The sequence below is a fragment of the Macaca mulatta genome, chromosome 7, assembly GCF_049350105.2.
Source record: "Macaca mulatta isolate MMU2019108-1 chromosome 7, T2T-MMU8v2.0, whole genome shotgun sequence".
NCBI lineage: Eukaryota > Metazoa > Chordata > Mammalia > Primates > Cercopithecidae > Macaca > Macaca mulatta.
In genome coordinates, this window is record NC_133412.1 from 56,712,463 (window position 1) to 56,854,598 (window position 142,136).

Genomic DNA, 142,136 nt, shown 5'->3' on the forward strand with positions numbered 1-142,136 from the left:
TAGTCTGGAGGTTGGAGTGAAATTTCTGCTCACAGTGAGTCTTAGAGGTGTCAACTCCACAAAGCATACTGTGAAGAGTCAGCGGCTCCCTCTGCCACTGAAATTTAAAGATAATTCGCCTGAATCCCTTCAGTCAAATGAACCTCTCTAATCAATTATGGACAGAGAGGATGAAATATAGGGTCTGGAGGGATTTGAGACGGGTTTCCAGCAGTCAGCACCAATCTCCACTGGAGCTGCTAGGTGTCTGTAGCAGATAGCGTCACTAATATTTACAAATGTTAATTGATGGCAACACGGAGGGTGATGCCCACGTTTGAGGCGACTGCATATCATTTCCGGGGATGGCTTGAGTGTCAGAGCTGTACCTTCCCGAGTCCTCTAGTTTATCTGCCTCGGTTCCTCGTTTCCAGACGAGGAAACAGGCCCAGAGAGGAAGGTGACTTGCCCAGGGTTGCCTCGCTGGGCCACAACACAGGTCTCCTGGTGGGGACCCCTTGGCTGGCACGACAGCCCCAGAAGGCAGTCAAGCTGCGACTGGTACTTCCTGGTGAGAAAGACTTGAGTGGGCAGCGGGGCCCATGGAGAACTCTGCAGCCCGGAGCAAGTCCCCCACCACTGTGATTCTGCCCCAGCTTCCCGCTTGTTTCCTTCGCAGCTCTGATACAACTCGGAATTACTTTATTTACATTTTCTGTCAGCTGGGAGCATTCTGTCCCTCTGCTTCCCTTTTGGTGCTGAGCACAGAGCAGACATCAATGAATAGCTGTTATCTTAAGGTGTGCAGTGACTTGGCCAAGGACACCCGGTGGTTAGAGAAGGACGCGCCTGCGATGCCAGCCTAGAGTCCTTGCCTTCCTGGAACTCTGCTCCAGGTCGCACCTGCCAGAAGGAAGGCCTGGAGGCGGGGTCCAGGGCGATGGGGCGGGGCCAGGGTTGGAAAAGGAGGAGCTAGGAGCAGACAGGGTTGGGCCAGAGGCGGGGCCGGGGGGGAAAGGCCTGGTGGGGATCGGAGGCGGGGCTATGAGTAGACCGGACAGGGCCAGAAGGAACAAGGCGGGGATTGGGCGGGGCAAGAGAAAACAGGGGCGGGGCCGGGGTGGTTCTGGGCGGGGTCAGGCGCCGCAAGCTTCTACACGCGTCCCGAGCCCGCCTGAAGCTGCTAGGCTGAAGCTGCTGTCCCGGCGGGATCTGAGGAGCGGAGCGGCCCCTCTGCTGCGTCTGCCCTCGTTTTCTCTCACGACTCACACTCGGTGCTCCATCCCCCAAGAGTCCGCGTTCCCCGCACGGCGGTCGAGAGGCGGCTGGCCGCGGTCCCGCGCGGGCCCGGGGCGATGGCGGCACGGGGGTCTGGGCCCCGCGCGCTCCGCCTGCTGCTCTTGGTCCAGCTGGTCGCGGGGTGCTGCGGTCTGGCGGGCGCGGCGGGCGGCGCGCAGGGAGGTAAGCCCGGGCGGCAGAGGTGCGGGGCGGGGCGGGGGGCCGCGGGCCAGAGCGGGGACTGGCCCGGCCCCCAACCGCGGTGCCCAGGAAGCCGCCAGGCCACGGCCGCCGGAAAACCTGGTTGCGAGGCGAGGTGGGTTTTTTTCTCCTGGGGGCTTGGAGTGAGGTTTCAGTTTAAATGCCCAGATTTGCTCATTTAAATGCAGAGAAAAGCCACTTGGGTGGGTTTTCGTTGTTGTTCCACGACCTGCATCGCTGGAGACTACGAGGCTGGCTTAGCGTGTACTTCCACACAACTTTTTCAGTAAAAGATGCCGCTGTTGTCCAGTAGGGCTTTCCTGTCGTGGTGGCAGCCAGGCTTACCACTTTGTTGCCTATTCACGGGATATAGAGACTCTGGGTTTTATTCTAGGGGTTGGGACTTATCTTCCACCTCCTGCCCGCCTCTTCCCCAATTCCTGTCCCCCACCCACCGCAGCATTTGAAAGCCTTCCCTTTCGCTGGAGATGAAAAGTGTGTGTTGTAGCGGGCTAGGCGGCCGACTTCCCTGGCTTCTGGGCTAATCGTTTGCATCCAAAGTTCCTCACTAGCTCCTTAGAGCACAGCTGTTTTCAGCCTGATGTTTTTCAAGAGGTTTTGGACAGGAATGGAAACAACAAAAGAAATCGCGTAGTCCTACATGTTTCAAGTGCCTGGGAAAGTTTTAGAGTCAGTTCTCTCAGTACCTTGAAGAAAAATACGTTTGTGGAGCAGCTATGGTGTGATCTAAACATAGAAAAGCTAAGCATCCGTTAAGCAAGATATGATTGCAGAAGTTCACTACGTCTGTATTTCAGGTTTTACGAGTGAGTTTCTTAAATAGGGGAAATATTGCAAGAACCTTTTCTTGCCTTTCTTTGTTAAGGTTTTTAATCTATGGCTCCTGATTTTAGGAAGTAATAAGACTAGAATAAGTCATTGCAGGATGTATTGCTTAGTGTAGACCGAAGAGAAATAAGATGGAGGGTGATTTAAACAAATTAAGAGAATCCTGGGCAGAGAGAGTTAAACAGAAAGAAAGGAATGTGATGTTGGAGCCAGGCATTTAAATTATGGCTCTGGTGCATCCTGCCTGGACAAACTTCTCTCAGCTCTTTTCCTTCTTTAAGAAATGGGGGGTAACCGTGCTTACCTCTCAGAGTTATTTTGAGGATTAAATAATGCATATAAAATGCCAGGCACAGTGTCTGACACTCGAGAAAATGGTAGTTCTCTACCCCTTTTGATGAAACTGAACTTTAAAAATCTGTTTCATTTCTTTTAATATAAAACACTGTAGCCAAGCGTTAAATAGTGTAAATAGCTATCTCCCTTCATGCATGGTGTTCAGTAACAAAGTGAAATTGATTAGTTCCTACTTTCTGCCCCACTTAGTTAATATCTCTCTCATAATAACCATCTGGTTGTATTGCACTTATGTTTCCTCCTTGTTCCATGTGAGCTCCTTAAGAACTGTGATTCTTGTTTATCTTTGTATCCCCAACACCTACCTTACTGTAGGAGCCCAGTGAAGGTTTGCAGAAGGAAGGAGTGGAACAGTATTACCTCTCTGGATATTAGTTTCCCCATCTGTTTGGTGAGGGGCCATTAAAGGATTCCCCTTTCCACCTCGTAAATTGTAAGATTCTGTGTGCTCTTAGAAGTGATCATCTTGAAAAACAAAGTGATATTGAATGGATGATGTAATTGCACACTTGCTCTTAACTGTTAATGTGCATTTGTGTACAGCTGTCGTTGCATGTGGGTGGTTGAAAGTACTGTCTGGAAATAGGAGACCTGCCACTCACTGTCTGTGTTTCCTTGGATGTATTACTTGACCTTGCTAATTCTTTATTTCTCTCTCTTTAAAATGAAAGGGTGGTAGTAGATGTTTTTTAGTCAACTTTAAGTTTTTTAAGTTCAAGTATTTACCTTTATTTTTACAATTTATTGTTTTCATATTCGTCTTAGGTTCTTAATAGTAACCTTTCTCTATGGTTTTCTGTGAGCCAGTCCCCAGGTAAAGAGAATATCTAGACAGCCAGCAGCCATTATTTGACTGATGAACAGTCACAGAGCTGTGGAGAGTGGCTCAGGAGACAATTAAAGTATAATAAAGTATAATGAACTAGTACATTAAGATAATACAAGCATTTTAAACTGACCTGTGATTGGGACAGTGATTATGGAAGTTAGATAATCATTAACTATCTAATTATATTTCTTAGCTATGTGACATTTTAAAGCTGATGGTCATATTTCTTAGCTGTGTGACATTTTATTTTTTTAATTTTTTTTTAAATTTTACTTTAAGTTCTGGGATACATGTGCAGAACGTGCGGGTTTGTTACATAGGTATACATGTACCATGGTGGCTTGCGGCACCTATCAACCTGTCATCTAGGTTTTAAGCCCTGCATCCATTAGGTATTTGTCCTAATGCTCTCCCTTCCCTTGCCCCCAACCTCCCAGCAGACCCCGGTGTATGATATTCCCCTCCCTGTGTCCATGTATTCTCATTGTTCAATTCCCACTTATGAGTGAGAACATGCGGTGTTTGGTTTTCTGTTCCTGTCTTAGTTTTCTGAGAATGATGGTTTCCAGCTTCATCCGTGTCCCTGCAAAGGACATGAACTCATTCTTTTTTGTGACTGCACGCTATGTGACATTTTAAATGGTTGAAACTTAATTAGTATATGTAGTGGCTGAAAATAAAATAATTCGTAGAAAATGAGAGCTATCAAAGATTTTTTTCCTCTCAGCTTTAGTCATTTTCATTAACATTTTCAGAAGCTAACAGAAGTACACACATAGTGACTGTCAGTTTTACTTTTGTTATGTATGTCCTTACATAAACTTTATACACAATTTAATTTGCAATTTAAAATTATTTTGATTTCCAAGAAATACTAAATATGCTGTATGAACTAGACTGAGCAACTGGAGGGCAGGATTTCATTTGTCTGTGTATTTCCTGATACATTGCAGAGGTACCTGTATTTATTTATTTATTTATTTTTATTTTATTTTATTTTATTTTTTGAGACGGAGTCTGGCTCTGTGGTCCAGACTGGAGTGCAGTGGCATGATCTTGGCTCACTGCAAGCGCCGCCTCCCGGGTTCACACCATTCTCCGCCATTCTCCTGGCTCAGCCTCCCGAGCAGCTGGGACTACAGGCGCCCGCCACCTCGCCCGGCTAATTTTTTGTATTTTTTAGTAGAGACGGGGTTTCACTGTGTTAGCCAAGATGGTCTTGATCTCCTGACCTCGTGATCCACCCGCCTCGGCCTCCCAAAGTGTTGGGATTACAGGCGTGAACCACCGCGCCCAGCCGTACCTGTATTTATTAATGTAGCATATGGGCTGAACTCTGAGGTTTTCAGTCAATTGTAAGAATAGCTTTTTTTAAGGTTGAGTTCATGTCCTTTGTAGGAACATGGATGAAGCTAGAAACCATCATTCTGAGCAAACTATCGCAAGGATAGAAAACCAAACACCGCATGTTCTCACTCATAGGTGGGAATTGAACAATGAGAACACTTGGACACAGGGTGGCGAACATCACACATGGGGGCCTGTTGTGTGGTAGTGATCGGGAGGCACAGCATTAGGAGATATACCTAATGTAAATGATGGGTTAACAGGTGCAGCACACCAACATGGCACATGTATACATATGTAACAAACCTGCATGTTGTTTGTTATGCAGAACTTAAAGTATAATAATAAAAAAAAATAAAAAAGGAAAAATATCAGCATTGATATAAAGGAATTAATGCCCCAGATCATTAATTCTTGGGCTTCAGAGTGTTTCTGAAATAAAAATTTGCTTATAAAAAATAGCATTTTTTTCAACCTATAATCTACAAATTAGATCTAGCAAGTAATTTTTTATAATTAGGACTTGAAGTTTTAGTTCAGTAATTTCAGTACAGAACATTTTTTTCTAATAGCATTATTTTTCTTCTCAGAGCATTGGAATTAAATTATCAGATGATAGTTTAAGTTCACTCATAAACAAGCATGTCTACTGTTAGAGTTGTTAAATACTGGAATTTTTTTTTTTTTTTTTTTTTTTTTTTTTGAGGCAGAGTCTGACCCACCTGCCTCGGGCTCCCAAGTGCTGGGATTACAGATGTGAGCCACTGCGCCCGGCCTGGAATTGTTTTTGCAAGAAGTTTGGAATTTGTTTCTTTAGCCATCTGTTCCACAAAACAGCATGGGTATAGTGTTTTTTTTTTTTTTTTTTTTTTTGGAGACAGAGTCTCGCTCTGTCACCCAGGCTGGAGTGCAGTGGCATGATCTCGTCTCACTGCAGTCTCTGCCTCTGGGTTCAAGTGATTCTCCTGCCTCAGCCTCCCAAGTAGCTGGGATCTAATTTTTGTATTTTTAGTAGAGATGGGGTTTCTCCATTTTGGCCAGGTTGGTCTCGAACTCCTGACCTCTGGTGATCTGCCTGCGTCGACCTCCCAAAGTGTTGGGATTACAGGCGTGGGCCACTGCGCCTGGCCTGGGTATAGTTTTATAATGACAACATGATGGAAAGGATTATTTAAAATTATCCTTTTCTGTTCTATGATGAAAAATGTTAATTTAGATGTTTTGTTCTCCTTTTGAGGAAACATGATGTTGTTTGTCCTACTATGTTTATTTATTTATTATTTTTACTGAGGCAGAGTCTTGTTCTGTCACCCAGGCTGGAGTGCAGTGGTGTGATCTTGGCTCACTGCAACCTCTGGCTCCTGGGTCCAAACGATTCTTGTGCCTCAGCCTCCCGAGTAGCTGAGATTATAGGTGTGTACCACCACACCCAGCTTATTTATTTATTTATTTATTTTAATAAAGACAGGGTTTCACCATGTTGGCCAGGCTGGTCTTGAACTCCTGGCCTCAAATGATCCACCCACCTTGGCCTCGCAAAGTGCCAGGATTACAGGCATGAGCCACCACGTCCAGCCCCTCCTATTGTGTTTCATTTAGTGACTTCATGCTCTTCTCTTCCAAAGTGTGATTATAAAATATAGCCTTTTACCAGTAAAAATAGGAGTTAAATATGAATATTTGAATTCTGACAAAAAAGATGATATGAACTTTTAGGTTTTATTTTTCTCTGGTTTTATTTTCATTTTTATTTTACAGTCAACTCTCTATATATATGGAATTAGGCAAAACTCTTTCCTCTAGGTCAGGATTTCTCAACCTCTGAAATTTTGTACTGGATAATTCTTTGTTGTCAGAGAGGGGGCGTCCTGTGCCTTGTAGGATGTTTAGCAGCATACTGGTTTCTAGCCATGAGATGCCAGTAGCACCCACTGAAAAATGTCTCCAGACATTGTCAGATGTGCCCTGGGGGCAAAATTGTGCTTCACATTTGCTACCCCTTGAGAGCCACTTCTCTAGGTCTTGTTGACCAGGGCTTCTGAAACTTAGATGTACACAGGAATTCCCTGAGAATGCAGACGCTGATCCAGTAGGTCAGAAGCAGGGCCTGAGACTCTGCATTTCTAACAAGCTCCCAGGTGATGTCAATACTGTTGAGTCAGTGTATCACAATTAAATAGCGAGGTTGTAGAAAATTCCACATTCATACCATTGGGTAAACTCTCAAGGGAAACTGATGACAGTAATTATGAAAATAGTGAATTTACAGTGAATTGTAGCCCAAACAATGTAAGGTTAATAGAAGCTAAGAAAACAAGCATTATCCTGCTGTCTTAACAAAGCAGCTGTCTTCACTTTTCCATATTTTCTTCCAGTGCTTAGTATTCATTCATAATTGGACATCTCTAAGGGGGAAATTGGCAAGCGTCTTTTGAAGGTCATACAGGCAACCTCATGCACCATTAGGTGTTTTATTCCATAATACTGTAAATATACTAGCTCGTAATACATATTTATTGCCTGTTGAGAGATCTATAGCCCCAAGTTAAGATAATGAACTCTGCATTTACTTGATCTGATGATGCTCAGCGTTTTTTTTTGTTTGTTTTTTAAGTGTGCAAGTTGTCTCATCTCCTTGAGAACTATTGACTGCACCTAAATTAATACCACCTAAGGTCATTCATTTTCTTACTGCAAGTGTTCTGAGAGTCAGGGTAAGATATTAAGTTTACTAAAGCATAGCAGTTGCAGTGTAACTTTATCCTATAATTCTGTGATAAAAATCAATATAAAATATAATGAAAATCCTAGAGTGAAAAAAAAATCCCTCTATATTTTATCTGTAATACTTAAAATAATGATTGGTAAGCATTCTTGTTTGTCACATGGAAAATGTTGAATATAGTACGCATTTCCCCTCGTTTACAAATGGTTATGTTCACTGCTTTATCTTGCCGTTGCTTAAAATAGCCCTCCTAGGACTGCTGCAAAGAGGATTTTTTTTTCAAAAGAGTACAAGTCACTTTTTGCTAACTTATAAAAAGATACAAGGAGACTTCAGGGGTAGATTAACTGCTCCAGGAATGCCTTGATTATTAATTGGGGAGGTATAATATACATCACTCTTCAAATCTTTTTTAGATATGTTATCTTATTTCCTTCTTATGGCAGCCTGTGAAGAAGAAAAGGAAGCTATTGGCAGCACCTAGCAAGATTTAAAATGTGCATCCCCTTGACTCAGCAGTTTTACTTCTGAGAATCATTGCTATAGAAATCTTTGCATCAGTATGGAAAAAGAGATTTGTTAATTATAGCATTTTTCCCATTGTAGCATTATTAGAAATAACTAAAAACTGAAGAGTATAAATGCCAATCAGTGGTGAAATCTTAAATAAAGTCTGATGCACCTGCAATGAAGATCACTTTGCAGCTTATGAAGGAAGACTGGAGATAGTTGGACATCTACTGGTATATAATTTATACAGTTTTGTTTTGTTTTGTTTTGTTTTGAGATGGAATTTCGCTCTTGTTTTCCAGGCTGGAGTGCAGTGGCATGATCTCGGCTCACCGCAACTTCTGCCTCCCGGGTTCAAGCGATTCTCCTGCCTCAGCCTCCCAAGTAGCTGGGATTACAGGCATGCATCACCAGTCTGGCTAATTTTGTATTTTTAGTGGAGACAGGGTTTCTCCACATTGGTCACGCTGGTCTCGAACTCCCGACCTCAGGTGATCCCCTGCCTCAGCCTCCCAAAGTGCTGGGATTGAGTACAGGCATGAACCACCACACCTGGCTGGTATATAGTATTGAATGAAAAAAAACGAGTTGCAGAACTTAGAGGAAAACATGTTTCCATGTGTGAGTGAGCATGCATGTAATTTAAAATATCTACACATCAAAATTAACAATGGTTACCCTTGGAGGGAAGGGGAAGGAGAGTAGGAGAGGGAGAATTCTTACTCTTTTTTTTTTTTTTTTGAGATGGAGTCTTGCTCTGTCACCCAGGCTGGAGTGCAGTGGTGGGATCTCAACTCACTGCAAGCTCCGCCTCCCGGGTTCATGCCATTCTCCTGCCTCAGCCTCCCCAGTAGCTGGGACTACAGGCACCCGCCACCTCGCCCGGCTAATTTTTGTGTTTTTAGTAGAGATGGGGTTTCACCTTGTTAGCCAGGATAGTCTCGATCTCCTGACCTCATGATTCGCCCACCTCGGTCTCCCAAAGTGCTGGGATTACAGGCGTGAACCACCGCGCCCGGCCAGAATTCTTACTCTTTATGAGCTTCTGGATTTGAATTTTGACAGTGATCACACATTACTTTTGCAATTATAGCATTATTTTGAGAAAAACCAAAATAAATCTGGGTCTGAGGTCTACTTCTGCTGCTTATTAGCTACTGGTGTTACGACAGTGGTTTGCAAAAAGGGTCAGTTTTGCTCCCCGCTCACCAACATTTGGCAATGTCTGGAGACACGATTGGTTGTCACGTGGGGCGGTGATATGTCTAGTGGGTAGAAGCCAGGGATGCTGCTAAACATACAGGGCACAAGACAGCCCTCCAAAACAAATAATTGTCCAGCCCAAAATGTCAGTAGTGCCAAGTTGAGAAATCCTGTGTTAGACTGCAGTGGTGTTGGAATATGCAGATGATGCACTGTGCAGTGGCAGGGGCGCCATTCTCACCGTGGGGTGTAGTTTGCATAGCCATATAATTATAAGTATGATATAATAAGGTAAATAAATGTGCAAGTTTGTACCTCAGGAAGACAGCACCAGGTCTTTGTTTTCTGCTCTCCCTCCGGCATCTGGCACAGAGGTTGGCACAGTAAGCAGCTAGTTGACATTTGTTGAATTAATGAATGAATTGAACGAGATACCACATTAGGCTCTAGTGTGGCTAAGTTGTAGCAGATGCTAAATATTTAAGAATAATTTATGGCAAAAACTTAAAATTATAGTTAATGTCTGTTTTTATCTGCAGGTTAGCTAAAGACTGCTAATATCCACATTTGGCTGCTGACCATGTTGGTTGACTTTTTTTCCAAATCATTACCTTTTGATAAGAAAATCATGATTCTTCATGGAAAAATGCCAGAGCAAAGCACTATCAAATGTTCCTAGAATTTTTTTTTTTTTTTTTTTTTTGACAGAGTTTCACTCTGTCACCCAGGCTGGAGTGCAGTGTTACAATCTCGGCTCACTGCAACCTCCACCTCCCAGGTTCAAGCGATTCTTCTGCCTCAGCCTCCTGAGTAGCTGGGACTACAGGTGTGTGCCACCACGCCTGGCTAATTTTTTTGCTTGTGTTTTTAGTAGAGACAGGGTTTCACCATGTTGACCAGGATGGTCTCAAACTCCTAACCTCGTGATCCGCTCACCTCGGCCCCCAAAGTGCTGGGATTACAGGTGTTGAGCCACCGCGCGCGGCCTAGAATTGGTTTTTTAAATCCTCAGTGGGAGGCCAAGGCAGGCGGATCACCTGAGGTTGGGAGGTCGAGACCAGCCTGACCAACATGGAAAAACCCCGTCTCTACTAAAAATACAAAATTAGCCGAGTATGGTGACTCATGCCTGTAGTCCCAGCTACTCAGTATACTGAGGCAGGAGAATTGCTTGAACCTGGGAGGCGGAGATTGCGGTGAGCTGAGATTGCACCAATGCGCTCCAGACTGGCCAACAGGAGCGAAACGCCGTCGCAAAAAAAAAAAAAAAAAAAAAAAAAAAAAAAAAATCCTCAGGTATCTTTTTGGCTACATACTATATTTAGTGAAGAAGATTTTTTAAAAAACTTAAACTACTTAGACACTACCCAACATAGTAAGATAATGTACTTTATTTCATTTGATCCAGATGAGAGTGAAGCAGATAAGCAGAGGTTCTCCTTTGTATTAATGTTTTATAATGGAAAAATAAAAATGTTCACAAGAATGGTCCAGTGTAATGAATTAAAAAGTCATTGCCATACCCATTTAACAATTATTGACATATTGCTAACAGATATCCTTATTTTATATAGGCTAGAAAATTATGGGCCAGACGCGGTGGCTCACACTTGTAATCCTAGCACTTTGGGAGGCCGAGGCAGGTGAATTTGTTGAGCTCAGGAGTTCAAGACCAGCCTGAGCAACGTCTCTACAGAAAAATACAAAAACCTTAGCTGGGCATGGTGGTGGCAGGAGGATTGCTTGAGCCCAGGAGATCGAGGCTACAGTGAGCCAAGATCGTGCGCTGTACTCCAGCTTGGGTGACAGAGTGAGACCCTGTCTAAAAAAAAAAAAAAAAAAAAAAAAAAGGGAAAAGAATAAAAAATGTGGGTTATGGAGGTTAACAGCTAATTAATGGTGCCAAGTATTCAAATTAAGGTTTTCAGCTTTGCAGTTCTGTGTCCTTTCCTTTCCACCATACTAAAACTAAGAAGCAAGGTTACATTTCTTTGAAAATAAATGTGGTTTCACCAAACGATTTGACTGTGATTTTTTTTTTAAAATGTCATTCTCCCAGTTCCTCAAACTTTAGGCAATGAATGATAGAGTTAAAATTGAATTTGTAAAACCAAAATATAAATATATAAAAGTGTTAGTGATATTACTCTCTACACATTTATACCTTTGTTAGGTATTCAGCTTAGTTTTTCTCTTAGCAGCTGTACTTTTAACTACTTTAGAAGAATTATCCCATTACATTTTTTTTTTTTTTGTTCTTATCCTATTTTTCGTGTGCTTCACTGCTTGGTTTCCTTTGTTTTTCTGAGATATGTGGTTTATATGCTATTAGCAGGTTGTATTATAATTACTATTATTTGGTTTCAAGAATAGAGACTTGAGGAAAGCTTTATAGTGACCCATCATTGCACTGTGTTAAGAGTACCCAATGCCACAAGCACATTCTTCCTTTGTATTTTTGCAAAGTTCCATTGGCTAGGACTGTCTGGAGACAATCTTTGTTGGTCTGTCGGTTACCGTTACTTTAGCAATCATTTATGGAAGAATAAGAACGACCCTGTGCTGGCACTTATATCTACACTTTTAGCTAATCCTTACAATAACCTTATAAGGGAGGTACTTTTTTTATAGCTACGTTACAGATGAAGAAAAGTCATCTGCAAAGTTGAGTAACTTATTTGTCTTTTTGGTTATAGCCAATCCTATTAGGTGTGAAGTGCTGTTTCATTGTGGTATTGATTTGTGTTTTCCTGATGGCTAAAGGTGTTAAGCATCTTTTCATATACTTACTGGCCTTTCATTGGAGAAATGTCTAAGTTAATTTAGATTTCTTGCCCTTTTAGAAATTGGATTATTGAATCTTTTTATTATTGATTTTTATAATAGTTCTTTATATATTTTAGATACAAGTCCCCTATCAGATATATGATTTGCGGATATTTTCTCTGGGTTGTATATCCTTTTGATGTAACGGATCTTTTTAAATCAAGTTTTTTGTTTTGTTTTTTTGTTGTTGTTGTTTTTGAGATAGGGTCTCTCTCTGTCTCACTGGCTGGAGTGCAGTGGCACAATCTTGACTCACTGCAACCTCTGCCTCCCGGGTTCAATAGATCCTCATACCTCAGCCTCCCTAGTAGCCGGGACCACAGGTGCGCACTACACGCCCAGCTCATTTTTGTGTTTTTAGTAGAGACAGGGTTTCGCCATGTTGGCCGGGCTGGTCTCGAACTCCTGGCCTCAAGTGATCCATTTTCCTCGGCCTCCCAAAGTGCTGGGATTACATGCGTGAGTCACTGCGCCTGGCCCAAGTCAACTTTTTTTTTTTTTTTTTTGAGATGGAGTCTCGCTGTGTCATCCAGGCTGGAGTGTGGTGGCGCAATCTTGGCTCACTGCAAGCTCCGCCTCCCAGGTTCAAGCGATTCTCCTGCCTCAGCCTCCTGAGTAACTGGGACTACAGGCGCCCACCACCAGCCCGGCTAATTTTTTTGTGTTTTTAGTAGAGACGGGGTTTCACCGTGTTAGCCAGGATGGTCTGGATCTCCTGATCTCGTGATCCGCCCGCCTCGGCCTCCCAAAGTGCTAGGATTACAGGTGTGAGCCACCGCGCCCGCCCCTAGTCAACAATTTTTAAGACAAGAAAGGGGAAGAAAACTAAAATGTAATAATGTAATAAGGCCGGGCGTGGTGAATCTTATAGCACTTTGGGAGATTAAGGCAGGAGGATCGCTTGAACCCGAGAGTTCAAGACCAGCCTAACCTGAGCTACAAAAAGAGACCCTGTCTCTACAAAAAATAAAGAAATTAGCTGGGTGTGGTGGAACATGCCTGTAGTTCCAGCTGTGTGGGAGCTTGAGATAGGAGGGAGGCTGAGGTGGGACGATTGCTTGAGTCCAGGAGTTCCAGGCTGCAGTGAGCCATGATGGCGCCACTGCACTCCAGTCTGGGTGACAGGGCGAGACCCAGTCTCAAAAAAAAAAAAAAAAAAAAAAAAGCCATTACTGTCATCAGCGTATATGTAGTGCTATAGCGATGCCAGAAAAATGTTCATTTTGAATAGGATGAGCAAATGTTAACTATTTAAAACAACTTCTAAAAAGAACTTTTCCATTTAATTCAGTTTATTTAGAATTTAGCTCACATATAGTGTCAGTCTTTCCTACTGGACTGTAAATGTCGATGTTGTCTGTTTTGTTTACCAGTATGTTCCCAGTGCCTGTCTGATAAATGTTTGTTAAATTAATGAATAAGTAAACATCAAAGTGGGCTAGAGCTATTGGGGGTGTGGCATTCATTAAGTTTATCTAGAAAGTTGTCACAAGATGGAAGGTGTTATTGTGACAAGAGCATGAAGCCAAGGGTGCCCCTCAGAGCTCTGCAGTTAATGAGCTCTGTAGCAGCAACCCTTCTGGTCATACATATATCCTGATTTGTAAAATGAGGGGATGCATTGGATTGTCTCCTTTTTAACATGCTGAGGTTTGTGAACAGTGTAAACTTCAAACATTTAGAGCCAGATAAAAAAGCATGACCACTAAGAATTTAAGTGCACTATCAAAGTTTTATGCTAAAATACCTTTGACATTTGCACCAGACACTGCTATAAAGTGTCATAAGAAAATGGTATTTCTAGTATGGGATGTATTGTGAAGATATTCACAAAGCAGTATCTTGAAGATTCTCATTAGGTAGAATGTTGAGATTAATTTAGTATTTTATTTATACCCTGGCTACTTTCTTTCAAACAAGATTTGAGATAGCAATTCAAGCTAGTTTTTTTCCCCACTCAGGCAAAAGTTCCTTAGATGCTATTGAAAGACATTTTAGGCTGGGTGCAGTGGCTCACACCTGTAATCCCAGCACTTTGGGAGGCAGAGGCAGGCAGATCGCTTGAGCTCAGGAGTTTAAGACCAGTCTGGGCAACATGGTGAAACCCATCTCTACCAAAAATATGAAAAATTAGCCAGTTGTGGTGCATGCCTGTGGTCGCAGTTACTCAGGAGGCTGAGGTGGAAGGATCGCTTGAGCCCAGGAGGTCGAGGGCTGCAGTGAGCCAAGATGGCACCATTGCACTCTAGCCTGAGTGACAGAGACCCTGTCTCCTAAAAAAAGAAAAAAAAAAAAGATTTTATTTATTAATACTTTTATCTTTTAACCCTTAAATTTTTGGTATTTCAGGAACTATAATTAGGATTAGAAGAGGAGAAATGGTTCAATAATGCTATTTTAACTTGAAGCTCTAAAATTAATGGCTTTTAAACAATAAGAATGACTCTAGTGTATAATTTTCTAAATGAGTCTAAATATCTTCAATGCTGTGCATTTCAGCATAAGGAGATTTACAGGTGTCACCACACAAACTCCATAGTATTTGAAGATTAAACTAAGTATCTTAAACTAGTTACTGCCCGGCGCAGTGGCTCACGCCTGTAATCCCAGCACTTTGGGAGGCTGAGGCGGGTGGAACACCTAAGGTCAGGAGTTCAAGACCAGCCTGACCAGTATGGTGAAACCCATCTCTACTAAAAATACAAAAATTAGCCAGGCATGGTGGAGTGCACCTGTGGTCCCCGCTACTCGGGAGGCTGAGACAGAGAATCACTTGAACCCGGGAGGTGGAGGTTGCAGTGAGCCGAGATCACACCACTGCACTCCAGCCTGGGCAACAGAGCGAGATTCCATCTCAAGATAAATACATAAAAAATAAAATAAATATTTTTAAAAAATTAAACTAGTTATTCAAGGAAGCAGGACACAAACTCTTGAGGAGTAGGTTATTTATGAAGAACTAGACAGCAAAGGAGAACTGGGAAATAGGTTTCCTTGAGCTAGAGTACCCGGGTATTCGTTCATATCTCTGCGTGGAAAACATGGTCTGTCATCATAAAGAGAAGATTTTGTGAAAGTGTTAATTTCTCTGCAACCATTTCTTTTAGGTTGGAGAAGAACCATCACTAGCTACTGTAATCCTTGTGCGTATATTTGCTGATTAATAAGCCAGTGACATTTTTGTTTCAAGTAAAAGTGTTTTTTTTCATAATATCATTAGTCTTAAGTAAATGTCATGCTTGCATTTTATACATTTCACATTTCCTTAAGTGATCCCAGGCCAGACAACACTGAAAACTCATTTCTTCAGAGAGGCTTATTCGAGCTCTGTAGGAGTATAAACATAACTGTGATCCCCAAATCTAACCAGTCTTTGGCCATGGTATCCAAAACATTTTATATTTTGACTTTTTTTTTTTTTTAAACAACTTAGGTCCTAAAATATATTTTTTTGGAAGAAAAAAGTTTATTTTAGTATATTTAATGGCACATGTTTCCTGATTTTTGAACAGGAATTCCTCCTCTTCATTTTACATTGGGCCTTGTGAATTATTTAGCCAACCATGTTCACATTCACACACAAGCATACATACGTACATACATTTATTTATTTGTTTTTTGAGACAGAGTCTCGCTCTGTTGGCCACGCAGAGTGCAGTGGCATACTGTAGGCTCACTGCAACCTCTGTCTCCCGGACTCAACCTATTCTCCTGCCTCAGCCTCCCGAGTAGCTGAGATTACAGGCGTGTGCTGCCATGCCTGACTAATTTTTGTGTTTTTAGTAGAGACAGAGTTTCACCATGTTGGCCAGATTGGTCTCAAACTCCTTACCTCAGGTAATCTGTCTGCCTCGGCTTCCCAAAGTGCTGGGATTACAGACATGAGCCACCGCCTATTTATTTTCTTACTGATCTTGAAATAAACCTTTCTTGACTCTTTATCCTCAGTATCCCTATATCAGCGTAACTTTTGAAAGAGGTCATTCCTGTGTTTGCACTCTGTCTTAAACATACTCCAAGTCATCTCTCTTCTCTTCCCGTAGATGGCGTTTGTTAGATTCACCGTCTACCTCACTGTTGCTAATCCAGCACTCAGTTCTCAGCTGCCTCTCCATGGCTCATGAGTAGCATCAACAGATTGGGAGGCTCAACCCTTCTTGCTACATTTTCTTCATTTAGCTTCTAGGACAGCATGCTGTCTGCTATCTTTGAGTTCTTCCTTCCTTATTCCCTAAAAAACAGTTTTATACAAATGTTTTATACAAATATAACAATATATTATACAAATATAGTAGCAAAGTATGTCAAAGCTAAATAAGTCACTCAATATTTATATATTTCATATTAAGATTATGCCAATAAGGTCAGGCACAGTGGCTCACATCTGTGATCCCAGCACTGTGGGAGGCTGAGGTGGGCAGATCACCGAAGGTCGGGAGTTCAAGACCAGCCTGGCCAACATGGTGGAACCTCGTCTCTACTGAAAATACAAAAGTTAGCCCGGCATGGTGTTGGATACCTGTAGTCCCAGCAACTCGGGAGGCTAAGCTGGGAGAATTGCCTGAATCCCAGTGGCAGAGGTGGTGATGAGCCAAGATTGCACCACTGCACTCCAGCCTGGGAGACCAGGTGGGACGCTGTCTCAAAAAAAAAGGTTATGCAAATTAAAGCAATTTTAACATTTATAATTGATAAATGAACTTTGCTTTAATGTATCTGTTTTCTAGGTTTAGAATTTCAAGATAACTCCTGCCGCCCTGGCAATTTAAAAGCTTTTATTATTTAGATTTGAAATTATTCTGTATTGAGTACTGAATGTTTCTTAAGAAACTCAGCATATTCCATAGTCAGTATAATTTAAGACATATCTGAGCCAGAGAGTCCCTTATTCGATCAGAAATACTTATATTAATACTTCATTTTAAAAGCTGCATTAATAATAGCCTAAGTTGTAGTTTGGTTCATTATTAATAATGCTGAACTTTTTTTTCCTATTTTTTTTTTTTTTGGAGACAGTCTCTCTCTGTGGCCCAGGTTGGAGTGCAGTGGCCCGATCTTGGCTCATGGCAACCTTTGCCTCCTGGGTTTGAACTTTTGTTTGAAAGTATAGGGATCTGGTGGGAGAGAAGCCAGTACATTAACTTTTAGAAATTTGTTATACAGGATTATCTGAACCTTCTTCTATTGCAAAACATGAAGATAGTTTGCTTAAGGATTTATTTCAAGACTACGAAAGATGGGTTCGTCCTGTGGAACACCTGAATGACAAAATAAAAATAAAGTTTGGACTTGCAATATCTCAATTGGTGGATGTGGTAGGTGTGCGTATCCTTCTATACTCAATTTCTCACAGATTTAGTGAGAGCCTGATGTGTGGCCAGGCACTGTGCTAGGCACCAAGGATTACAAAGGTGATTGAGGCAGTCCTTTGCCTGAAGGAACTCACCAAGGAAAAGTAATGATTGTGTCACATACCTGATAACACACTGTGTTTATATATTTTATAGTTTAGAAACTGTTTATCTCAATTTGGTAATTATAAGTCTATCTTTAACAAATTCAAAGATCTAAAACATTGTATATTCCTTAAATGTGTTAAAAATAGGTTCAAAAAGTTTAAGAGTAACTTGTTAGCTTGAAAGTAGGGAAAAGAAAAAAAATTTTTTACGTTTAAGAGAAAAAGTCCAAAAATAGAGTGGTAGATTCTTAGGACCTAAAAGTATCACAAGAGATCATTATCTTGGGCTCACACTTAAAACATTTCAGAAATTTTTCCATGTGACATTCATCAGTAGAATAAGTTCCCTTGATAAATTGTTCTTATTGCCAAGGGATTCTATCTATTTAAACTAAAACATTCGTGCTAATTTTTAAACTAGTTTCTTCTTGTTCTGAACGTGTAAATCAATAATTATTTCCCTGTTGTGTTCCCAGAATAACCAAGTATATGTATACATATATATATGTATGTTTTAAATAACATTTATAGATGTGCTTTGTGTTCTGATTACAGAAGCAATGGATGATTTTTGTAGAGAATTTGGAAAGGGCAAAAAATTACAAATGAGAAGTTAAAAATTGACTGTAATCGTACTACCCGGAGATGACTAATATTAATAATTAGTTGTGTTTCTTGCCAGACTTTCTTTGTGTGTATGTTACAAAATTGTAATAATATTTTAGAAATAATTTGATTACTGCTTTTTCTCTACTATGACATAATGAACATTTTCCTATGTCATTACATGCTCTTCAAATGTAATTTTTAATGGTTATATATTTCATCTATAATTTATTTAAGCATTCTCCCATTTTGAACAGAAACTTGTTTCCAATTTTTCTTATTATAATTAACAACGATGAATATATTTGTATACAAATGCCTGAACATCTCCTTTCCTTAAGAAAGGCAGTTAGTGAACCAAAGGATATACCTTTTTCAAAGTCTATATCTATGTCATCTAACTGCTTCCAGAAAGGTTAATGAATATATATGGACTGTGCACTCAACCTTTGGCTAGTCAATATGGGGAGATTTTAAATGAAAATAGGAAAGTGGAAAAGTAAGGTGGTGGCCAGGCACGGTGGCTCACGCCTGTAATCCCAGCACTTTTAGAAGCCAAGGCGGGTGGATCACTTGAGGTTGGGAGTTTGAGACCAGCCTGGCCAATATAACAAAACCAGATTTCTACCAAAAATACAAAAATTAGCTGGGCGGTGGTCTGTGCCTGTAATCCCAGCTATTCAGGAGGCCAAGACAGGAGAATCGTTTAAACCCTGGGAGGCAGAGGTTGCAGTGAGCTGAGATTGTGCCACTGCACTCCAACCTGGGCAACAGAGCACGACTCTGTCTCAAAAAAAAACAAAAAACAAAAAACAAAAAAACCCCAGGAAAATAAAAGTAAGGTGGGTGGGGCTTGCTCTCAAAGATCTTTCTGGTTGAGGTCATTGGCACACAACTGGTGTAGAAAACTGTAGCACTAACTCATGATACCAGAAAGAGCTGGGAATTCAGATCTTGATGAATGACCTTATCAAAGAAGGTAGGGTAGATGAGGTGGCACCTGAGCTGGCTTTGTAGGAAGTGTAGGGTTTGACATGGCAGAGAGGAAAAGTATTTAAGTACAAAGGAACAATATAATCGTAGGTATGATAACTGAGCCTTGCTGTACAGCTGTTTAGATCAAAAGATGAATGTTGGGAGCCCTGGCATACAGGAGTGGTCTGACTGGATGGTGGAGAAGATGAGGAGGATCCCTGCATGCCACTTTGTCTTTGCTCCTGCCATGTTTACTTCTTGGGAGAGCTTTCCAACAGGCACTAGCCATTTATTATTCAAGACCAAATTCATTTGTCAGACCCTTTGTGAAATCTTTCCAGACTGCATAAGACGGCCTCTCCTGTGTTCAAACTTTTTTTTTTGCACTTTAATATGGTGCCCATTACACTCACTGGTACTCATGTGCTCTGGCATTTCATCTTCAAAACTGGGTGAGCTTTATTCCTTGTATCTGTCCTAGAGCCTAGTACCGTATCTGGTACATAGTAAATGCTGAATGAGTGAGAGACCTGATAGGCAACAGACATGATCAAAGCAGTACTTTCAGAAGATCAGTAAAACAGTAATGTACATGATTTTGAGGAGTGAAAGAGAGACTAGAAGATGAGAGGCAAGTTAGAAGACCACACAGAAGGAGCAGGACTTGACCACTGAATATGGAGGGAGGCATCACATTTTGAAGCCTAGGTGATTAGAGTGGAAGAGTAACACATTTGAAAAATACTGTTGGCCAGGCGTGGTGGCTCACGCCTGTAATCCCAGCACTTTGGGAGGCTGAGGTGGGCAGATCACGAGGTCAGGAGATCGAGACCATCCTGGCTAACATGGTGAAACCCTGTCTCTACCAAAAAATACAAAAAAATTAGCCAGGCAGGGTGGCAGGTGCCTGTAGTCCCAGCTACTCGGGAGGCTGAGGCAGGAGAATGGCGTGAACCCGGGAGGTGGAGCTTGCAGTGAGCTGAGATCATGCCACTGCACTCTAGCCTGGGTGACAGAGTGAGACTCCATCTCAAAAAAAAAAAAAAAAAAAAAAAGAAAAAGAATCTTCATTGTTATGGGAGTAGGGCAGAGAAGATGATGAGTTTGATTGTGGTTTGAGGTGTTAATTCCAAAGAAAATGTTCACTAGCTTTTTGGAAGTCAAGACTGGCTCTGAGATGACAGATGAGAACAAGGATGTCCATCTGGAATTGCTGGCTTGGAGGTGACTGTTGAAAACTTTGATGAGTTTTTTTGTTTTTGTTTTTGCCCTTGCCTCTCACCTCCCACTTTGATGAGTTTTTAGAGTTAGTGGGAAGAGCAGGAACCTGATCCTTGAGGAACATTTGTAGAAAGTGGTAGAAGGAAGGGCTAATCAAGCAGAGAAGTTGGAGAAGGGTTGCTTCTTGAGAGAAGAGCCCAGAAAATGAAATGTCAGTGACTACGAACATGGAAGAGGACTGGAGTCAGGGGAGATGAAGGGTGAGGGCCCTGGAGATGGAGAATGGAAAATTCACTGAATTGTGTCTGAGCTATTTTAGGTTCCTTTTATCGCTAAGCTCCCTGGAATCATATTTGGTGGATTCCTACCTTATTTCCCACATATTCTGTCTTTTTTTTTTTTAATCTCATTTTTGGCTTGTTTTGATTTTAAAGATACAATCTTTTTATAAATATGATTACCCCTGAAACTCTTCTGCTATGCTTACACTTGTAGTTAACATTTTTCCATTTATTAGTGGTTTCCTCCTGGGGATCATCCTACATTTGTCTGTCCGCATTTTAACACCTCTGAAATCATGATGTGTCTTATAATTCATGGCAGCTTGAAATTCATTGATAGCTTTTTTTTCTCCTCTTAGTGCTAAGCACATAAAATAATACTGTGCTTATATCTTAGACTGCATCTTAAATTTGAGGAAATATAGTAGTTGAGATGATTAATGTTAAATGCAAAAATGCCAAAGGTATCTTTTAGTGTAGTTTATCTGAAATAGAGAGTATGTTGAAAGGAATAATGGGAAATTAGGCTGGAAGAAAGATCCTAGCTTTCTAGAGAACCAGACTGATGAATGAAATGTGGGTACTATGTGCAGAAGAGTGTTTATATAACAATGTGAAATTTATTGTTTAAAGAATTATTGTTTCTGTAATTGAAATCAACCTTATTTAAATTTTTGCTTTTTAAAGGATGAGAAAAATCAGTTAATGACAACGAACGTCTGGTTGAAACAGGTATGTATAAAATTCAAACAGGCACCCAATTAGTGACTGAGACACCTGTTTTTATTATATGTCTTGTAGCAGAAATACAAGAGGATATATATTTGTGAATATGAATGAATACGTGAATATATGGCCTTGGTGGATTGGCAGGATACAGAAAGATGAGGGTAGATGGAGTTCTTGTATTTATTCAGCTAGTATTTTTGGAGTGCCTATTATGTGCCAGACAGTGTTATGTGGAAACAGCAGTGAACAAAACAGACAAAAAACCCTGTGGTATTAGTCTGTCTTCACCCTGCTATAAGGACATACCCAAGGCTGGGTAATTTATAAAGGGAAGAGGTTTAATGGATTCATAGTTCAGCGTGGCTGGGGAGGCTTCACAATGATGGTGGAAGGCAAAGGAGGAGCAAAGGCATGTCTTACATGGCAGCCGGCAAGAGAGCGTGTGCAGGGGAACTGCCCTTTATAAAACCATCAGATCTCATGAGACTTATTCACTATCACAAGAACAGCACAGGAAAAACCGTCTCCCTTGATTCAGTTACCTTTCACTGGGTCCCTCCTACAACATGTGGGGATTATGGGAGCTACAATTCAAGATGAGATTTGGGTGGGGACACAGCCAAACTACATCACCTGCCCTCATGGAACTTCATTCTAGTGGGGGAAAAATAACAAGTAAGTTGTATAGTACCTTAGAAACTGATAAGCTTGGGGAAAAACACACTGGAAAAGAAGATAGGGAATATTGGGGGGGGGTGTACTTATAAAAATGGTGGTCAGAGAAAATAGCATTGAGAAGACAATGTCTGAACAAAGTCTTGGCGGAGAGGAACCAAGCCATGTGTATATCCGGGGAGGAGTGTTCCAGGCAGCAGGACCTGCAAGTGCAAAGGTTTCTGAGGCTGGTGTGTGCCTAGTGTGTTTAAGCAGTTGCAAAGAGGCTGGTGTGGCTAGTGGTGAGAGAACCATTGGGGAGAGGGGGTGTAGGAGATGGGGTCAGATAAGCAAGAAGAGGCTGGTGGAGTAGCAACTGCTTGTAGGCCACTGCAAGGATTCTGACTCTCTGAGGTGGAAATGGGCAAGAATGAAATGAATTTTTTTTTTTTTTGTAAATAGTCCCTTTTATATAAAGGACTTTTGTTTTTTTCTGGGCCACCATGCATATATCCTAACTGCTGTTGAATGCTTCCTTTTGTTTTCCTTTATCCCTAATTTTTATACCTACTATTTGTTTCCTAACCCCAAACTCCTGAAAGGCATATATGCTTTTCTCAGGCTGCAGCTCCTAACTTGATCACAGAATTGTAACTGCATGGAGGGTAGGGCAAGGTGTTGAAATATGCAGAATGTGCAATAAATCCAACTCCCTTTTGCATGGACCAGAACAGCCAAATTGGGTGACAATACATCTGGAAAAAAGAATGTTTCCCTTGAACCTGGGTATTAAGTGCGTGTGGCTTCAAGTACTGGATGTAGTCATTCAGTTGATGGGAGAAGAGCTGCTGAGCAGAGCCATGAACACATCTAGCTCTGGTTCTCACCTGTGTCTCACAGGGACCATGGTGAGAACCACCACACAAGGGGACAGGGTTACTGGTGCCCATAATAAGGGAGGTGTTCTCTATTCGGGGTAGAGGTGATCTCATGTCTAAAATTTCTGGTGTGACGAAAAAGTATAGTATTCACTGTTTTTGACTATTAGTTTTATTGAAATTGAGGCAGATTTCTTTGTTTTAAAGGAATGGATAGATGTAAAATTAAGATGGAACCCTGATGACTATGGTGGAATAAAAGTTATACGTGTTCCTTCAGACTCTGTCTGGACACCAGATATCGTTTTGTTTGATAAGTAAGTTGTATTCTAAGTATAGTTTCATATTTCCAAAAGAAAACATTTGTGTTTCTATTAGGCACTAATAATTTTTCTCCCTTTTGAAAATTGTTTAGGTATAAAAATCAAATGACGTGACTGTATGTATTGGGTGTGATTACATATTTTATAGATGAGGAAACAGAGGCTTAGGGTGGTGGTTCACAGAGCTATCACGTGGCAGGGTAGAGGGGTCACACCAGGGGGACTGATACTTCCATTTACCCTTTGATTTACTAGACTATATATTTGGCGGACTTCCAGATTTTTAAAATATGTTTTTTACATCGTTGAGGTCATATTTTATGTTGAATTGTGCATCCTTCTAATTGCGTTTAAATACTGTATTGTCATTTTCCCACAATGAAGAATGCTGGGTTAATTATTAATTCATCTTTAGAGGCATCCTACCTAGGTGTGTTTTGAGGATTTTTTTTTTTTTTTTTTTAACTTAGGGGAGAGGATAATTCTGGCTACCAGTTTTATTTTTTTCTAAGACCACTCCTGGGCAAATCTGGGAATTTGTGCTTATATTAAAGCACTTTATCTAATTTGAAAGAAGGCCATTTGGCATGAGGACAGGGCAACTGCTATGCAAAAATATCTTTAATCTTTTGACACCTTTTACCTCCATGCTTCTTAAGAAGTGAACAAAGCTTGTAAGGACACATGATGCAGCTTCCTGGAGCATCATTTTATTTTCAGTAATTGGAAACATTTTTATATTAAACATGGATATATTACAGAACAGTGTGCAAAAGCCACATTAATTTGAAGACAAAGAGCAACATTTTAAAGAAATCTTACGTTGGTGGTGTGCTTTCCTGCTAGGCTTTTCTAGTATATGAATTCACTTGGTGGGAGAGCTTGAGAGGCACAGCCGCTTTTCAGGGTCATGCCCAGCTTGGTGTTGATGGTCTTTCCCCATCAAGTAAAAAATGGCCAGTATTTGTGATGAAGGAAGAAGAGCACTGTGCAGGGAGTCTAGGAATGTGGATTCAGGTTCTGGCTGTATGCGTGCCCATTGTGTAAACAGTCTGAGTCTGTTTTGTGTGTAAGGTGAGGTCTTTTCAATCATTAGAATCTCAGGCTTCTGTGAAATAGAGATTTGTCAGTTCTGGAGTAGATGCAGAAGAAGGGGTTCAGTTCTCATAGAGTTAGATATTTAAGGAATATATTCCTGGAACAAGAGTATCTGTGTAGCAGATATTCTGTGTAGCAGGTATATCTTATCTGAAGTATAGTAATTTAAAAATTATTTCATGCAATCAGTGATAGGCCTGCATTTATATTAGGCTTATATTAATACAATTCATGTGCATTGTTTAATTTCTGCATTGTTATTGTCTATGTGTGTATTTTAGTGCAGATGGACGTTTTGAAGGGACCAGTACGAAAACAGTCGTCAGGTACAATGGCACTGTCACCTGGACTCCACCAGCAAACTACAAAAGTTCCTGTACCATAGATGTCACGTTTTTCCCATTTGACCTGCAGAACTGTTCCATGAAATTTGGTTCTTGGACTTACGATGGATCACAGGTTGATATAATTCTAGAGGACCAAGATGTAGACAAGAGAGATTTTTTTGATAATGGAGAATGGGAAATTGTGAGTGCAACGGGGAGCAAAGGAAACAGAACCGACAGCTGTTGCTGGTATCCATATGTCACTTACTCATTTGTAATCAAGCGCCTGCCTCTCTTTTATACCTTGTTCCTTATAATACCCTGTATTGGGCTATCATTTTTAACTGTACTTGTCTTCTATCTTCCTTCAAATGAAGGTGAAAAGATTTGTCTCTGCACTTCAGTACTTGTGTCTTTGACTGTCTTCCTTCTGGTTATTGAAGAGATCATACCCTCGTCTTCAAAAGTCATACCTCTGATTGGAGAGTATCTGGTATTTACTATGATTTTTGTGACACTGTCAATTATGGTAACCGTCTTCGCTATCAACATTCATCATCGTTCTTCCTCAACACATAATGCCATGGCGCCTTGGGTCCGCAAGATATTTCTTCACAAGCTTCCCAAACTGCTTTGCATGAGAAGTCATGTAGATAGGTACTTCACTCAGAAGGAGGAAACTGAGAGTGGTAGTGGACCAGAATCTTCTAGAAACACATTGGAAACTGCGCTCGATTCTATTCGCTACATTACAAGACACATCATGAAGGAAAATGATGTCCGTGAGGTCTGTGATGTGTATTTAAAAAAGCAGATCTGCTTCCATTCTAAGTTCAGAAGTTACTTTCATTAATTTTGGCAGAGTAAACAGCATGACCCTTAAGTAAGACTAAGCATAGATTGAGGGCCAGAATGGTTGACATAATTTTCTATAAAAGATCTTTACTAAGGCTTGTTTCAGTTAAAACACCTGCAAAATGGGGCATCTACACAAATCGCACTTCTCCACTTCCGCCATCAGCATCTTGGATAACTCGAAAGAAAATTTAGTGTTATATATTCTAAGGAATAATAATCCTGCCATATTTCTTGGCTCTGACATGATGAATTTTTTTAATTTCTTGGGGTGAGGGCAGAGGGTGAACTGTTTTAATTTTGTCTTTAGTAACTTTTCTAAATTGTGACAATCTGAAGGCAGAACTCGATTATAACAGTTAATGGAGTTATCAAAAGTTATTTTAGGCTGGGCGCAGCGTCTTCACGCCTGTAATCCCAGCACTTTGGGAAGCTGAGGCGGGTGGATTATTTGAGGTCAGGAGTTCGAGATCAGCCTGGCCAACATGGTGAAACCCCGTCTCTACTAAAAATACAAAAATTAGCCGGGTATGGTGGCACATGCCTGTAGTCCCAGCTACTCAGGAGGCTGAGGCAGGAGAATCGCTTGAACCTGGGAGGCGGAGGTTGCAGTGAGCCGAGATCACACCATTGCACTCCAGCCTGGGCAACAGAGCAAGACTCCATCTCAAAAAAAAAAAAAAAAAGTTATTATAAAGAATGAGCCTAATGTGGAATTTATAAATATAGCCAATATATTTTTCTAAAACAAATCTTTTTGTTCATTTATAAGAGAATGTTAGGGAAATTAAGAGAAGTAAGGTGTTCTTTTATGTTGTTATATATCAGAGGATTCATTGAAACTTAGTGTTTACTGTGCTTAATTTGCCTAAAATCAAAAATTTGCTTAAAACTTTTTTTATAGAAAAATTGCTCTGTCTCCTTAAGGTTAATATTTAAAATTCAAGAATTGAACATGAATACATTTTAATTTTATTAATGTGATCACATTGGCCTGCATTTTCTTTCAAAATGTGTAAGATTTCAGTTTTGTCACCGTTATTTCTTCTATTGTGTATTATTTTAAATCTATGACTATAGTAATATTTTCATAATTGAATGCACGTTAAAATTATGTGAATTATAATTTGTAGAGCTATTTTAAATGGAAAATCTTCCATCAGGTATGAGGAGACAGAATAAATCTGGCAAAATAATAGCCTTTACCCCAAAAGGGACATTTGATGTATATTTTTTTAAAACATTTTTTCATATTTGAATGATTTAATTTTAATAAGACTTTCCTTCCTTATTTATTAATTTCAATAGGTTTTTGGGGAGCATGTGTTTGGTCACATGCATAAGTTCTTTCATGCTGATTTCTGAGACTTTGGGCAACCAACATAAAAACTTTTTAATGCTTGTGGGTTTGTAAAGTATCTGTTTGGTGGTAGCATAATTAAATTAGTTTGTAAGGTTTGGAGCTATCAATGGAGTTTTCAAAAGTACATTATATTTATTAGATAATGGTTTAGACTGAGATGGAATTTAATAAATGTCTGCAAAGTATTGTGCAAAAGGGCCATGGCTCATACTACTAGGATCGGGGAGGTTGGCTTTATTTTCAGAGGAAAACTTAGAAGCAGAGGTGGCCAGGTGCGGTGGCTCATGCCCTGTAATCCCAGCACTTTGGGAGGCCAAGGCAGGTGGATCATGAGGTCAGAAGTTTGAGACCAGCCTGCCAATATGGTGAAACCCTGTCTCTACTAAAAATAGAAAAATTAGCTGGGTGTGGTGGTGTGCGCCTGTAGTCCCAGCCACTTGGGAGGCTGAAGCAGGAGAATCACTTAAACTTGGGAGGCAGAGGTCGCAGTGAGCTGAGATTGTGCCACTGCACCCCAGCCTGGGGGACGGAGTGAGACTCCGTCTCAAAATAAAAGAAGCAGAGAAGTAACAGAGTGTTTACAATGCCCTAAATTCTAAATTATCCTACACCTTGGAGGCATAGTTCCTACAGAGGAACTACATAGACACCATCCTTCATAGAGGCTCAGGGCCAGGGAAGCCCCTGGTCAAGGAAACGGCCTGGTAGAAAGGGCTGCTCAGTGGCTGGGCTCATCCTTCTCTTTCCTTGTGGTGGCTCTGAGCTGTTCAGCCAGCTCCCTACTAAAGCTGGCTCCAGGGAGGGCCGTTCTGTGCTCATGAAATTAGACTGAAGTGGTCCCTAGGAAATCCAAAAATAAATAAAGTGTGTATGTGGGGAAGATGAACAGCTTTCTAACATGTATTATTCTGAACCAACTTTTAATTTGGCATGAAATTAATCTCAGGCTAGAGTCTCTCAAAATATTAAAATAAGTAAACACTGCTGGGCAAGAATAAATAGCAAGAATAACTACATAGTAAGAATAACTTTTAGTTTATTGTAAAATATCCAAGTAGTCTATTTTAATCTATCAAAGTAAACCACTTGTAATATAAGTTGATGTGTAAATGAACATATTTTGTAGTGTCTTTTAAAGCTTATATCTATAACAGACCATCAGGCTAGTGTCTGTCCCTGAGCTGAGTATAGGGTCAGTTACTGTTTACAGGCAGCAACGGGAGGCAGAAATTGATTTGGCTTCTAACTCAGTGTGTTTGTTATATGTTAAAATATGTACACAATTTACAATTATTTAATGCATTTTTATTTTTTTCATCACAGGTTGTTGAAGATTGGAAATTCATAGCCCAGGTTCTTGATCGGATGTTTCTGTGGACTTTTCTTTTCGTTTCAATTGTTGGATCTCTTGGGCTTTTTGTTCCTGTTATTTATAAATGGGCAAATATATTGATACCAGTTCATATTGGGAATGCAAATAAGTGAAGCCTCCCAAGGGACCGAAGTATACCTTTAGTTAACACACATACATCTTATGGCACTTAAAAAATTATGAAAATGTAAGTTATGTGTTAAATTTGGTGCAAGCTTTAACAGACTAACAGTTGCTAACCTCAACTTATGTTAACAGATGATCCATTTGAACAGTTGGCTGTATGACTGAAGTAGTAACTGATGAGATAACATTTGATCCTCTAAAGATAGCAGCAAAATATTATCTGAACTGTACTAGTGAAAAATCTAGTATTTGTATCCTGGCAAATAATACTAATTTATAATCCACAGTAAAGTTCATCCTTTGTGCTAGAGAATTCCAGTTGTATTTGAAGACTGATTTTAAAACTTTTCTGCATCTGGTAAAGGTATATAAACTTTCCTGTACTCACTGAGTAACAGCTAATCTTTAATATATATACTGCTATATTTAAAAAGCTGACTACTTGATATAATTACTTAATGTGATGCTTGATATAATAATTACTTAATGTGGCTGGGCACGGTGGCTCACACCTGTAATCCCAGCAGCTTGGGAGGCCAAGGCAGGCGGATCACCTGAGGTCGGGAGTTCAAGACCAGCCTGACCAACATGGAGAAACCCCGTCTCTATTAAAAATACAGAATTAGCCTGGGTGGTGGTGCACACCTGTAATCCCAGCTATTTGGGAGGCTGAGGCAGGGGAATCGCTTGAACCCGGGTGGTGGTTGCGGTGAGCTGAGATCACGCCATTGCACTCCAGCCTGGGCAACAAGAGCGAAACTCTGTCTCAAATAATGAAAACAACAACAACAACAACTTAATGTGATGCTGCTTTTTCATAACCAACGTTTTTAAAATAAATGAAAAATAGGAATTGGGAACTCCTTTAAGGCTTATTCTTTAGATGCTTAAACTTAATAATTATTATGTTAACTATTTCTGTAGCTTACCTTCCACTGTAAAGTCATAGAGTAGACAACTCCTGTGGACACGCAGTAGCATAGCCTTAACATTAATTTCAATCCTGTTGTCCACATTTCCCACAATTAATAGAACCATCTTCTATGTAAATTGTGGTAGTATCTCTTTATCCTTGATCTTAGAATAGTCAGTCCACTACAATCACATGAACCCCATTTAAAAAACATATTTAGGGCCGGGGGCAGTGGCTCACATCTGTAATCCAAGCACTCTGGGAGGCCGAGGCGGGTGGATCACTTGAGGTTAAGAGTTTGAGACTAGCCTGGCCAACATGGTGAAGCCCCGTCTCTACAAAAAATACAAAAGATTAGTTGGGCATGGTAGTAGGTGTCAGTAGTCCCAGCTACTCAAGAGGCTGAGGCAGGAGAATCGCTTGAACCTGGGAGGTGGAGGTTGCAGTGAGCCGAGACTGCACCATTGCACTCCAGCCTGGGCAACAAGAGCAAAACTCTGTCTCAAAAAATAAATAATAAAAAACACATTTAGGTCTAACTCATTCTGTGAGAAAAGTCTTCTAATATTAAAAATAGTATTCTAGGCCGGGCGCGGTGGCTCAAGCCTGTAATCCCAGCACTTTGGGAGGCCGAGACGGGCGGATCACGAGGTCAGGAGTTCGAGACCATCCTGGCTAACACGGTGAAACCCCGTCTCTACTAAAAAATACAAAAAACTAGCCGGGCGAGGTCGTGGGCGCCTGTAGTCCTGGCTGCTCGGGAGGCTGAGGCAGGAGAATGGTGTAAAAACCCGGGAGGCGGAGCTTGCAGTGAGCTGAGATCCGGCCACTGCACTCCACCCTGGGCGACATAGCGAGACTCCGTCTCAAAAAAAAAAAAAAAAAAAAAAAAAAAAAAATAGTATTCTAATTTGGTATAAGCACACTGTTATATACTTGTAATATTTCAACTTTCTCTCTTCATTGTAATTACAATAATAGAATCTTAGAGTTGCAAGGGCCTTTAGATGTAATCAATCTTAGTCTATTAGTACAGCATAAATGATTTAGTACAGTATAATGTATCAAGGATAAAACAGTTACATTTCATCTCTAAAGGTCACCACTTCAGGTGTGACCAGGTAGCAAACACTGACAAAAACCCTGCGTTCAATTTAGGACTCTTAGCTGTTGAGATCACAAACACTTCATTTATTTATAATAAGTAACCTATCTAAGTTCAAGCTAATGCTCTTTGGAAGACAGAGCAGACCCTGTCTAATTTGCATTTAATTGTAGGCAGGTGTTTAATGCCATTTAATGAGTGAAAGCCTGGTGTGATGAATTTAAACTGCCTGTTAGCTACCTTAGCTTGTTGTATACATCCCTGATCTCTCTTATACTGCCATTACTGTTACTTACGATTTTTATATATAAATAAATTTTGTTGACATCTTTCTTTTGACTTATTGAAACATGAGTCACAGCAGGCTGCAATTCTGTCCGTTTTATTTTTGCATAGGAAAAACAGCTAGTGAGACAAGATTCAAACAGTCTCTGAATCATCCGTCAGTGATGATGATCATGTTAAGATTCAGAAGTGTAGTACATGATACTCTTTCTTAACAATTTGTCTAAAGCAATGTTTCTCAACCAGGGGCAGTTTTGCTCCTAAGGGGACATTTAACAATGGAGACATTCTTGGTTATTGTAACTGGTGAAGAAGCAGGGTATGTCATTGGTATCTAGTAAGTTGAGCCCAGGGTACTGCTAAAGATCCTACAATGCATAGGATACCCCCACTCTGTCCCAACACATACTTATCCAGCCCAAAATGTCCATAGTGCTAAGGCTGAGAAACCCTGTTCTAAAGGTTCATGCTATGGTCGGAATGTGTCCTCCCCAAATTCATATGTTGAAACCTAATCCCAGTGTGATTGTCTTAGAAGGAGGGGGCCTTGGAGAGGTGATTAGGCCATGGGGGCTCTGCTCTCATGAATGGGGTTAGTGCCCTTATAAAATAGACCCCACAGAGGTAGCTAGTCCCTTCGGTCATGTGAGGAAACAGCTAGAAGGCACCGTTTGAGGAACAGGACCCTCACCAGACACCAGATTTGTTGGTGCCTTGACCTTGGACCTCCTTCAAAACTGAGAAATAAATTTCTGTTGTTTATAATCCACCCAGTTTATGGTGTACTAAGACAGTTTATTAACAATGAATAACTAGGCATGATTTCTCATGGTATAATTTAGAATTATGCAAGAGAATTAGTTGAAGCTCTCTGAAATGGAGGCACAGCCCTTTAGACCCAATAAAGAATGAGAAATGCATGGTGAGAAATGGGTAACAGTAGGAGATTGCTGAATTAGTATAAACCTGCAAAGAGATTATGGGCTAAATAAGAAAAACCACTGGGAGATCTGCAGTGATACTGAACTGAATGACTTTTCATATTTCTCAACAGCATTTTTCTATCCAGTTTTGTCTTGAAACATTTTTACACGTATATTCCATAGCACAGCACACTACTTATCACATAGAAGAATCACATTTTGACATCTCTTTACCATGCCAAAAAGGCTAGTTAAATGTTCATTTATCCATAATAAATATTCTACTTTTTTTCGCATGATTCTTTTTTTGACAAAAACCAAGATAACTGGAAAATAAGTAAACCTCGAAATGCCAAACACAAAGCTGGTAGCTTGATAACAGAAAGTACGTTCCTACTAAGCAGCAGCCTCCTCCTGCCCTGACACAAGGAAGTCTCCCAGGCAGGCACACAGCTTGGTGCTTATGCATCTTCCCTGGCCATCAGGGGTTGCAGAAACAATCCTGCCGTCCCTAGAATGCACACCAGGGTGAAAACCCACAGAAAAATACGATCAATCACCATGGCAACATACTTCCAATCATCTTGAATCTGCAAAACAAAATGATAAAAGAGGAAAAAAACATGGAGGGAAAGGCAAAATTAATACATTTTCAATACTGAAGATTTAATAAATACATTGCAGTAGAAGCCATTTTGTCTCTAATATGCAAGAAGCCCTTTTTTCCCCCTAATTGATGTAGTCTGAGGAAATCTACCATTCTCAAGTTTCTCTTGATGCAGGAGAGAAACAGGTGTAAAAGATTTGTCATGTTAGATCTGTTTCAAATCAGAAGTTTCCTAATATATGCATAACCTAGTTTTTCTAAATTGAATTCCAATTTTATAAAGTTAGTGAAACCAGTTTGGACTTCCACGGAAGGATTCTGGGCCTTGGTTAGAATGCCTAATATAGTCCAACATAATCTACAAGTGCTTCAAAGTACTCCTTATCCAGTTTTAGATATAAATTTCTGGCTGGGTGCAGTGGCTCACACCTGTAATCCCAGCACTTTGGGAGGCTGAGACCACTTGAGATCAGGAGTTTGAGACCAGCCTGGCCAACATGGTGAAACCCCGTCTCTACAAAAAAATAAAAAAAATGGCCAGGAGTGGTGGTGCATGCCTGTAATCCCAGCTACTTGGGAGGCAGAGGCATGAGAATTTCTTGAACCCAGGAGGCGGAGGTTGTAGTGAGCCAAGATTGCACCACTGCACTCCAGCCTGGGTAACAGAGCGAGACCCTGTCTCAAAAACAAAATAAATTTCCTTTTAACATCTGTTCCAAAAATGAGAACACACATCAGGGCAAGTCCATCCTCATCACCCTTTCCCTCCCCACTGCCCTCTCCACGATGCCCAGCTGATCAAAAGTCATTTTTAGTGTAAGGCCAAAGTATCATGGAATACTGTGCAGTTGGAGAGCAGGTTGAACATCAGAAATAATTGCTGACAATAAAGTAAAAGATGGGAGAAAAAGCAAGACCAAGTGTATATCATACAGCTTCAGTTTGGGCTTGAAATAGGAAGGAAAATTGTAGGGTAATTATACTCCTAGACAATTCAGAAAGCAAAGAAGCCATAATTGAATTGAGAGAGAGAACCCATGAATCAGCTGATTTTAAAGCAATAATCAAAATAAAGAGGCAGCATGTAATTTATTAATTTAAGTATACTGAAATGGCACTGGGAGACGAAGATTTTACATCACCATTGTGAGCTTGAGTAAATGTGTCCTCTTGGTGACACTACTGTCATAGGTAAAATTAGAATTATGATGCCATATTTGCCATAAGGTACTTTATTTGAATTCCTAAGACTGGTTTGTGTGTGCTTCAGATACACCTTGAGATGTGAGATTCCTACCCACCCCCTACCAGCCACGTCCTAAGGCTCTAGGAGGCCAGAGGGGTGGAAAAGCAGAGACTTGGAGACAAACTGATTAGAATCCCAGCTCTGCTCCTTTCAAGCTGTGAGAATCTGGGTAAATTCCATGACCGCTCTTAGCCTCATTTTCCTCATCTGTAAAATGGGGATAAGAACAGTACCTCCCTCAGAAGGTTGTTTCAGAAGAGTCCTTAATGAATAGAGCCTAGTGATACTAATGTTGATTTATAAAATGACCCTTACTTAAGCCTCATGAAGAAAGATGACACTTGGGTCTTACACATGAATATAAACAGTGGTGCAAAAAGAGCTGGCTGGACAGAAATTTTTTATCTTTTTTTTTTTTGAGATGGGGTCTTGCTTTGTTGCCCAGGCTGGAGTGCAGGGGTACGATGATGGCTCACTGCAGCCTCGACTTCCTGGGCTCAAGTAATCTGCACTCAGCTTCCCAAGTAGCTGGAACTACAGGTGTGTGTCACTACACACAGGTGACTTTTTTGTTTTTTGAGACGCCCAGGCTTTTGTCGCCCAGGCTGGAGTGCAATGGCATGACCTCGGCTCACTACAACTTCTGCCTCCCAGGTTCAAGTGATTCTCCTGCCTCAGCCTCCTGAGTAGCTGGGATTACAGGTGCCCACCACCATGCCCAGCTAATTTTTGTACTTTTAGTAGAGATGGGGTTTCATGTTGGCCAGGCTGGTCTCAAACTCCCAACTTCAGGTGATCCACCTGCCCCGGCCTCCCAAAGTGCTGGGATTGCAGGTGTGAGCCACCTGCAATTTTTTTTTTTTTTGAGATGGAGTCTCACCCTGTCACCTAGGCTGCAGTGCAGTGGCACGATCGTGGCTCACTGCAACCTCTGCTTCCTAGGTTCAAGCAAGTCTCGTGCCTCAGCCTCCGACGAGTAGCTGAGATTACAGGCTCATGCCACCACCCCCAGGCTAATTTACTGTATTTTTAGTAGAGATGGAGTTTCACCATGTTAGCCAGGCTGGTCTTGAACTCCCAACCTCAGGTGATCTACCCGCCTCGGCCTCCCAAAGTGCTGGGATTACAGGCGTGAGTCACTGCACCTGGCCTGATTTTTAATTTTTTTGTAGAGACAGAGTTTCCCTGCGTGGCCCAGGATGGTTTTGAACTCCTGGGCTCAAGTGATCCTCCTTCCTTAGCCTCCCAAAGTGTTTGATTACAGGCATGAGTCACTGTGCTGGACTTATATCTAACTCCTAAAGTCTTTAAAGCACTTGATATTGGCTATTTTCTGATGAGTCACAGATAGATGAGTGTTAGGCAAAATGGTGAACTAGCCCAAACTGACAGCTGGCCCAGAAGCAAGAGAAGACTACTTTAAAGGCCCAGAAACTGGGAAGGTGTGGCCGGGGACTGGGGATGGCAGCCCTGGGCAGGCGGAGGGGCTTGGTGGAGGGGAGGGCTAGGGAGAGTTCTTTGTTCTCTCGCCTCTTTGCCTCTTTAGCCTGCCACTCCCAGCCCAGAGATGCAGGTTCAGGGGGTCCCTTCGCAAGCCCAGCAGAGCCTGGCTGAAGGGAAGTGCAGAGAACTGAGCTGCCCATTGACTGGTAGAACCCGAGGCTTTCCTCCTCCCCCTTGTAGCCCCCGGATTTGTTTCTCTTCTTATTGGCCTGCCTTCTCAAGAATGTTTATGGATAAATGTTGTTCTAAGGGCTCAAAAGGCCAGGTGTGGTGGATCACACCTTTAATCCTAGCACTTTGGGAGGCCAAGGCAGGAGAAATGCTTTAGTCCAGGAGCTCAAGACCAGCCTGGGCAACACAGTGAGACCCCTGCCTCTTCAAATTTAAAAAAAAAATTAGCATTTGGGAGGCTGAGGTTAGAAGATTGCTTGAGCTTAAGATTTAGAGGCTACAGTGAGCTACGATAGCTCCACTACACTCCAAAGTGGATGACAGAGCAAGACCTCAAAACAAAAACAAAAACAAAAACAAAAAAACAAGAAGGCTAAAAATTTTATTGCAGCCTCACTTTTATTTATTTATTTATTTTGGTAGAGATAGGTTTTCCCCATGTTGCTCAGGCTGGTCTTGAACTCCTGGGCTCAAGTGATCTACCCATCTCAGCCTCCCAAAGTGCTAGGATTACAGGCATGAGCCACGGTGCCCATCCCCTTTTATTTTATTATTTATTATCTTTTAAGACATGGGGTCTCATTATATTGCCCAGGCTGGTCTGTAGCTCCTGGCCTCAAGCAATCTTCCTGCTTTGGCCTTGCAAAGTGCTGGGATTACAGGTGTGAGCCACTGTGCCTGGCCATTGCCTCACTTCAGAGAGAGCAGCTGGATACAAAACTCTTCAGCTAAGACTGAAGTTCCACACATCAAGGACCAAACAGCTTCAGTCCAGCAGGAGGTCCTTGGAGGAGATCAGGGTCAGGCAGATAATGAGACATTCTTTGAGGGACAAGGTCATCTGGAGGGGATGACCTTGAAAGGTGATCTAGCAGAGTTTGTGGCTGTGTGGACCCTCAACATTCTGAAAGCCTGGATTTCAGCCCCTTCCCAAACACAATTCAGAAAGGATGACTGACACCCCCAGGAAAAGTGAGTTTACAGGCCCCAAATATACCAACTCAATTATTTGAAAGAAAATTCATAGATTTCAAATAAACATGAGATAAGGGACCACTGGAAACTAAGGAACCTGCAGTTTTACAGAAGAACCAAGTGGAAATAACAGGTGTGAGAAACAGAAAAGTTACAAATCAAGAACTCAGGGGATGGGGTAACTGGCAGGATAGATGCCACTCAGGAAAGAAGCAGAGAGGTGGGAGGAGAGACTGTGGAAAGCTCCTGGGAGCAGCCAGAAGTAATGACGAGATGGGAAGCGTACAGCATAAGAGATGGGGAGGCTGGACGCCGACATGTCGCTGCAACAGGAGCTCAGGAAAAGAGAAAAGGAAGGGGTGGGAAGGAGTCTTTACAGAAATCAGAAGCTGGAATCTCTCAGAATTAAAGACAGCAACTTCAGAATGAACTGGCTCATAACCAGTGCCAAGCAGAGTAGGAGAGACCCTACCCAGACACATTCTCTCCAAATTCTAATAGCTCCTAGGCAGAATCCAGTATTCACAAAGGACCAACACTCAGACTCACTTAAAACTTTTTTTTTTTTCTTTTTTTTTTTGAGACAGAGTCTTGGTCTTGTCACTTGGGAGTGTAATGGCACAATCTTGGCTCGCTGCAACCTCCACCTCCTGGATTCAAGTGATTCTCCTGCCTCAGCCTCCCGAGTAGCTGGGATTACAGGTGCCCGCCATCATGCCCAGCTAAATTTTTTATTTTTAGTTGAGATGAGGTTTCACCATGTTGGCCAGGCAGGTCTCGAACTCCTGATCTTAGGTGATTGGCCTCCCAAAGTGCTGGGATTACAGGCATGAGCCACCGCGCCCGATCCACTTAAAACTTTTCAAAAGTGACACAGGTGAAAAAGACCGTGGAGCAATATTTAAGTATTATGGAAGAGAATTTCAACCCTAGCTGAAGTATCCAACCTTAGCTGAAGAGTTTTGTAGCCAGCTAAACTCCCTCTTTAAAGTGAGGCTATAATAAATTTTTTAGCCTGCCAGGCCCCAGAAGGTTTACCCTTAAACACTCTTGAGAAGGCATGCCTGTAAGAGAAGGAATTGGCTGGGCATGGTGGCTCACACCTGTAATCTCAGCACTTTGGAAGTCTGAGGCAGGAGGATCACTTGATCACAGGAGTTCAAGACCAGCCTGAGCAATATAGTGAGATCCCATCTCTACAAAAAATTAAAAAATTAGCCAGACATGGTGGCATCCACCTGTAGTCCCAGCCACGTGGAAGGCTGAGGTGGGAGGATCACTTGAACCCAGGAGGTTGAGGCTGTAGTGAGCCGTGATCGTGCCACTGTACTCCAATGTGGGAGACAGAGCAAGACACCGTTTCAAAGAATTTTTTTTTTTTTTAAAGAAGAGAAATAAATCCAGGGGACACCATGCAATGTATGTGAAGGATAAGTAAACTTGGCAAAGTTCATTGTAGACTAAAAAAAGGAATGGCAAAAATGAAAATGTACATTCATAAAAATCCAGAACTAGGAATAACTGGGGTGGCTAAAGGCAGTTCCCTTTATTCTATGGGAAGGTAAGAGGGGAAGGAGAGTGGATGGGTGTAAGATACAGATATTGAGACATATAAGAGACTGATGGAGATGGAAAGGGAACTGGGGGATGGGTTTAAATCAGTTAGGAATAGCTACAGGAGAATAAATATAAAACACACGTGGGCCGGGCGCGGTGGCTCAAGCCTGTAATCCCAGCACTTTGGGAGGCCGAGGCGGGCGGATCACGAGGTCGGGAGATTGAGACCATCCTGGCTAACATGGTGAAACCCCTTCTCTACTAAAAATACAAAAAATTAGCCGGGCGTGGTGGCGGCGCCTGTAATCCCAGCTACTGGGAGGCTGAGGCAGGAGAATGGCGTGAACCCGGGAGGCGGAGCTTGCAGTGAGCCAAGATCACTCCACTGCACTCCAGCCTGGGCGACAGAGCGAGACTCCGTCTCAAAAAAAAAAAACAAAAAACACACGTGGCACATTACCTGTTCGATATCAAAAAAAGAGTAAATACAAAATGTGACATAACAAATGTAATCCTGATAAAGCAGTAATTACAACACATGCAAATTAATAAACAATTGATCAAAGGCCAGGCTCCAACTGGAATGAATGAAATTATATCTATACCTGTATCTTTCTCTACCAAATAGAAAAAAAAAGTCTCAGAATTATCAGCTCAAAATATCATAGCTGGGTTGCTCACGTCCATAATCCCAACACTTTGGTAGGCCGAGGAGGGCGATCACTTGAGGTCAGGAGTTTGAGACCAGCCTGGCCAACATGGTGAAACCCTGTCTCTACTAAAAATACAAAAAGTATCCAGGCATGGTGGCTTGTGTCTGTGGTCCCAGCTACTCAGGAGGCTGAGGCAGGAGAATCGCTTAAGCCCAGGAGGTGGAGATAGCAGTGAATAGAGATCATGCCACTGCAACCTGGCCTGGGGGACAGAGTGAGACTCTGTCTCAAAAAAAACAGAATCCTGGCTGGGATCGGTGGCCCCTCTAAGATCTAGAAAGCAACTCCTACAGTGTGCCAATCACTGAGGGATCAGCCATCAAAACAACTGTCAACAAAGAGTGCTTCCATGCTACCACAAACCAGCTCCCTAACTAGTTTTCTAATTTGATAATCCAATCCTAGTCCTAACTCTAAAATTAGAGTATTATTGCTAATTAAATTCCTTACTAATAAGACCAAGTACGAGCCTATGGGGATGACCAATGTGAACTTTTTTTTTTTTTTTGCAGAGGTAGCTGAGGTTTTATTTTTTTGGGGGAAAAAAAAAGCAATTGAATTGTTTTGTAGCTGGAGGCATGGGCAAGAGGGGTGCCTAGGCAGTGAACTCCCCTGAGGGTGGGCTGAGGGCTGGGGGAAGCCTCAGGTGGGTCTTCCGTTCCCTGTGCCCCCCTGCACATGGGCCTCCCTCCCAGGCTCTGGGGCAGCCACAGGAAGGGCAGGCTGGGAGGGGCTGCTGTGGCTGTTCACTTCGCAGGGTGTCAGAGGACTTGGACACCAGCTTCCCATGGTCTTGATCTTCTTCACAAGAAGAAGTTGACCGTGACAGCACTGATGCCTCCCATACCGCTGGTCCCGCCACAGCCTCCGCCCAGGCCACCCCAGAAACTGCTGCTGCCCACGGGAAAAACTCGAAGAGCTGATGTGGGCACTGGGCCCACTTGTGTAGGAGCAGCTGCTGAAGGCCTGGGGGACAGAGGTGGACACCTTGTAGGACGTCTGGGTCACCCTGATGGACATGGTGGAGGCAGGCAGGCTGAACCAGGCGGAGATTCAAGAAGGAGCAGAGAAGCTGCTTCTTGGTGTGAACAATTTTTTAAAAAAGAACAGCCAGGGAAGGCTGGACACTTCCCCTACCTTAGGAGCCTGTGAATGTGTCCAGGGATCAGCATTCACAGGCTCACAGCACCCTCAGGAGATGGCTCTGGGAAAACAGCCTAGGCTTCAGTCTAGGCTCCTTAGAACCAAGGACAGTTAAAACCAGCCAAGCTGGAGCCAGAGATGTAGGAAATTAAAATATCTCTGAAAAATTCTATGTAAACAGCAGAGTGTCAGTCACTCAGGGAAAGAAGGAATCCTTCAGACAGCTCGACTTTCTCCTCCGAGCACTGAGTTGGCACCTTTACTCTAACACTCGCTACTTTCTCATAGACAATCTGGTGGCTTGCTGGCCAGATTTCTGCCTTCTCTGAAAAAAACAGGAAGATCTAGCAATAATGGGCTCACAAGCCCATGTGGAGACATGACCAGAGGTGAGCAGTGGCTGCCTCTTGAGACGGACCATGTGTCACTAGTTTGCCACAGACCCCACCACTCCCTATTGTTGCATTCAGGCCATTTCACCAATCTACCTGCCTTGTATTTAAGTTTGTGACCTCCCTTTTAATTACAAGTTTTTTATATGTCTGTCTCCATGCCTTAGGCCCTTCTAAAACTCTAACACCTTGTATGGTATCTAATAAATAAGTTTTAGAATAAAAGTAATTTCTAATAGCCTGACAAAAGCTAGAGTATAGGTACTTAGATCTCGACCTTTAGTAAAGAAATAATTATTTTTAAAGTGGGTAAAGAAGATGTCTGCAAAAGTTATCAGTATTAGACAAATAGATTTTCACTGATCATTTACTTTTTTTTTTTTTTTGAGACGGAGTCTCGCTCTGTCGCCCAGGCTGGAGTGCAGTGGCCGGATCTCAGCTCGCTGCAAGCTCCGCCTCCCGGGTTTACACCATTCTCCTGCCTCAGCCTCCCGAGTCACTGGGACTACAGGTGCCCGCCACCTCGCCCGGCTAGTTTTTTGTATTTTTTTAGTAGAGACGGGGTTTCACCGTGTTAGCCAGGATGGTCTCGATCTCCTGACCTCGTGATCTGCCCGTCTCAGCCTCCCAAAGTGCTGGGATTACAGGCTTGAGCCACCGCGCCCGGCCTTTTTTTTTTTTTTTTTTTTTTTTTTTTGATATGGAGTTTTGCTCTTGTTGCCCAGGCTGGAGTGCAATGGCGCTCAATCTTGGCTCACTGCAACCTCTGCCTCCTGGGTTCAAGTGATTCTCCTGCCTCAGCCTCCCAAGTAGCTGGGATTATAGGCATGCGCCACTATGCCCAGCTAATTTTGTATTTTTAGTAAAGATGGGGGTTTCTCCGTGTTGGTCAGGCTGGTCTCCAACTCCCGACCTCAGGTGATCCACCCGCCTCGGCCTCCCAAAGTGCTGGGATTACAGGCGTGAGCCACTGCGCCCGGCCCTGTTCATTTGTTCACTTCTAATTACTCATGGTGTCCAACAACTGCTTCAACTGAATTTAAAGGAGTGCCTGACTCTTCCGCTAAATTACTGGGATCAGCTGGAGGTTTTGCACCATTATGGTCAGAAGACATACTCATAGTTGCTCAGATGGGTGGGGGTGAGGGGATGAGGGCAGCTGTGGCTGTCTCCCTCCTGTCCCATCCACTTTGGTATGCCACTCACGCTGAATAAAAGAGGCTCCAGACATACCTTATCAATATTAATTGCCTACAGTGGGTCAAGAGATGAAGTTATCTAGTAATTACCTCTTTGCTGATAAACAACTTAAGGCAGATCCACTTAATTTTAAAGCAGAACTTCTCATAAAGTCATTAAGTGTGGTCCTGGTAACCTTGGTGGTATACAGTCATGGAATGACCAGGCACATGACATTATTTACACTAAGTCTTTCCTATTCTTATTACTTGACATAAGTTCTCAGTTCTTAAGTTCAAGCATTAGATTTTTGGAGAAAACAGAACTAAGTTCACTCAATTAAAAAAATGGGCTGGGCATGGTGGCTCATGTCTGTAATAACCCCAGCACTTTGGGAGGCCGAGGTGAGTGGATCATCTGAGGTAACGAGTTTGAGACCAGCCTGACCAACATAGTGAAACCCCGCCTCTGCTAAAAATACGAAATTGGCTAGGTGTGGTGGCATATGCCTGTAACCCCAGCTACTTGGGAGGCTGAGGCAGGCGAATCACTTGAACCAAGGAGGCAGAGGTTGCAGTGAACTGAGATCACACCATTGCATTCCAGCCTGGGCAACAAGAGTGAAACTCCATCTAAAATAATAATAATAATAATAATCATAATACAAATTAAAAAATGGGCAAGAACTGGGTGTGGTAGCACCTGTAGTCCCAGCATGCAACTTGGGAGGCTGATGCAGGAGAATCGTTTGAGCCTGGGAGTTTTGAGACCAGCTAGGGCAACATAGCAACGCCCCATCTCAAAAAAATGGGCAAAAGAATGTGAATAGATACTTCACTAAAGAAGATATCCAAATGACCAATAAGTATATGACAAAGAGCCCTAATAATTACTCAATGAGAAAATGCTAATTAAATCCGCAGTAAAATGCCACATCACACACGTTAGTGAGGGTGTGAAGCAAATGGAACGCTGAAACATCGCTAGGGAAGTGTCAAATGATTCCATCACTCTGGAAACCTTACAGTATGCACTGAAGTTCAAGACATCTCTCCAATGATCCAGCAATTCCACCGCTAGGTATACATCCAGGAGAAATAAGCGCATACGTTCACCAAAAGACATAAATATTTGTAGCAGTTTTATTCATAGTAGCCTCAAATTGGAAATAACCAAATGTCCAACAAATGTAAAACAAACAGAAGGCAGTATTATAGTCATATTATGGAATATTACACACTAATAAGAAAGAAACAGCAACAAAGATAAACCTCAAAGACATTATGTTGAATGAAAGGAGTCAGATATGGGAGAGTTTATACTATGTGATTCCATTTATATGAAACTCAAGAATAGGTAAAACTGGCCGGGCATGGTGGCTAACACCTGTAATCCCAGCACTTTGGGAGGCCAAGGCAGGTGGATCACCTGAGGTCGGGAGTTCGAGACAAGTCTGGCCAACATGGCGAAATCCCGTCTCTACTAAAATACAAAAAATTAGCCAGGCATGGTAGCAGGCAGGCAGGCACCTGTAGTCCCAGCCACTCTGGAGGCTGAGGCATGTGAATCACTTGAACCTGGGAAGCAGAGGTTGCTTGCAGTGAGCAGAGATTGTACCACTGCACTTTAGCCTGGGTGACAGAGCAAGACTCCATCTCAAAAAAAACAAAAAAAAAACAAAACAAAAAAAAGGTAAAACGAATCAATTATCAAATAAATCAGTATAATGGTTATTTTTTAAAAATTAATTAATTAATTTAAGAAAGGACTTCACTCTGTCACCCAGGCTGGAGTGCAGTGGCATGATCATGGCTCATTGCAGCCTAGACGTCCTGGGCTCCAGTGATCCTCTCACCTCAGCCTCCTGAGTAGCTAGGACAACAGGCACATGCCACCATGCCTGGCTAATTTTTGTATTTCTGTTAGAGACAGGGTTTCGCTATGTTTCCCAGGCTGGTCTCAAACTCCTGATCTCAAGCCATCCACCTGCCTCAGCTGCCTAAAGTGCTAGGATTACAGGTGAGAGCCACTGCGCCTAAGCCAGGATGGTGGGTATCAAGCAGGGAAGGAGACACTGACTGGCAAAGGCATTGGGGAATTTTTGGGGCACTGGGAGTGTTCTATATCTTTACCTGGATCTTGGTTACATGGTTCTATACATGATGTAAACATTCATTGACATGTACATTGAAGAGGTGTGCACTTTACTCTACATAAATTCTTCCTCAATGAGAACACATATATAATTAGAAAGTAAAAAAGGCCAGGTGCAGTGGCTCGCACCTGTAGTCCCAGCATTTTGGGAGACTGAGGTGAGCAGATAGTTTGAGTCGAGGAGTCTGAAACTAGCCTGGACAACATGACAAAACTCCATTGCTACAAAAAAATGTCAAAAATTGCCTGGCGCAGTGGCTCACACCTGTAATCCCAGCACTTTGGGAGGCTGAGGCGGGCGGATCACAAGGTCAGGAGATCGGGACCATCCTGGCTAACACGGTGAAACCCCATCTCTACTAAAAATACAAAAAATTAGCCAGGTGTGGTGGCAGGCACCTATAGTCCCAGCTGCTGGGGAGGCTGAGGCAGAAGAACGGCATGAACCTGGGAGGCAGAGCTTGCAGTGAGCCGAGATTGCACCACTGAACTCCAGCCCAGGTGACAGAGCGAGACTCCGTCTCAAAAAAAAAAAAAAAAAAAGTAAAAAAGTAGGGCATGATGGCAGGGCACCTGCAGTTCAAGCTACTCAGGAAACTGAGATGGGAGAATCGCTTGAGCCAGGAGGCAGAAGTTGCAGTGAGCCAAGATTGAGCCACTGTACTCCAGCCTGGGTGACAGAGCAGGACCCTGTCTCAAAAAAATAATTAAAAATAAAGTAAAAATAAAAATATAACCTCAGTTAACCAATACCAACTGGAGATCATCTGGCCCCATGCCCTTTTCCAGCCTACATCCTAATCTACTCTATTGGCATCAAGTGTTTTCATGGTCCGGCCTGCTGGCAGCCTGGTGGCTAGCTTCTGGGTACCACATACTACATGCTTGATCATCCCATTTTACAGACGAGAAAACATGCTCCAAGAGGTGAGGTAACATACCCTAGGACATATAACTGGTCTTAACACAGGCCACTGACTCCAGAGTGTAATTTCTTAACCCCTACCCTATGCCTTGCCCCACGAGGAATCCGTAAATGTTTGTTGAATGAATGAATGATGAATATAATAAGAGCCATATCCTTACCTCTTTGGCTTCATTTTGTGCTTTCATATTTTCAGCAATATACTTGACACTTTGGATGGCTTCTTTGATTTCTGGTGACAAAGCAGAGAGGGACAGCACAGCATCAACAGATTCAGAACTAGAGCTTCTTGTGAGGTTAGCACTGAAATTGGAGATTTTTATCCTGCGGTGGTGGCAGTAACCACACATCCTGTCCTGGCAGGGGTAGCCCTCCTTGCAGCCTTTGGACTCTGCACGGCTGAAGCAATTCAGATTTGAGAGCTCGGCACCAGAGAGGGGCCTTGGCTTCTGAGCGTTGCCCTCGTTGCTTGTTGGCCTGGTCATGAACATGACCCTGGGGAGCAGGTTCAAGAATACGGTCTTCACCCATGAGGGCATTGTGTGTGTAGTCGGGGTTCTGTAGTGCACGTTGAGCACGAAGACAGTGATGACGATGGACAGGGTTACGAAAATCATGGTGAACAGGAGGTACTCTCCAATCAGGGGGATGACTAGCGAGGTGGAAGGGATGGTCTCAGTGATCACCAGGAGAAACACTGTCAGGGAAAGGAGGACGGAAATGCACAGGGTCACCTTCTCACCGCAGTCGGAGGGCAGGTAGAAGACGAGCACAGTGAGGAAGGAGATGAGCAGGCAGGGGATGATGAGGTTGATGGTGTAGAACAAGGGCAGGCGCCGGATGTACAGCGAGTATGTGATGTCGGGGTAGATCTCCTCGCAGCAGTTGTACTTGATGTCATGTTTGTAGCCCGGGGCTTTGATGATGGCCCACTCGCCGCTCTCCCAGTAGTCCTTGAGGTTCATGGAGGAGCCGATCAGAACCAGATCGATTTTCGCCTTGTCGTAGGACCAGGAACCGAACTTCATGGTGCAGTTTTGGTAATCAAACGGGAAGTAGGTAACGTCAATTTTGCAGGAGCTCTTAAAGATGGCAGGAGGCATCCAAGTCACCTCCCCAGTGTACTTGAGTAAGGCTTTGGTCTTGTCATCCACCTGGAAATCCCCAACAGCACTGCAAAGACAGATGGGGGGCACAGTAACACATGGTCATTAACACTGGGTCATATAGTGGTCATCTCGACCAGCTTCTCACAGTAATGATTTGGAAGGCAGCGGAAGATGAGAGCTGAAAGTGCCATAAAGTCACCCGATTCCCAGCCCCATTTACCAACGGGGATACTGAGGCCCAAGATCCCTCCCCAACAACAATCTGAGATGTTGAACACCCCTCAGGGCATGCCACCAGTTCATCCCACAACACAGGTCCCAAACTGATAGACTCCCAAATGCCTAGATTGTTCCCCCTTTAATTAAAGAAATGGGAGGAAGGTCATCCTCCTGGAGCCAGGTGCTGAAGCAGCCTTTGGGATTATTTGCCACCCAGGGTCCCTGAGGCTTGGCCCTCTCAGTCTGCACTGGGAGCTGGAAGGGGCCGCGGAGACCACACAGGGGAGTCTACCCCCATTAAACAGAACCTCATCAGATGGGTTTATTTCCAAACCCTATCTCTGGATCCTGATTCGACCATTCTCTGTACCCTCCTCACCCCCATTCTTCCCAGTACTGTTTTATAATAATCATGTTTTTGCTTCCTTGTCTTTTGAATTCAGCATAACAGATTTCTTCACTTTCTGTGTCTCTATCTGTCCCCATTTTCTCCCCATGTTTCTTCTCCCTTCCTTTTCACTATGTACATCCTGACTTCATTTTCACACAGAAATATGGTTTTCTTTTCTTTTGTTTTTGAGCAGGCTAGCATGCAGTAGCTCACTACAATCTCTGTCTCCCAGGGTTCAAGTGAGTCTCCTGCCCCAGCCTCCTGAGTAGCTGGAATTACAGGCATGTGCCACAACACCTGGCTACTTTTTGTATTTTTAGTAGGGACGGAGTTTTGCCATGTTGGCTGGGCTGGTCTCAAACTCCTGACCTCAAGGGATCCACCCACCTCGGCCTCCCAAAGTGCTGAGAATACAGGCTTCAGCCACTGCCTGGCCTTAGAAATGTACATTTTTCTAGGAATAGTCTTGTTGGTTTGTTTGACAGAAAATCAGCTGATGATCCCTGTTGAGTCTTGCATTGGGCATTCCATCCATGAAGGCCAGATGGTCCATCTGAGAGCAAGGCCGGTTGCTTCCACAATGGCCCTGCCCAGGAAGGTTCTTAAAAATTCCTCAGATCCGCCCTGTTAAGTTTCTTAGCCTTGTGAAGGCATTTACATCCTTCAAAGGGAGCAACCGCCACACGCCTTTGCCTTGTAAACAAAGAGCTGAAAAACCTAAACATCTAGCGATATCTTTGTGCTGCTGTAACTGGATGAGAACCTGTGAAAACAGAAGGGGAATGTTCTGGTGCGTGTCCTTCTTCCTTGCTAGTTTCTCCTGGGTCTTGGCTGAGGAGGATAATCATTACCCATGAAGGTTAAATGCCAAAGCCACTACCTGTCTTTCCTCTGGTTGGCTGGTTTGCCCCCAAAGGTGCCCTGCTGAGTTTATACATTCTTTGCCCCACTTCACTCCCACCATGCCCTTAATTCCCTACAAGAGTATTCCTGCCTCTGGCTGCAGCAAAAAGGGAGAGGTAGGAGGGTGGGGGTGGAGGTGAATATCCACACAGTCTCCAAGTGGACTCAGCCCATGTTCAGCACTGAGGGGCCCTGGAGAGGGCTGGGATAAGCAGAAGGTTGAAAAGACCCTTGGGAAGGAGAGGCCTCCTGAACCAATTCCTCGCAGAATCCTGGATCAACAAAATGTCAGAGCAGCAAGGGAGCTTCAGAGCCCAAGGTCTGGACCAGGGGTTGGCAAGCTGCGGTCCTATTTCTGTAAATAAAATCTGGGGGGAATAGTGCCACTGCCTTTTGTGGTCTATTATCTGTGGCTACTTTTGAGTTCCAAGGGCAGAGATGAATAGCTGTGACCGTGACTGTACGTACGAACCACAACGCCTAAAATATTTATTCTCTGGCCCTTTAGAGAAAACATTCGCTAGCCCCTGCTCTAGTCCAAAGGCTTCATTTTGCTGACGAGAAAACTGAGGGTCAAAGGACAGGAATGATTTGCCGGAGACCCCAGAGAGTTTATGGTAGAGGTTAGCTGAGCTGGGCTGATGGCTCATTTCTGGGGATCCTGGTCACTGCTGCTGCTGCCCACGGCACCCCTGGGGTGTATCTGCCCAGATCAGAAGGACTGTGTGCTGCCTGGGGCAGTGTCAACAGTTATATCTCTGCTAGGAGGAGACACAACATGCAGACCCAGCTGGAGACTGGGGTCTGGCACAGCACCAGCCTCATAAAGGGCACTCAGTAAATATTTGTTCACCTAACGAATGACCAAAAAATAAAGGAAAGCTGGGCGCGGTGGCTCACGCCTGTGATCCTAATACTTTGGGAGGCTGAGGTGGGCGGATCACCTGAGGTCAGGAGTTTTGAGACCAGCCTGGTCAACATGATGAAACCCCGTCTTTACTGAAAATACGAAAATTAGCTGGGTGTGGTGGCGCACACCTGTAATTCCAGCTACTAGAGAGGCTGAGGTAGGAGAATTGCTTGAACCCAGGAGGTGGAAGTTGCAGTGAGCTGAGATGGCACCACTGCACTCCAGCCTGGATGACAGAGTGAGATTCTGTCTCAATCAATCAATCAATCAATCAATAAACATCACACCCAGAGATGGCTGGCAGCAAGGGACAGCAGAGGTGGGAGGGGTCTGAGCAACGTACTGCCAAACCATGTGAGGCAATTAAAAAAGAAAAGGTAGTATGGGTGCAAATGATCAGCCAAGGTAGCACTATCATACAGATATTTTAGAACAGAAGTGGGGTGGGGTGGTGAGGGCTATGAGAACGATCATGATGGCATGGGTTTTTAAAATCTCTCTAAATTTCTTCAGAAAAATAGGGCAACTAGGATGACAGAAAAATAACAAACCTTCTGATCACATCGTCAACAAAGTTAGGTTACGCAGCACCTCAGGATATGAGAGTGTGGGGTCAGACCACCACCACCAGCAGGACCTGTGGGACCCCCATGCGATTAGCTGCTGGGTAGAGGCAGCCAGGGGAAAAGAAAGATAGGTTCTCATGTCCTAAGATCCTAAAAGTGCCAGACACAGAAATCTCCAAGAAGTGGCTGCCCCTCAAAAGACGAGGACGCCACTCTGCGCTGAATCCTCGGCAAGAGGAACAATGGGGCAGAGCGGGCTCCACAGGTTCCGATTTGTGGGTAAGAACAACAACAAAAACCCCACGGGAACCCACTTGGGGTCTGCAGAGGTCAGTCGGCTGGCGTGGGCTCCCAAGGATGTCAGAAATGCCTCCCCAAACCTCCCTGCCAGAAGGACAGAGAACCACTCAGAGAAAAAGCAGCTTATGGTAGGATCCAAACTCAATGGGGTAAAAAGTGGGGTTGAGAAGAGAAAGAAGGTTCAGAAACTGAAGTCAGCATCCAGAGACAGCAGCTCATGGAGGTGCCATGACTGTGGCATGTGGTGTGGTGTCATGACATGTCATGGCTGTGGTGTCATGACTGTGGAGACTGTGGAGGTGTCTATGCAGAGAGACAAGTGTTACCTCAAGGTAACTACCTGTCTTCTCCTATTCCCTCCAGCAACTTGCCCTAAAAGTACAGCAAGGACATCTATTTATTTTTATTTTATTTTTATTTTTTTGAGACGGAGTCTCGCTCTGTCGCCCAGGCTGGAGTGCAGTGGCTGGATCTCAGCTCGCTGCAAGCTCCGCCTCCCGGGTTCACGCCATTCTCCTGCCTCAGCCTCCCGAGTAGCTGGGACTACAGGCGCCTGCCACCTCGCCCGGCTAGTTTTTTGTATTTTTTAGTAGAGACGGGGTTTCACCCGGTTAGCCAGGATGGTCTCGATCTCCTGACCTCGTGATCCGCCCGTCTCGGCCTCCCAAAGTGCTGGGATTACAGGCTTGAGCCACCGCGCCCAGCCAAGGACATCTATTTAAACAACAACAGAGCCTTATGAAAACATACTGTAAGAAAAACACAAACTGGGTGCAGCAGCTCATGCCTATAATCCCAGCACTTTGGGAGGATGAGGCAGGCGGATCACCTGAGGTCAGCAGTTTGAGACCAGCCTGGCCAACATGGTGAAACCCCGTCTCTACCGAAAATACAAAAAAAAAAATTTTAGCTGGGCGTGGTGGCAGGCGCCTGTAGTCCCAGCTACTTGGGAGGCTGAGGCAGAAGAATTGCTTGAATCCGGGAGGCAGAATTTGCAGTGAGCCAAGATCATGCCATTACACTCTGGCCTAGGTGACAAGAGCAAAAAAACGATGTCTCAAAAAAAGGAAAAAAAAAGAAAGAAAGAAAGGAAAATACAAAAACAAGTAACTGAATTAACACACATGCAGATTAACGGCAACTACAAAAACAGAGTCACCAACCAGATGAAGCTGATGATAATCTGATATTACAAATTAAGTGAAAAGAAACTAAGAAATTTTTAGAAACTGTGAAACAACAACAGAAATCAGAAAAGACAAGGGATAATTTGGTTAAACAGAATGTATAAAGAATTAGTAGAATTTAGGAAAGAATTAGGAAAAAGAAAAAAATCATTCTAGAAATAAAACCAGAAGAGGCCGGGCGCAGTGGCTCATGCCTGTAATCCCAGCACTTTGGGAGACTGAGGCGTGCGGATCACGAGGTCAAGAGATTGAGATCAACCTGGCTAACATGGTGAAACCCCATCTCTATTAAAAATATAAAAAACATTAGCCAGGCGTGGTGGTGGGTGCCTGTAGTCCCAGCTACTTGAGAGGCTGAGGCAGGAGAATGGCGTGAACCTGGGAGGCAGAGCTTGCAGTGAGCTGAGATTGTGCCACTGCACTCCAGTCTGGGCGACAGAGTGAGACTCGATCTCAAGAAAAAAAAAAAAAAAAAAAAAAAAAAAAAATATATATATATATATATATATATGTGTGTGTGTATTTAAATTTCACTTAATTTTGTGTGTGTGTGTGTATATATATATAAATACAAATATATACACATACACACACATATACACACACACACACACACACACACACACGAATTAGCCGGATGTGGTGGCAGGCGCCTCTAGTCCCAGCTACTTGGGAGGCTGACACAGGGGAATGGTGTGAACCTGGGAGGTGGAGCTTGCAGTGAGCCGAGATCGTGCCACTGCACTCCAGCCTGGGTGACAGAGCTCGACTCTGTCTCAAAAAAAATAAATAAGTAAAACCAGATGAAACATAAGAACAAGCAGGCCAGGCATGGTGGCTCACACCTGTAACCCTAGCACTCTGGGAGGCTGAGGTGGGCAGATTACTTGAAGTCAGGAGTTTGAGACCAGCCTGGCCAACATGGTGAAACCCTGTCTCTACTAAAAATATAAAATATTAGCTGGGCATGGTGGCACACACCTGTAATCCCAGCTACTCAGGAGGCTGAGGCAGGAGAATAGCTGGAACCCAGGAGGCAGAGATTACAGTGAGCCGAGGCACTCCAGCCTGGCCAACACAGCAAGACTCTGTCTCAAAAAAAAAAAAAAAAAAAAAAAAGATTTTCATGGAAGGTAAAAAGGAGCCAATGATTTTACACCCAGCCAAGTTACCTAAAAGTATTCTCTAAAAAGGTTACCATGAATTATGAACTTGCCAGAACACAGAGTTACAGTGTCCATGAACACTTGGAGGATTCTATCAGGGAATGAACTTTAGAAAACAAAATATCATAGGAGAAATTTTGGTATATGAAAACACATGTTCCTACTGTGTTAAAAAATGAAGAGAAATCCTTAACAGAGGGTCAATCCTGAGCAATTGAAATTCTAACTAGGAGAAGAGAGAGAAAATGAGTTGGATGATTTTTTCTAAATGTTATTTTCAGCTTCAGATTTCAAGGAAATTCCTTATGATATTTGCTCCTCTCCACATCCAATTTGAAACATTTTGCTACGCTTCTCATTATTGCTAAAATCATACATCCTATAGTACTCCAGCTGTTCACTCAAGATTGCCAGCAAGAAAATGGTTATAAAACCCAAAACATAAAGATTAAACTTTCTGCTCATTTTCTGAATTCTAGCTTAGCAAAAATTCTCTACACCCTGCCCAGTTCCCTTAAGAGCATTTGAACTATGTGATTCCTATGACAACTCACAGTGAACAACAAAAAAAACCTGCAAGCCTGTTAAGTTTATACTATGTCCCAGTTCTTTGATGACCAGTTTACAAATACAAATTACATAGAAGAAACATTTATAAGTGCTATGTTTCCTTGGGAAAATAGTAAATAAAACATGGACTGTCTTCGGAGTGAGTCAAGACCCCCTTTTGTTTTTGCCAGAGTCCAGAAAGTGTGATTCGGTATAAAACCTAGCTTCTCTAGTTCTGACACTAACTGTAAAATCAACACTACTACTAAGAAAACATTATTTTGTACTAATACGGCATAAAAACCTAGACATATTTTTAGCGTTAAAATCAGAATAGACTAATTCTATATCAAGTGTTTTGCTGAAAATTGTTTAAATGTAAATGTAAAATGTTTAAATGTTAAAACATTTTAACTCCAAAGCACAGGTACAAAAATGACATTCTTCAATACCTACAGAACTAACGAGCATACTGTAAAATACCAACTAAAATTTATGTCAGTCAAATGAAAGAGCTTAAATGTGAAAAGTATTAGTTTTGAGTGGACTTAGAGAAAAGAGAGGGGTTTTGGAGGTGCCATGATGAGCAGGACCAGTCTGGCAGAGGAAGAACCTTTACAAGAGAGAAAGAGGAGAGGCCTCCCAAAATTGGCGGGAAGATGTGCATTCTGGATCCAGAGGAGACTGGAAGTAGCCCATTGTGAAGGACCGGCTCAAGAGCAGCTTCTTTGGAAGGCAGGAGCCAGGGAAGTCTTTTTAGTCCTAGACTCACCCTTCTCAACTATGATCTGGATGTAGCCACCCAGACGGGCTGGGAGCACGGGGCCCAGAAAGCTCATGCTACTCTGTACATGGGAACCTCACTTCACATACTTGGGGGAGCATCAATCCTTTCTCCAAGGCCCAGACCTTTTCCCAGTGGGAGGAGTTCTGAAGGGTACACAGTGTAGCAGGGTAGCTGTCTGACGGCAGGTTTGCTGCTGAGAGAGTAGAGTAGAGGTTTGGGGACACAGGCAGAGACAGGCTGGGGTGTCCAGCTCAGCCCCTGATCACAGCATCGGCCTCCTGCATCCACTGCCCACAGCGGCCCGAAAGCTACAGTGGATGGCTGAGGCCACCCCAGGCCCAGCTGTGCCACACATCCACTCTGGGCCTCAGTCCTTATCTGTGAAATGTCAGGGATAGGCCAGATCAGGGATCCCCAAAACAAGCTGGTCACACGAGTCCCTGGAACAGCTTTGTGAAAACACCCATTCCTAGGCCTACCCAGAGCCACTGACTCAGTGTTTCTGTGGGGCAGGACCTGGGGACAGGTATAGAGATTTTTTTGATAACGTAATACATATTAACTTTAGAAAAGACAGTGAAGAACAAAGAAGAAAATATTTTGAATGCAGGCACCTGTATTTTTTTTTGTTTGTTTTGAGATGGAGTCTCACTGTCACCCAGGCTGGAGTGTAGTGGTGCGATCTTAGCTCACTGCAGCCTCCACCTCCCAGGTTCAAGTGATTCTCCTGCTTCAGCCTCTGGAATAACTGGGATTACAGGCACACGCCACCATGCCTGGCTAATTTTTTTTTTTTTTTTGTATTTTTAGTAGAGATGAGGTTTTGATACGTTGGCCAGGCTGGTCTTGAACTCCTGGCCTCCAATGATCTGCCTGCCTCAGCCCCCTAAAGTGCTGGGATTATAGGCATGAGCCACCATGGCTGGCCAAGACCTGTATTTTTAAAAAGCTCATCGGGGCTGGGTACGGTGGCTCATGCCTGTAATTCTGGCACTTTGGGAGGCCAAGGCAGACAGATTGCTTGAGGTCAGGAGTTTAAGACACCAGCCTGGCCAACATGGAAAAAATCCATCTCTACTAAAAAATACAAAAATTAGCCAGGCGGGGCCCACCCAGCTATGATCTCCAACACTCTCATTCAATCTCAAAGAAAAAGTGAGGAGGGACCATTTACTCCATTCCTGTCTGTTTGCACAGAGCTGCGAACAGATGCTACATTCCAGGCGCCCCCGGCATCTGAGCTTCCCCCTCCACACACAGGTTTGTCCTTGGCCCATGGATCTTTCCATCCTTATGTCCCACAGTCCAGCCAATGAGGTCACCTTGGCTGCCCATGACATACTCTCCTGCCTCCCCAGGCCCTCGTCTGCTCCATGTCCTGAGATCCTGCACAATCTTCAGGACTCAATTCAAATGCCAATTCTTCCCCGAAGCTTTCCTCCACCCACCCATGCCTGTTTTGAAGCCATTCAGCAAACTATTGCTATCCATGGCTTTCCAACATCTCTGGTCCCTGGTATACTATCAGGGAATGAACTTTAGAAAACAAAATATCATAGGAGAAATTTTGGTATATGAAAACACATGTTCCTACTGTGTTAAAAAATGAAGAGAAATCCTTAACAGAGGGTCAATCCTGAGCAACTGAAATTCTAACTAGGAGAAGAGAGAGAAAATGAGTTGGATGATTTGGATCCAATCATCCATGGATGATTCAGCGGTTGCTGAATATGTACCTGTGGAATAAACAAATGAATGAAGCCCTCTTGGAAAAGGCCAAGTTTTAAGCACAGTGGGCCAAAAACCCAGAGCCCAGGCTGACAGCCCTGAGAGGGCATGGGCCCCCCAGCACCTTACTTGTTATACAGCACAATGTCTGGCTTCCAGATCTTCTGTGCAGGGACACGCATGAACTCTGTCCCACCATAGTCAGAGGGGTTCCACTTCAGCTTGTAGTCATTCCAGCTCTCGGGGAAGGAAGCAGGGAGGGAGAAGGAGACAGTAAAAGAATCAGCTTGGTTTTACTTCTCTTGGCACCACCCATCTTGGTGAGTCCTCACCCCTGCTGCATGTGACGGAGCCACATCCATGCCATGATCACATAGTCCAACTTCTCCTGTGGGTGCAGTGGGGAGAGAGCACAGGGCTGGATCTGCAGGCCGCCTCCTGGCACTAGGGAAGCCACTGCCCACATAACCGTGAGCAAGCCCAGCCCCTCATCAACCAAACAGGGTCTACTGGTGCTTTCTCTGGTCACTTCTAGTGCCAGGCGGAGCCTCCTGGACTTCTTGCACCATGTCCAGGTCCATGTGCCTGCTGTTTACAGCCCCTGAATGGTTCTCCAGGGGTGTTTTCCAATACAGACTCTCTTTCATCCCAAGGTTAAGCAAGGCTGGCCTCTGAAAGGTTCTGGGGGAAGAAGCCATGACCCCCGCAGGGCCCAGGAAGTGTCTGGGAGGTCTGAGTCCTGAGCACCAGAGGAGAGAGGGGTGAGGCTGCGGCCACAGAGGGAACGTGTGCATCAAGTACTGGGTGGGGCACTGTGCCCATCTGGCTTTCCAGCCTCCTGGGGATGAAGGCTCTGTGTGCTGAGTGCTCAGCTGGCAAGGCTGGCAGAAGGGTCACCAGCAGGCCAATGGGCCATTATGTCTCCTGGCAAGTCTGGACAAAGCCTCCCTGGGGAGGACATGTGGAAGCCAATTTCTTGGCCTCAATGTGAACAGAAAAATCTACTCCCATGCTACCAACAACAGCAGCATCTGATTCTGACTTAAGAATGAGTTTCTGGGCTAGGTGCAGTGGCTCATGCCTGTAACCCCAGCACTTTGGGAGGCCGAGGTGGGTGGATTGCTTGAGCTCAGGCATTTGAGACCAGCCTGGGCAACATGGTGAAACCCTGTCTCTATAAAAATACAAAAATTAGCCGGACGTGGTGGTGCATGCCTGTGGTCCCAGCTACTTGGGAGGCTGAGGCAGGAGAATTGCTTGAACCCTGCTGGTGGAGACTGCAGTGAGCTGAGATTGCACCACAGCACTCCAGCCTGGGTGACACAGCGAGATCCTGTCTGGAAAAAAAAAATTGAGTTTTTAGCAAGGAGAGAAGGAGGTGTCTCAGGCACCACCCTAGGGTTTGGGGGCAGGGCTTCAATCTCAGGTTCATACTGTTCTGTTGTTTGAACATGGAGAATGTCTTTCACCAGGCTGAAACCTGTCCAACTGGGACTTGAGGGGTTGGGCCCTACAGTCCTTCCAGGAGGACTGTTGGGCAGTGCATGTGACCTCAAGCCTTAGAAGAGATAGATCTGCCAGTCAGTCCAGTCTGGGTTCTACAGAAGTAAATAAAGCCTGGTCGTTGGGCCCTTCTTGGTTCACCTGAAGCAAATAAAGAAGTCACCACCAGGGGGCAGCAGTGCCTAGGGTCTGGTCACTTACTTGCTTGAGCCACAGGTTGGTCTCCATGATCTGGTTTACTTCATCCTAGAAAGAGGGATTAAAGTAGACAGGAGAATTACATAAACAAGGCTCACTCTGGGAAAGGCTCCTTCAGAAGCTCCGGTCCCCATAGCCACGGCTCGTGGCTCCAGCACTCACCACCTTCACCAGCTGAGACATGGACACCTCGAAATGGATGATGACTGGGTCGGACACGTTGGCCACAGGCCGGATGATCTCATTGTAATCTTCAAACAGCCGCTCAAATAGACGGTGCTCCGCCTCTGAGGCCCTGGCCACTGGGGGAAGCAGCCCTGTCAGTCCCCGGGAAATCATTACTTAACCTCCCCCACCCAGCCCACCAGAAACATCACCCATCTACAGCGTCCCCTCCACCTGTGGAGGGATTCTGTGGAACCCTAGACTTTCAGGCTAGTCTTATCCAGTGGGTTACAGAATGGGAAACTGAGGCCCAAGAGGAGCAGGATTCTACCAGGCCACACACATTCAGTGAGAAGCACAGTGGTTGCAAGCCTGGGTTCTGGAGTTGGACAGATCTGGTGCAAATCCTGACAAATCACTTGTGAGCTGTGTGAGCTTAGGCAAGTGGCTTAACCTCTCTGAACCTCAGGGTCTTTACCAGTCAAAATGAGGATTATAAACGTATCCACCTCAAAGGGTTGTTGTGAAGGAAGTGCACAGCTTGGTGCTGTGCTAAGAGCTCAAGAACTATTCACAATCCTTTCCTGGGTTGTTACTGCAAGGCAGGGGTGTGGTGCAAATGCTGTCTGCCTAGATACAGCCACTTGCTGCTTCCACTATGGAAAGATGGCCAGTCCACCCCCAGGGGCAGGGCCACCCACGGTCACCCAGGCCCAGGTCTTCTGCCTCCCAGCCTCTGGGAGAACGCAACCCAGGTCTGGGCCTCTCCTGCATTGCACCCTGTAGGGGTTTGGCCACCAACCCTCTTAGAAGCCAGGGCACTATGTGGCTCCCGTGATCTCGTGTGACCCCCAGCTCTTGTTGATGCCGTCTTCACATCCTGATCAAAGACTCTGACCTCTCTGCAACCCTTAGGCACCCCTCTTTGTTCCTAAGCCACACCCCAGTACAGGTGAGGCATACGGGGGTCAGCTGTCTTCTGATTCCCACGTACAGATCCGGGGGCAGCTTGGGGAGGCGGGAGGGGAATCCTCTGGGAAGTTGAATCCAACTTCGTCAGGTCTTGAAATGGGATTTTTCCAGCTCCCCCCTCCCCTTCCCCAGAATGAAAGGAGGGTCCCAGGCAGGAGGTCGGTTGAGAGTGTATGGCCGTTCTGAATAGTAGAGGCCTCGGCACCGAGGGCAGAAAGCTCTCTGAGCGCACAATCGCACAACAGACCGCCCGCCCGGGCCCGCCGGGAATTCCCTGCAGCCCTGCCGGGTCCCGACCCTCGCTATCCACCAGCCCTCCCAGGCACCCAAGAGCCTCCCAGCGGCGGGCCAGGGCCGGCTTCCCCCAGCAGGCTCCTCTGGAGAGCGGGAGGAAGACGGGAGGCACTCTCCCGGTGGAAGGTCCCACAGCGAGGCGGCCAGGAGCGCTAGGGGCTAGGACCGGAGGAGAGGCTGGCGCGCCGGCTCCAGCCCCAGTCCCGAAGCGACTCTCCTTTCCCCCAGGTGGCCTTGGCCGAGTCTTTAGCCACCTCTGGATACAGTTTCCCTATCTATCCGTCAAATGAGGAGGTGGGCGGGGTGCAGACGGTGGAGCGGGTGGCTTGGGCGTGCCAGTTTGGGAGCCAGTGCGCGGGGCAGGGCGACGGGCAGCGCTGGGACGCGAATCCCCAACTCCTGCGCCCAAGACGAAGGACCCAGTCTCGACCTCCCCATTACCCCGCGCCTACCAGCGTCCGCTCGGTGACTCCCAGGTTTGGTGGTGCCTAGGGGTAGGGGGCGAGCCGAAAGGGAAAAAGCCACCCCACCCAAGTCGCCGCCGGGCTGAAGCGAGTTTGCGCGGGTTCCGAGTCCACGGCTACGGCGCCAGCCTTCTCCGCTCGCCCGCGCGGTGCTCTCACCGGCAGCCCCTCCGGATCCCGCGCTTCCTCTCGGGCGCCCGTTCCTCCGGAGCCCTAACGCCCGTGAGCGTACCTGGCAGCAGAGACAGCAGCAGCAGCAGCCGCGGCGGCGACAGCTGGCGACAGCCCATGGCTGGTGGCCGGGCTGGCCGCGGACCCGGACGGTCGGGAGAGGGCGCGGCGGGCGCAGCGACGGCCTCTGCCCGCGCGGCTCCAGCGCAGACCCCAGACCCGGAGCCCTACGGGCGGAGAAGCATGGGGCTCCTCTCTGCTTCGCCGCCGCTGGGTTTCCGGCGCCCTCGGACCTGCGGGAGGACAGGAGTGCAGCTGCGCCAAGCGAGGGCGTGCGTGGGGCGGGGCTGGGCGTACGTGCAGTAGGGGAAGGGGCTCCGCGTCGGAGTCCCCAGCGCTGGGCGGGCTCCTTCTGCACCGGGCTGGGCGCTCTGGACGGCAGCACACAACCAGATCCGAACAGGTGCTGTCACCATCGCCAGGAAGGAGAGGGACCCAATCTCTGTCCCTGGCTTCCGGAGCGTGTGTAGCTCCCGCAGGGGGTTGGGACAACCGGGCTAGGTGGGCGCTGTAGGAGAGGCGCCAACACACTCAGAAAGGGGCTTCATGTATTTAATGCTATTAAATAATTGTTAAGTGTTTTAGATATAACACTGGTATTTTTTTTTTAAGTCTTTATAGTTTAGGGGTGGGTAGAAATTAGTTAAAACAATATTGGCCATGAGTTGATAATTGTCTAGGCAGGGTGATGGTACCTGGAGGTTATACTGCTCTTAACTTTAGATTATGTTTGGCTTGTTCCTTAATGAAAATTTGTTGGGGTGATCGGACCCAACACCAGGCCGTGGGGGCAACGAAGTCCAGCGGAGTCAAAGGAATGAGAAAAGGCAAGAGAGAAAGTGGGACCAGGGGTCCAACCCTAGTATGGAGGCTGGGAAGGCCCTGAGCGCTGGGAGCCCATGCTATTTATTGATGATCAAAGAAACAGGTGGTGAGGATGTGGGGGTTGAAAGGAAGTGATGTATGAAGCGAATGAACTACAACTGTGACGGTTTAGCATTTTTCTTTGAAACATGGCTACTTAAGATAATGGGAGTGCTAGAAGCAAGGAGCTGGCAAGTCTAGACACGTTTCAAAGGCCATGAGGGATTTTACCCTGGACCCAGGACATGTTCCAAGCCCTGCCTCAGCTTCTCTCCCAGCACAGCTTTTCTCCCAACAAAACTAAAGAAAGATAAGACAGAATTTAAAATGAGGCTTCATTTGTTCTTCTTCTTCTTCTGAGACAAGGTCTCACCCTGTCACCAAGGCTGCAGTGCGGTGGCTCCATCTTGGCTCATTGTAGTCCCCACATCCCCGACTCAAGCGACCCTCCCACCTCAACCTCTGAAGCAGCTGGGACCACAGGCAGGCACCACCGCGTCTGGTTAATTTTTTATTTTTGTGGAGAGGGGCTTCTCCCTGTGGTTGCCCAGACTGGTCTGGAACTCCTGGGCTCAGCGCTTCTCCTGCCTTGGCCTCCCAAAGTGCTGGGATTACAGGCATGAGCCACTGTGTCTGGCCTCATTTGCTCTTCTGATGGAGCAATCTGAGAGGGCATTGGGGTTCCCATCCTAGTCCCCCACAGAACCCCTCTGTCCCCTTCCCCACCACCATCTGCAACCCCAAGAATGTGCACTGATTGGCTAGGCAGTGTGCCCTGGAGCCTCCTGCCCTCTCTGACCACCCACCAGGGATAGGGGTGGTGCCTTGATGTTGGCTTCTTTGACATCCCTTTATCGCAGGAGGAAGTTCTGTCATAAACTCTCCTCCTGGCGTTCAGATGGTGAGTTGCCTTTATTGTTTCCAGAATGTGCTGCTTACCCATATTAAAACCAAACAAAAGGAGACAGTTTGTGGAATGGAAGATGTTTGTAAGAATTGGGACCCACCTCTCAGGCCCCCAATTATAGCATTCTCATCTCTTGGCAAATGTCCCCCATTGGGACAATACTGTAAGTCATATATCCAACAAAGGTCTTGTATCCAGAATGTATAAGGAACTCTCAAAACTCAACGGTAAGTATAGATGCATATGAAGGATCTTATTGGGGTGATGCAGATGTTCTAAAACTGGATTCTGGTGATAAATGTATGAAAATTCATTGAATTGTACACTTAAAATGGGTGGATTTTATGGTATGTAAATTATACCTCAATAAAGTTTTCTAAAAAAAAAAGTCTCAATGGTAAGGAAACAAACAATTAATTTTTTAAATGAGCAAGAGGTAAACAGACTCTTCACCAAAGAGGTATACAGAAGACAAAAAAAAAAAAAAAAAAAAAGCACATGGAAGATGTTCAAATCACTAGCCATCAGGGACATGCAAATTAAAACCAGGGTGGAATCCAGTTGCTGAAAAACTGGATCTCTCATACTTTGGTGGGATTGCAAAATGGTACAGCCACTCCAGAAAACACTTTGACAGTTTCTTTCTCTTTTTTTCATTCATGTTATTATTATTATTATTATTATTATTTTGACAGAGTCTCGCTCTGTCACCCAGGCTGGAGTACAGTGGCACAATCTTGACTCATTGCAGCCTCTGCCTCCCAGGTTCAAGCGATTCTCCTGCCTCAGCCTCCCGAGTAGCTGGGATTACAGACACACACCACCATGCCTGGCTGATTTTTGTATTTTTAGTAGAGACAGGGTTTTACCATGTTGGCCAACCTGGTCTTGAACTCCTGACCTTAGGTGATTCGCAGCCTCAGCCTCCCAAAGTGTTGGGATTACAGGAGTGAGCCACCATGCCTGGCCTCAACAGTTTCATATAAAGTTAAATATACACTTACCATATAACCTAGCAATTACCCTCCTGAGTGTTTAAATAAATGAAAACTTTTATTCATACACAATCCTATATGTGAATCTTTATATCAGCTGTATTCATAATTGCCAAAAACTGGAAACAGCCTAAACATGCGTCAACATCATACAACTGAACACTCCTCAGCAATACAAAAAACCCCAGCTTGATTGAATCTTGAAGTCACTATGCTGAATGAAAGAAGCCAGTCTCCAAAGGTCACTACTGTATGTTTCCATTTAAATGGCATTCTTGAAAAGACCCAACTGTAGTGATGGAGAAAAGATATGTGGTTGCCAGGGGCTAGGAGTGCAGGGAGTCAGGAGTCTAAAGGAATAGCAGCAGGGAGTTGTTCTGGATGACAGATCTTTCCTGTGTCCTGATTGTGATGGTGGTTATCTGTACATGTGTTACAATTCCTAGAACTATATATTTAAACGTCAATTTTATTGTATAGTAATTTTTAAAATAGAATTGTTTAGAACGTCCTCCTCCATTCCACCAATATTTTGAGTGCCTACTACATGCCAGACACTGTGCAAAAGGTAATATGTGTGAGGAGTGAATCAGCATCGGTGTGGGAGACAGACCTGAACCCAGCCATGACAGAGAACTGCAAAATGACCAGCGCCGTAGAGTCATGGAGGAGCAAGCCATGCCTTTCAGATGGGGAAACTCGGGATGGCTGCTCAGAGGAGGGGCATTTGGATCTGAAGGAGGGGTAGGAGCCATTCATTCATGCAGCAAACATTTATTGAGCACCTACTGTGTGCCAAGCTCGTCCTAGGCCCTGGGGATACCACCATGAATGTGAAGGAGCAGGTCCCCGTTCTCATGGAGCTCACACTCCAGTGGGTGAGTTGTGGATGACATATATGCCACCAGATAAAAGTGGCAGGTACCAAGGAGTGCTTGAGGAAGGAGGCAGGGTAATGTGATCATAGGGAGGCTGCTTTAGAATGATTGGGTGGTTAGGGAAGGCCTCTCAGAGGAGGTGACATTGAAGCAAAGAATAGATTGGAGCCATGCCCTGACTGATGTGGCTGTGGAAAGAGCTTGGGAAGCCTGGGGGAAGAGGAAGAAGGTTCAAGTAGAAGATAGGGAAGGCCAGGCATAGTGGCTCACACTTGTAATCCTAGCACTTTGGGAGGCCGAGGCAGGTGGATCATTTGAGGTCAGGAGTTCGAAACCAGCCTGGCCAACAAAAATACAAAAATTAGCTGGGCGTGGTGGTAGCTTCCTGTAATCCCAGCTACTTGGGAGGCTGAGGCAGGAGAATCACTTGAACCTGGGAGGTGGAGGTTGCAGTGAGCCGAGATTGTGCCATTGCACTCCAGCCTGGGCGATAGAGCACGACTCCATTAAAAAAAAAAAAAAAAAAAAAAAAAAAAGATGATATGGCAAATGCCAAGCCTCTGAGCTGGGAAGAAACTAGAAGTGTGTGAGGGACTGGACAAGGGGAAGTGGAGGGAGATGGCGATGGAGAGGCAGGCCGGCACCATGGCTGACGCATAGTAGGTGCTGCTATGATATCATCTTTATCCCCATTGCCCGGTGCAGGGAAGGAAGACGGGCCAGAATTGAACTGTCTGAAGCTCCCTCCTGCTGGGGCTTCCTGGGATCCCTCCAAGGCATTCAGAGAGGACAGTCCAGGCCCCCATCCTTGCCTCTTCCATGGCTGTGGCTGGTTTGATGGGGTTGATGGCCAGTGGTCAAATTTATTTAGGGCCTCATCAGCCACAACCCAGAAGGAAGCAGCAAACTGCTCACCCGGCCACTCACATCCTCTCACCCCACAACCCGGGGGCCCTCAGTCACGCTGGGCAGCGTAGGGCCCTTCCGAAGCCGTGTGGGTCTGGAAGAGGGGCGGTAGGAAGAGCCCAACAGTGCCCAGTACGCACACAAACACGAACACCCACAGGAACAGCCGGTCTACCACCATAGCCACGTACTTCCAGTCTTCAACGACCTGCAGGCAGAGAGAAGGGCTGGTCACAGGTGCCAAGTACTGGGGTCCCTCCTTTCCCCAAGTCAGGCCCTTACTATCTGGCCAGGGACTCCACAGGCCACAGGTGTGGAACTGCATACTAGTGGGGCAAGTTCTGAGTCCCAGACTGGCCTATCAGCTGGGCAGCTCTGAGCCTCTCTGGCTGTTCTCCACCTCCACCCCTGCCTGTCCCCCACAGCACTTTAGGGCCACTGGGAACTTGGGCTGTACAGAAAAGTTAGGAACGTGAGGGCTTGTTAATACCACATACTGTGATTTGAAAACAAAATCTGGTTATAAATAGGAGATAGGGCCTGAGGATCTTGAAGCCCCATCTTCTCACTTTTACCCCAAACTCACTGCCTGAGCTGGTTCTAGCTAAAGAAAGAACTAGGTGGCTCTCACCTAGTTCAGTGAGAGCAGGGAAACAGGGGCTTACAGAACACCTGGAAATCCTACTGTTTAATTTGTTCAAGTCTGTTCACAACAGTGTCTGTTCCCTGTAATTAAGACCCAGCCTCCTCCTGCTGCACCATCCAGGTCTCTGTGGTCTTCTTAGACCCTGCTGCAGGGTATAAGGTTGGCAGAGACCTGGCTGGCCTCCAGAGGGGCCACCACAGATGGGCCCTGTCTCCTTTGCACTGGGGGAGAGCCCAGAGAAACGCCCGTGTGCCCAGGATCCTGGCCTCCCTCCCCTATGCCTGCTTTCACACCCCTGGACTGGCTGGCTCACACTGCATTCATTCCCTGGCAGAGACGGGCTGGATCAGAAGGCTTGGGAAATCAGCAGAGGCTCTGGAGTTGGAAATGTGGGCAGCAACGGGCATGCTGACGTCAGTGACCCAATTTGTCAGGGCCCTGTCAACGGTGTATCTAATGTGCAGGATAATCCTGTGTCAAGCCAACCCCGACACCTGCAACCAAGCATGACTGGCACCTGTCCCCAAGACTCAGCAGGCACAGCACAGCTCTCTCCACAGAGCACTCCTTGGCTTTCCTGGGTTTCTTTTTAACAGCCCTAATTTCAAGCGGTGTGCGTGTGCATATGTGTGTGCGCGCACATGCTTTTCCCCCTTTTAATATTTTTGTGCTATTTATAGTGACCAGTTAATCACCAGGGTGGGTGAAAGTACTGAAGATGAGAAGCAGCATGGGCTGGTTTAGGGGCAGGCATGCTCTGGAAGGGAAGAAAGCCTCTTTTCTCCAACTATCCATGAGAAAGTCAATCAACCAATAAGCCGGCCATGTGCTCAGTGCAGGGCAAGAAACTAGGAAGGGCAAGAGAGTTTAAGGATGTCAGGTAGATCTGGGTACAGAGCCTGGCACTGCCCTGGGCCAGCTGTGTGCCACTGGTCAAGTCAGTGAACCTCTCTGAGCTTTGCTTTGAAAGCTTCCTTATTGTAAAATGGGGGTTCTACTAAAAGCCACTTCACAGGATTCCAGGGTGGGTTAGCAGTAATGTATGTCAGTTCCTGGCAGAGCACCTGATGTGTGGTTGGAGCTTAATGAACACTGGTGATTATAATAACAGGGGTCCTGCCTGGCTCCTTCCCTTAAGAGGCTTGTAATTAATTGAGCTAGAAAGAGCAGAAGGTACGTGGGTGCCAAGGGGGTGGTGAGGTCTTTAGAAGAGAGTTCAAGGTGGGTGCCGGCTCAGCCAGGGACGCAGGAGACCAGTACTTCTCAATCTAGAATGTGCACATGAACCACTAGGAATTGGTTAAAAATGCAGGCTCCAATATGCCTCCCTGAGAGATCCTGGTTCAGTCAAGAAAGGGTGGTCCTACAGCATAGCCCACGTGGTTCTCACTTAGCCAGCAGGGCCCCAGGCTGCATATTAATGTTTGGGAACCAATGAATTAGGTGATGCTGACCTACAGAATGGTTTAACCTAAGTAATAGCATGATCAAATTAACGTTTTAGAAAGTGAAATCTGAGAATCCTATAAAGCTGTGCTTCTCAAACTGCAATGGGCCTGGGAATCTCCTGGGGACCTGGTTAAAATGCAGGTTTGGAGCCAGCAGGTTTGGACTGGGGCCTGAGACTCTGCATTTCTGATAACCTCTCAGGTGATGCCAGTGCTGCTGGTCCAAGAACTACACCAGAAGAATATCTCAGGTCCTATATTCCATTTGTTTGCATTTCTCTTCTCTTCTTGGCACAGTGTGATTCTGGAGCTGTTCCTGCTCTTTTCTCTGTGGGCTAACTAATGGAATGCCGGTGCTTCTCCTTGAGAATGCAGTGAGTGGAAAGCAATCTTGACAAGATAAGAATGAGGAGACGTCCATTTTTGTCCATGCAGCTGCATGGGGTAGACACCATGTTGTATAGTAAAAACCTGCCCAAAAAATCTGATCTGAAGGTGCTGATATGAGAACATTCACAAGAGCACGAAACTTGTTCTCCCTCCTGGTATGGAAATGGGTGTGAAAATTTCTGCCACCACTACATTCTGTGTTGTTACTATGACATTGTCCTTAGAAGTGTTATTTATTCAAAGGAGTCATGTGAAATACCCAGACTCCAGCACTCATTGCTTTATCCTGTGAAAGTAAATTAAGCCTCTTTTTAAAAAATCTGTAATTCTAGGTCAGGTTCGGTGGCTCACGCCTCTAATCCCAGCACTTTGGGAGGCTGAGGTGGGCGGATCACCTGAAGTCAGGAGTTCAAGACCAGCCTGGCCAATATGGTGAAACCCTGTCTCTATTAAAAATACAAAAATTAACCAGGTGTGATGGCCAGCACCTGTAATTCCAGCTACTTGGGAGGCTGAGGCAGGAGAAGCACTTGAACCTGGGAGGCAGAGGTTGTAGTGAGCCGAGATTGTGCCACTGCACTCCAGCCTGGGCAACAAGAGCAAAACTCCGTCTCAAATAAAAAATAAATAAATAAAATAAAAAATCTGTAATTCTAGTTAGCACAATTGATTAATTCATTACCGTGGTAATCATAGTATATTTACTGATGTTCCTAAAGCCCTGAAAGCTATAAGTGCTTGAATGGCTTCTTTGCAAGTCTGAAGAGGATGGGGCAGATGCGGTTGGTACCCCAGCCCACCTGTGTTCCCTAAAGCCTGCAGAGTCACTTCCCAGCCTTCCGTTTCTGGTGCCTGCATTTCCTTTCTCCTCTGCCTCAGGGCTTTTTCCAGCACCAAGGGCGCTTTCTCTGGCAGGCTGGCATTACCTGGAAGCGCAGGGGAGTTAATGTCCTGGGGCTACCCTCATCCTTTAGGGCATGGGGGCTGCTGGGTAAATACCTCAGTCTCCTTCCAGGGGGGTGATCCTGAGGCTTGTTCCCATGGGTCCTCAGAGGGTCTGCAAGGGTACTGAGTCCCGGGCACCCATGGCAGTATCCTGCTCATTCATTCTCCTTTCCCTGTCTCACTTTCCCTCCTTCCTCACTGTGCTTCCCGGGATCACATCCCAAGTAAACCACCTGCACCCAAGTCCCCATCTTAGGGTTTGCTTCTGGGACACCTAAAACAAACAAACAAAATCACTGGCACTTCCTTCCTCTCCCCGGATGCATGAAGCTATAATATTTAACACAAACTCATTTCAATTTTGGATTCCTTATTCAGAGTTTGAGAGTTCTTGTCTCCTGTGAATTAACTGCAGGAAGTGGGAAGCTGGTGCTACTATCTGAGCCCTTTCTGTTGGGCAGGTGGGCAGGGGCTGGCTAGCAACTTACACTCTGGTCTTCATCGTCATTCTTCATGTGCTGGGCGATGAAGCTGACACCTTCTAATGCCTCCTGCACGTCCTGTTGGAACCTCCCAGAGGACCGCAGCCAGAAATCCCTGGAGCCGGCTGGAGACTTGGGAGCTGCAGAGGCAGGGTTCACAAAGTACATGGAGTTCCCATAGAGTTTGGAGGGGCTGGTGGAGGTGGTGGTGGCCTTGGGCTTGGTCACGTGTGACTTGCTGGGCAGGAAGGCTCTGGCCAGACTGCTGTCAGGGCCAGGGCGCTTCATGAAGAGGAAGGTAGGCAGCTTGTGCAGGAAGCAGCGCTTGACCCAGGGTGCCATGGTGTGGGTGCTGGGTGAGCGGTGGTGCACATTGAGCACGCAGACGCTGGTGACGATGGAGAAGGTGACCAGCACCATGGTGAACATGAGGTACTTGCCAATGAGAGGCACATCGAGGGAGGTGGGCGGCACAATCTTGGAGATGAGCAGCAGGAAGACTGTAAGCGCCAGCAGCACAGAGATGCACAGCGTCATCTTCTCGCCGCAGTCGGACGGCAGGTAGAAGACGAGGATGGCCAGCGAGGTGATGAGCACGCAGGGGATGATGAGGTTGATGGTGTAGAACAGAGGCTTGCGCTTGATGATGAAGTCGTAAGTCACGTCCACATAGCTGGGGTCCTGTGGGTTCACTGTCCTTCTCCCTGGGAGGGCCACTATGTCCCACTCACCACTGGGAGTAAAGTCATCCATGCTGGCTGTGGGTGTCATGAGGACCATGTCTATCTCCGTGTGGTCATAGGTCCAGGAGCGGAACTTGAGGGTGCAGTTCTGCTGGTCGAAGGGAAAGTACTTCACCTCAATCTTGCAGGTGCTCTTGTAGATGGCAGGGGGCAGCCACAGGACGCTGCCATTGGACCGGACTATCAAGTTGGTGTAGACAGACACCTCATAGGTCCCGTCAGCGCTGGGCAGGGTCAGGGCATGAAGAACATCGTGAAACCCATACACAAGGCCTGGCCTGTTCTCAGAACTCACTGAAGAGCTCTTTGGGATTATTTCACACTAGTCATCCTTCCACCCTTCCAGTCCCCCAGGCCCTCACTGAAAGGGGCCTGCTTTTGTTGGCAACTATGTCATGGAGAGAGCCCTACCATCAAAGCACCAAAGCATTCTTTTTTTTTTTTTTTTTTTTTTTTTTTGAGACGGACTCTTACTCTGTTGCCCGGGCTGGAGTGCAATAGTGTGACATTGGCTCACCGCAACCTCCACCTCCCAGGTTCAAGCGATTCTCCTGTCTCAGCCTCCCGAGTAGCTGGGATTACAGGCATGCACCACCATGCCCGGCTAATTTTGTATTTTTGGTAGAGACGGGGTTTCTCCATGTGGATCAGGCTGGTCTCGAACTCCTGATCTCAGGTGATCCACCCGCTTCAGCCTCCCAAAGTTCTGGGATTATAGGCGTGAGCCACCATGCCCGGTCGGTCAAGCACTCTTAAGGCTTCCCATGGAATAGCTCATTTAAGCCTCTCAGTAGTCCAGTGAGGCAGGTTTTATTATTATCCCCATTCTACAGATGGGAAAGCCAAGGCCCAGAGAGGTTAAGTGACTTCTTCAAGGTCAGAAAAGTTGTAAGCAGGACAGCTGAGATTTGAACTCAGGTCTGTCTGACCCCAGACCACACACTCTTAGCCATTACATGCTACTGCTGGTATAATCATGACTCAGGGAGAGTCTCTTGGGCTTCCTCCACCTGCCTAAGATATCTATGCATAGTAAGTCAGTGGTACCAACACCAACACTGGCAAAGCAACAGAGGCTCGAAAGAATAGTATGGAGTACAGAAAGGGCACTGGGCTTGAGGTCAGGACACTGCTCTGGTCCCAGCTGTGCTTCAGTGAATCAGATAAGGCCCCTCCCCTCCCTCAGCCTCGAACTCCTCATCTGTAACTGAGGGCTCTGGCTCTGCTCACCTCTGTTTCTCTTCTAGCTTGATGGCCTGGAAGGCTGGGTAAAGCAGAGATGGGGCTCAGGGTTGGACTCAGGCCTGGATGACTCTTAGGGCTGGGCCTGCTGCCCTGGCCTGGCTGTCACCAGGCCTCCACCAACCCTGCCACTCACTTGTTGTAAAGCACGATGTCAGGCAACCAGATGCGCTTGGTGGGGATCCTCAGGATGTTCACACCCTCGTAGCGGGAGCTGTTCCAGGTCAGGCGGTAATCAGTCCATTCCTGGACAGACAGGCAAGGCCCTGTCACTTGTAGGTCCACTGCCACCAAAGGGCAGCCCTCAAGAAAAGATCTCTTGGGCTAGGGGCCCTTCAGGGCACTTACCTGTTTCAGCCAGACATTGGTGGTCATGATCTGCTCTCGCTCATTCTGGGGAGGGAAACAGGGCTATCAGTTAACCAGGAAGGAGGAGCCTCACAAATGGATTTCACTTTATTGTGCAAAAGGCTGTGAGCTCCAGGCCCATGTGACCAACTGCCACCCCAACATCTCTTGGATGGCCCAAAGGTATGTCACACTCAGCACCAACATCTCTTGGATGGCCCAAAGGTATGTCACACTCAGCATGTTTGACACAAAGCTCATGATCTTCCCCAAAACCTGATCCTCCTTTGGCTTAATTGTCTCAGTGAATGGCACCCCTAGCCATTCAGTTCCACAAGCCAGAAGTGTGGACATTGTCTCTGACACTTTGCTCTCTGATCCATCCATCACTTAAGACAAAAACTTAAGTCTTGTAAGTTATATCTCCTAAAGCATCTCATATTTGTCTGCTTCTCTCCACCGCCACCATCATCTGTCACTTAGACTACTGCAGTAGTCCCCTAACTGGGCTTCCTGCTCTGCCCTGGCCTGCCTTTAGTCTATTCTCTACATGGTAACCAGGGTGATCCCTTTACAATCTCAATCCCTTCGACTAATTGCTCTGCTGCTGCATCTCATTCAAAGTAAAAACCAAAGTTCTGCTTAGAGTCTACAAGGTGCTAATGATCTGCCTCCCCACCACCCCTCATCTCATTAGTTCTATGACCTCTTATCTCAACACTCTGCCATTTGCTCATTCCATTTCCACTGCACTGCCTCTTTGCTCCCACACAATGTTCCCTTTTCCTGGAAACCCACCGGGATGCTTCCACACTTTCTTCTGTTCTCAGAAATGTCATCCTATCCGAGAAGTCTTCCCTGACCTACATAAAATAGCATCTCTGTCCCTGCCCTGCCTTATTTTTCTTTCTTGTGTGTGTGTGTGGTTTTTTTTCTTGAGACAGGGTCTCACTCTGTCACCCAGGCTGGAGGGCAGTGGCGTGATCTTTGCTCACTGCAACCTCCACCTCCCAGGCTCAAGTGATCCTCCCACCTCAGGCTCCTGAGTAGCTCAGACCACAGGCACAGGCCACCATACCTGGCTAAATTTAAAAAAATTTTTTGTGGAGATGGGGATTCATCATGATGCCCAGGCTGGTCTCAAATTCCTGAGCTAAAGTGATCCACGCATCTCAGCCTCCCAAAGTACTGGCATTACAGGTGCAAGCCACATCACCAGTCTTTTTATTTTTTTTCCATAGCATTTCTCATACCTAAACACCATCTATCTATCTATCTATCTGTGTATTGTCTGCCACCTCCCACTAGAATCTAGTGGCTATGAGGAAATAAGGCAGCTAGAAGAGTATGTGACATGTTGGATACTCCATAAATCTTTTCTGAGTAAATACATGAATCCTACCATAATAAGCCAGGCCACCATCATCCACGTCTCACCTGTACCATGTAAGACCCTCCTAACTGGTCTATGTTCATTCTGTACACCGCCACCATACACGCACACACACACACACACACACACACATCTCTTCTTCCTATGCAGCCAAAATAAACCTTCCAAAGTTCCTGTCATTTCCTCCCTCAATTTTATCCCTATTTAGATTACTTCTTTGGCTTCCTTCACTTACAGAATAAAAATCTTGCTCCTTCACAGGGTCTACAGGGCCTTGCCAGGTTTCCCAGCCACACTTCACCTCTTTATGTCCCTCTGTTCTGTACTCCAGCCCCCTGGCCTTCTTTAGTACTTTGGATAAGTCTTGTGTTCTCAATCTGTACTATTTTTGCTGCCTCTCCTTCATCAAGATAACTTCCAGCATACTGATCTCATTTTGGGAGACATTTCCCCAAAGAACCTACAACTATATAAGATTACCAGTAAGATAGGGTTTGGCTGCCAGTAACAGTGATCCAGAGTAACACAGGCTTAAATAAAGTAGCCTGTCCCTCTCATGTTAACACTTTAGACATATATGGCAGTTCTGCTCTACAAAGTTCTGATAGGTACCCAGATTCTTTCCTACTTTCTTCTCCACCATACCTAGAGTGTGGCCCTTGTAAGAATGGACCAAAATAACTGTTGGAGCTCCAACTATAAATTCCACATTCCAAGCTGTTGGTGGGGAAGGAGAAGGGAGAAGAAGAATGCATGGCAATTGTCTCATTTTGATTAGAATATTTAGGCCATTTACATTTAATGTAGTTACTGATATATTTGGGTTTAAACTTACCCCCTGAGCTTGCATAGCCTCAGATCTGCCCCCTGTATACCCCTGATCTCTTGCCAAGTGGCATTTGGGTCTTTATGTCATTTCCCTCACATGTCTGGGAGTAAAGGTGAGGTTCAGGGACTTGAGCTTGTGTATGCTGGTGTTTTCTAGGAGAAAGTGTCAAGTACGGGGAAATGGCTTGGAAAGAGGGAGACTCAGAGGAGAGTCAAGGACCTCAAAACAGGCAAGCCAAGGAGCAGGAAAAGAGATGAGAGTGAGCAGAGGAAACAGTGCTGGGGCAGGGGAGCAGGTGGAAGGGTCAGGGAGTAAGGAGGGCTGGAGAGGTGAGGGTGGGGATGCTGGTGAGGGAGTGCCTGGCTCGCCAGACTCAGAAGTCAATTACAAAACAGGTGCTTTGACAAGCCTGTTTGCCTTACCCAGCACTAAATCCCTACATGCTCTCTAAAGATTTCCATCTTTAAACTGGTTGTACCTATAACCCTCCCTCCTCAAATAAATAAACCCTGAAAAATAGGAGGAAAATACCCTCTCCTGGCCTGGCAACCCACAACCTAATATTTACTGTATACATAAGCTTTCAGAAATACAACTTGCATGCCTGAGGGCTGGTGGTTGCATCCCCTCCTCCTTCTGGTAGCCTCTATCACCCTATAGGGCCTGCAGAGCAGATCTGACCAGGCAGCCTGAGTCTGGAAGTGCGGCAGAGCCTCCCGCTTGTTCACCCTCACTAGGGCAGCAGCTGCACAGCAGCAGCTGGGCTCACCTCATTAAGCAAGAAACACTGGACTGGACAATAACACTCAGACACCAGCCTGAGCAAGCCTGGCTGAAAGCCCTCCTTCTTTCCTGTCTGACTATGGAGGGAGAGGGGCAGAGAGTATACAGCTCTACAGCCCTCCCCATCCTGGGGCTGTGTGTTCTCCCAGGAGATGGAGCCAGTCATTAATTTGGCCAAAAGCTTCCTGAGGGCTGTAGGTTTGACAGGCTGTGTGTGTGGGGGCCAACCGTGTTAGAGAGAGAGTCTAGCATTTCAGAAGGCAGCCACCTGGCCAGAGGAGGGTCAGCCCCCTTAGTGATCTCTTTCCCCTGGCTGGATATAGCGCCCTGCACTCTCCCCTTGTGAATGATCCCCCAGAGCTGCTTCCAGGGACGGGGTTCTAACCCTGTGGATGGGGACATGGGAAGGTTTACAATAGGCCATGGTTCCCTCTGACATCTTCAACTCAGAGGCAGCAGAGAGAAGAGAAATTCCCAGGCACCTCCTCTCTCAGCACCCCCGCCTCTGCCCCACATCCACATATGGAGAACCTGACAACAGTACCACTCCTCCTTTCCATGCCTGCAACAGCCACGCCCACCGTCCAGACCCTCACCCGCCTGGCTCTATAGGTACTGCACTGCCCCTGGTCCTGCCCCTACACCTGGGCCTCTGTATCCATCAGTTCCCCCAGTCTGGTTCTTATTTCTCCCAACAAGTAGGAAGCATATAAAGTTATCTGAGCAGGCTAGGGGAGAGAATAGGGTGAGGCTGTGAGGACAAGGAACAGAAGCTTATGGTCACGCTGGAGACCCAGCTGAGCAGAGTCTATGGCAGGCCCATTGGCTGCCTACCCAATGTCACCCCGATCTTACCCTCATTTCTTCTTTGTTATAACAAAACCATGCCTTCACTAAATATTGGACACCTATGAACTTCATGGACCCCTCTGCAGCCTCCCTGACGTGTACTGGTAAGTCTAAGTCAACTATAGTAGTTTCATTCCTCTGGCCAATGATTGCCTGGGGCTTGGGCATGAGCAGCCTCTCGGCCTGAGCCTGAGCCACAGCTGCCCTCTGCACCTACCACGCTGATAAGCTGGGCCAGGGAGAGCTGCAGCTTGATGGAGATGAGCTGTGAGGAGCTGGTGGCTGGGCGGATCAGGTTATTGTAACGGGTTTTGTTCAGAAGGTCGTCCATCAGCTTTTCCTCTGCATTGGCCACGCGGCAGTCCCCTGGGAAAACACACAGTCAGACCTGCTGGGCCCTTGTGCACCTGACCCCCACTGCAGCCCATGGCAGCGAAGGGGAGAGCTGAGAGGGAACACAGGTGCCCTTAGGGCTGGCTGAAGCAGCGCAGCGAAGGTGCTGGCAGGCCTGTCTCTCCTTGAGGACTTCAAATTAAATACACTCAACACAGAGCTCCACTGTCTCCTCCCATGCCATACCTCTTCCTCCTCCTCTTCCTTCTAGCAATGAATGGCATCCCACACTCTACATATCTGGCACAAAAACTGGGTGTCTCTTCTTGACCTCTCCCTTGGTTCATCGAAGTGGCCATTTAGTCCTGCCTTTTTTTTTTTTTTTTTTTTTTGAGACAGAGTCTCACTCTGTCGCTCAGGCTGGAGTGCAGTGATGTGATCTTGCCTCACTGCAACCTCTGCCGCCTGAGTTCAAGCAATTCTCCTGTCTCAGCCTCCAGAGTAGCTGGGATTACAGGCCTATGCCACCACATCCGGCTAAGTTTTGTATTTTAGTAGAGACGGGGTTTCACCATGTTGGTCAGGCTGCTCTAGAACTCCTGGCTTCAGGTGATCCGCCCACACTGGCCTCTCAAAGTGCTGAGATTACAGGTGTGAGCCGCCATGCCCAACCCTAGTCCTATCTTTTACCTTCCAAGTCCCCCAGTCTGTCCTCCTTATCTCTAATGCTACAGCCATGTCCCCACCTCCCCACCCCTGCCCTCCTTCTGGTCTCTCCACCCCCAGTCTGCCCCTGTTATCCATGTACCATACATTGCCAGAGTGGTCTTTCTACAGCAAACTGGTCTAGGGCACTTCCCTACCCACAACTCTCAGAGCTATAGGTGGATTGAAAAATCAAATGTTTTGGCTCGGCTTTCAAGGCCCTTTCCCTGCTGACACTGGCTTATCTTTCTCAATCTGATTTTCTCCCACCTCTCTACCTCTACCCCAGATACTCAGATACCCTCTCTTCTGGCCGTAGCCTACTGTTTGCCTTTCCCCCTGTGACCTTCACTGTCTCACTTCCTTTTTTTTTTTCTTTCTTTTAGAGACAGGGTCTTGCTATGTTGCCCAGGCTGGTTTCAAGCGATTCCTCCTGGATTCAAAGGATCCTCCCACCTCAGCCTCCTTAGTAGCTGGGACTATAGGTGTGCACCACCACACCCAGCTTGTCTCACTTCTTTGAACACACTCTTTCTTCTGCCAGGATTGCCCCCAGCCCACCAGTTATGAATTATCTGAGGGTCTGTCTTGTGCCAGGTACTTTACTACATTTTGAGAATAATAGCAAGCAAAAGCCAGAAATGGTTCCTGCCACCAGAGCACTTACAGTGCAGGGGAACAGCCCCATTACTCACATGTGAGTTTGGGTGCAGAAATGAGTACGAGGTGGTGCTTTCCCTAAGAAGAAACAGAGCTGAGACGGGGCAGGGGGGATTTTCCAGGTTCAGACTTAGACCTACAGAGTGTAAGGTCCCTCTGAGACACCAAACGGAGGGGTCCAACTGGCAGCTGGCTCCTCGTCTGGAGTTTCCAGGAGAGGTCTTAGCTCAGAGCCACATTCAAGACCCAGCCTAAATGCCGCCTCCTGCAGGGAGCCCCCCTGAGCTTCCATAGCCTCAGATCTGCCCCTCTGCGCACCCCCAATCTCTTGCAAAGTGGTGTTTGGGTCTTTATGTCATCTCCCTCACATGTCTGGGAGTAAAGGTGAGGTTCAGGGACTTGAGCTTGTGTACTCTGGTGGCTTCAGGGAGAATGTGTAAAACAGAGAGGAGCTGGCTTGGAAAAAGGGAGACTCAGGAGAATCAAGGACATCTGAGGAGGCAAGCCTGGGAGCAGGAAAAGAGATGAGAGTGAGCAGAGGAAACAGTGCTGGGGCAGGGAAGCAGGTGGGAGGATCAGGGAATAAGGCGGGCTGGAGAGGTGGGGGTGGGGATGCTGGCGAGGGGCTGCCTGGCTCGCCAGGCTCAGGAGTCAATTACATCTTCCCGCAAGGGCCAGTTCACCTAGTTGCACCAAACCCCTCCCTCTGTGGGTAGGGCCAGAGGGCCCAGAGCACAGACCAACCCAATTAGGCAGGCCTGAGGTGGACTCAGGGGTGGGTGTTGGGCTGGACTCCTGGTTGTGGGGAGAACTGCCACCCTGCCTACTCCATCCACTTTCCAACTCGCTGCCTATCTGGAGCAGATGCAATATTTAGTGCCTTGTGAAAGATGCTCCTAGTGCACCTGCTGCCTGCTGCCCCTCCCCCAGGCTGCCCTGGGCTCTCCAGATGGGGGTCCTATGGATGCTTGGCCTAGATTCTGAGCCCTGCCTCTTATACTCAGGACCCCTTTCCCAGAGGCCAGCTGCTTGAGTACCCTGGAAGCCAGTCTGTAGCCCCAGGCTAGAGCTGGGTCCCTCCCACAGCCCTTCTTTAGCATGTCTGTTTGGACCGACTTATTTCATAAAGAGGGGTGTATCTAGCCCAAGCCCATCTGGCATGTCTGAGGGAGCTCTGGGGTCAGAATCTGCAGCTCCCATGCCCCAGCGCTGCAATACTAGGGGAGGCTGGAGCCCACATCTCTGAACTCCCACTGGGCTGGTCCGACTGAGCTCCCAAGTCCAGGGCTGCTCTGTAGGCTGTGGGACTCATGCTCCAGCTCCCAGCCCACCAGATGTGCTCAGGTGGCTCACCTTTGGGCCTGCCCTGCCTCTCAGACATTCAGCTGACCCAGAGGGACTCCCCATCTTGACCAACAGCTGTGGGCTCGAGTTAGAGGTTCCCGGAACCTTAGACCATCTGGCCCAACCCCCTGTTTCTCAGCTGGGGAAACTGAGACCAAAGAGGGGAAGAAACTTTCTCGAGTGCCCCCAGCAAGTCAGAGGAGGAGCCAGGTCTAGGTGCCTCTTTCCGACAGAGGTATTCCCTGACCCCTGAGCCTTCTTCAGTGCCTGATTAGCTTCCCTGTAAGGAGACTGCCCTGCAGGGGCTGGAAATGGTGCTGTCCCGGGCAGTGTGTGCCCATGACTGCGCCTGTGTTTGTACTTGTGAGTGTATGGTGGGGGGCGGGAGGGTCGGTGAAGGGTGGGAATAAACAGCAGGGATACTGGGGGCTGGAATGCACCCCACTTGCCTCCCCAAAAGGGGGCGGGGGAGCCGAGCCCAGCACATGCTTAAATTTTCCAATGTACTGAATGCCTGTGAGGCTTGCTGGGCTCAAAAGACAAGCAACAGGCCTTTTGCTCCCAGATGGCAGGGGTGGCCCCGGATGGGTGGAAGCTTCTGCAGCACGGTTAGGGGGTCACATCCCAGCCCATGGGCTGACAGTTAAACAGAGAAGCCACCACTAGGCGTCAGTCACGATTCAATGATTCTGATGAGGAGTGGGCCCCCCTCCAGCCTCTGCCCAGGGTTTTGTCTTCCAGGCCTTCTTGGGAAAAATTGTTCCCTCCCAGAAGGGGGCTAATAATCTGAGAGGAAGCCATAGCTGGACTTCTAAACTGTGTGAGTGTGTGTCCAGTTTGGAAAGGTATATCCAACCTAAAAATTTATATTGAAAAAATGGAAAGATACACCCATTGTTTTGGAATACAAGCTACAGAAAGTAACAGTTAACAGAATCTTATTGGAAAGATTAGATTCTGCATCTGGAAAGACAGAGTGATTTTTCAACTGGGGTGTATGTCCTTAACTGACGAAGGGAACATGATATTTATATTTATTAAAAGGCAGCTATGATTTTTTTTTAAGTAGAGAATTTATCTTTTATAAAGAGCTTATAACATATTATTAGTGTTTCTTCAATCATGTGTATTAATCACCTGGATTCCTAGGCTTTATTCCCAGAGATTCTGATCCTGTGAGCCTAGGGTGGGGCCCAGAAATCTGTACAGGGTGATACAGACCACCCCAGGAGCACACCTAGGAAACACTGCAACTGGCCCTCACACACATCCAAGTCTCCAAATATGTAGGCAGGGCATATTATCTCCATAGAACAGATGGAGAAACTGAGGTCCAGGATGGTGAAAGAAACGGCACAGGGTCACCCAGCAAGTAGTAGCAGAGCCATGATACACGACTGCCTGCAGACACCATCTTTGGTGAGAGCTCCTCTTCTTTATAGGAGTAGTACAAACTTACTTTCTGTAGTTTATTCCAAAATGATGGGGATATCTTTCCATATTTTTCAATATGAATTTTTAGATTGGATATGCTTTCCCAAACTGGACACACACTCACACAGTTTAGAATTCCAGCTATGGCTTCCTCTCAGACTATTAGCCCCTTATATGTTCCCTGACTCCTACCTCCTTCCACCACTATGGGGGGTCTCTATCCAAGGAAGAGGTAGCCCTGGTCCTCTAGGCTGACTGGGGCTTGGAGGAAGAGCCTGGGTGAGTGTAGGAGCTAGGAGGGCCCTTGGAATTCAGGTGGGGAAACTGAGACCCTGAGAAGGCAGTCCTCATATTTGCACTCTACCTGGAGAAGGGCTAGGGTCTCCTTCCTGAGTGTCAGGCCCGACTTCACCAGCCTGGCACTCAGTCAAGCTGGCTGTCCAGGCCCGGCACACCTTGGGTGGGTGACCAGAGGCAGTGGTGCCATAAAATGTGTTTCCTAGGAGATCTACCCGCAAAGCACAAAACATTCCAGGGCTGGTGATTTGGGCAAGCCCCCTTCCCTCTTGGCCCAGTTTCCCCATCTCTACCACAGCTGTGTTGGAGGAGACTTCTCTCTAAGGCTGAGCAGCAGATTCACTCCCAAGTGCCTACACCACCCAGGTGGCCGGCTCCTCTGAGCCCACGCTTCAAGAAAGTCACTTAGGCAAGGAAGGAGCCTCGGCCCTGTTGGGAGTGGGAGTCGGTGCACTTGCAGCCTCCCAGACTACTGGGGATGACTCGCGGTGCCTGCAAAGCCGGTGTCATCCAGCCCCGCTGCCCAGCCCACAGACACTCGCTCGGGAGGGTGGCCCTGGCCCTCGGGAGGGTGGCCCTGGCCCTCGCAAGGGCTCCGAGAAGAGGCGGCCTCCACTCCAAACCTGGCAGACCCACCCACGCAGGCCCGCCCCCGCTGCTTCGGCGAGTGGGCTCAGCCCTGCCCACGCCCCCATCTGGCCGGGACAACCTCGGGCCACTCACCCGGGCGCAGGGCACCCTTCCTTCCCTCCCACCTGTGGCCAGTCCAGCCCCATTCAGCCCAACCCAGGCACCCCTCCCTCCTTCCCCGAAAAGAACTCACCACGCCCGCAAAGGGCGACCAGGAGGAAAAGGACCAGGGAAGGCGCATGCCTCATGGCTGGCAGGGCCGGGTGGCAGCCGCTGCGAGCTCCGCTGTGGGGTCACAGGGCACCCGTGAGCCGCGCGGTCGAGTGAGCGCCGGTCCTGGCCCCGGAGGTTTGCTGGCGCAGCGGCGCTCACTAGGACCCCGCGGAGAGCCCCGCTGAACCCGGCCAAGCCCCGCGTGGGCAGCAGCTGGGAGTCCCGCCCACTCTGGGGATGAACTCGGCCCGCTGCTCCGCTTCGACGCCGTGGGTGGTCTGGACCCCACCTGCCACCTGGCTTCCCGATCTCCTCGGGCCTCGCAACCTTCCCCCAAGGAAGGCAGGCAGGACAGTGCGGGCACCCTTGGTACAGCTGGGGAGAGTGAGCCCTCGAGGGCGGCAGACGCTAGCGCAGGATCCCTCTACTGTTGGGGAAGGAGCATGTGCTTGAGCCGGGAGGTCCTTGGCCTTTGCCTTCCCTCACCTCAAAGAGGCTTTTAGGCAAATAAGTCATCTCAAGTTCATTCGCATGGGGTTTGCTGAAAGAAACGACACTGCGGGGTGAGCCGACACGAGGGAGCGCTGCTCTTTGCAGACTTCGCAGGGAGGGCGTTTAGGAAGAGTGAGTGGAATCTGGGAGGGTGAATAGCTCAGGGCCCCTCACCCAGCTTGGGGGCTGGGGAAGGAGCAGAGTTAAAAGGGAGGGGATGGCGCTGGAGTGGGCTGGCCTCATCCTCCCCAATGGGCCTTCCAATCTGGGCTGAACAGAGGCAGCTCAGGTGATTCAAGGGAACAAGCACATCCCTCTCCTAGCCCTCTCCTTGACGCATTTTTGGAATCAGTACCATTCTCTTGCGGGTGGTGGGACAGCTGCCACCTCAGGACCTGGCTGGAACTGCTGCCTCAATTCTGGATCCAGAAGGGCCTCTGGCAGCATCTCCATCTCCCTCTCAGTCCAGTCCTCCTACCTGCTCCCCTGTGTGGGCCCTAACAGGCAAATCTGACAACTGGAGGAACGAGGCAGGAAAGGGCAGGGTCTGAGGGAGTGACACCTGTAAAAAGGCAGCTTTGCCACCTTATCTCCAAGACTCTCAGTCTTGCTTTCATATTGCTCCCCCCACACCATGTTGCTATAATCTGACATGTTGACATACAGTCTTCAAAAACAACACTGTTGAAGTAGAGCAGATTTCCCCTTTGGGATGCTTTGGAGAAGTTAGGCTTGAGGGCATCCTCTCTTCTCCAAACTGCAGCAGTAATAAGTGAGATATATAAAGTAAATAAAGACATGGCAAGGCTGGAAAATAAGATACTCATCTCCATGAACCAAAACCAGAAAAGAAATGCAAAGCAGTTGGAGGCTGAAGAGCCTGGAGCTTGTTGGGCTTTGGAAACCAAAGACAGTGGCAGGTCCTTTGGGATAGATGGGGACCAAAAGACTCTTGGCTAGAAGCTGGGAGCTTGGGTGTATGCCAGGACTTGAAAGGATGCTGGGAGCAGGGGACCTGCTGCTGATCCCTGGCTTTATAGGATGTGTACATCCCCAATATACCCAGGACAGGAGCTTGGAAAGGACATAAAACCTGGAGGCCATTGCAAAACTGTAAAAGTTAGGCTAGCAAAGGGGATAGGATGAAACAGGTTTTTATAGAAGTTTGACGTGTGTTTTCTTTAAATAAAAAGAGCAGCTGTCTAATTATCTATTGAGAATAATATAATCTTGGTACAAAACTAGAACAAGGATGTACAAGGAAAGTACATCATAGAACAATCTGAATTATGGGTCTTTGTCACAGAGAGACAGCACAGAGCAGTGACCAGTGCATCGCTTCTGGAGCCAGGCATCCGGATTTGTATTCTGGTGCCACTACTTATCTTCTCTGTGACCTTAGGGAAAATGATTTGCCTTCACTGTGCCTTAACTTCCTCATATATAAAGGGGGAAAATAACCTTCACAATAAGCCTTCTAGGATAAAATGAAATAATTCATGGAAAGTAACTTAATACCCAGAACCGAGAAAACCAAATAAATATTAGCTGCTATTAACTTTTATGAACATGGATTCCAAAATTTTAAATAATACCAAGTTGAATATAGCAACGTACACACACACAAACAATGCATCATGATGAATTAGGTTTTATTACAATAACGCAAGGGCAGAGTCAACATCAGATAATTCACTATTAGCAAGCTAGCTTCTTTGTTTTTGAGACAGGGTTTCACTGTTGCCCGGGCCTGAGTGGAGTGGTGGGATTTTGGCTCACTGCAACCTCCACCTCCCAGGCCCAAGCGATCTTCCCATCTCAGCCTTCCAAAGTGCTGGGATTACAGGCATGCAACACCATGCCTGGCCCTATCTTTCTTAATGTGTAGTAATTATCATACTTAATGGTAAAACTTTAGAAGCAATTTCCATCAAAGTTAGGATGTAGACAAGGGTGTGTTCTATCACTGTTTCTATTGAACATGGCACTGGCGGTCCTAGGCAACGTGTTAGGTTAATACATATGAAAATGCCATTTTTTAAAAGATTATGAGATGCCCAACATCAGAAATGTATGTGATTCAACCTATAATAGAAATGAAGGAAATAAAGTTTTAAAATTGGAAAGAAAAAGAACTACCTGTATTTGCAGACAGGTATGATTGTCTATGCAGAAAATCCAAAAGAATATACAGATAAATTATTAAGACTAGTAAGAGAGTTAAGCAAGGTTGTTGAATTCAAGATCATCTTTAAAAAAACCCATTAGCATTCCTAGACATCAGTAATAACAAATTAGAAAATGTAATAGAAAAAGAGATTCTAGGCCGGGCGCGGTGGCTCACGCCTGTAATCTCAGCACTTTGGGAGGCCGAGGCAGGTGGATCATGAGGTCAGGAGGTCGAGACCATCCTGGTTAACATGGTGAAACCCCGTCTCTACTAAAAATACAAAAAAAAAATTAAAAAAAAAAATTAGCCAGGCGTGGTGGCAGGCGCCTGTAGTCCCAGCTACTCTGGAGGCTGAGGCAGGAGAATGGTGTGAACCCAGGAGATGGAGCTTGCAGATCGCGCCACTGCACTCCAGCCTGGGTGACAGAGCAAAACTCTGTCCCCTCCAAAAAAAAGAAAAAAAAAAAAAAAAAAGAAAAGAGATTCCATTCACAATAGCAACAAAAACCTGAGAATATATCTAGCAAAATATATGTAAGGCCTTTCATGAAGAGTATTGCTATGGTCTGAATGTGTCTCCCAAACATATTTGTTAAAACTTAATTGCCAAGATAATATTAAGAGGTAGGGCCTTTAAGGAGTGATTAAGTCATAATGGCAAGTCCTCATGGATGAGATTAGTGTCTTATAAAAGGGCTTGTGTGGGAGGTTTATCTGTTCCTTCTGCTGCATGAGAACATAGCATTTGTCCCTCCAGAGAAGCCAGCATTCAAGGCACCGTCTTGGAAGCAGAGACCAGGCCCTCACTAGTCACAGTACCTGCTGGTGCCTTGATCTTGGACTCCCCAACCTCCAGAACTGAGAAAATAAACTTCTGCTGTCTGTAAATTACCCAATCTCAGGTATTTTGTTATAGTACTACAAATACAAATACAAAAATTACTCAGGAAGAACTGACTAAATTAAAATATAGACCATATATATTATGAATGGGAGAACTCAATGCTATAAACATATTACTTCTCACCAATTAATCTGTAAATTCAAGCAATTCCCAAATCCCAATAGATTTTTTTGTGGAACTTGACAGACTGATTCTAAAATTCATATAGTAATTGAGGGGTCAAGAACAGTGTCCATACACTGCTGGTACCCTCTCCATACCCCTTGGCATTGCCAACCGCATACATGCCAGGGAGCTGATGCTTTTAAGAGTACCCTCAGTGTATTCATCGTACCTTTTCATTTCCTGTATTTCCTGATGTTTTGACAGCTGAGGCCTTGCTGATTCTGGAGAGACTGCTCCTCCCAGGGCTAGCCAATTCCCCGAGACAGTAAGGGACTCACCTGCAAATGCACCTTCCATATGCAAACCAGCTAATCCATAGCCCATACCCCCAACCACCTCCTTCATCAGACTCTTACACTGGGTCACTGTCCATCTGCCCTCATCATCCCAGGGCCATGAACCAGACAACTAGGGACAGCCCTATGCCCCAGAGTCAAGTGAAATTATTTAAACTATTAATAGCTAATCTTGTGCCTGCTTACCCTGGCTTGACTTGCCTTTCTCTTGAATGCCACAAATAAAGCTCTTGCCCATGTTTCCCCCCAGCTCCCTTTACTTATTCACCAACCCTGGTGCTTCCCCATGTATCCCTGCCTGGTGTGCCCTGTCTCTTGTTTCTAGGGACCTGTGAATATAAAAAACTCTTTCTTTCAAAACAGTCATTTCCATATTTGTGTGTCTTGCCATGTCTGATGAAAATCTTGAGTGCATTTTAAAACAGCCATGAGGAAAGGGAGTTGGTGGATAAATACCACAGCTTCCCCACCCCTCAGTTGGAATAATTGAAGGGCCCAGTGAGATTGAACCCCAGTTACCTTTTGTGGCAACCTGCTCATTCATGCACCATCTATTGGCTTTCTTCCCTTCCCTATGTCACTTCTCACCCTCTTACCTTGCTTCCTGGAATCATCTTCTAAAAACATGCTGGCACCTAAATCCTTGACTCAGGCTCTCCTTCAAGCAGAACCCAAATGAATACATTTTTAAAGAATAAGAATGACATAGGCTGGGAGTGGTGGCTCACGCCTGTAATCCCAGCACTTTGGGAGGCCAGGGCAGGCGGATAATGAGGTCAAGAGATCAACACCATGCTGGCCAACATGGTAAAACCCTTTCTCTACTAAAAATACAAACAAATTAGCTGGGCATGGTGGCACGTACCTGTAGTCCCAGCTACTTGGGAGGCTGGGGCAGGAGAATAATTTGAACCTGGGAGGTAGCGATTGCAGTGAGCTAAGATCACGCCACTGCACTCCAGCCTGGGTGACAGAGTGAGACTGTCTCCAAAAAAAAAAAAAAAAAAAAAAAAAAGAATGACATAGAGGTCAGTGGGTAATGGAAGGTTTAAGATTTGTGTACATATAATAATGTCATAGGAATCAGGACAGTTAAATGCTGTTGAGGGGGATGTACAAATTGACCACTGGAAGAGAACAGGAACCCAGCAAAAGATCCATGACACGTAGAAACTTGAAATAAGACAGAAGTTGCCTTGTAGATCACTGGGGAAAGAATGGAATATTCTAAAAATGATGTTGGCACAATTGATTATCCATATGGAAAGTAAATACAACTAGATCCCTAGTTCACACCATACCGAAAATAAAATCCAGGTTCATTAAAGATCTAGTTTGAAAAATGAACTTTGAAAGCATTTAGAAGCAAATATAGGGGGATATCATTATGACTGGAGTAGTGTCTTAGTGTGGGCTGCTCTAACAAAATGCCATAGACTGGGTTTGAGAAATCAACAAACATTGATTTCTCCCAGTTCTGGAGGCTAGATGTCCAAGATCAGGGTGCCAGCATGGTTGGCTCTTGGTGAGGGCCCACCTCCTGGTTCACAGAGGGTCATCTTCTTGTATCCTCACATGGCAGAGAGCAAGGCAGACAGGAAGCAACTCTCCTGCATCTCTTCTTTTAAAGGTGCTGATCCCATCGTGACAGCTCCACCCTCCTGACCTAATTACTTTTTAAAGGCCCCACCTCTTAACACCATTATATTGGAGACCAGGATTTCAACATATAAATTTAGAGGGGACACAAACATTCAATCCACAACAAGAAGAAAGTAATTTCCTAAACAAAATACTAAAAGTGGCTGGGTATGGTGGTTCATACCTGTAATACCAGCATTTTGGGAGGCTGAAGCAGGAGGATTGCTTGAGCCCAGGAGTTCCAGACCAGCCTGGGTGACATAACAAGACCCCGTCTCCTCTCTATGTATAAAAAATTAGCTGAGTGTGCTGGTACGTGCCTGTAGTCCTGGCTACTTAGGAGACTGAGGCGGGAGGATTACTGGAACCCAGGAGTTTGAGGCTGCAGTGAGTTGTGATTGAGCCACTGCACTCCTGCCTGGGCAACAAAGTGGGACTGTCTCAGGAGAAAAAAATATTAAAAGCATAAGCTCAAAAGAAAAATGGTAATAGACTTGACTTCACTAAAGTATTTAAACTTCGATTCAACCAAACATACCACAAGCGAAGTTTAAAGAGAAACCGTAGATTACAAGATATTTGCAATTCACATAATCAACAAAGGATATATATCTAGAATATTTAAGGAATTCCTATAAATATCAATATTTTTAAAAGTCAACCAACCAAAAGAAAAGTGGACAAACAATATGAACATGTAATTCATAGAAAAGAAAACTTGAATGACCTGCAAACATAGGAAGAGGTTTAATATGGATAGAAATGAGGGGAATGGACACAGAGATGACCACGACATACTAGCATTCCTATATATCAATAAAAACAGGTTAGAAAATGTATAGAAAAAGAGATTTGGCCAGGCGCAGTGGCTCACACCTGTAATCCCAGCACTTTGGGAGGCCGAGGTGGGTGGATCATAAGGTCAGGAGATCGAGACCATCCTGGCTAGCACAGTAAAACCCCATCTCTACTAAAAATACAAAAAAAAAAAAAAAAAGAAAGAAAGAAAGAAAAAGAAAAAGAAAAAAGAAAAATTAGCTAGGCGTGGTGGCAGGCACCTGTAGTCCCAGCTACTTGGGAGGCTGAGATGGGTGGATCACAAGGTCAGGAGTTTGAGGCCAGACTGGCCAACATGGTGAAACCCCATCTCTACTAAAAATACAAAAATTAGCCAGGCGTTGTGGTGGATGCCTGTAATCCAAGCTACTCAGGAGGCTGAGGCAGGAGAATTGCTTGAACCCAGGAGGCGGAGGTTGCAGTGAGCTGAGATCATGCCACTGCACTCCAGCCTGGGCAACAGAGTGAGACTCCATCTCAAAAAAAAAAAAAAAAAAAAAAAAAAGAAAGAAAAAAAAAGAATATATTCTTATTGTTATTTTGAGACAGGGTCTCACTCTGTTGCCCAGGTTGGAATACAGTGGCATGATCACTCATGACTGCAGCATCAACCTCCTGGGCTCAAGTGATTCTCCCACCTCAGCCTGCCCGGTAGCTGGGACCACAGCCATGCCACTACACCTAATTTTTTTTTTTTTTTTTTTAATAGAGATCGGGTCCCACTATGTTGCCCAGGCTGGTCTCAAACTGGAGGGCTCAAGCAGTCCTCCTGCCTCAGCTTCCCAAAGTGCTGGGATTACAAGTGTGAGCCACTACTCCTGGCAGTTCATATTATTTTGAAAGCCCTATAACAGCAAGCGCCATTAAGGATGTGGAACAGCAGGAGCACTTGTCAACTGCTGCTGGTGATGTAAACTGGGTCTGCCAGTTTGGAGAGAAATTGATAATGTATTGTAAAGTCAAAGATGCTTGTGTCCAATGCCTAGCCCTTCCACTTCTTGGTGTGCACACCAGAGAGACTCACACATTTATATGATAATGTTCATAGTCACCCTTGTGTAGTGAAAATTGGAAACCCCTTAGATGTCCATCAACAAGAACATGGAGGAATGAACAGCGGGATACTCACACAATACAATACGATCTGGAGCAGGGGCCAGCAAACTACTGCCCATCTGCCAAATCTGGAGCTAAGAAGAATGGTTTTTATAATATTAAAGCGTTATAAAAACAAAACAACACAACACAACAATGAATGCAAAGCAAAGACTGCAACGGAGACATATGTTGCCTGCAAAGCCTAAAATACGTTACTATCTGGCATTTTACACAAAAAGTTTGCTGACCCTTGATCTAGAGTCACATGTATTAACAAAAATAAATCTTTAAAAAATGTTAAAGTTTTGAATATGTACAAATCACACATAACATACGTGGACATATACACATTAGCTAACATTTAAAAACATATTTAAAGATACCCACGTAAGTAGCAGAACTATAAAATTTCACACGAGTGATAAACTCTAAGTTCAGAAAAGTGGTTACCTCTGGGAAGGGAAGAAAAATAAGTGTGGGGGGAGGTTCTGGGGGTTTTATTTCATAAATAAATTTGCATTAGTTCATAAAATGAGAAAAGAAGGTCTGAAGCAAATATGACTATATATGAGTATATTCTAACAACCCCGGATAATGGTTCCCAGTGTTTGTTATATGGGTTCCCATAGATTTATGTATGTTTGAAATATTTAATAAATTTTGTTTTTTTAAAGGAATGCCTTTTGGTGAGTGTGCCCAGGAGGAGGATGGCTGTGGACATGGGCAGGCGCCCTTCCTGCTGTATACCTGGCCCCTTGTCTGGTCTAGCCAGGCCCCAGCTGCAGGCTGAGCAATTGTCCACAGGCCAGAGAGACTGACGTTCTGGCCCGGGGCTCTGCCCATGACTGTCGCATGCCCTTCTTACAGTTGCCTTGGCAGTGAGTGAGCCTAGTTGGCTCCACCAGCTGAGGCCCAGGCTGCAGTGGTGCTGGCCAGAGAAGACAGAGTTAGCAGCCTGGGACCTGCCACAAATGACAGCAGGAGTCAAAGCCCAACTTCCCCATCTGTGGAGTGAGATGGTAGATCTCACAGCGTCCAAGGATTCGTCCAGCTCTGTTTTCCTGGGCCCAGGGTTTGTCCTGAGACCTGTGGCTGATGCCCTGGGCTCCAGCCTCTCTAATTAAGGGAGTAAGGGCCAAGCAGAAGTTGGTCTTCACATTCCTGGCTTTTCACTCCCCAACCTGAACTGCCTTTCTCTGGCTTCCCCATCAGTGCTGGTGCCCCTTGAGGAGGAGCCTTCCAGAGGAAGAGTTGGCCAAAAGGGGCATTTTTGTGTGATTTGTAAGGCAGAAGGAAAGAGGCAGCCATTGCTGTCTGAAGGTGGCCGTAAGTGGTGTCACTGGCCAGGTCTAGGTCCATTCTGCCTGTGCACAGCAAATCAATCACTGTGACACAGGTCTTGATTTATGCACAAGGCCACCAAACAAGAAGGGGGAGAACAGCTCTCAAATCCACCTCCGCAGATAAGGCTTAGGGTTGCTTATGGGCTGGGGAAGTGTGATGGTCTAAGATGTGAAGAGAGGTGATTGGCAGCAGGGAAAAATGAAGTCATAGGTTCATTTCGTGCAAGTGTAGTCAGGCTTTGCGGCATTTCACAGGACGTAAGTGCAGAAAATGATGGCATTAGCATGATCTGAAGGTGGAGTTTTTGGCCCTCTGACATCAAAATGGACCTTTTCTTGGGCATTAGCACAGGTCCAGTTGAAGGGTCATTGGTCTCAACTGGTTTGAACTGGACAAGAGCTGACCCAAATTCCTGAAAAACAGCTGAAGCAACCATGACCATGGCAACCTATGACTGTGATCTATAAAGCAGCCAGTGAAGGTTGAGGTGCAGCCTTCAGTGGACCATGGCCTCAGGGTTCATGGAAAAAACAAAAACAAAACAAAAAGCAAGCGGCCAAAAGCAAGCAGGACGGCAGGCAGACCTGATCAAATTTACCCCTCGGTTTCAGTAGTGATGGATGTAGTGGTGCTGGCACCTGCCAGCTTATCCTCACTCTGCCCTGAGTCCACCTCTTCTCCCTGATTCTGACCATATGACCTGCACTGACCCTAAGCCCACCACAGGCACTTTGTGCAGACCCACAGATGTGGGAGCTCTGCAAGGCACAGCTGCCCAGAGACCTCTCCAGGGCCTTGCCCTTGGTGGTTCTACCAGAAGCTGGACATGTTTCAGCTTCTCAGATTGACCATTTGGTGGACCCCTTCTCTGACTCTCCAGATCCCTCCCCACACCTCTACTTCCCAGCCCCTCCACAATCATGTAAGGTCTAATTGTGCAATAAATCTCTTAGCCCATAACTCACATGGTTCTGCTTCTTCCCTGACTGAATCCTGACACTTCCATCAAGGAGGGTTTAAGCAGCAAGCGCTCTCTGAGCACTGGGAACACAAGTGAAGCAGGACGCCCCCACCCTGGGTCGTCATCCTTTCTTTGGTAGCTCCAGAGGGAGGCCTGCTTCCTTCAGCCCCTTAACAGAACTTGTTTTTGAAAAGGGTCACATCTGCCCCACACTAGCCCAAAACGGCTGCAGGGACAGGGCAGGGTCTTGGATCCTCATCTCTTAGGACAGGTGATGAGGAAGCCACAATATGCCTGGTAGCTACTTGGTGCTGGATACTTCATCATTTTATCCTCACAAGAAGCTACTGCCCCATATTCCAGTGAGAAAGCTGATAGGGAAGGAGTCTGGTGAAGCTGGAGTTTGAACCTACGATTACCAAGCAGCAAAGCCCACAGGTCCTTCACTTGTAACTTGCCCACAGCTGCAGCAGGAGGTAGAGCAGTGATTCCTGACTGTATCTGGCTTCTGCTGGGTCATGAGGCCATAGTCTCCCAGGCCTGGCTGCTCTCTGCTCTTCTCCTTTTCCACCTGTGTGCCTCTGTGTCTGGGGCACACAGCAGCTGAGGCCACAAAGCCATTAGCATTGGTGGCTCTGCCAGTGCGGCCTGAAGATATGGGTCAGGGCTGACTCAGACGTGAGGCCTTGTGGAGTGTAGTCACTCAACCTGAAGGCCTTGAGACAAGGAACAGCTGGTTCCCACCCCTCTGGCCAGCACCATCTGAGGCCTCATCATCTGGGCTGGTGGTATCTCAGTGCCTGCTGCTGGCCTGAAACCTTGCTCAGTCTCAGAGAAGCCTCTCATCATGCAGCAGATTGGAATGAGTTTCCTCCACGGCCCTTCCAGCCTGGTGACTCTATGACTTTCCATTTGTAGATGGTAATGAAGGTAGTGAGGTCAACAGACAAGGGTACCCATTCTGGTTCTGCCATTTTGGAGCTCCATGACCCTGGACCAGCTACTTTCTCCTTTTCCTCATCTATAAGGGCTGTCCTGATGTTTCAACAAGGTAATGTGGGTAGAGCATGTCGCACAGTGATTTGGTACTCAACAAGTGCTCAGAAACGATGGCAGCACTAGGGATAGTGGTGGAAGGGGAGAAATTACAAAAACTTATGGTTGGATTGACTTGGCTTCAAATCCATTTGGTCACTTAGCAGCTGTGGTGGGCAAGGTATCTCATATTTTTGGGCTTGGTTTTTCCATCTGTAAAAAGAGGGTCATAATTGTCACCCTGCTCATAGGGTTGGTCTGAGGCTTAAATGGGATGATGAACATGAAAGCCTCAGCAGATAGCACACCACCCCTTCATTCTCCTTCCTCCTGTCTCCTTTATAACAGATGGGAATTCAGTAGGTGCTTAATAGTTGCACGATCCTTTTACAGTGTAACCCTGCCTGTTGCTTCCTCAATCAGTCATAACTAATGATGTGTACTTCCATCTGAAAGTTCTAAGGGATGCAGGACATTAAGCTGTTTCAAATGCTGGCTTTAAATCTAAAGGGTTTACTCTACCTTGTCCTGAATCACCTCCTCCCTCCTTCCTGCTGATCAGAAGCATCTGGGCTTTCAGGACTCCTCTTGGAAAAGCCGGCCCTGATTCCTTCCAATCTTTATGGTCTCCTCATTGAAGGACCTCCTTACTCCATATTTGATTCTCCATAGCTTGCCTCACCTGGCTCCCCAGCTGTCTGTTAACAGCCAGGCAAAGGTTGGCGGTGCTGGCGGAAAACCTGCTGGGTGTTTTCCTTCCCTTTTGTGACTGTGACCACTGCAGAGATGTTCAAATCTCCCAGCTGCAAGAATGCAGTTAGCTGCCTGCCTCCAGTGGCTAGCATCTTCAGGCTCCACCTCAGCTTTTGAGTAAAGGTCACACTTTTCCTGGGTAGCCTCCAAACAAACTACTGACCACAGTGAGAGTCCTAGGGCCTGCCATTTTTGCTCAACTCAAACTCCAAGTCCTCCTGTTGCAGGGGCTGAAACTTTGTTAGATCTGCATGGCAGTCTGAAGTCCTCCCCTGCCCAATCCAGCTACCTCCCCCTATCTTTCACAGTAATTACTGGTCCCCACTGAATGCTCTTTCATTCTTTACTACATCTCAGCATCTGCTGTCCAGAGCACTTACCATCTCCAGCCCCATGGAAGGCATGGGCTGCAACGGGCTCTAGGATGAAAGGCTGTGCAGAGGAAGCTCAACGGCTTCAAGGACTCCAGACCCTCAGGGGCCAAAAAGGGACCTGAGAACCTGTCCATTCCAATTCCCCCTTTCACTTGTTCACATAGCATAAAGACCCAGATCTGTGCCAGGCCATGTGCTTCAGGGATGGATGAAGCCAGGATCCCTGCTCTCGATGAACTTATAGCAGAGACAAGAAGCCTAATGCTCTGTACCAGGGTTTTGGCACATTGCTGGGAAAGCCTAATACTCAAAGGGAATTGAGGTAACATTGCTGGGTGCTCCACTTAAGGGCAGATGATGATTTTTAAGTCTGTCCTGATGGAGCCTGATTTCCTTCTGTTTCCTTTGTTGGAAGCATTTTCAGTGGAGACACCTTAAACAATAACAATGACAGCAAAGAACATGCATTCAGTGCTTTCCCATCTGCTGGGCACTGTGCTAAGTGTATCAGGTAAAGCCTGGATTAGGAGAGACTGCAGAGGTGAGTCATAGCATCACGTGTCCTGGGCTTGCAATCTGCAGCTTCCTAGTTGTGTAACCCTGGGCAAACTCTTTAACGCCTCATGTTTTTCATCTGTTAAACAGGGAGATTAAGAGCATCTTCCTTATGCGTATGGTGAAAAATAGGCACTGTGAAATCCAGACAGGCAGATTCCGGAGTCCAGATCATCCCGATACTATCTGTAACTACAGCACTCATCTAAGGCCTGGTGAAAGAGCTTTTCTAAAGAAACTTTTAATTGAGATATAATATATGTATAGAAAAGTTCACAAATAAACGTTCGACTCAATGAATTTTCACAAACTGAACACACCTGTGTAACCAGCATCCAGCTCAAGACACATTACAAGCACCCCAAAAGACCCCGTGTACTTCCTCCAGGTCCCCACCCTCCCAAATGGAGCCACTATTCTAATTTCTAATGGTATAGATTCATTTCACCTGGTTTTCAGAGTTCCCCCTACCCCAACTTTATGGATGGATAACTGCAGTACAATAAACTGCACATTTTTAAGATGTACGACTTGATTAGTGTTGATGTTTGTGTTCACTCATGAAGCCAAAATTCAGACAGCAAACATTTCCATAATCCCCCAAAGTTTTCTCATGCCCCTTTGTCATCCGTCGCTCCCTCTAATCCTGTCCCAGACAACTGCTGATCTGCTGTCTCTATAGATTAGTTTGCAGTTTCTAGAATTTTGTATGAACAAAATTATACAGTACATACATTTATATTTTTTGAGAATGAGACTTGCTCTATCACCTAGACTGGAGTGCAGTGGCGTGATCATGGCTCACAGCAGCCTCAATCCCCCAGGCTCAAGCGATCCTCCCACCTCAGCCTCCCTATCCTAGTAGCTGGGACTGCAGCTGCACACCACCACACCTGGCTAATTTAGTGTATATATACATTACATATCTATATATATATTTACATATATCTCACATATAATTATATATGTATATAAAATAGAAAAAAATTAGCTGGGTGTGGTGGCACATACCTGTTGGTCCCAGCTACTTGGGAGGCTGAGGTAGGAGGATCGCTTGATCCAGGGGACATCAAGGCTGTAGTGAGCCATGATGGTGCTACTGCACTCCAGCTTGAGCAACAGAGTGAGACCCTGTTTCAAAAACAAAACAAAAATTGTTTTAGTTACTCTAGGTCCTCTACATTTCCATATGCATTTTAAAACCAACTGTTCAAATTCTGAGAAAAACAAAATGACAATGCCTGCTGAAAATTTTGATTGGAATTACATTGAGTATATAAATTGGGAAAGAATTATATTGGGGAATTTTGTATCTCCCAATCCAAAACATGGCATATCTCTCCATTAATTTAGTTCCTCTTCAATTTCACAATGTTTTATGGTGTTCAGTGTAGAGGTTTGATAGATTTATTTTTAGGTATTTTATAAAACTTTTGGTACCACTCTAAATGAGATTTTCAAAATTTCACCTTCAAATTGTTTGCTCCGACATACAATTAGAAGAAATAAATTCAAGGCTGGGTGTGATAACTCACACCTGTAATCCCAGCACTTTGGGAGGCTGAGGCAGGCGGATCACCTGAGGTCAGCAGTTCGAGACCAGCCTGGCCAACATGGTGAAACCCCATCTCTACTAAAAATACAAAATTATCTGGGCATGGTGGCAGGTACCTGTAGTCCCAGCTACTTGGGAGGCTGAGGCAGGAGAATTGCTTGAACCTGGGAGGTGGAGGTTGCAGTGAGCTGAGGTTGCAGTGAGCTGAGATCACACCACTGCACTCCAGCCTGGGCAAGAGAGTAAGCCTGTCTCAAAACAAAACAAAAAAGCAAACAAAAAAAGAAGGAATAAACTCAGTGATTGATAGCATAGTAGGGTGACTAGGGTTAAACAAAAATGTACTGCACTCGTGAGATGGACAGCCTAAATACCGACTTAATCACCATGCATTATATACATGTAACAAAATTTCACACATGCCCCATAAATGTGTGCAAATAAAAATAAAAATCACTTGTAGAATAAAGTAACACTAAGAAAAAAAAATTTGCTGCTAAAAACTTTTATGATGGACTCTCCTTCCTTTCACAACAGGGATGCTGGGAGCACCCAGATATACGAAGAATTCCTGCAGCACTCATTGGCAAATGCTGCAGAAGATATCAAAAGGCTGAAAGTAGAAGAGCAAAATGACTAATAAGACTCCAGAGAAGGGCATAACAACCTCCCTTCTTCTGATTCCCTTAATTATACCTCTCACTTTCCATTATGGGGTGTGGGTTGTTCTGTGGTGAGAGTTGGGGGGATCCTGCAGTGGAAAAAGATTGAAGGTCCTGGGCCCTGTTACTCTACATTCTCTCCCTAGCACACCTGCATGCATAGTTTACAATATCTTCTGTACATTGGAGGCCAGGCATCTTCCCTAAGTTCTAGGCATGTATCTCTCATAGGCCCAACTCAGCTTCTCTAGAATGAAACTCACAATATTGTCTCAATTTTTTTTTTTTTTTTTTGAGACAGTTTCTGTCACCCAGGCAGTGGTACGACCTGGCTCACTGTAACCTACACCTCCCAGGTTCAAGCGATTCTCCTGCCTCAGCCTCCTGAGTAGCTGGGATTACAGGCACATGCCCCCACAACTGGCTAATTTTTGTATTTTTAGTGGAGACCATGTTGGTCAGGCTGGTCTCAAAGTCCTGACTTCAAGTGATTTGGCCTCCCAAAGTGCTGGAATTACAGGTGTGAGCCACCGCGGCCAGCCTCAAACCTGTTTCTTAGCCAGTGTTTCCTTTACTGCAAATGGCAACCTCCTCCACAAGCTGCACAACATCCAATAGGAACGGTAGTGAATATCCAGTAAATATTTGTTGTATGGATGAGTGAATGAAGATTGGTAGCACAGAAAGTGAATTTATTCTATATAAGTTTTGAAGAAAGTTAACTCCTTTGAGCTGGCTTGGGATGTCTCATGCCTGTTCCCATAATGCTAGAGGCATCATGATTTAAATAAAGTTCCATCGGACTCTGTATCAGAGCAGGTCCTTTCTCCTGTGTTGCTCTGGGGCCTTACTGAGACCACAGCTATAGGCAGGGAGAGGGTGGGGCACTTTTGATTCTGGGGACACATATATCATTATTCCTCACAATGACTGTTTTTTTTTTTTTTTTTTTTTTTTTTGAGATGGAGTCTCACTGTTGCCCAGACTGGAGTGCAGTGGTGTGATCTCGGCTCACTGCAATCTCCGCCTCCTGGGTTCAAGAGATTTTCCTGCTTCAGCCTCCCAAGTAGTTGAGATTACAGGTGCCTGCTACCATGCCCGGCTAATTTTTGTATTTTTAGTAGAGATGGGGTTTCACCATGTTGGCCAGGCTGGTCTTGAACTCCTGACCTCAGGTGATCCACTCACCTCGGCCTCCCCAAGTGATGGGATTACAGGTGTGAGCCACCATGCCTAGCCTCTTATTTTTATATCACCTGAGCCTTGGCTCAGTCCTAGTATGCAGAGATAATAAATGTTTGAATGAATGAATGAATAAATGAACGAATGAAACAACTCCATTGTCTAAGTACTACTTGTCCCTTTTTACAGATAAGAAATCTGGGGCTCAGAGACTGCCTTCCCTAGGAAGCAGCAACAACTGGGGGACAAACCCAGTCCTCTCGGTTCCCAGATCAGTGATTCCTCTACTGCATCAAGAAAGTTGTAATTACTTGCCCTTGGTATCTTGGGAAAAAGAGAAAAAAGAAAGTTGTAATAACTAAGTACAGATTTCATTTCATCTTCTTTCCAACTAATAGTTCTTAAGTGCTTCCTGCATACCAGGATGAAGCTATCAATGTCCTCTTGAAAGCACAGTCAGCCACAATATTTTGAAGAGGAGGAAAAAAAAGGCTGTCTGCTAGGCCCTGACCTGAACCAATTCTTGGTTATCTAAAGCAGTGGCCTCCAAATAAAAATTCCCAGGACACTCCCCCAGAAATTCTAATTCATGCATCTGAAGGAGAGGAGATGCCTGAAAACCGCCATTATAAACACTGCTCTGGGCTGATGTGGTATATAGCCAGCCACCACACACAGTTCAGCAGGAAGGTAGCAGAAAGGAGGGTGAAGAGTAAGCATCTTTATTACTTTATTCACATACGCTAACTGAGCACGTAATATGTCCCAGTCACCATTCTAAGTCCTAGATATACAGTAGTGGACAAAACAAAATCCTTATTATCCCTCATTCTATGGATGGTGGGGGTGTGAGATGCGGAGACAATGACCAAGTAAAGAAATAGGGCCAGGTGCGGGTGGCTCATGCCTGGAGTCCCAGCACTTTGGGAGCCTGAGGCAGGTGGGTCATTTCAGCCCAGGAGTTTGAGACCAGCCTGGGCAACATGGTTAAACCCCATCTCTACTAAAACAAACAAACAAACAAAAGTTAGCCGGGTATGATGGTTCATGCCTGTAGTCCCAGCTACTCAGAAGGCTGAGGTGGGAGGATCACTTGAGCCTGGGAGACAGAGGTGAGCTGAGGTCACGCCACTGCACTCCGGCCTGGGCAACAGAGCAAGACCCTGTCTCAAAAAGAAATAAACATACAGGATAACCACTGCTTGTGGTGGTGAGGACTCTAGAGAAAACACAACAGAGTGATGTGATGCAGGGTGACAGAGAAGGGGTACCCTAGCTCTCTGAGGAGGTGACATTTGAGTTGAGACCTGAATTACCAGAAGGAACCAACCCTACTCTGGGAGAAGATTATAGGCAAACAGAGTAGGAGATGGCAAAGTTACAGAGGGACGGGCTTGGCATGTGAGGCTAATATAGTGTGAACAAGGAGAAGACCAGCCTAAAATATGGTTAGACAGAGATAGTGAGATAGGATTCATCATTTAAGGTCTTCAAATTAGGAAACGGGTTTAGAGTTTCTTCTGGAGAGTTTTAAGCAGGGAGTGATGTGACATGATTGCTTTAATTGGCTTGTTTTAGCTGCTGGATGAAGACAAGAGTCTAGGGGTTCAATGTGAGAGCAGGGAACCAGTGAGGAGGCTCACAGGAGTCCAAGCTAGAGATGATGGTGGGTGTGGTGGCTCATGCCTGTAATCTCAGCACTTTGGGAGGCTGAGGCAGGTGGATTACTTGAGGCCAGGAGTTCAAGACCAGCCTGGCCAACATGGTGAAACCCCGTCTCCACTAAAAATAAAAAAATTAGCCAGGCGTGGTGGCATGCACCTGCAATCCCAGCTACTCAGGAGGCTAAGGCAGAAAATTGCTTGAACCTGGGAGGCAGAAGCTGCAGTGAGTCCAGGCTGCACTTCAGCCTGGACAACAGAGCAAGACTCCATCTCAAAAAAAAAAAAAAAGTGGATATAAATATGACTACAAAACTGCCTGTGAACTGCTATTCTGGGCACACTGCCTGTGGGGTAGCCCTGTCCCACAAGGAGCAGTCACTCTGCTGTTGCAGTACACTGCAGCTGTCTAACACCACTGGCTCACCCTTAAATTCCTTCCTGAGAGAAGCCAAAAACCCTCCGGGCTAAGTCCCAATTCTGGGGTTCACCTGCCCTGCATCAATATTATCCTTTGTAGTAAACACCCACTATGATGTGGCACTCTCCTGGACATTTGATAAACTTACCTGTTTTCCCATCAGGTCTGTGAGGCGGTATAGTTCTTGCCACTTGACAGGTAAGTCGGCTGAGGCTCATAGAGGGCCCCATGTCACAACCCCTGTAAGGGTCAGTGCGACAACTGGAACCCAAGTGTGTGTCACACTGACCTCATGCTTGATCATCACTCCACACAGCCCTCAATGCAGGAAATAGGCTGGTTTCTGATGCACCTGGTGTCTGAGAAAAGCTTTGGTTCTTTCACTTTTCAGCTTTGCCCAGGCCCTACTCCTGAGGTCAGGCTTGTCCCAAGAGAGGCCGGGCCAGGGTGGGTGATTATCTCAGCGGTTGCTGTGAGCTCCATCCAGCTCAGGTGAATCTCGGGATCCTAGCTTCTGAAACTTTCACGCGCACACAATTGCCTGGGGATTTGATTGAAACGCAGTTTCTGACTCAGCAGGACAACATTTCTTTCCTCCTTTTCTTTCTTTCCTTTTCTCTTTCTCTCTTCATCCAAAATCTTTTTAATAAGAGGGTAGGCTCCAGGGTTAGTTTTTGTGGTCTCGGCTGGCCCGTTGGCCTCTGGTGCGCTCGAACTTCCGGCCCTGGAGCGGACGTAAGGTTTGGGGTGGCTGTGCGGGGTTCCCGGAACCCCACCGAAATGCCGGTACACCTCTTGGCTCTTGAGAGAACCAGAGAGCAGGATGGTGCCGCTGCCCTTGGGGGAGTCCAGGGCCAGCTGGTCAAAAGTGAGGATCTTGCCCCCTGCCCTGCCGTGAGGATGCGGCGGCGGCCCGGCTGGTCAGGCGCAGCGCACACACCTTCAGTCTGACTACCTCCTGAACCCGCGCATCATCCATTATGGCCCCCACGACCACGGCCGTTTTGTTTTCCCGGCCAGGAAGCTTCATCTTCCGGATCATCTGGGCAACAGAGTGACCGGTTGGTGTGACTCATAAACAACCTCTTCAGTACAGCCTGGTTGAATATGGAGTTGATTCGTCTGGCCAGAAACCTGTACAGCTTGACCAACAGCCTTAGGTAGATATCCTGGCTCCTGGGCTCCTTGCACGGAACCTTGTTGGTCCTTGTTGGGGCGGATGTCAACTCCCGTGATGGCGCCTCCTGCTCGGCCAGGTCCGGAAAGCCACATTTCTAATTTCTAACAAGCCCCGGGTGGTGGTGTTACCAAGGTCCATCTGCCACAGTTTATAGAGGGCCGTGGAGGTGGGAGTGGGGTGGGGTAGGCAGAGGAGGCAAACAGGAGGCTGCAGTTGGGACAGCTGTGCTCATCCTCACTTGTAATTGACTCCTGTAAATTGTCATTAGTAAACCTCAACACCCACCCTCCTCCCCCATCAATATGATAAAGAACATCAGAACATCTGTGTTCTTGGTCTCCCAGGGAAGTCCACCCAGTCAGGACCCCAGGATGTGGCAGGCAAGTCGCTCCTTCTCCCTTAAGCCTCAGTGACTCCAACTCTTAAGTGCTTATGTTGGGGTGGGGGCAGGGCATGATGAATCTGCAGCTGCTCCCCGCATTGTTGGGGGAAGTGCATGGTATGTGAGAAGAGGACTTTCCTCTTCCTAGAACTTCTGGTCTGGTCCCCAGGGCACAGGTGTTAATGAAGATGGAGGAGTGGCCTCTTCCTAATGGGCCTTTCAAGGCCTGCCAGAGCCAGCAGGGTGGGCAGGGGACAGGGAGGAACTCGTGCTTCCCGGCAGGGACAGGAACCTGCTGGATGCACCGATTTGACCTTGGCTCATTGTAAACATGCTCTAATGTGGGGCGTTGAAGCCAAGAGATGGGACAATTATCATTGCAAGGGAAGTTATCTTAAAGTTAATTTATAAATTCCAGTCAAGGTCCTAAAGGAATTGTTTGGAGGGAGGGTGGTAGTGAACTTGATAAATTCATTTTAAAATCACTGGTAAATGGGAGAGAAAAATTAAGTAAATAAAGAAAAAAAGAAAGTAGGGGGCTATAACAGTTATAAAAGATACACCAATGTCATGTAGTAGAAAGCCCAGAAGTCCCAAGTATACTTTAAATATTTAGAAAATGACACATTTGGCATTTCGAAATGGAGAGGAAACAAATATGGCTGAAAAAATTAAGGATTTGATCTTTCTTCAAACCACATGCTAACATAAATTCCAAATGGGATAGAGTTAAATGTAAACAAGGATACCAAACAAATAATAGAATGAAATAGAGGAAAACATTTATGTAATGTCAATGTGAGGGAGGCCATCCTAAGTTTAACATGGAAATAGAAACCATAAAGGAAAGATTGGAAACGTGACTGCAAAAAGATTTATGATACAAAAATATCATAAAATTAATAAGCAAATGATAAATTGGGATAATTAAATGTATATCACACAGGGAGTTAATATCGGTACAAATCAATAGGAAAAAGACATTCCCAATAGGAATGGGCACAGGGCATGGATATATAGTTTAAAAATAAGTAGATATGGCTGAGCGCAGTGGTTCATGCCTGTAATCCCAGCACTTTGGGAGGCTGAAGTGGGTGGATCACCTGAGGTCAGGAGTTCAAGGCCAGCCTGGCCAACATGGTGAAAACCTATCTCTACTAAAAATACAAAAATTAGCTAGGCATGGTGGCAGGCATCTGTAGTCCCAGCTACTCGGGAGGCTGAGACAGGACAATCTCTTGAACCTGGGAGGCGGAGGTTGCAGTGAGCTGAGATCACGCCACTGCACTCCAGCCTGGGTGACAGAGCAATACTCCATCTCAAAAAACAAAAAAGTAGAAATGACCCGTAAATATATGAAACAACTGTAACCATGAGAATAATAAAAGAAATGTGGCCAAATGCAGTGACTCACGCCTATAATCCCAGCACTTTGGGAGACCGAGGTATGAGGATTGCTTGAAGCTAGCAGTCCAACACCAGCTTGGGCGGCAAAGTGAAACCCCATACCCACAAAATGAGACAGTTTCACTCTGTCACCCAGGCTGGAGTCCAGTGCTGTGATCATGGCTCACTGAAGCCTCTGCCTCCCAGGCTCAAACGATCCTCCTGCCTCAGCCTCCCAAGTAGCAGGGACTACAGGTGCACACCACCACACAACCAGCTGATTTTTGTGTTTTGTGTATTCACTATGTTGTTCATGCTGGTCTTAAAGTTCTGGACTTAAGCAGGCTGTCTGCCTCAGCCTTTCAAAGGGCTTGGATTACAGGCATGAGCCACCACCACAACCAGCCCTCTGTTTTTTTTTTTTTAAATTAGCTGGTCATGGTGGTGCACACCTGTAGTTCCAGCTATTCCAGAGACTGAGGCAGAAAGATTGCCTGAGTCCAGGCTTCAGTGAGCTATGATTGAGACACTGCATTCCAGCCTGGGTGACCAAGTGAGACCCTGTCTTACAAAGGGAGGAGGAAGAGGAAGAAGAGGAGGAAGAGGAGAAGGAGGACTAAAACCACAAGATACCTCTTTTTTCCTGCTGAATTGGCAGAGATTAGAAAGATATAGTAATAATGACAGCTGGACAGGGGAGAGTTTGAGTAAACAGACACTCATCTACTGCTGGGGCTGTAAACTGGAACAACTGCTCTGTAGGGCCAAAGCCCTAAAAATGCCCCATCTGTTTGTACCAGAAATTTTATTTCTAGAAATAGATCCTAAAGAAATAATCAGATGTGCAAAATGAATGCATCAATATGCATCACAGTCGCACTCAAACATGGAATATTGAAACTGTTTAAATGTATACCCATGAATCCAGACAACTTTCCCCTTGCTCACCCATCAGTCACCCAAGTCCTTCAGTCAAGTTTTAAAAACCAAAGCACCATAATTTAGCCTAAGGAGCTTTGCCCCCCTTGTGCTGCACGGGACAGGGCCAGACTGAGCTCTTCGCAGTGGAGTAGGAAGTCCCATCCAGCACTAGAGAAGTAAGTACCTGCTGAGGATTTAACTTGTGCTTTGTTTCTTGGTGTCCAGAAGGAATAGAAAGCATTTTCTATCTCCCTAGGGACCTGTTTTTGTCTCTAAAACTTGGCTTCTTATCACTCTTGGGCCCTCAAAGTCTGACATGGTTGGATCTACCCCTCACCTCCTCCACCGCTCACCACCTAGGAAGCCTCTTCTTAGTTCCAGCCATGGAGTTGTTCTTTCAACTCTTCGAACTCATCATGCCCTCTCTGGCCACACAGTCTTTACACATGCTGTTCCCTTTGCCAAAAACTCCTCCCATTCTCTCCTGCCTGGTTGCTTCTGAGCTTGAACGTCCCTGTCTTAGGGGACTCTGCCTTGGCCTAAGTTTTTATAGGTTCCTTTGCACTCGGCATTCTAGCTGCAATTTTACATTAATTTATGCAACTGTTTGGTTTCTGTCTCTCTCTCCCAAGATTCTCAGTACCATGTGGCAGGAACGTGTGGCAGTTGTATGTAGCTCCAGCATCCACAAGGTGCATGACACATGGCTGGGCTTCAACACGGTTAACTCATGGCTCTAGGAAATTTTCTTTTATTATTTCTTCGGTAACCCCTTGCCCTTTGTTGTCTCTGTTCTCTTTCTGCAGTGTCAACTGGTTGAATGTTGAACTTGAATAAGTCCTTGACGTATTTTATTTCTCGTCTTGTATTTTTTTGTCTTTTTGATGTTTTGTCTGCATTCCAGACATTCCATCAATTTTATTTTCCAAGCCATCTAGCAAGTTTTATTTTGTTAACCATATTTTCAATTGTAAAAAGTTACTTCTTTTTTGAGATGGAGTCTCACTCTGTTGCCCAGGCTGGAGTGCAGTGGCGTGATCTTGGCTCACTGCAACCTCCACCTCCCAGGTCCAAGCGATTCTTGTGCCTCAGCCTCCCATGTAGCTGGGATTATAGGCATGCGCCACTGCATCTGGCTAATTTTTGCATTTTTAGCAGAGACAGAGTTTCACAATGTTGGCCAGGCTGATCTCGAACTCCTGACCTCAGGTGATCTGCTTGCCTCGGTCTCCCAAAGTGCTGGGATTATAGGTGTGAGCCACTGTGGCCGGCCAAAAAATTACTTCTTTTATGTTTGCACACACATGTTCACAGCAGTATTATTCACAATAGCCAAAAGGTGGAAACAACTCAAGTGTCCACAGACAGATGAATGGATAAACAAAATTTGGTATATCCATACCAAATGGACTATTATTCAGCTTTAAAAAGGAAGGTAATTCTGACACATGCTACGTTAGTGAAACTTGAAGACATTATGCATGTGAAGCAAGCCAGTAACAAAGGACAATTATTGTGTGATTTCACTTATATGAGACACTTAGAGCAGTCAAATTCATGGAGACAGAAAGTAGAATGGTGGTTGCTAGGATCAGGGCCAGCTGAGGATGGGGAGTTATTGCTTCATGGGCACAGAGTTTCAGTTTTGCAAGATAAAAAGAGTGGAGATGGTTGTTGATGACAGTTTTAGAACAGTGTGAATATCCTTAATGCCACTGATGTGGTTAGACTTTGTGTCCCCACCTAATCTTATCTTGAATTGTAATACCCAGGTGTTTAGGAAAAGACCTGGTGGGAAGTGATTGGAGTATGGGGGCAGTTTTCCCCATGCTGTTCTCGTAATAGTGAATGACTTCTCACCTGATCTGATGGTTTTATAACTGGTAGTTTTTCCTGCACTGACGCATACTGTCTCCTGCCGTCATGTGAAGAAGGTTCTGGCTTCCCCTTCGCCTTCTGCCATGATTGTAAGTTTCTTGAGGCCTCCCCAGCCATGTGGAACTGTAAGTCAATTAAACCTCTTTCCTTTGCAAATTACCTAGTCTCGGGTAGTATCTTTATAGCAGTGTGAAAACAGACTAATACAGCCACTGAATTGTACATTTAAAAATCGTTAAAATGGTGAATTTTATATTATATATTTGCCACAATCTTTGAAAAGATAATTGTTTCTCTAATTGTTCCTTTTTTTCTTAACATCCTGTGTGTGTGTTTTTTAAGTTGTATTTCCTTGAGCTTCCCTGAGAATACACATTTTCTTTATTTCTTTTTAATATTTTATTCTCTGAAGGTTCTCTAAGGACTTCTTTGGCTCTTTTTCCTTCACTTTGGAAGCTTTTCTAAAATATATGGGGCTACCTGGTGTCCTTCCATATCTAAAGGAATTTTGTGCACAGGCCAAAGGGGATTATGTGCATGTGGGCAGAGCTTAGAGTGGGAACCAGTCATTACACTTATGGACCCCTAAATGCCATAGTAAGGAGGGCTTCCTCAAGGGTGCCGACCCCTATACTTAGCAGCACCTATCTCACCAGGCAGTGTACACAGTTCTTATTTATTTATTTATTTATTTTTTGAGAGGAAATCTCGCTGTGTCGCCCAGGCTGGAGTACAGTGGCGCGATCTCGGCTCACTGCAAGCTCTGCCTCCTGGGTTTACTTACGCCATTCTCCTGCCTCAGCCTCCTGAGTAGCTGGGACTACAGGTGCCCGCCACCGCGCCGGGCTAATTTTTTGTGTTTTTAGTAGCAACGGGGTTTCGCCATGTTAGCCAGGATGGTCTCGATCTCCTGACCTTGTGATCCACCCACCTCGGCCTCCCAAAGTGCTGGGATTACAGGCGTGAGCTGACGCGTCCAGCTGAGTCTGATTTTTTACCTTGTGGTAAGTGCTTGGTTGAACTCATGACTTGGGGGAAGGGGCATTAACTGTCCACACCTGGATCTTCATTTATTCTGCCTGTTCCAGCCCCATTTTCACTTTGCTCTCTGTGATACCTGCACTGGAGCCTAGAGGCTCCCTCAGGTTCTCACAGGCAGATAGCTCAGCCCTGCTGTGCTCCAGCCCCTCTAATTTACCCCACAGGTCTCTAACTTCTTTTCATCTTCCAGATGAAATCACTTGTCTGCTAATGACTAACGACATCCTTCCATCCTCTTTGTTTCTTTCTTTCTTTTTTTTTTTTTTTTGAGGCAGAGTCTCGCTGTGTCACCCAGGCTGGAGTGCAGTGGTGCAATCTGTGCTCATTGTAACCTCTGCCTCCCAGGTTCAAGCAATTCTCCTATCTCAGCCTCCAGAGTAGATGGGATTACAGGTGCACACCACCATGCCCAGCTAATTCTTGTATTTTTAGTAGAGATGGAGTTTCGCCATGTTGGTCAGGCTGGTCTCAAACTCCTGACCTCAGGTGATTTGCTCACCTAGGCCTCCCAAAGTGCTGGGATTACAGGTGTGAGCCACCGCATTCAACCTGTCATGTTTGTTGTGACTTAGCCTGTTTAAAACACTGGTCCATCAGTTGAAGGGAAGGAGGGGATATAAATGTGCCTTCTCAGTCACCATCTTGAATCCCATTCATTCCCACAGCTGCTGCCCTAACTCAGCCTCATTTTCCTGCCTGGGATCATTGTGGCTGTGCCACCTTCAGCCCCTTCATCCCCAGCACATGCTGCCACAGCCAGGGTGACCTTCCAAAAGCAGGAATCTGAGCATAGATCCCTGTTTGAACTCCTCAGTTGACCTTTAGAGTCAGCAGGATCAAATCTGCCATGACATTCAAGGCCTTTTGTGAGCTGGATTCTGCCTGTATCTCTAGCCTCACCTCTTTGTAGTTTCTCAGTGAGCTGTGCTCTTAGATGCCTCCTGGTGTTAGCTCATGCTGGCTCCTGGCCTGGAACACTTCTTTCCCCCTTCTGTTCTTAGATGGCTTGAATCCATCTGCTGGGGGAAGGATTACTTATGCCCCCACTCTTGTTTTTTCCTTCTCTGTAGAGGGAAATCATCAGGGTAACTCTCCTGGACTCCCATTTCCATACCACCCACCTCCCTGCAGGAGCTCCAGTATTGCCTCCTCCAGGCAGCCCTGTGTGATTGTCCAGTCTGGTGTAGGTTCCTCTTCTATCCTTTAGAGTCTCCGACACACTTATCACACTAATAATGGCCAGGGCCTGAAGAGAGGCAGAGCAGAACAAGCTCATGTTTGGTGGCTCCTGTCTGCATAGTCCACATCCACGTTTCTGGGCATACCAGGAATCTAAGCCCCTCTGGACAAGCTGCTCCCATGCTATTCAGCATGGAGGCAGCAGTGCCTGTCACCAGGCAGGAGCTAAGTTCTGCATCCTCTTGGCTTACTCCCTCCCTCCTCTACTTGTTTTGGTTACCAGGATTCCTTCATAGCAGCCTCCCTCTCAGGTTAGCTTTTGTCCCCAATCCAGATGCCTATTGAGTCATATCACCATGAGAGGGGGCTCCCTGATTCCCCATAACTGACCCTGCCCTAGAAGCCAAGTGAATTGTGCAATATGAGTCCTGAAGCTCCTTTTGAGTTCACCCTCCAACTACATGTCTTTTTTAGAGAATGGTTTTTGTGACCTTGTCTGTGAGCTCTGGAGGTGTACACATGCCTGATAGAAAGGTGCACACAACTCATTTGTATAGAAGCTTAAGAAGAAAAGAACCGGGCTGGGCATGGTGGCTCATGCCTGTAATCCCGGCACTCTGGGAGGCCAAGATGGGTGGATCACAGGAGTTCGAGACCAGCCTGGCCAACATGGCGAAACCCCATCTCTACTAAAAATACAAAAATTAGCCAGGCATGGCAGTGGGTGCCTGTAGTCCCAGCTATTTGCGAGGCTGAGGCAGGAGAATCACCTGAACCCAGGAAGTGGAGGTTGCAGTGAGCCGAGATTGTGCCCCTGCACTGTAGTCTGGGTGACAGAGCAAGACTCCATCTCAAAAAAAAAAAAAAAAAAAAAAAGAAGAAAAGGACCTAAAAAATATATCAAGAGGCGGCCGGGCGCGGTGGCTCATGCCTGTAATCCCAGCACTTTGGGAGGCCCAGGCGGGTGGATCATGAGGTCAGGAGATTGAGACCATCCTGGCTAACGGTGAAACCCCATCTCTACTAAAAATAAAAAAATTAGCTGGGCGTGGTGGCGGGCGCCTGTAGTCCCAGCTACTTGGGAGGCTGAGCCAGGAGAATGGCGTGAACCCGAGAGGCGGAGCTTGCAGTAAGCCAAGATTGTGCCACTGCACTCCAGCCTGGGCAACAGAGTGAGACTCCATCTCTTAAAAAAAAAAGAAAAAGATACCAAGAGGCATATTGAACAGCGTGCCCCTGATTTTGGTGATCCATGTTTGAAATAAGTCTACCACAGACTGATAAATTTAAAGTGAAACAAAACTCAGTGTGCCAAGTGTGGTACAATGCAGTCCTACAGTTAAATTGGGTGGTCCCCACTTCCCCCTCCCCAGAGATGTAGATGAGGTATGAAGGGGAGCAGAGCTGGCCTGGGAGGGAGAGGGGAGGAGGAGGAGATGGGGATAGTCTGCTCTGTTCCCTTAGGTAGTTGATTCATAAACTGTTACAGAAGTGGCTCAGAAAGCATGCTCTGAGGAACATTAACTTATAAGTCCCTGCTACCAGCCCTGAAAAAGCATTCTAAACCAAATAGGTTTGGGAACCCAGAGCACCCAATGCCTCTCCTGGGGAGTCCCATTTTACACTGGCATATTAAAGGCTCTGAGAAGTCCCACAGTAAATCAGCTTGTATAATTTTGATAATCCAGTTCTTCCCAAATGTTTTTAAATTTGCTAACATTCTATGAAAATATTTTAAGAAATGTTGTGTACTTTAGGATCTTTCTACTCAAAATTTGGTTCCCAGCCAGGCACAGAGGCTCAGGCCTATAATCCTGGCACTTTGAGAGATTGAGGTGGATGGATCACTTGAGCCCAGGAGTTCAAGACCAGCCTAGGCAACATGGTGAAACCCCCTCTCTACAAAAAATAAAAAATGTAAATGCAAAACAAAAAATTTGTTTGCTGGGCCTGCACCATCAGCATCACCTGCAAGCTTGTTAGAAATGCAGAATCATAGATCCCATCCCAGAACTACAGATTCAGAATTCTGGGGCTAGGGCCTAAGAATCGGCATATTAATCAGCCTTCCAGGTGACTTTTATGTATCCTGGGGTTGGATGATCCCTGCTTTAGGGCAGTGGTTTTCAAAGTGTGGCCCGTGAAATTCTGGAGGTCCCCAAAGTCTTTTTAGAGGATCTACAAGGTCAAAGTTATTTTCGTAATAGATTATGATGTTAGCCTTTTGCATTGATCATGCAAAAGCAATGGGGAGTAAAACTGCCAGTGCCGTAACCCACATCAAGGCAGTGGCACCAAACTATTCTGGTGGTCATAGTTTTCTTCACCATCACACACTTACAGCAAGTGGAACTTGGCATTTCATTCCTGACTGCCCTGGATTTAGCAAATATATATGTATTAATTTTGTTAAATCTCAACCTCTGGGTTCACATCTTTTAAATCATTTGTGTGAACAAATGAGAGGTAGACATAAAGCACTTCTGTTTTATAGCAAAATATAAATGTCTAGATGAAAAACATTTGTGCAGTCTTTGAGTTGCAAGTTGAACTAGTTGCATTTTTCATGAAACACCATTTTTGCTTGAATGGATGGTGGACAAACCAGTTATTCAGAGATGGATGTTGTCTAGAAAATGAACAAAGTAAGCTTGCCACTTCAAGGAAAACTGACAGTACTTATAGGCAATGATAACATTTGAGCTTTCAAGTGAAGATGAGAATTTTGGAAAACTTGTATTTGTTACCACAAGCTTAACATCTTCCCAATACTTACAGACTTTTCTTTTCTTTCTTTCTTTCTTTTTTTTTTTTTTTTTTTGAGACAGAGTTTTGCTCTTGTTGCCCAGGCTGGAGTGCAGTGGCACAATCTCAGCTCACTGCAACCTCTGTCTTTTGGGTTCAAGTGATTCTCCTGCCTCAGCCTCCCGAGTAGCACCTGCCACCATGCTTGTCTAATTTTTGTATCTTTACTAGAGATGGGGTTTCACCATGTTGGTCAGGCTGATCTCGAACTCCTGACCTTGTGATCCGCCTGCCTCAGCCTCCCAAAGTGCTGGGATTACAGGCGTGAGCCACCGTGCCCGGCCACTTACAGACTTTTCTAATGAGATTGTGGTAATAATAATATGATTTTTAAAAATACTATATGGTAAAATGCATCAACATCTGAAAGATCTGAGTAACTCAGAAAACCAATATTTTCCAAATGACCAATGCATGATGTTATAAAATCATGCATAGGTAAAAAATTCATCTGAAGTGCAAGATAGATCAATGGATTTTAGAGTCACAAAGTACTGAAATTTCATTGATATGGTTTCCAAATCCACATTGCAATTAACCTTTAAGAAGTACCACTTGTTGAGTTTTGGTGTAGTATTTAAGAAAATTATCCACAATTTTCTGAAAAGACTGTTAAAATATTCCTCCCTTTTCCCACATGGGCATTTACTATATCTGAGCTTGCTTCTCTGGGCTCCGTAAAATAGGACTAAATGCTGAGGACCAGCAGTTGGGGGGTACAGTCTGCTCTCTGGAGTCAGCAGATAAAATGCAAGGTGTCTGGGGCACCCAGAGCTCTAATATTTAATACTCATCAGCTTCCACTGCAGCTGACATAAAGACGCACTTAGCAAGGGGTGTGTGCTGCTCCAGGGAGAAAATGAGGGTAATTGAAATTAACTTGGCTCCTGCCGTTTTTTCCTCCTTTCCTAATCACCGGGAAATCTGCTGCTAGCTGAGCAGGAGGGCCTGAGGGCCAATGCTCCAGGGAGTCCGGGGCTCAATTAAGCTTCGGTAAATTGGATTTCTGGCCGTGAGGCCATGGGGCTGGGGTTGGCATTGAGGCATGAGCTGCCAGACGGTATTAGGCCAAGGGCTGACCAGATGGGCCCAGCAGCTAATTCAATCTGGTTTCCCAGAAACAAGACTTGGAAGGCCAGAGCTATGGGCCTGGAGAGCTGTGACTCCAGCTGGGAGGGCAAGATCTTATGTGGCACTGGGCCCACCCTGTGGCTCATCTCAGGGAGTCCTGTGCCCGGCACCTGGCCTCGGCCAGCTGTGCACTAACAATCCTGATAACCAGTGATAGGTGGCAGTTTAGTGCTAGGGAAAAAGCCCAGCCTGGGGATTGGGGGCCAGGGCTGTGGGCCTCACACAGGTATCAGCTTGCTCTAGGAATGAATTTAGGTAAGTCTCATTCTCTCTCCAGGACTAACATTCTTACTTCTATGGGCTGCCATAGTCTTAAAAAGAAAAAAGAAAAAAAAGAAGAAGGAGTCAGAAAACTCAGAATGGGAGAGAGAAAGGCTGAAACAAAGAAAGGGATTGTAAGATACATGGATGGGCTTTGGTCTAGGAATAGGCCAAGGTGGATATCCAGGCCGGCATGACTCAGTGAGTTTGGTGCACAAGTGTTATATAACCCGTTTGCATAAGTTCATACTTGGCTCTAAGTTACTATTGTCTGTAAAAGGTGTAACTGTCTTGCTGATGTTGTGCATGGGGCTTGGCTTTTGGGGGCTCAGCTTGGCTCAACATGGCTGGACATGGCAGGTGTGCAGTTACCCAAAGAGAGAGAGTCAAAGCTGTCCGTCTTGCAGACAGACAGGAGGAGCCAGGACACAACTTGGCTTGCTTGTGCCCAGAGAGAGAAAGAGTTAAGTTGCTGACTCTGAAGGCAAGGGAGAGCTGGCTGCGCAGCTGTGCATGGGGGCAGCCAGCTCAAGCAGCCGAGACAGGGTGACCAGTGTGTGAGTAAGCTGTTGATGAGAAAACCAATTTAAATAAGCTGTGTAAGAGAGCTGCTGCTGAATAAACCATAGTCACCTGCCTGTGGCCCCCAAAGTGTTCTTTCTGCTCATCCACCCACTCCCCTTGGACTTCAGCATGGGCTGGACCCGGACCCCAGGATCTGACAGAGATCGTAGGAGATAAAGATAGCATGAGATAGAGAGAGGCAGAAAAAGATACAACAGGGAGAGGGAGACACATCTAGACAGAGCAAGACAGAGAGAGATACAGTTGGCTTAGAGAGCAGAGAAAAAAAGGAAGAGAGAGACTGAAGCCAAAGTTTCACTACAAAATGAATGTTCTAAGTGGGGGTGGCAGGGCTTTTTTTTTTTTTTTTTTTTTTTTTTTCCTTAATCAAGAATAGTTCCTAACCTGGTCTTAAAATCCCAGTTCCCACATGGTCAGAGAAGGCCGCATTCTCATTCTTGGAAAAGAGGAGAAGGAGGGTTTTTCTCTCTGCTTCTCCTGGTTGCTTTCTCCAACCAGGGCACAGAATCCCAGATTTGGGGCAGCCCCAGCAGCCTGAGCTATCTGGTCAGTTGGCCCCAGCCAAGTCTGCACCAAAAATCTTCCCAAACCTCACAGAGTCCTCACACTAGCCCCTTTCTGGGCCTTAGACCACCCCAGCTGTCAGAGCTGCGATGGAAAGGTCAGGGCCAGGCCAGCACAGCGTCCCTGCGTTCTGATTGGCATGAATCCACCATCATTTCCTGCCCAGTCCTTCTTCCCAGAAGTCACACCGTGGGAGTTTCTGTGTCCTGCTGTGTCCCATTTTCTGACACCCAAAACTCACCATGCGTCATTCCTTCAGGCCTTTTCTCTCTTGGACTGGGCCTGCCAGAGACTGAACTCACATCAGGGGGCTCTGGCAGGCTGGCCAGCCACTCCCACTCCCACCAGGGACTTGTTTCCCATTTTCTGTCCCACCCCAACCTGTGCTGCAGCCCCAGGTGTCCCTCATCTGCGCCAGGTCAGGCCCATCTCTTGGCTATCCAGTAACTACTGGGAGTCAGAGCCTCAGCTTCCCTACTGGACATGGTGAGCCGGGGAGAGAATGGACAGACTTGAGCAGCGGTTCTTGGCTTGGACCACACATTGGAGTCACCTGGGAGCTGTCAAAGCCACCCATGTGCCAGGATTCCACCCCCGAGAGACTCTGCTGTAGTTGGCCTGGGGAGTGGCCTGGACATTGGGATTTTGAAAAGCTCCCAGGGGATCCTGATATGCATCCAGAGTTAAGAACCAGTGTCATCAACCCAGGCCTGCGCCAAGAAGAGTCCACCCCAGACCTCACCTGACAGAGGCTCAGAGACAGCCAGACCCTGGCTTAGGGTAACACAGCTGGAAGGGGCAGAGTGGTGCTGGCCAGAGTTCCTCCATCACCTTCCTCAGCTCCTCACCCTCTTCAACTCCAGTGACAAGAGCTCTGTATCTTACTTTGGTCTCTGTCCACTCTGAACTCTGGGATCCCAAGAGTCGAGTTCTGTATTCATCTATTACCAACAATACGTTCCTCTATGACCCTCGTCTCCTCGACTGTAGTTTAGGGAGAACAGTCACCACTTCACAGGGTTGCGGTGACAATTAAATGAGTTAATATGTTAAGGGCTTATCATGGTGCCTGGCACTTAGTAAGCACTGAATGTATGTTATCTGTTAGTATTGTTGTTGCTGTTATTGTTACCACAAAGCATGAACAAACGGCAGAGTCTGGCTGGCAATTTGGGGGAGCGGGGCAATCCAATGGTATATGTTATGAGTTGAACAGTGGCCTCCCAAAAAGATATGTCCATTTCTTAACCCCCATACCCTGTGAATGTGGCGTTATTGGGAAACAGGGTCTTTGTAGGTATAATAAAGGATTTCAAGATGAGACCATCTGAGCAGGGCCTAAATCCAGTAAGTGTCCTTGTAGGAGACAGAAACGGAAAGGCACAAAAAAGACCATGGGAAGACAGAGGCAGAGGCTGGAGTGATGCAGCCATGAGTTAAAGAATGTCTGGGTCCTCCAGGAGCTGGAAGAGGCAAGGAGGGACTCTGCCATAGCACATTCCAAGGGAACGTGGCCCTGCCAGCACCTTGATGTCAGACTTCTGGCCTCTAGAACTGTGAGCACATTTCTGGGATTTTAAGCCAACCATTTTGTTTTAATTTGTTACAGCAGCTGCAGGAAAGCCACCTTCAGAGCGAAATGTTGCTGGCTAGAAGCATCCCTGGACCAGGCCGGTTGACCCATTAGCCCCACCTTATGGAGGTGGGATAGGGGGGTAGTGGTTCAACACTGCCCTGTGTTGGTGCTACAGGGGGCTCAGGCCTGAGGACCTTCTGATGCAAGCACTGGAGGTGCCCCCTTCACAGTGGAGGCCTCAGCAAGTTCCTTCCCCTCTGTAGGCCTCACCTACCCCCCTTCCTGGCGTTTGGCGTGTCTCCGTGAGTCTCGGGGAGAAAACACCCCCATGTGATCAACTCCTCTGAGGTCAGGCCTGGCAAGGCAGCCTCTGGGGTGAAGTAGATGCCCACCTGCCTCTCCCTGTGCTGCCCAGGACTTCAGGGCCCAGACCTCCAGAGCTAATGGCTAATGCAACCAGAAAATGAGCCCTCTCACTCTACGGCCCCCTCTCCCCAAATGGACTTGAGGAGAGTGAGCTCTAATGAAGTCTTTTCTATGGGATAGTTCCAAAGCTTCCCTGTGGTCAGCCGAGGGGCACCATGAGGAAGCATGTGTCTGGGCAACAGGCCCCTGTGTGTCGCCAGGCAAGGCTAAGGGGGTCCTTGGAGGGCTTTGTGTCCAGGGGCTCTCGGTGGTGACACCAGCAGGGCCAGCAGTTTCTGAGGGGGCTACCCACCCACACCTCCTCATTCCCACTCTAACCATGAGGTGTGTGTATGGGTGGGGCTGGGGGAGGAAGGAGCAGCTGCTTGAGGGACACCAAGGACAACTTGGTGAACACTGACACTAAAAGGAAAGCCAAGTGCATTGGAGTCCAGTGGTCTCATCATACAGCTGGGAATACCGAGGCCCAGAGAGGGGAGAGACTAAGGTCATACCTTGATCAGCAGCTAAGCTGATGTGGGAGCCCAGATTCCCTGTCTGCCCCTGAGAAGTGTGTGTTTACAAAGCACATGCTTGGGATAAGGCTGCTCTATGTGTGAGTTGAAGGGTTGGGGTGAGCATTCATGCAGCAGTCTGTGGCTGACAGCCCTAGGTGCCCATTTAGATTGCGCCCTGTGGGAAGATGTTCAACTTGATGGCTTCCTTGAGCACTTCATGCAAGGGGGAAAGTCAAACACAAGAGGCGGGGGCCCAGCACAGTGCTCAGGCCCTTATGGAAGGAGGAGGTGGAGGAAGAGAAACAGGAGGGATGGGCAAGGAGAAGTTTGCAGCTGAGCAGGGTCAGAAAAGGACCCCGGAGCACTGTTCCTCAGTGGATGGGCAAGCTCTGTTCTCTTGTGGGGACTTTTATTTCTTCCCCTTGGGAAACCATTCTGGGCTCCTGACATGTCTCAGACCACAGATCTAACACACACTTGCAAGAGCACTCCAAGGAGAGTGGGCATCAACTCCCTCCCACCCCAGTGAGCGCTGCCAGCTCGGCACTGTGGGGCAAGTGCTCCGAGTGCAACACCAGGAGAAGAACCAGCGTCTGCTGGACGATGGACTCACTGTGTGCAGAACACGGTGCTAGGCCCTGTGGGAGTTCAGTGAGAGGATTAAGGAAGAAATAACTTACTATTTCAATGTGTTGAGATTCCAACCCTGTGCGAAACTGCCTGATAGGAAAACCTTTACAGAAAGCAGGTAAATGTATGCAGATCTTCACGGCCTAAGTAATTTTCTAATAACGTGTGAAAATATAGCGAGTGGTTTGGGTGAGGAAGGAGGAGGCAGGCTTGAAGTAGGGCTTTCAGGGAGGGGAGGGGCAATGCCTGACATTAAAGACAGGGAGGGTTGTGGCTGGGAAGTACAGTGGTGAGTGCAAGAGGCCCAGGCCCTGGAGCCCCCAGCCTGCTTCACAGTCTGTGATCTCCCTTGGAGCGGAGAAAGGCTTTTTTGGTCTCCACAGTGAGCCAGCTTTTTAGAAATGGGCACATTGTAATTGTACATATTTATGGGTACAATTTGATGTGTCAGTACAGATATGTGCCATAATGATCAACTCAGAGAGGTAGCACAACCATCCCCTCATGCATGTATCATTTCTTATATGCAATGGAGTACTATTCAGCCATAAGAAGAATAAAATCCTGTCATTTGGAACAACACGGATGAACCTGGAGGATACCATGTTAAGTGGAAAAAGCCAGGCACAGACAGGCAAATAGCACTTGATCTCACTCACATGTGGAATCTAAAAATAAGTGGATTCAGGGTCTGGCCCAGTGGCCTGTAATCCCAGCACTTTGGGAGACCGAAGTGGGCAGATCACCCAAGGTCAGGAGTTTGAGACCAGCCTGGCCAACATGGGCAAACCCCATCTCTATGAAAAATACAAAAATTAGCCGGGTGTGGTGGTGGGCACCTGTAATCCCAGCTACTCTGGAGGCTAAGAAAGGAGAATCGCTTGAACCAGGAGGTACAGGTTGCAGTGAGCGGAGATTGTGCCATTGCACTCCAGCCTGGTCCACAGACTCCATCTAAAAAAAATATAAAATTAATTTTAAAATGTGCACTCAGGAACCACCCAAGCATTCGGTGGTGTCCAGTGGAGTCATGTGTCTGTCACAGATCCCTTCCCCTGTGGCTTGATCTTTGCTACCTCCCCCCATTCCTAGATGTGTTGGCAGGAACAACTCCTTTTATCGTTTGGTTCTGTCTTGTTTCTCAGTATGGTGTCCTCTAGTGGAGTCTCAGTCACTCTCTCCACTGTGTGTCGCTCCCCTCTTAGATTGGGAATGCTCTCAGCGAGGGTCTGCTGAGAGAGGGACAGAAGAGAGAAGGGAAGTAGCAAAACAAACTCCCAGTGGTGAGACCTTTCCTCAATACAGGTCTTATGGATTTGAGTCAAGGAGATTTCTCTTTTAATTGTGGGGAAATACATGAAACAAAACACCGCTTCAACCATTTTCAAGTGTATGATTCGGCGGCATTAAGTACACTCACAGTGCTGTGTAACTATCATCACTAATCACTGCAGAACCTTTTCATCACTCTAGAAAGAATCCCGTACCCATGAAGCAGTCACTTCCAATTCTGCCCCTTCCCCTAGGCGCTGGTTGCCACTAATCTGCTTTCTGTCTCTGTGGATTTGCCTCTGTGTCAAGGAGATGTTTGGATATTTGTGTTCCACTTACAATGCAAATAACCATAGGAGAACCCATAATCTACACTTTCAATTTCATTAATTTCAACAATACCCACCCTCCACCCACCTCCATAGTTTAGAAATTATTGTTTTAGAGACAGGGTCTTGCTCTGTCACCCAGGCTGGAGTGCAGTGGCTCAATCACAGCTTACTGCAGCCTTGAAGTCCTGGGCTCAAACAATCCTCCTGCCTCAGCCTCCCAAGTAGCTGGGACTACAGATGCACATCACCATGCCTGGCTATTTTTTTTATTTTTTATAGAGACAGGGTCTGAAATTGCTACCAGGCTGGTCTCAAGCTCCTGGTCTCAAGCAATCCTCCCACCTCAGCCTCTAAAAGTGTTTGGATTACAGGCATGAACCAATAAGCCCAGCTAGGAATGATGTAATCCCTATATACTATGGGGAAAACACTAGCCTAGAGGTTCAGAGACCAGGGTTCTAGCTCATTCTGTCCAAAGTTATGTGATCTCTTATGGATGAGGGTCCCTGATTGTCTTTAGGCCTTAACAATCCCCATCCTGAGGCATGGGAGGTGGACTCGGCTAATAAATTCCAGGGCCCTCTGTACCTTTGACCCTCCAGTGCCATAGCAGAAGTCCATTGACCTGGCAGAGCACAGGGTGGGTGGGACCTGGGTGACTGGGTGCCAGGAGGAAGCCAGGCCTGGGGATAGGGGGAACACTGGTGAGGGCTCAGACTTGGCCTGCCTTACCCACCACTGGGCTCGGGGCAGCCCTGTCCACATTAGCTTCCTGGCTGGTCCAAAGCCGCAGGCAGAGTCTGCAGGTGGGATGTGCCAGTCCCCGTCATAATGCCTGCTCTGGGGTGAGCCTCCTGGAGGCCTCAAGCAGTGGCCTTCCTGGGCAGGCTGAGGCAGGACAGGGCAGGGCAGGCCTGGGGGACCGGGAAGGGGCAGAGGTCAGAGGTCAAGGCAGGGTGGCTGCAGAGTGGGACGCAAGGTCCTCAACCCAGAGGCTCCCTGGGCCCTACTTTCCCCGGCTCATGAGAGCCTGGATTCTGAGATCTGCCAGGACTGGGGCTTGGCACTGCCCATGGAAACAGGTGTGGCAGGGAAAAAAATTATAACCAAATATTTGTAGTCACCTCTCTTCTCCCTTCTGAAAAGGGAGGATCCCTTGTTTGTAGACTCTTGGCCTCCTGGACATTATTGCATAGTGAAGGGAGAAAGGTTGAGATGCAGAGTTAAAGAAACTAAGAGGGGCCAAACTGGTCCACTTGAGGAAAGATGGGGGAACCCCAGGAGGGGAGGAGGGGATGCCCTGGGGAAGTGGGGGGCTTTCCAGAGGGGCCAAGAAGGGAGGGCAGGATGCAGAAAGTCAGAGTACAGTTCTGAGTTTTGGAGACAGCAAGAGAAGAGAGGGAGGGATTTAGATAACTAAAGGACAGGGCTTGTGGAGAGAAATGTTTAGAGATTTGGGAGATAGTGTACCGTGCGATGTGTTGTGAAAACTCCTTCTTCATATCCCCAGAAAACTACCACTGACGATTTATGGTACAATTCGGTGCTTTTGCAGAGAGATTGGTGTCTCTCTTTTTTTTTTTTTTTTTTAAATAATGCATTGGCTTGGCTCCATTTGAATCGGACATCTTCAGCAGGTTTTATTCATGTTCCATTAGCTAAATATTGGGTTTCCTATATTGTGGGTTGCCTGAAACCACTTTGTAGGCCCTTCCACAGTGGGAGGCACCTCAGAAATCACCTCTTTGGCCTGCAGCTCCATCTCCCCAAGCTCTGGGGTTTCTTGAATGAGTGGCCTCGTTCAGAAGATAATGCAGCATCCCTAATCTGAAAATCCAAAATTGGAAATGGTTCAAAATCCCAAACTGTTTGAGTGCCGACATGATGCTCAAAGGCCAGGTTCAAAGGAAATGCTCATTGGAGCATTTTGGATTTCAGATTTTCAAATTTCAAAATCTGAAAAAAAAAAAAATCTAAAATCCAAAATACTTCTCTAATTGTAACCTGGAATTGCAATTGGGTCCTGACCTGCCAGCTAAGGCAGTGAGCAGTCAACAGAGGTTCTCCACGCACTCCTCCCGCCCCTCACCCTCCCATGGGCTCCCTGCTGGCTGGACTTGTGCATCAGCCCCCAGCCTCCCCTTGCACCTGCTGGAAAGCGGGCATGATGCTCCTGCCCTGTCTTCCTGGATCTTGGACCACTGTGACAATGCAGGATTCCAGCCAGGCAAAGTGCTACAGGGTAGAAGTAGTTGGTACACAAAGTTCCTCCAAAGAGGAGGTTCCAACAATGGCACAGCAGCCCCGGGAGGGTCTGTGACTGTGTCTACGCCTCCAGCTCTGGCCCCTGCCTCTTGGGGCGCTGCTCAACATCACCCTCAGAGTGAGAGGAAGTGGGTATCAAGCTCAGACCTGCTCCTCCTTCCTCATGGCCTTCCTGTGGCCTCTGACCCATCTGTGAAATGAGGGCAGTAGTGTCTTCTTCAGTGCGCTGCTGGGAGGTCAAAGAGAATGGATGCAAAGTGCTGAACATAAAACCCCAGCACTGGGAGGTGCGCCCTCAATGGCACCTTGAATCCCAGTCCAGAATGCAGTGCACAAGAAATTTGATCTTAAATTTCTTGATCTTAAATGCAACACTTGTGTTTCTGAAGTCAAGCTCCCTTTCCTGGGCAGTCAGGTATGCCTTAGCGCTCTGGTCCTATGTGAGGTCAGGGGGCTTGGTGTGCAGAGAGATACCTGTCCTCTGTCATCCTTCCACCTTGGTTGCCACTGAGACGTCCATTTTTCTCTCCATCGTTTCTGTTCTGTGGCAGGCCCAGGATCACCCCAGACACACCACACTATTGCTGGGGGTAGCAGGAAATGCTATGCAAAAGGGTCGGGGGTCCCCCTGCCTCCTGCCTCCCTCCCTTCCTCTCTCTACTCTACCACATCCTGCCCCGCAGCAGTGAAGTTTAGAGCTGCCGCTGGCTAGAATGAGGGGGAAGGCAGGGAGGAGAAAACCTGTTAATATCTCAAAACTTGCTTCCATCCTAGTGACCTATATGTCTGAATATAAATGTTTCTTTGAGCCATCCTCCTGCCCCACCACAGCAGCGAGGCCACGGGAGAGAGGGAAGACATTTAGGAACAGATGAGTTCACAGAGGGGAGCGAAAGATGAGGGAGCTCTCAGAGGCTGTCTGATGGTGTACTTCCCATTCCCCCATAAGAACACATGTATGGTCTCCTTCCTAATTACTTTGCATACTTTAAAGCCAATTAGCTGAGAGCACAAATGGGATTTCACAGAGGGGCTCCCTGGCCATATGGCTCAGGGCCTCCCTGGGTGCACCTGGGATGGCATTTGGGAAGCTCAGGGAGTGACAGATGGGTTTGGTGACATTCAGGAAATTATGCAGACCTGCTCAGTCCTGGGCCTGGGGCCCTGATTCATCATAGGCCTTGGGAAGTCAGGGGCCGGGGAGGGAGCACAAATGTGAATTAGTGATCACAGGAGTGTGTTCCGCCAGCCCCCTTTGGAACTCAAGGGCCGTTTAAATAAAGCAGAGTACAGATGGGTTTCCCGAGGGTTCTCCCACCCCGGGGCTGCCTTGTTCAGGGAGGTGGAGGAGGAACTTCCCCAGACTCCATAGAGAATATGCAGAGTGGAACCTGCTCTGTCACTTGCTTGGGCAAATCACTTCTGCTTTCTGAGCCTTAGATTCCTGTCTGTGAAACAGGATAAACCACCTCTCCTGAAAGTGTGGATTCAATGAGATCATGGGTGGAAATTAACCTGGCCATGCTTGATACAATATAAATGCTGAATACAGCTAGCAGGCCACTGTCCTCACTGCCCTGGGCCAAATGAAAAGCATGCTGAAATAGAGACCCCAGCGTAGGGGCAGTGGCAGGAAGGAGAAAACAGTCACCCACCCCTGACCCCACACACCCAGGGAGGTGCCTGCAGGAGGAGGCATTGAAACAGGAGTGTGGAAAATAAGAAAGACTTCAGAAGGAAGAGAAAGGGAGAAGGCAGGCCCCGTGTCCAGAGGGGCACAAGCAAAGGCTCTGAGACAGGAAAGCATCCCCTGGTTCTGAGGACAAGGCTCCTTATGCATTGGAAATGACAATAGAATGACAAGTGGTGGGTCTTGGGTGTTCCATGAAAACATAGGCTTTATTTTGTAGGCCATGGGGAGCCCTGAAAATTTTTGAGGAAGTGAATAGCAGGATATGACCTGTGTATTGGAAGCACAGACTGGAGGGGCAAGACTGGAGCCAGAAAGGCCAATTCAGGCGAGAGGGGATGGCAAGGGCTGGGAGTCAAGAGAGGCCATGGGTGTTGTGATGATGGATTCAACAGGTCTTGGTAAGTAATGGCCATGCAGGTGGGGGTGGGGGGTCTAGGACGATGCGCAGCAGCTTGATAGGAAGTCTTGGGGGCTGAAGGGGCTGTTACAGAGATTGGAGTCAGGATTAGGGGAGCACCAGGCGTGAGCCGGGTGATGAGTTTGTGTTTGGATGTGGTGAATTGGAGGAGGCCATCCAGGCCATTACCAGCAACTGTGTGGGACTGAATCCCAGGGATCTGTTAGAGTTATTTGCTTGCAGTTCCCTATCCTCCCCAAGATTGCAGCACTGTTGAGTGGGCATCCCATACCTGGGTGTTGGCCGTGGAGGTTCTGGGCAGACCCGGCTGAATGCTGTGTGACCCGGCTTCATTGCCTCCCTCACCTCCCATGCTGTGTGCTCCAGTGGGCCCAGGACAGGGGTTCTCTGAAGTGTGGGGCTCAGCTGTTCCACCTCCTCTGCCACACCCCAGGGGTCTGTGTCCCTCTTCATGGGCACCATGGCTCTGCTCCCCCTAGACTTCGGGTTTTTTTGGAGACAGTCTCACTGTTGCCCAGGCTGGAGTGCAGTGGTGGGATCTCGGCTCTCTGCGTCCTCCGCCTTCCAGGTTCAAGGGATTCCCGTGCCTCTACCTCCCAAGTGGCTGGAATTGCAGGCATGTGCCACCACATCCAGCTAAGTTTTGTATTTTTAGTAGAGACAGGGTTTTGCCATGTTGGCCAGGCTAGTCTCAAACTCCTGGCCTCAAGTGATCTGCCTGCCCTGGCCTCCCAAAGTGCTAGGATTACAGGCAGGAGCCACTGCACCTGGCCAACTACCCCAGATTTTGTAGCTTCACCTTGTCGAGATCTCCAGGTCAGCTGCAGAGAACATCCCTCAGGATGGCTACCTGGGGATTGCCTCCCCACATACTCTGATTAAAAAAAAAAAAAAGGCCCAGCACGGTGGCTCACACCTGTAATCCCAGCACTTTGGGAGGCCGAGGCAGGTGGATCACCTGAGCTCAGGAGTTTGAGGCCAGCCTGGTCAACACGGTGAAACCCCGTCTCTACTAAAAATACAAAAAATTAGCCAGGCGTAGTGGCAGGCACCTGTAATCCCAGCTACTCGAGAGGCTGAGGCAGGAGAATCACTTGAACCTGGAAGGTGGAGGTTGCAGTGAGCTGAGATTGAGCCATTGCACTCCAGCCTGGGTGACAAGAGCGAAACTCCATCTCAAAAAAAAAAAAAGATAAATTTAATCTCCCTTATTGGACTCAGTAATTAAAAATGGAATTGGATTTTTGACTTATGCTTCCTGGCTTGAGTGAGCTGTGCAGAGGCAGCAGGGGCAGCAGCAGCAGCTTTCAGACAGCTCACGAGGCCTGGCAAGGGGATGTATTTAGGCTTTCCCGGGTGTTACCAGGAGAAGCAAGCTGCTGTCTGAGAAAGGGCAAAGGTCAACATTTGCAACCTGGGATTTCATTGAAAAGAATATCTGGGAAATTACCACTAACTAAGCAACTGATTGAGAGAATGATGAGATGTTCTAACCACACACACACTTATTCTCTCCTTAGATTTTTATAATCCTCATTCGATGAGCATCATTCATCCAATAAGCTCTTACTGAGCGTCTTCTTGTGTGTCAAATGTTGTGTCAGGCTTTGGGGACACAGATGTGAAGACAGGATTGTACATGGAGGAGCCTGGCCTTTGGGGTACCTCAGGGTACAGAGTGTAATCCCACCCCTTTATCACCTATGCCAAGCCAATCATGGAATGGTATGCCCCCAGCCTCAATGATGGCTTCCAAAGTGGGAACTTGACCTTAAGTGTTCTGATCAGAGAAAAATCCAGGACTTTTGTCCCATGGCAAAGGAAAAACAGCTTTCTTCTTCTAGATGCTGCAGAAGGTAGAGGTGATACCTGGCACAGCTGCAGTCATTTTATGACGATGAGGAAGCCTGGAGGACAGAAAAGGAAACAATTAGAAGAGAGAAGAGTCCTGATCCAATTCTGCCTACACATGGCAGGTTGCCAGACTCTACAGTTTGGCCAGCCTACATGTTCCTTTTAAATAAAAGGAAGTGATTTAAATAAATCAATCTGTAGCCAAGAGCTCTAACTGAAATGGGCATGTATTATGTGCCTGCCATTTACATGACAAATTTAACTGAGTCCTCACAACAGCTTTTTAATGTAGAGATTGACAACCTCATTTTACAAATGAAAATATCAAACCCAGTGGTGAAGTGACTTTCTGAGGTCGCCCCATTACATAAGTAAAGGATTTGGGTTCTAGAAGTTCGACTCCGACACCTGTTTGCTGCAATACAAAGTTGCTTACTGTGTTGGCATGGGAAACTTCATCAGATTCTCTCTCTCTCTCTCTGTCTCTCTTCTCAATCCTCCTGGGATTGTTTTTCCTGTTTTTATTTTTGAAACTAGAGAATGGATCAAGTTTCATTGCTGGGTTGACAAGGGCATGCAGGGGCACAGTCCATGTGAGGCATGATGCCAGTCCCCAGGCCCTTGCAGAGAGTTTGGGGAAGCCTTCAGGAGGTGTGGAATTGCAGAGGCAGGACCACAATTAGCTAGATCTGAAGAGGCAGGGGACCCAACTGTCATCTGGACTCTGAGTAGAAAAAGAGAAATCAGAGCCTTATAGAAAAGATATCTGTACCTTGTTCTGCAGACAGACTTCCTGCTATGATGCACCTTATTTTTTGCGTACAGAACAGGCTTGACATTTATGTAGATTGATTCCAACTTAGCATTTTGACCAAAGGAGCTATTAACCCTTTCCCTCCTGTCCTGGGGGAAAAACGGCTTGTGGGGCCTGACCCACAAGTGGCCCCATCAGGCTGTTCCGGCCTTTTTCCGGCTTAGTCTCTGGCTGGAAATGGATGGCTTCTTTATGACCCTAAGGAGGCATGGCCAACAGGAAGCACATTCGCTCTCTCCTGAGCTCATTTTTCACCCGGGCTCCTTTTGCTGGAGAAGCAATCAAAGCTAAATCTCAATTTTGGGGGCAGGAGGGGCAGCTGGTGGCAGTCATCTGCACCTGGGCTGTTAGATAAAACCTCCACGCAGCCTTTGGAAACCATACTCGAGATTTAAAGGGGAAGAGCTTTCCTGTGTTGACAATTGCTTTACAATTCACTTAATAACACTCCAGGTCTTTGTACAGAGGTATGCACCTTCACTCTGCTGCTCCATCTGAACCTAGTTACATCCCTAGGGGACAGGCATGTGTCAGGATCCTCTTTTCACTCTAAGGATACTGAAGCCCAGAGAGGTCAAGCCAGTTGCCCTACTTTGCCCAGCTGTTCAATGGTCAAGTCGGTGGTTTTAGTCTCTGACAATTCAGTGCCCTTTCTATTACACTGCACTGCCTTTCATGCAGGTTTAAAGGGAACAGGAAGAATCTGTGCTCCAGTGCACTGTCTCCCCATAGGACTGTGAGCTGGTCAAGGCAGGGTGGTAATGGAGTCACATCTGGGCAGCATGATGTGGAGCACCACTGATATTTGGGAGTCCATTTGGGACTGGATAATTTTTTGCTTTACAGACATTTCAACGAGTCTGCATTTAGCGTTCCTGGACCCTGGCCGCTAAACTCCAGCAGTGCCTCCTCATTCTTATAAAACCCTCCTCCCCACAAAAAAAAAAAAAAAAAAGAGCCCCAGACATTTCCAAATCTCCCAGGATGGAGGGAACAGGGTGGAGTAGAAGTGGGCAGTACCACCCTTGGTTGAGAACCCAGTCTTTGGAATAAGATGGCTGAGGTTTCAAACCTTGTCTCTGCTTTCCCTAGCAGGGTGACCTCGGAGGTCTGGCTTCCTGATTCAGAACATTTACCCCAGAGAGTAATCAGGAAGATGAAACGAGCTAATGGACCCAAAGCACAAAGCTCCTTGCCAACATGAGATGTTTTGATTAAGTAACTAATAAAAATAACAAATGAAATCCTGTCGCATTAAGAGTTGGCCCTACTGTGTTTACAGTAGGTGCTCCATAAATGTGGCTTCCTTCTTCTGCATTCTCTGCATCTACCTCAACAACCATATCAACAAAAATAAACATTTATTGGCTTACTTTTTACACATAAAGCATTTAGCAAAGAATTTGACACATTGCCCCATTTATTCCCACAAGAGCCCTATGAGGTAGTTATATTATTGTCCCTATCTTACAAATGTGGGAACTGAGAGCAGAGATTGACTAACCGTAGCCTGTGGGCCAAATCCAGCCACTGCCCGTTGTTACTGGAACACAGCCTCGCTCATTCATTCATGTGTTGTCTATGGTTGCTGCTTTTACACTGAGTAGTTGCTTGCAGCAGAAACCATATATGGCCTGCATAACCTAAAATATTCAGTGTCTAACCCTTTATAAGAAGAGTTTACTGACCTCTACTCTAGAAGGTTAATTTAGAAGGTGACAAAACTAGTTATGGTGGAGGCATGAGTCCAACTCAGTTCAGTTTGATTCCAAAGCTCAGGCTCTTAGACGTCACACACTCCCACTGGAGGTGGTGGATTTTCATTAAGTGGTTGTTAGACACTGAAATTGTAAAACATTTATTTTAAAATAGACTATATTATATATTTGGTTTTTATTGCGGTAAAATATCTGTAATGTAAAACATACCATTTAACCACTTTTAAATGTACAGTTCATTGCCATTAAGTGCATTCACAATGCTGTACAACCATCACCATTATCCATTTCCAGAACTTTTTCATCATCCCAGACAGAAACACTGTACCCATTCAACAGTAACTCCCCATTCCCTCTCTCCCAGCCCCTAATAGTCACTATTCTACTTTTTGTCTCTATGAATTTGCCTATTTTAGGTACCGCATATAAGTGAAATCATACAGATTTGTCTTTTTGTCTCTTATTCCATTTAGCATGTTTTCCAGGTTCATCCATGTTGTAAGATGTATCAGAATTTTATTCCTTTTTAAGGCAGAATAATGTCCCATTGTGTGTACTCTCAGATGTTCCTCCATTTACAGTGGAGTTACATCCAATAAACCCACTGTAAATGAAAAATATTGTAAGTCACAAATGCAATTAATACACCCAACTTACTGAACATCATGGCTTAGCCCAGCCCATGTTAAACATGCTCAGAACACTTACATTAGCCTACAGCTGGGCAATATCATCTAACGCAAAGCCTATTTTATAATCAAATGTTGACTATCTCATGTAATTTATTGAATACTGAAAGTGAAAATCAGAATGGTTATATGGGTACTTGAAGTACAGTTCCTGTTGAATGTGTATCACTTTTGCACCATTGTAAAGTCAAAAAATATGAATTCAAACCATTGTGGGGCCAGGCACGTTGGCTCACGCCTGTAATCCCAGCACTTTGGGAGGCCAAGGCAGATGGGTCACCTGAGGTCAGGAGTTCAAGACTAGCCTGACCAATGTGGTGAAACCCCGTCTCTACTAAATACAAAAAATTAGCCATGGGTGGTGGCACATGCCTGTAATCCCAGCTACTTGGGAGGCTGAGGCAGGAGAATCACTTGAACCTGGGAGGCAGAGATTGCATTGAGCCAAGATTGTGCCATTTACTCCAGCCTGAGCAACAAGAGCAAAACTGCGTCTCAAAAAATTATAATAAAAAAATAAAAATACAACATCATAAACTGGGGACCATCTGTGTTTGTTTTTGAATAGATAGTACATGCATAGAGTACAAAATTCAAAAGATGCAAAGGACCTAGAGTGAAGAGTGAATCTCTCTCCTGTCCCTTCCCCCTGCAGGCCCCAGCTCCCCTCCCCAGAGACAACCAGTGTTACTGCATTCTTGGGTATCTTTTCTGAGAGGATTTTATGCACACTCAGCATCTAGGTTTCAATAGTATTTTTAAATTTATTTTCACACAAGTATTACTACACCTGGCATATTGTTCCTGCATCTTTCTGATAACCTTTTTCTTTCTTGAGACAGGGTCTTGCTCTGTCACCAAGGCTGGAGTGTAGTGACACGGTAATATCTCACTGCAGCCTCTACCTCACCTACTCAAGCAGTCCTCCCACCTCAGCCTCCCAAGTAGCTGAGAACACAAGCATATGCCATCACACCCGACTATTTTTTTTGTTTTTGTAGAGATGTGGTCTCACTGTTGCCCAGGCTGGTTTCAAACTCCTGAGCTCAAGCCATCTTTCTGTCTGAGCTTCCCAAAGTGCTGCGATTGCAGGTGCCTGGTGGCTCACACATTAAGTATTCTTAATAATATGTCTTGTAGATTGTTTCATATCATTATATCTAGAGCTATCTCACTCTTTCAACAACTGCATATAATCCCACTGCATGAATGTATCATGATTTATTTATCTGGTCATTATAAATAGATATTTAGGTTTTTTTTTAAATCTTTTTCAGTTATGAACAGTTCTACAGTGAATGTTCTTTTCATTTTTTTGTTGTTTGTTTTTGAGACGGAGTCTCACTCTGTCGCCCAGGCTGGGGTGCAGTGGCGCGATCTCAGCTCACTGCAACCTCCGCCTCCCGGGTTCAAGTGATTCTCCTGCCTCAGCCTCCTGAGTAGCTGGGACTACAGGTGCATGCCACCACTCCCAGCTAATTTTTTATCTTTAGTAGAGATGGGGTTTCACCATGTTGGCCAGGCTGGTCTGGAACTCCTGACTGCAGGTGATCCGCCCACCTTGGCCTCCCAAAGTGCTGGGATTACAGCCGTGAGCCACTGTGCCTGGCCTCTTGTCATGTTTTTAAGATGAGTTTTTAAAGCCAATGTAGTAGAAGGTGAAGCATGTTTCTCACCCACTCCATGTTGGACTGCATTTTTTAGGGAAATTGTGCTATCTGGAGAACCATATTTGGCTCAGAGGTTCAGGAGTGCTTGGATCCTACCCTGGTCTAACTCCTCCCTCCCCCACATCTGGGCCAATGAGAGATAGAGAAAAAAAGCAAGGAACAACTCATTCTTACAGGAGCTGAAAGCCTAAGGCCATACTCACTGGAGGACAACCCTTCCTGTAACCCAGGGTTTCTCTTTGACTTTTTTCTTTTCTTTTCTTTTCTTTTCTTTTCTTTTCTTTTCTTTTTTGAGACTTAACTCTTGCTGTGTCACCCAGGCTGGAGTGCAGTGGTGCAATCTCAGCTCACTGCAATCTCCAGCTCTCGGAGTCAAGTGATTCTTGTGCCTCAGCTTCCTAAGTAGCTGGGACTACAGGCACCTGCCACCACACTTGGCTAATTTTTGTATTTTTAGTAGAGACAGGGTTTTATCATGTTGGCCAGGCTGGTCTCAAACTCTTGACCTCAGGTGATCTGCCTGCCTCAGCCTCCCAAAGTGCTGGGATTACAGGCATGAGCTACCGCACCCAGCCTCTCTGACATTTTGGACTAGATAGACCTTTTTTCTATCTAGTTATTTACCTCAATGTAAAGGTCACAATGTCAGGCTAAGGCTTTCTAATAAAGCTCCTGGTTTTCATGTCGTGGGAGAGAGGAGAGCTGAAATCAGTATTGTGAGAAGTGGCTGAAATGTCTGCTGTAGCTCCAGGTGAGAGAGGCCCAAGACCTAGCATGGGAATAAAACCTCCCAAGATCTAGCAAGCCAAGCAAGCTTCTGCTTTCTTGATGTTCCTCTCTGATGCATTAAGATCACAGCTTTTGCCAGCCAAGGTGGCTCATGCCTGTAATCCCAGTACTTTGGGAGGCCGAGGCAGGAGGATTGCTTGAGCCCAGGAGTTTTGGACCAACCTGGGCAACATGGCGAGACCCCATCTCTACAATAAAAAATACAAAAATTAGCCAGGCATGATGGCGTGGCATGAGGCTGAGGTGGAAGGATTGCTTGATCCTGGGAGGCAGAAGTTGCGGTGAGCTGAGATCACACCACTGCACTCCAGCCTGGGAGACAGAGTGTCTCAACAAAACAAAACAAAACAAAATCAGCTTTGAAAAGAGATGAGGTAACAAAGATCACAGAACAAAGAGTTAAAAACAAAAACAGATTGTTTTTTAATTAAGAACAACCAGGGCTGGGCAGAATTGAAGCTGTTTCCCCTGCCAGATGATTGGATGCCTCACCTTTTAGGGGAAGGGTCTGGGTGGGAGTGGGGGAAAAGCTTCCTTCAAAACCAACTTTCAGAGAGTTGGATACTTTTTGGAGAGGACTGAATTTGGATTAGGCATTCACATTTATTTCTGCCCTTTGCAGTCATGTCGTGGAAGCTAAATCGTTTCTCAAAACCAATATTATTTTCACCCCTTCCAAAAGGAGATTTATCATGTAAACTGAGCGCCTGCAATCCAATCCTGTAATGACTTGATTAGTCCTGGGAAAGCTCCTACCTTTAATCCTTTTCTCCCTCATCTCCTGGTGACAGGAAGGGCCCCCACAGGACCCTCCCAGGTCTGGAGGTGTTCCCCACTGTCACTCTCTCCTCCCCCCGTCACCTGCTGGCCCCTGAGGCCTTCTGAGTGATGGGGAGGGTTTGACGAGATCCTTATGGGGAGGAAGCCAGGAGATGCTTCCCTAGGTCAATCCCTGGGCAGGCCCCACTTCCTTCATTTCCTCATTTGTTCATCCCGTTAACACATGCTTAGTGCTTCTCGTATGCCAGACACTGTGCTCTGCACTTCACTCTGTGAGCTCTGATAATAGAGACTGGTATTAGTTTTCATTTATGGATGAGGAAATTAAGGCTCAGAGGGGTTAAGTCACTTGCCTGAGACCACATGGTTAATGAGTGGCTTTGCTGTACTGGGACCTAGGTCTGAATCCAGCCAAGTGACTTCCAATACCAAGCTCATACCAGATCCACACTCAGAGCAGAGGAGGCCACACTGCAGTGGAAAACCAGGGCTTCCTGGAAGTGGTATGTGGCCTGAGGCCAGGAAGGACCAGGCTGGGAGAGGGCTACTGACTGCTTACTGTCATCAGCTTCAGATTTTCAGCATCAGCAAGACAGAACCCCAGTGAGACAGGCCAGGGTGGCAGGAGGCTCTTTGGTGACCCTGGATGGGCTCTGCTCGTGGGAATTTGATCCCACCATTAGTTTTTGAGCTCCTGCCACATGCCAGGCACAGGCCCTGCCCCAGGAATCCCACATATTATCATGTGCCATGGCCTAGGTCTCTGCTATGGCTTCAGTAGCTCACGTACCCCTCTTCCTGGACACCCATCTTGGATGATCCTAGAGCCTCAGGGCAAGGCATCCCTAGAATTCCCCCCAAGCTTCTGGGCCTCTGCCTGGCAAGACTGATGCTGATCACAGTCCTGCCCCCTCCCCCTGCTTCCAGTCCAGGCCGGGGATGGCTTCTATTTATCTGGGTCTCCCCAGAGCTCAGCTGAGCTCCAGCTCATGGTGAGTCACATGTTGGGAATCAGCAGAGAGCTGGCCCTGAAGATCCCTGAATAATGCATTAAAGCCCTTCTCCCCTGCAGAACCGTTAGGGTAGGGGTGAGGGGGATAATGCAGAGGAGTCAGTGTGTTCCCCACCCCAGGAAGAATACTAGGGCTCCAAAGGCCTTTGCCCTGGTGTGCATGGGCTTGAGACTCAAAGGTCCACAGGGCTGGGTGACCCAGTACATAAGTAAACAAAGGCAGGTTTCGGATGACTACAAAACCAGTACATCCTCCAAAAGAGGGCAAAGGAGGTTCAGCTTCCAAATACTCAGACTTTTGCCATTGGAAACTTTAAGAAAAAAAAAAAAACATTTTATTTTAACATCCATATAAAAGTTGTGTTGTATGGTTTATGGTTTTGTCTTTATTTTGAATTTTCTCCCCTGTGGAGAAGCACCAAAGCATGTTCAGTGCTAAGACCTGGAAAAGTCGAAGTCCCTCCTGGAGATCCAGTCACAACCACAGGAAAGCAGAGCTGGGGGTGCCTGCTGAGGTCACTCCATCCACCCCACCCCACTCCCAGAACCATACAGGCTGAGCAGTCCAGGCCAATTCAGACACCCCCTTCTGGCTCTATGAAGAAAGTCTAGGAAGGGAGTGGAGAGCTGCAGAGGAGAAAGAGGGAGGGGATCAGAAGGAGGAGGAGGATGAGGAGGAAGGGGAGTGGGAGGGGGAAGAGAGTGCCAGATTCACAGAAATTTTTGCTCCTCCTGGCACCCTGTCCCCACCTTGGACCTAACTGAGCCTTCTCAGGTGCTATGCACTGAATGTTTGTATCCTGCATGATGAAATTAATGCTCTTATAGGAAGAAACATGAGCAAGCAGGTCTTCTCTCCCTCTCTTTGCCATGTGAGGATATAGCAAGGAGGTTCCATAGGAGAAACCAAGGAAAGAGTCCTCACCGAACCCAAACCATGCTGGCAGCCTGATCTCCGACTTCCCAGCCTCTAGAACTATGAAAAATAAATGACTGTCTAAGCCACCTAGTAATTTGTTATAGTAGCCCGAGCTGACTAAGGCACCAGGTCACTATGTGACTTGAAGGCCTACTCTCTTCTCTCTCTTTGCTGTCCAGACTCTGGGGACCCTGGTTCCCTGCCCTTTCTCTGGCCACTCCTTCTCTGTGTGCCTTCCTTCCCACAGTCTGCAGCCTTTGCTGATCCTTAGTCCACTGCTCTTGGCCATCTCTTCTACCTGTGACCACTCTCTCCTTATTCCCTGTGGAATGAGCTCACTCACTCCTTTGGTACCAATTACTATCTATGGCAGTGGGTCTTGACCTTGGATAGACCTTCCAGAGACTCTGAGTGATTGGTCTGGGTGCAGCCTGGCCATAGAGCATTCTGAAAGCTCCCCAGGCCATTCTAATATAGACCACTGGACAGTAAAGGGTTAGTTTGCTCAGCAGCCTTGGGTCACTCCAACCCTGCACATTCCAAAAAAAGGACTGGCCCTTGACCACTCTGGGGAGATAACCTTAGAATATTCTGCCTTTTTTTTGTTTTTTGAGGCAGAGTCCCACTCTGTTGCCCAGGCTGGAGTGCAATGGCGCCATCTCGGCTCACTGCAACCTCCACCTCCTGGGTTCAAGCAATTCTCCTGTCTCAGGCTCCCGAGTAGCTGGGATTACAGGCACCCGCCACCAGGCCTGGCTAATTTTTTTCTATTTTTAGTAGAGATGGGGTTTTGCCATGTTGCCCAGGCTAGTCTCAAACTCCTGACCTCAGTTGATCCGCCCGCCTCGGCCTCCCAAAGTGTTGGGATTACAGGCGTGAGCCACTGCGCCTGGCTGAATATCCTGCCTTCTAATAATGTTTTTGTATGCCTGAGACTTTGAGCCTTGGTGTGTCAATATGACTTCTCTAGGGACCGAAGCCTGAGTAGCTGGGGTCCATCACCCAGGAGCTGCATGCCTGCGTGACTGACCCCCAAGAAAAACCCTGAACTCTAAGCCTTGCCTGGGTGGGTTTCCCTGGTAGACAACACTTAGCATGTGCTGTCACACATCATTGCTGGGAGAATTAACCACTGTCTGTGCAACTCCACTGGAAAGGATAACTGGAAACTGGTGCCTGGTTTCTCCTAGACTTTGTCCCTTTTCCCTTTGCTGATTCTAATCTGTATCTTTTCCCTGTAATGAACCATGACGAAGGGTATAATAGCTTTTCTAAGTCCTTTGAGTCCTTATAACATATCATTGAGCCCATGGCTGGTCTTAGGGATTCTCTACACAATCGCCAAGACCAGGAACACTGAGCTACAGTATGTACATTGCTGGGTCCCTCTCCAGAGATTCTGATTCAGTGCACCTCGGGTGGGCTTAGGAACCTGTGTGGTTAGCAAGTTCCCCAACACTCTGCTCTGCTCCCATTCAGTGAATACAGGCTGCATGGCTGCCTGTCCCCTCTCCCTACCCTCTAAAGGCCAGTCACCCAGTCCTCTTAACCATCTCCAGAGTCTCATCTCTTCCTTCTTCCCCTCCTCGTTGCTTCATCCCCCAGTTTCATTCCACTAGGCCACACTGTAGCCAAATTAAAATCTGAGTCTGGCATTTCCCTTTGGGAAGGTGCTCAGTGGCTTTCTATGTACATGTGGTCCAAACTCTTGGTAGCATTCAGGGTCTTTCTGGGCCTTTCCAGCCTCCCCTCTAACCACAACACATACTGTCCCTTCCAGCCTTGGGAAATTCCTTGCAGCCACAGAATAGGAGGGCTCCCTCCGTCTGCAATGCCCTTTGCCCCGATCTCCACATCCTCTCTTAGGCTACTTACCAGCCTGCATTTCAATTGCTCATTTCCTGACCCTCTCTCTGTGCCAGAACATGGCAGCTTCATACAAGTCCCTTAAGAACTGTATGTTCAATGAATGAATGACTGAATGAATGAATGAGAGTCTTGTTCATCTGAGTTCCCAGGACCCAGCATGGTGCTTGCCACATGGTAGGTTCAAATAAGATGAATGAACAGCTTTTGCACCCCACCCCCAAGCCCACCTCCCTTCCTTTGTCTCCCCTCCTTTCTGTCATTCTCCTTTATCACTGAGGATCCTTTTTTGGTTAGACTCTGATTCTGCTACCCAGGGGCACTTCTGTGGAAAGCCTCAGCTGCCTCCTGGTTGGTCCTTTTACCTCCAGCCCCAGCAGATAAGGAACTGAGAGCTTGCAGGGGGCAGTTGAGGAAGACTGCAAATCTGTGTCAAATATCTATGCAGAGCTGAACTTGATTTGAACCTCCCATAAGCCTAGGGAGGGTGGTGATATTCTCCTCAATTTACAGATGAGGAAACTGAGGTTCAGAGAGGGTGAGTGTTTGCACGTAGTAGCTTGATAGCAGAGATGGGATGGGAGCACGGACCTTCAGCCACACATCTTTGTGCTCTCCCTTTTAGCCAGACACCAGGGGCCTTGAAGGCCACAAAAAAGTATTTTGGCCTTTGGATAGTTCAGGGCTACATTCCCTTTGCCAGCCTTTTCTTCTTAAATTGCTGCTCTTGATGCTGACTGATCTCCAGCCCCAGGTAAAATACACACAATTTTGTCACTATGTCAAGCAGAAACAAGTTCAGTGCTGGGGAAGGAAATCAAACTCTCCTTGGAAAAAGTCAGATGGGATGTACCACTTTTAGGCCCAGCTGGGTGTGCAAGGAGAGAGCCCCCAGACCCCTGCCACAGGCACCAGCTTCCTCACCAGCAGGGTGCACCAATGTTTCTCCTTCTTCCCAGAGACCTTCCTTGGCCTGATAAAGCTCCAGCTCTTGGCAGGCACTCAAGGCCTTCTCTGATCTCACTGTGACTGTAGGTCTGACACATTCTAGATTGACAGAATACTGCCCATGGGGCTGAAACTCACAAAATACCTTCAGTGTTTGCCAGAGGAACTATGGGGTTTGGGTTGGCCCATCTCATTGGGAACAGCTGAACTGAGAAATGCAAACCACCTTCTTGGCTGCCCCGGGTAGGAGGAATCAGCAGGGTTGCACGGGCAGCACATCTCGCAGGACTCCAGATTCAAGTGCTGCCTTTGCCTCTGTCTGACAGCCTTCCTTTGTCTTGGTCTCTGTTTCTCCTTCTGCCAAATAAGAGAGTTTGACCAGATCATTTTTAAGAGCCCTTCCTTCTCCAGCATGCACAAGTGAGTACACATCTCTCTTAGACACTGTTCTATTAGTTACAGTGGCTCGGCACCATCACTTTTCAACCCAAGGCTTTACCTTCAAGGGGCCAGCCCTGGACCATTCATTGTAAAAACCTGACATTTACCGTTTGGTTTTGAACCATTTTGAAAGGTCATCAAGTCCATCCCCCTCCCTTTAGGACCAGCAGTACCAAATCTTTCTCTCCAGTTTGCAAATATGACCATTTCCTGTCTCTCTGGGAGAACCTCTGCTCTGACCAGACTGCATCTTCATTGTCCCCAATAGGCCTTTATGGTCCCACTTCTGAGATCTTTCTGTCTCCCTCCTCTGCCTGTCCAGATCCTCCCTGTCCTTCAAAGACCTCTCATAAAAGCCATCCCTGATGATGACTTCCAGGAGTAAGTCCTCTCCTTGGATTTCCCATGGTGTTTATTATCTGTTTTACTTCATTTATTCATTCCTGTATCTACTCAAGTTATTGAGTACCTGTATTAGTCTGTTCTGACACTGCTATAAAGAAATACCTGAAACTGGGTAATTTTTAAAGAAAAGAGGTTTAATTGGATCATGATTCTGCAGGCTGTACAGGAAGCATGGCTGGGGAGGCCTAAGGAAACTTACAATCACAGCAGAAGGGGAAGAAGAAGCCAGCATGTCTTACATGGCTGGAGCAAAAGGAAGAGAGAGCAAAGGGGCAGGTGCCACACACTTTACAACAACCAGATCTCATGAGAACCCTGTCACAAGAACAGCAAGGAAGTCTGCCTCCATGATTCAATCACCTCCCATCAGGCCCCTCCAATGCTGGGAATTACAATTCAACATGAGATTTGGGTGGGGGCACAGAGCCAAAACATATCACTCCACCCCTGGCCCCTCCCAAATCTCATGTCCTTCTCACCTTTTAAAACACAATCATCCCTTCCCAACAGTCCCCCAAAGTCTTAACTCATTCCAGCATTAACTCAAAAGTCCAGGTTCAAAGTCTCATCAGAGACAAGGCAAGTCCCTTTCACCTATGAGCCTGTAATATAAAAAGCAAGTTAGTTACTTCCAAGATACAATAGGGGTCCCGGCATTGGGTAAATACTGTCTTTCCAAAAGGGAGAAATTGCCCAAAGCAAAAGGGCTGCAGGCCACACACAAGTCTGAAACTCAACAGGGCAGTCATTAAGTCTTAAAACTCCAAAATAATCTCCTTTGACTTCGTGTCTTACATCCAAGACATGCTGATGCAAGGGGTGGGCTCCCAAGGCCTTGGGCAGCTCTACTCCTATGGCTCTGCAGGATACAGCCCCCTCAGCTGCTTGTGTGGACTGACATTGAGTGTCTGCAGCTTTTCTGGGTGCACAGCACAAGCTGTCAGTGGATATACCGTTCTGGGGTCTGGAGGATGTTGGCCCTCTTCTCACAGCTCCACTAGAGAGTGCCTCAGTGGGGATTCCGTGTGGGGCCTTCTACCTCACATTTCCTCTCTGCACTGCCCTAGTAGAGGTTCTTCATAAGGGCTTTATCCCTGAAGTGGGCTTCTGCCTGAACATCCAGGCATTTCCATACATTCTCTGAAATCTAGGCAGAGGCTCCCAAGCCTAAACTCTTGCCCTCTGCATACCTGCAGATGACACCACATGGAAGCCTTGATGGCTTCCAGCTTACACCCTCTGGTGCAGTGGTCTGAAATATATCTAGGTCCCTTTTAGCCATAGCTGGTGCTGGAGTGACTGGGATGCAGGGAGCCATGTTCCAAAGCTACACAAAGCAGCAGGTCCCTGGGTCTGACCTATGAAACCACTGTTCCCTCCTAGATCTCCAGGCTTGTGATGGGAGGGGCTGCCAAGGGAGGTCTCTGAAATACCTTGGAGGTATTTTCCCTATTGTCTTGGCTATTATCATTCAGCTCCTCTTTATTTATGGAAATTTCTGCAGTCTTGAATTTCTCCCCAGAAAATGGGTTTTTCTTTTCTATCACATGATCAGGTTGCAAATTTTCTACATTTCTATGCTCTGTTTCCCTTTAAATATAAGTTCCAGCAGAAAACCAAACACCGCATGTTCTCACTTATAGGTGGGAACTGAACAATGAGATCACTTGGACTCAGGAAGGGGAACATCACACACCGGGGCCTATCATGGGGAGGGGGGAGGGGGGAGGGGGGAGGGACTGCATTGGGAGTTATACCTGATGCAAATGACGAGTTGATGGGTGCAGCACACCAACAAGGCACAAGTATACATATGTAACAAACCTGCACGTTATGCACATGTACCCTACAACTTAAAGTATAATAATAATAAATAAATTTAAAAAATGGATTAAAAATGCAAGAATAAAAAAGAAAAAATCTTAAAAAAAAAAATAAATAAATAAATATAAGTTCCAGGTTCAGATAATCTCTTCACTCATCTATATGAGCATATGCTGTTAGAAGCAGCCAGGTCACACCTTGACCACTTTGCTGCTTAAAAATTTCTTCTGCCAGAAACCCTAAATCAAGTTTGATGTTCAACAGATCCCTAGAGCAGGGGCACAATGCCACTAGACTCTTTGTTAAAGCATAGCAAGAGTGACCTTTACTCTAGTTCCTAATAAGTTCCTCATCTCCATCTGAGACCTCATCAGCCTGGATTTCATTGTCCATATCACTATCAACATTTTGGTCATAACCATTCAACAAGTGTCTAGGAAGTTCCAAACTTTCCCTCATCTTCCTGTCTGCTTCTGAGCCCTCCAAACTGTTCAACCTCTGCCTGTTACCCACTATCAAAGTCACTTCCACATTTTCAGGTATCTTTATAGCAATGCCCCACTCCAAGTACAAAAATCTGTATTAGTCAGGGTTTTCCAGAAGGACAGAACTAATAAGATATATGTATATATAAAATGGAGTTTATTAAAGATAATTGGCTCACATGATCACAAGGCAAAGTCCCACAATAGGCCTTCTGCAAGCTGGGGAAGAAAGAAGCCAGTAGTGGCTCAGTCCAAGTCTAAAGTGTCAAAAGCAGGGAAGCCAACAGTGCAGCCTTCAACCTGTGGGCAAAGGCCTGAGAGCCCCTGGCAAACCACTTGTGTAAGTCCAAGAGTGCAAAGTTAAAGAATCTGGAATCTAATGTCCAAGGGCAGGAAGAATGGAAGGAAGCATCCAGCCCTGGAGGAAGATGAAAGCCAGAAGACTCAGCAAGCCATCTTATCCCACCTTCTTCCACCTGCTTTGTTCTAGCCATGCTGGTGGCCAGTTGGATAGTGGCCACCCACACTGAGGGTGGGTCTTCCTCTCTCAGTCTACTGACTCACATGTCAACCTCCTCTGGCAACGCCCTCTCAGACACACCCAGAAACAATACCAGCTATCTAGGCATCCTTCAATTCAATCAAGTTGACACCTAATATTAACCATCACAGTACCTATGGTGTGCTGGGTGGTGTAAGGTTACACAGCCAAACAGACAAGGTCCCGGCCTGAAGGAACTTCCAGTTTAGTTGATTGGAACTCTAATGCAAAGTTTATTATAAAAAGTGTTCAAGGTAAGTCACATAAAGGACCAGTATGGATGGTGGGGGGTGATAGGGAAGAGAGAAAGAATCTTCTTTCTGGGAACCTAGTATTTAAGCAAGGTCCTTGAAGGATAGATATAGTTTGGTGTATCAGTCAGCTCAGGCTGCCATAACAAAATACCATAGACTGGGTGGCTGAAACAACAGAAATTTATTTTCTTACAGTTCTGAAAGCTGGAAAGTCCAAGACAAAGAAGCCAGCAGGGTCAGTGTCTCATGAGGGCTCTTTTCTTGGGTTGCAGGTGGCCACCTTCTCATTTTATGCTCACATGACCTTTCCTTGGTACATGGACCTTCTTATGAGGCCACTCATCCTATTAGATTTGGAGCCCATACTTATGACCTGACTTTTTTTTTAAATTTTTAATTTTTGTGGATACACAGTAGGTACATATACTTATGGGGTATATGAGGTATTTTGATACAGGCATGCAATGCATAATAATTACATCTGGTAAATGGGGTATCCATCACCTTAAGCATTTATCCTTTGTATACAAACAATCCACTTGCATTCTTTTAGTTATTTTGAAATGTATAAGTAAATTATTATTGACTATAGTCACCGTGTTGTGCTATTAAATACTGGATCATATTCTTTCTAACTAATTTTTTTGTACCATTAACAACCCCCACTTCCTTACCATCTCCCCACTACCCTTCCCAGCCTTTTACTCTTTATCTCCATGAGTTCAATTATTTTAACTTAGCTTCTGCAAATAAGTGAAAACATGTGAAGTTTGTTTTTCTGTGCCTGGCTTAGTTCACTTAACATAATGACCTCCAGTTCCATCCATGTTGTTTCAGTTGACACATAGACCAATGAAATAGAATAGAGAACCCAGAAATAAATTCATACATCTACAGTGAACTTATTTTTGACAAAAGTGCCAAGAATACACATTGTGGAAAGGACAGTCTCTTCAATAAATTGTTCTGGGAAAATTGGATATCCATATGCAGAAGAATGAATTCAAGCCCCTATCTCTTGCCATATTAAAAAATCCAATTTTCTCAGCATCATTTATTGAAGAGACTGTTCTTTCCACAATGTGTATTCTTGGCATGTGTTTTTATGCCAGTACCATGTCATTTTGACTACTTAGCTCTCTAGTATAATTTGAAGTCAGGTAATGTGATTACTCTAGTTTTGTTCTTTTTGTTTAGGATAGCTTTGGCTATGCTGGGTCTGTTGTAGTTACTTATAAATTTTAGGATTTTTTTCTATTTCTGTGAAGAATGTCATTGATGTTTTGATAGACATTGCATTGAATCTGTAGATTGCTTTGGGTAGTACGGACATTTTAACAATATTGATTCTTCCAATCCATGAACATAGAATATCTTTTCATTTCATTGGTGTCCTCTTCAATTTCTTGTATCAGTGTATAGTTTTCATTGTAGAGAACTTTTACTTCTTTGGTTAAGTTAATTCCTATGTATTTTATTTTATTTGTAGCTATTGTAAATGGAATTACTTTCTTGAACTCTCTTTCAGATTGTTCTCTGTTGACATATAGAAATGCCACCGAATTTTGTATGTTGATTTTGTATCCTGCAGCTTTACTGAATTGGTTTATCAGTTCTAACAGTTTTTTTTGTGTGTGGGTCTTTAGGGTTTTCCAAATAAAAGATTATGACATCTGCAAATAAGAATAATTTGACTTCTTCCTTTCCAATTTGGATGCCCTTTATTTCTTTCTCTTGTCTGTTTGCTCTAGCTAGGATTTCCAAAACTATATTCATTAACAGTGATGAAAGTGGGTATCCTTGTTATGTTCCGATCTTAGAGAAGAGGCTCTCAGTTTTCTCCCATTCAGTATGAAACTAGCTGTGGGTCTGTTGTATATGGCTTTTATTATGTTGAGGCATGTGCCTTCTATACTCAATTTTTCAAGGGTTTTTTAAATCATGAATGGATGTGAAATTTTATCAAATGCTTTTCCAGCATTCATTGAAATGATCATGTAGTTTTGTCATTCATTCTGTTGACATGATGTATCACACTGATTGATTTGCATATGTTGAACTATCCTTCCAGAATGAATCCCACTTGGTCGTGATGAATGATCTTTTTAATGTGTCTTGGAATTCAATTTGCTAATGTTTTGTTGAGGATTTTTGCATCTAGATTCTTCAGTGATATTGGTCTGTAGTTTAATTTATTTAATGTATCTTCAGTTTTGGTATCAGGGTAATACTAGCATTATAGAATGAGTTTGGAAGTATTCCCTCCTCTATTTTTGGAATAGTTTGGGTAAGGTTGGTATTAGTTCTTTAGATGTTTCATAGAATTCAGCATTGAAGCCATCAGTTCCCAGGCTTTTCTTTGCTGGGATAATTTTTATTACTGCTTCGATCTCATTATTTGTTATTGGTCTGTTCAGGTTTTGGATTTCATCATGGTTCAATCTTGGCAGGCTGGATGTGTCTAGAAATTTATCCATTTTAGTAGGTTTTCCTGTTTCTTTGCATATAGTTGCTTATAATAGCCACTAGTTATCCTTTGAATTTTTGCGGTATCAGTTGTAATGCTTCCTTTTTCATCTTTGATTTTATTTTCTTGGGTCTTTTTTCTTTTTTTCTTAGTTTAGTTAGGCTAAAAGTTTGTCAATGTTGTTTATCTTTTCAAAAAACCAACTTTTCATTTCATTGATGCTTTGTATAGTTTTCTTCATTTCAATTTCATTTATTTTTGCTCTGATCTTTATTATTTGTTTTCTTCTACTAATTTTGGGTTTGATTTGCCCTCACTTTTCTATTTCTTTAAAATGCATTGTTAGGTGATTTATTTGATGTTTTCTACTTTTTAAAAGTAGATGTTTATAGCTGTAAACTTTCCTCTTAGTACTGCTTTTGTAATATCCCATAAGTTTTGGTGTGTTGTGTTTCCATTCTCATTTGTTTCAAGAAGTCTTTCAATTTCCTTCTTAATTTCTTCATTGACCCATAGCATATTATTTAATCTTCATATATTTGTATAGTTTCCAAATTTTCTCTTGTTATTAATTTCTAGTTTTATTCCATTGTGGCTAGAGAAGATGCTTGATATTATTTTAGTTATTTTTTTGAGTGTTTTAAGACTCATTGTGTGACCTAAGATATGGTCTACCTTGAGAATGATCCATGTGCTGAGGAAAAGAATGTGTATTCTGTAGCCATTGGATAAAATGTTCTGTAAATATCTATTAAGTCCATTTATCTACAGTGAAGATGAAATTCAATGTTTCTGTGTTGATTTTCTATCCAGAAGGTCTGTCCAGTGCTGAAAGTAGGGTGTTAAAGTCTCCAGCTGTTATTGTATTGGATCTCTCTCTCTCTTTAGCTCTAATAGACTTTGCTTTACATATGTGGGTGCTCTAGTGTTGGGTGCATATCTATTTAAAATTGTTATATCCTCTTGCTGAATTGATCTCTCTCTCTCTCTCTTTTTTTTAATGGAGTCTCACTCTGTCGCCCAGGCTAGAGTGCAGTGTTGTGATCTCAGCATACTGCAACCTCCACCTCCTGGATTCAAGTGATTCTCCTGCCTCAGCCTCCTGAGTAGCTGGGACTACAGGCGCACATCACCACACCCAGGTAATTGTTTTGTATTTTTAGTAGAGACGAGGGTTCACCATGTTGGCTAGGATGGTCTCGATCTCCTGACCTCGTGATCCAATCACCTCGGCCTCCCAAAGTACTGGGTTTACAGGCATGAGTCACCGCGCCCAGCCCTGAATCAATCCCTTTATCATTATATAATGACCTTCTTTGTTTCTTCTTATAGTTTTTGTCTTGAAATTTATTTAGTCTGTTATAAGTATAGCCACTCCTGCTCTTTATCAGTTTCATTGGCATATAATATCTTTTTCCATCCCTTTATTTTCAGTCTATGTGTGTCTTTGTAGGTGTAGTGTGTTTCTTGCAGGCAATAAATCATTGGGTCTTTTTTTAAAAAAAATCCATTCAGCTACTCTGTCTTTGATTGGAGAGTTTAGTCCATTAACATTCAATATTATTATTGATCAGGATTTTGTTATTTGTTTTCTAGTTGTTATGGTCTTCTCTTCTTTCCTTCCTTCCTTTCTTCCTTTTGGTGAAGGTGATTTTCTCTGGATGTAAAATTTAATTTCTTGTTTTTGGTGTGTGTGTGTATTCATTGTATGTCTTTTGATTTGAGGTTACCAGGAGGCTTGCAAATACTATCTTATAACCCATTATTTTAAACTGATGACACCTTTATATTGCTTGCATAAAGAAGCAAACAAGCAAAAAGAAAACACAAAAACATTACACTTTCACTTTGTCCCTCAGCCTTTTAACTTTTTGTTGTTTCTATTTACATCTTATTGAGCTGTGTATGTCTTGAAAATTTGTTGTAGTTATTATTTTTGTTTGGTTTATCTTTTAGTCTTTCTACTTAAGAATCATTTATACACAATAATTACAGTGTTATCATACTCTGTGTTTTTCTGTGTACTTACTACTACCAGTGAGTTTTGTACCTTCAGATGATGTCTTATTGCTCACTAATATCCTTTTGTTTCTGATTGAAGACCTTCCTTTAGCATTTCTTGTAGGATAGATCTGATGTTGATGAAATCCTGCAACTTTTGTTTGTCTGGGAAAGTCTTTCTTTCTCTTTCAGGTTTGAAGGATATTTTCGCTGGATATATTATTCTAGGGTAAAATATATTTTTCTTCAGCACTTAAAATATGTCATGCCAGCCAGGCACAGTGGCTCAAACCTGTAATCCCAGCACTTTGAGAGGCCGAGGCGGGCAGATCATGAGGTCAGGAGTTCAAGACCAGCCTGGCCAACATGGTGAAACCTCATCTCTACTAAAAATAGCAGCATTAGCCGGGTGTGGTGGTGGGTACCTGTAATCCCAGCTATTCAGGAGGCTGAGGCAGGAGAATTGCTTGAACCCAGGAGGCGGAGGTTGCAGTTAGCTGAGATCATGCCACTGTACTTCAGACTGGGTGACAGAGCAAAACTCAGTCTTGAAAAAAAAAAAATCTATCTATCTATCTATCTATCTATCTATCTATCTATCTATCTATCTATATCTCATGCCACATTCTCCTGGCCTGTAAGGTTTCCTCTGAAAGTCTGCTGCCAGATGTATTAGAGCTCCGTTGTATGTTATTTGTTTCTTTTCTCTTGCTGCTTTACGATTCTTTCTTTATCCTTGACCTTTGGGAGTTTGAGTATTAAATGCCTTGAAGTAGTTTTCTTTAGGTTAAATCTGCTTGGTGTCTATAACCTTTTTGTACTTGATTATTTATATCTTTCTCTAGGTTTTGAAAGTTCTCTGTTATTATCCTTTTGAATAAACTTTCTACCTCTATCTATTTTTCTACTTCCTCTTTAAGGCCAATAACTCAGTTTTGCCCTTTTGAGGCTATTTTCTAGATCTCGTAGGCATGCTTCTTTTTTTTTGTTTGTTTCCTCTGTGTATTGTCAAACAGCTTGTCTTCAAGCTCACTAACGTTTTCTTCTGCTTGATCAACTTTACTATTAAGAGACTCTGATGCATTCTTCATTATGTCGTTTGCATTTTTCAACTACAGAATTTCTGCTTCTTTTTAATTATTTAATCTTGTTATTAAATTTATCTGATAGAATTTTGAATCCTTTCTCTGTGTTATCTTGAATTTAAGTTTCCTTAAAACCACTTTTTTTTTTTTTTCTCGAGACGGAGTCTTGCTCTGTCACCCAGGCTAGAGTGCAGTGGCGAGATCTCGGCTCACTGCAAGCTCCACCCCCTGGGTTCACGCCATTCTCCTACCTCAGCCTCCTGAGTTGCTGGGACTACAGGCTCCCGCTACCACACCTAGCTAATTTTTTGTATTTTTAGTAGAGATGGGGTTCCACCGTGTTAGCCAGGATGGTCCCGATCTCCTGACCTCATGATCAGCCTGCCTCGGCCTCCTAAAGTGCTGGGATTACAGTATTTTGAATTATCTGTCTGGAAGGTTACATATCTCTGTTTCTCTAGGATTGGTCCCTGGTGCCTTAATTAGTTTGTTTGATGAGGTCATGTTTTCCTGGATGGTCCTGATGCTTGTGGATGTTCATCAGTGCCTGGGCATTGAAGAGTTAGGTATTTACTGTAGTCTTCTCAGTCTGGGCTTGTTTGTACTCATCCTTGGGAAGACTTTCCAGGTATTTGAAAGGATGTGGGTGTTATGATCTAAACTGTATCTGTATTAGGGGACACTCCAAACCCAGTTATGCTATGGTGCTTGAAGACTCATAGAGGTACTGCCTTGGTGGTCTTGGATAAGATCTGGAAGAATTCTCTGGATTACCAGGCAGAGACTCTTATTCTCTATCTGTAATTTCTCCCAAACAGTCTCAGTCTCTCTTTCTCTCTCTCTCCCTCTCACTCTCTCGCTCTCTGCTGAGCCACTTGGAGCTGGGGGTGGGCTGACACAACATCCCTATGGCTACCACCACTGGGACTGCCCTGGGTCAGACCTAAAGCCAGCAAAGCACTAGGTTTCACTCATGGCCT

The 142,136-nt window shown here is 45.8% G+C and overlaps 3 protein-coding genes and 2 pseudogenes across 12 annotated transcripts; 1 reads left to right on the forward strand and 4 right to left on the reverse strand.

The window, feature by feature from the left end:
• The first annotated feature begins 1,091 nt into the window (after positions 1 to 1,091).
• CHRNA5 (cholinergic receptor nicotinic alpha 5 subunit) lies at positions 1,092 to 29,634 on the forward strand. 4 transcript variants are annotated; one of them, XM_015142833.3, is made up of 6 exons: positions 1,092 to 1,440; positions 17,268 to 17,419; positions 21,333 to 21,377; positions 23,114 to 23,223; positions 24,609 to 25,440; positions 28,195 to 29,634. In XM_015142833.3, the coding sequence occupies exons 1-6, from the start codon at positions 1,335 to 1,337 to the stop codon at positions 28,354 to 28,356; spliced, it is 1,407 nt and encodes a 468-aa protein (XP_014998319.2). In that variant the 5' UTR covers positions 1,092 to 1,334; the 3' UTR covers positions 28,357 to 29,634. The 4 variants fall into 4 exon arrangements, with proteins under 4 accessions (XP_014998319.2, XP_077796194.1, XP_077796192.1 ...); XM_077940068.1 differs by having other exon boundaries at positions 1,098 to 1,440; positions 24,609 to 24,902; XM_077940066.1 differs by having other exon boundaries at positions 1,098 to 1,440; positions 17,268 to 17,416.
• Positions 28,155 to 58,203, reverse strand: CHRNA3 (cholinergic receptor nicotinic alpha 3 subunit). 3 transcript variants are annotated; one of them, XR_013395838.1, is made up of 8 exons: positions 57,804 to 58,091; positions 55,839 to 55,978; positions 55,680 to 55,724; positions 54,105 to 54,214; positions 44,322 to 45,333; positions 31,993 to 32,185; positions 29,015 to 29,109; positions 28,155 to 28,294 (listed from the first exon to the last, which is right to left on the reverse strand). XR_013395838.1 is itself a non-coding variant. In XM_028851209.2 (6 exons), the coding sequence occupies exons 1-6, from the start codon at positions 57,859 to 57,861 to the stop codon at positions 32,057 to 32,059; spliced, it is 1,494 nt and encodes a 497-aa protein (XP_028707042.2). In that variant the 5' UTR covers positions 57,862 to 58,203; the 3' UTR covers positions 30,754 to 32,056. The 3 variants fall into 3 exon arrangements, 2 of the variants coding, with proteins under 2 accessions (XP_028707042.2, XP_077796187.1); XM_028851209.2 differs by lacking the exons at positions 28,155 to 28,294; positions 29,015 to 29,109 and having other exon boundaries at positions 30,754 to 32,185; positions 57,804 to 58,203; XM_077940061.1 differs by lacking the exons at positions 28,155 to 28,294; positions 29,015 to 29,109 and having other exon boundaries at positions 30,754 to 32,185; positions 57,731 to 58,062.
• A 2,421-nt stretch (positions 58,204 to 60,624) lies between these two features.
• Positions 60,625 to 78,489, reverse strand: CHRNB4 (cholinergic receptor nicotinic beta 4 subunit). Of its 4 annotated transcripts, none has more exons than XM_028851211.2 (6): positions 78,047 to 78,489; positions 72,668 to 72,816; positions 68,597 to 68,641; positions 68,385 to 68,494; positions 66,270 to 67,230; positions 60,625 to 62,560 (listed from the first exon to the last, which is right to left on the reverse strand). In XM_028851211.2, exons 1-6 carry the CDS (start codon positions 78,099 to 78,101, stop codon positions 62,402 to 62,404), a joined length of 1,479 nt encoding a protein of 492 aa, XP_028707044.1. In that variant the 5' UTR covers positions 78,102 to 78,489; the 3' UTR covers positions 60,625 to 62,401. The 4 variants fall into 4 exon arrangements, with proteins under 4 accessions (XP_028707044.1, XP_077796189.1, XP_077796190.1 ...); XM_077940064.1 differs by having other exon boundaries at positions 61,327 to 61,879; positions 66,423 to 67,230; positions 78,047 to 78,266; XM_077940065.1 differs by having other exon boundaries at positions 61,327 to 61,855; positions 66,408 to 67,230; positions 78,047 to 78,266.
• On the reverse strand, positions 74,371 to 75,555 carry LOC144329696 (uncharacterized; annotated as a pseudogene).
• An 8,664-nt stretch (positions 78,490 to 87,153) lies between the features above and the next one.
• On the reverse strand, positions 87,154 to 97,444 carry LOC710778 (large ribosomal subunit protein eL18 pseudogene; annotated as a pseudogene). Its single transcript, XR_013395410.1, has 3 exons — positions 96,321 to 97,444; positions 91,703 to 91,822; positions 87,154 to 89,222 (listed from the first exon to the last, which is right to left on the reverse strand). The product of XR_013395410.1 is annotated as a large ribosomal subunit protein eL18 pseudogene (transcript).
• Between the last annotated feature and the right edge of the window lie 44,692 nt (positions 97,445 to 142,136).

What these genes read in the sequence shown, in the direction of transcription:
- CHRNA5 (XM_015142833.3), top strand. Translation starts at nt 1,335, where the DNA reads ATGGCGGCACGGGGGTCTGGGCCCCGCGCGCTCCGCCTGCTGCTCTTG. An exon ending in TATCTCAATTGGTGGATGTG is followed by an intron (nt 17,420 to 21,332) that starts GTAGGTGTGCGT and finishes TGCTTTTTAAAG; the next exon opens with GATGAGAAAAATCAGTTAAT. An exon ending in CGAACGTCTGGTTGAAACAG is followed by an intron (nt 21,378 to 23,113) that starts GTATGTATAAAA and finishes TTTGTTTTAAAG; the next exon opens with GAATGGATAGATGTAAAATT.
- CHRNA3 (XM_028851209.2), bottom strand. Translation starts at nt 57,861, where the DNA reads ATGGGCTGTCGCCAGCTGTCGCCGCCGCGGCTGCTGCTGCTGCTGTCT. An exon ending in TGTCTCAGCTGGTGAAGGTG is followed by an intron (nt 55,725 to 55,838) that starts GTGAGTGCTGGA and finishes CCCTCTTTCTAG; the next exon opens with GATGAAGTAAACCAGATCAT. An exon ending in GACATTGTGCTGTATAACAA is followed by an intron (nt 45,334 to 54,104) that starts GTAAGGTGCTGG and finishes CTGTCTTTGCAG; the next exon opens with TGCTGTTGGGGATTTCCAGG.
- CHRNB4 (XM_028851211.2), bottom strand. Translation starts at nt 78,101, where the DNA reads ATGAGGCATGCGCCTTCCCTGGTCCTTTTCCTCCTGGTCGCCCTTTGC. An exon ending in CCAATGTCTGGCTGAAACAG is followed by an intron (nt 68,495 to 68,596) that starts GTAAGTGCCCTG and finishes CTGTCTGTCCAG; the next exon opens with GAATGGACTGATTACCGCCT. An exon ending in ATGACGATGAAGACCAGAGT is followed by an intron (nt 62,561 to 66,269) that starts GTAAGTTGCTAG and finishes CTCTGCCTGCAG; the next exon opens with GTCGTTGAAGACTGGAAGTA.